Source organism: Eurytemora carolleeae, unplaced genomic scaffold (assembly GCF_000591075.1).
Source record: "Eurytemora carolleeae unplaced genomic scaffold, Eaff_2.0 scaffold142, whole genome shotgun sequence".
Taxonomy (NCBI): Eukaryota; Metazoa; Arthropoda; class Copepoda; order Calanoida; family Temoridae; genus Eurytemora; species Eurytemora carolleeae.
The window spans coordinates 481520-624011 of record NW_019396132.1 but is presented as its reverse complement, the minus strand read 5'-3'; the positions used below and the strand labels follow the sequence as shown (position 1 = coordinate 624011).

Below are 142492 nucleotides of genomic sequence, written 5' to 3'. Positions count from 1 at the left end.
ATTCCTGTTCTACCTGTCTGTCGAATTATTCACAAAGTTCATGTAGACAGTAATAGCTGGGATCTTTGGTACGCAGAACTGAATCCTAAAATACAAAATACAATTTTAAAAATTTTAAGAAACGTGTTTTTGTCTCATTATCTTTGATGTTATGGTCGATATACTTAGTTTAATATCAATTTAGATATTTTTGAACTAATGGTCCATGGCCTAATTACTAATTTGTGAATAGTATTGGTTTAGATATGATAAAATATATATTAGAGCTCTATAAAAGGCACTTTTAAATTAAATTTTCTTCTTTAAAACAAATTTGGCTGTCTAGTCAACTCATTCAACTTAAATTTTTTAAAGCAAGCCAAGATAAGTCCCGTGGCTCTACCAAGTTCCCCATTCAAAATTTGAGGCAAGTCGGTCAATGGATTCCTAAGTTATGATCGGACATACAAATAAACAGAGAACTACTATTTGATATATATTCAATTTAATATTCATATAGCTAAAACGTATCAACATTATTTTTTTACATAATAAAGAAACTTTAGTTTTTATGTGCCCGGTGTTTTATAATAAAAACAATATGAGCAAAAAAATCGATTTTTTAACCAAAGTTATTCCTAGGGTACCCAATACCCATGGGTTTCCTAAATGTCAGCCAATTTGGTCCACCTGTTTGCAGCCAGCTATTGCTAACATATATATATATATATATATATATATATGTATGTATATATATATATATGTATGTATATATATATTGCGCGAAGATCTTTATCATTGAGATAAAGTTTATTTGAATATTGTCCTATAGCTGAATATTCCCTGTAAATCTCTCTTAATGAATTCCGAATTCCTAACTGCCCCCAATTTCTTTATTTTTCTACTATTTAAGGGTATTTAGATACCCCAGAAGTTAAAGAATACAAAATAGAACAAGTCTAATCTTTTTCTTTTATCTGGGACAATATTATTTAAATAAATTAGTCATTCCGATCCCAGGGTGATTATGTATCTTATGAATTAAATGTTTGCAGAAAAATAAATCGAATTAAGCTTTTTAAGCTTCTGGAACAAAATACTCGTCTCTTAAACTCTAATTTTCTAATTCATATATCTTTGGAACCTAATGGTGTAAATCTTAAATATTTCAAATGTTGTCTATTTATAAATCATAATTTTAGTTATTAAAGGTCCACGACATCAGATTTTAAAGAAACAAGGACTAGTTCGAGACAATTGCACAGTCATTTTTAGAAAATAAGAAATAGGTTTTTTCTATGATTTACCGGTCAAACAAGGAGAATCTATCTTATTTTAGACCCAACAAGGAATAGGTTACCTACCTGATTTTAGAACCAGCAAGGAAAAGATTGTCTCGATCCTTCCAGATCCTCTCTACGTCCTCCTTGTCCCTATACTCCACCAACCCCCAGTTCTGGACCAACCCGTTCTTCATGGCAATCTAGAGAAGATAAAGTAAACTGAATATGAAAGTGAGGCTTGTCGAAGACCCAGTGGGTATGGGGTAATAGTAGTGAAGGACAAAAACTTTTGTTTGTTTTTTAACAAGTTTCTAATATCTCAGAAATATTACAATATTCAAAACTGTTTGTTCTAATATTTGCTTTCCGTACATTTGTCAAGTTGGATCCGAGAGAAGATATATGCAGTGTGCAGTGTCCAAATAACGAACTGAAAAATTTTTATAAATTTATTTTTTTCTCCGTTTTTTAAAAATAAAAATTTGCATAGTTTTTGAAAAGTAAAGCTTTATAGAACAATTTTTAAAAGTATTGGAACCTTCACAAGTTTACAGTATTTGGGTGATGCCTTGAACGGTCCTAAAAATAAAGTTCAAGAAAAGTTATTTCCCATCACTAGCACTAGAAGGGGGTAGGAAGGTTAAAAGGAACGAGAAGAGGAGTTGAGGGGGTTGGAGCGAGTTATTTTTGACAAAAAAAGTTAGTCATAATATAAGGAATTTAAATCTCATTTATAGCTACGATAGCCTTATGGCTGTAATCCATAGTGTGAAGTGAAAATAGCAAAGGAAATGGGAAGGGATGGGAGGGGGGGGGGAATAAGTGTGAGTGAGTTAGGGGAGGGGGGTCCTTAAGATCAAGGAAAACAGCGTGAGCAAATTGTCTTTTAAACAAAGATAAAAGAGTTGAAGAATGTCGAAAATAGTAAATTGTCTAAACTTCCTAGCACGGATTCAACAGAGATAAATCGACAGATAGATAGAAAGATACTTGGATAGCCAAGAAAATGTTAAGTATGTGAATCAATGTTTTTTCCTGAAAAAAAACGATGAGATAAATAGTTAAGAAGAAACGGGTTTATTTCAATCGAAAGATAAACAAGAAGGTTAGAAGATAGAACTCCACTGTAAGGTATGCAACTAAGATTTACTCAGAAGAACAACAATTCTAATCTCTTGTGCGAAATGTTCATGTTATTTTAATGATAATGGAACAATTTAAGCATTTTGCACAGTTCATTTTTAAAGAGAAGTTAAAAAAAGATAATTTATCTTTACTAAGCGTTTTCCAGTTGTTTAACTTTCTAAACATTTTTGGATAGATTATATATATAAGAAGAAGAAACAGAAAGAAAGAGAAATTAGTTTTTTGTCAATGCAAATTAATGTACGTGTAACTTTGTGTGTGTGTCTGTTTTTGTCTAACTTTCTGTGCAAAATGTTAGAATGTACGAGAGAAAAAGAGTTTTAGTAAAATTTAAAAATTCATAACTTTTGTAAATTGACGGAGGTGCTGAAATGTTTTCCAGGCAAGTTTAAAACAAAAAGATTAATTATTTAATCTTCTATCGTAGGAAAGATTTAGGAGGGAAATTGAAATAGGGTTTCAACTTTGATACTCTTACCCCCTCCCCCTGAATAATCGTATTTTCTCCCCCAAAAGTTCCTCCAATCCCCAAAATAAGGAAAACAAATATTTTCTTCCGAAAAATGAACATTTCCTTGTGCAAGTGTTAATGTGTACCTGAGAGTAGGGCGGAGAAACATATTTTGAGAAAAGTTTTCTGAATTCTGTCATATCCTTGTATCCTTCAGGTAGATTATCCACGTACAGAACCTAGATATTTAGCTATATATTGTACATTTATGTAGATTGTTAATTTGAATCACTGAATAGGATCTAGGACACGGAGTAGGATTAAGACGTCCCTGATAACTGAACAGGACCTAGGACCCTGAGTAGAATGAATACGCCCCAGATAACTAAACAGAATATAGAACCCGGAGTAGAATGAATACGGCCCAGAAAACTAAATAGAATATAGAACCCGGAGTAGGATGAATACGCCCCTGATAACTATACAGAATATAGAACCCGGAGTAGAATGAATACGGCCCTGATAAATAAACAGAATATAGAACCCGGAGTAGGATGAATACGGCCCTGATAACTATACAGAATATGGAACCCGGAGTAGAATGAATACGGCCCTGATAACTAAACAGAATATAGAACCCGGAGTAGAATGAATACGCCTGGATAGGTTTATGTCAAGACAAGCAGAAAATAGTTTGAATTCGGAAGCTCGACTTCAGGAATCCGGCCGGGAATTTTTGAGTGATGGCTTGCATAGGGGGGAATTAGATAAATGATTTTCATTCCGTTACCCTCCTTCCTACTCCTCCCCTCTCCTTCCTACTCCTCCCCTCTCTTTCCTACTCCTCACCTCTCCTTCCTACTCCTCACCTCATTCCTACTCCGTCCACTTCCTTTCTACTCCTCCCATCACGTCTACTACATCCCCTTCTTTTCTGCTCATTTCCCTCCTGCCTTTATACTTCTTCACACCCCTTCCTTCCTATCCCGCCCATACGTCCTACTGAGGGCCTTCGTTCCCATTTCCCGATCCTTATTTCCTACTAGCTCTCCTTCCTCCTTCCTCCTACAACCCTTAATTACTCTCTACTACTCTCCCCAATCTATAATATCTATTCCCCATTTTTACCTACAACTAGTTTTTAATTTCTCAGGTCAAAAAAAACTTTTTAAGTGAAGTTTTCTTTACTTAAACAGCAATTATAGGACATATTTTTAGGTTTTTCTTTAAATAATTTTGAATACTGATGTAAAAACAATATGATTAGATTCTTCCTGTCTTGAATTCTTTGTTCAAACTCAAGTTAACGTAAACATTGTAACACTATTAAAAGTGAGAAGAAGAGGAGGGAGGAAGCATCATGATTTATCACCTTATATATAAACTTGAAACGAGGATGGTAAGAGGGAGGGGGGGATTATTTCACAATCTTTGTTCATTTCAGACTTAATTTCATCTCAGATTTATTGCAAAATTTTGAATTCATAAATCTTCAAAGATTAAAAATAAATTTGAAATCTATAAAAAGTTGCAAGAAAGTACATATGCTGGGGTAGAATTTAACTTTTAAACTATTTTCAAGCAAACAGGGGTTTTAACATGTCAATTTAAGCTGTGACGACAAATTTTCAATTTCTCTTGATTTTTCTATGACACCCTGCCTCTGATTAAACTCGGAGTCGAATATAAACTGAAAATTTTGTAAGACGCCTCTCAAATTTGATCTTGTCTATGACGAATGATATAAATTGATCGAAAAGACTGACAAGAAATAGTTAAGTAAGATCATCAGAGAGATAAAAATAGCTGAATTTGCAAATCTTACGGATACTCAATACTCTGAACCTCATTTTCGTAATGAACTCTTCATTACCCCCCCCTGATTACTAGTCGGCATCTACTAAAAATATACAAATCAAACACAAAAACGAGCTAAACTATTGTTAAAACGAGCTAAACTATAGTTAAAAACCAAAATAAATACTAAAGTCGTATTTATGGATCCTTGCAATGATAAATGTCCTGTATGATGTCTGATTTATAAATGCTCTAAGGTTTCTATGAACCTGTCATAGAATCCGTCCTAAACTTCAATCCTAGAAATTTAAATGTAACCTAATAAGACCGGATACACGAGGATAATTCATCTCTGATATTTATATTAGATCTAGCACCGAAAGAGTCGGGGGGGGGGGGGGTGAGGCCCCCCTTGTAGAGTAAGATTAAATCATTAATAAAAAATCTAAATCTGTAGATTGTTCTGTATCGAAGTATCCGTCCTAGGAATCCTACCCCCCTGCAGGAATGAATGAAAGGATGAAGCAACACAATGACTTTATCTGAACTTCAGTCCTTGTACAGAGTTCGGAGAAGGGGGATGAAACTCCAGGCTGGATTGCATCAGAACCAAAGAATTATTCCGTAAGAGGGAAATTTTCAATTTGATTCAGAGAACTTATTAAAGAAGATTTAAGCAAAAACGAAATCGATCTCGAAATGAAGAAAAAACATCTTCTTAAGTTCGCGTAAAACAAAATTTCGGTTTTCTAATCCATTCATGCCGTTTATCTCTTGAATTTTTTACCAGAACACTGTCCACAAAACGCATTTAAACTCCCTCTAAGTTAAAACTGGATGCCAACCCCCTTTATCCTAATAATGAATAACATCCAACACTGAATGATTGAATGTTTTCATGCAAAAATTTATTCCAACCCTCTCCGACTCTCTCAGAATAAATGTTGAAATGTATGAATTGGATCTGGTTAAAAGCTAAACTAAATCTTATAAGAAGGTTAGATTGCATAATTCCTCCAGATATATGATTAAACCTTTCTCAATCTTGGGTCAATGCATATCCAGCTTGATATCACGTGCTCCTAACGCGCACTTTGCACACTCACAACGCGCACCCACTCATGACCAAACACATGACCAAAGTATATTTTGCAAAACTTAATGTAAACCACTGTACAAACACACAAACAGCATAATGATGATAATAACGATGATTGTAAAATGTTTGTTTACTCTGAACCCAGTGTTTACCTTACTGTGTAGATCTAGGGTTGAGTAAACCCCTTCCTTCAACCAGTCGCACTCTATAGTATGATCCCGGAGCTGGGTTCCCTCTAGGACGTGTCTAGCCTGTAAACCTGCACAGGGAGTTCGAAACCTGGCCAACCCGTACCCTTTACTCCAACCTAAAATAGAACATTAACGTTAAAATCTAATGTTTTTACTGTAAGAAAACTAAACAATACTTTTGTTGAGTATTCATAAGTAATATATCCTAAAAAGTAATTGTTTACGAACAGTATTTTACAAAGGAATTTCTGATTTTCAATACCCTATATCTGTGCAACCCGATGTCGTAGACCTTTGATAATGAATGCTGTTAGATCATATAATCTAAATTTGAAATATCAAAGTTTTACTTCATCAGGTTGCAAAGGGATTAGAGATTTTGAGTTTGTGGCAAAAACTCAGTTTTTTACTCCTTTGAAACTAATATTAAGTATTAAAGTCTTTATATCCAGAGGTCCGAATTAATGAAAACAGTGAAGTACTTCAACTAACCATTCCTAGTTGAACTACTTCTTCCTGTTCTATATCCGGCCTCACGTCTAAGAAAATATACAGAGGGTCGGAAAGGTTTGACCAAGGCCGTGGAAACACAATTTTTAGAATTGTGTGTAGAATTGTTAAAAATATTATAAATGTCCCCCGCCCCGCCCCTCAAATATTTGTTTGCATATGTTTCCAAAGATACAAGCTGTCTGCAGGGCAGAGGATGAAAGATGCGTAATCTTGATGGATCCAGGATTTATCTCTCAGATCTTAGTTAAAACCTTGCTCTAGGCCCAAGGAAGACTCTCTCCCTCTCTTACTTAAAATAGTCTCATCATCTCTCATCTCTTCATAGATCTTATGTTTTCGCACTCTACTATTATTCTTTGAACTTTGAGATTTTATCGTTTTCTTCCTGAGTTATTATCAAGAGATATGAAATTGTCCAGGAACTAACTTGACGTCATATTTGTTTGAATTAAGTATCCGGAACAGATTTAAGCTGTATGAAACAGTCGGAGCAGGACAATCTCTGTTTTAATCCGTTCTGATTCAGAGAACTTAATTCTTCCCAGTTACAGCTCCTGGAAGGTTGAATGTTTCTGATAATTGAGAGGGGGGGGGATTTATTGTTAAAAGTTCAAGTTGATCGTGCACTGATGGTATCAATACATGTGTTCAAACTTGCTCCACTAACCAAATCTTTCTTTGTTAGATTTCAGGAATGCTAATAGAGCTAGGACATTTACCATGGAATTCTCATACTCAATCCTAGATCTCAAGTCTATCCTAGATATAGACACTATTCTATCATCCCACTTTTTCAACATCATTCTAGCTCCTTCATACCTTCTATAGTCCTCCTAACACTAATCTAAACCCTCCTAATACCATCCTAGATCCTCCTAATTCTATTCTAGATGCTTCTAATATCATACTATATAAATCCTCCTAATACTATCCTAGATCCTCCTAATACCATCCTAAATCCTAATAATACCATCCTAGATCCTTCTAATATCATACTACATAAATCCTCTTAATTGGGAAGGAAAAAAAATTAGGGTGGGAGTGAAGGAGTTAGGAAAGAAAAAATGAGGGTGAAAGGGAAGGAAGAAAAGATTAGGTTGGGAGAGTGGGAGGGAAGAAAAGATGAGGGTGGTAGAGAGGGAGGGAAGAACAATGTAAAAGAAAAACGTGATAACAATGGTTTGATCAAGTACAAATCTTAACCTTGAATACGGTTACAGTTCATGATTTAACGATTTATACACAACCATACAATGCAAATTAATTTAAACAAATGTGAAGCCAATACTTTAATAGTGTGCGTATGGGGGAGGGGGGGGGGGATTTACTTTTATATTTTATCAAATTTAATTAAAAAATAGAACCCGCAGTGAGGTAAATGTTTTTTTTGCCACAAACTTTAATTTTTAAATCCCTATATCTATATCCCACAATTCAATCCGATATCGTAGACCTTTGATATTTCAAACTATGAATAGATCAAGTAGTCAAAGTTTGAAATACCAAAGGTTTACAACATTAGGTTGCAAAGATATAGGGATTAGAAAATTTGAGTTTGTGGCAAAACTCAGTTCTTTTTTTGCCATTTTTACTTAGAAAACAATCATAATATTTTAAACACGGTATTAAAAACTAGATTTCTGAGAGTTTGGTGAAACCAAATCTAAACCGAAAAGCGGAAACAATTCCATTTCCGCATTTTTATCCGAGATACAATTCTACAATCTCATGAATATATCAAACCAGAGATCAGACTTAATAATCTACTAGGATGATGATAAAAGTAAGGAAAAGATAGAATTAGAAATGTTATGTTGTATAAATAGATAAATAGATATGATGATAGATAAATAGAAAGATAGGTAGATAGATGATAGATAAATAGATAGATAGGTAGATAGATGATAGATAAATATACAGATAGGTAGATAGAATATAGTTAGACGGATAGATAAATTGATAGATAGAATTTATAGAAAAAAGATGGCAGATTGATTGATAGATAGATAGATAAATAGATAGGTAAATAGTTAGATAGACTGATAGATTAGACAATATATAATAAGTAAGTACATAAGAAGGATAATATATATCCTGCTGTCAAGGCTAGTTGTTCAACGCTAATCATAGAATTTTTCAATTAAAAAGGAAACAGAGAATATTTGGAAATATCTCATGCTAAATCTCAGTTTGGATGAAAAACATCGCTCTTATCCTTTTCCTTTAAATGATTGTATCAAATTACTTGTTAATGAAAAATGGCATTTAAACTGTTGAAAAAAGCTGAATTTCAGAATTTCGAAATTAAGACCGAATTTCAATTTCACTAAAACTTTAAACCTTTAACTCAATGTCATTTTCGCTTGTAAACCCTGTGCACAAGCTTTAAACCCATAAGCTGCAAATCATTTAACGAAGTATGTTTTCCGTTCTCTCAAGAAAGGCTAGAGAGAGATATGGGATACAGATATCGTCATGACTGGGACGAAAATGTTAAATTTACTGAAACTGGTGAAATGTAAACCCCTGGAATGAAAAGAAATAAGAAATGTTTTCCAAGGATTAAAGATTCGTGTTGAAACTAGGCTTTTAATCTTCTCCGGGTATAGAGTTAAACTAGGCGTTAACCCTGTCCTTCTGTTTTATATCTAACCCGGAGACAGACATAGAAACAGATTTAAGACGGAGAGAGACAACAGAAGGGGTTCGTAAAGAAAACGAAACAGAAATAATGTAAGAAGAAAGGGGAGGACAAGATAGATGGAAAAGGATACAAAAACAGGAATAAGGAAAAGGTTCTGGATATTCGGATGGTCTAGATAAACAGGAAAGAGAAAAGATTCTGGATATTCGGATGATCTAGATAAACAGGAAAATTCGCGCCAAGGAATATTGGAAACAGAAACAGACACAGAAAATGTAGGGGTAAACAGAAAGGTGTATGATCTGCTTACAGAAACAGATACAACGAGAGAAGAGACAAACAGAAAACAGAGAAACACTTAGTAATTATGTCTCTGTATTGGATGGGGTGTATGTGTATTGTATGTATATGTATGCACATTATCCATTGCTTAGTTGAGTAATGAGTAATGAAGAGAAGAAACAGGGCGTATAGGGCTAGGGGGAGGAGACAGGTGTAAGTAAGGAGGGAGAGGGGGTAGGGGTGCATTTCTAGTAATTAAGGTGTGTCAATGAACATATTTGAGTGTGGGTGTGTTTGTTTGTGTTCTATCCGAAGGATTAAATAAGTATGTATTTCAAATGTTAACGACAAGCAAGTTATTGTTCAATGATAAGAAAAATTTATATTTATTTCAATTTCCAAAAAATCAACATTATTAACTTTACAAATAAGTTCAAATCGTCTGATCGAAACGTTAATTTGACGTTCCATGCTTATTAGATGAAAACATCTATTTTTTCAGAACATATATCGAATTATAAAAATGAATCCGTGGTTTCTACATTTGCCTACAAATCTTATGATGTTCTATAAGTAAGTAGAAAAAAAAATATTTTAAAAAAGGCCATTCAACGCGATGGATTTAATTTGAGGTTCTACGGTTTGAACTAATCAATTATCAACAAAATTTCGGAAAATTACGAACTCTAGATACAACTCTGATATATCATCTTTATAATCTTGCACTTGGTGGTAAACACTGGAGCAAGGGACAAAAAGTCTAATGATGCCATGACGGCTGGTGCTAGTAGCTCTAGGTACCTTACCCAACCTAGGGTCAAGGAGAGCAAACCCAAACCAAGGTTTAGGGCGAGAAGCGCAGGCGCTAGGTTTCTCTGCTAGCAAGCAAGGTCAGCTTCAGACTCCTCTCCCTATAGTTTTCCTATACTCCATCCTCTCCTATACTCCATCCTCTCCTATACTCCATCCTTTTCTCTACTCCATCCTCTCCTATACTCCATCCTCTCCTCTACTCCATCCTCTCCTCTACTCCATCCTCTCCTATACTCCATCCTTTTCTCTACTCCATCCTCTCCTATACTCCATCCTCTCCTCTACTCCATCCTTTCCTCTACTCCATCCCTTCCTATACTCCATCCTTTCCTCTACTCCATCCTCTCCTATACTCCATCCTTTTCTCTACTCCATCCTCTCCTATACTCCATCCTTTTCTCTACTCCATCCTCTCCTATACTCCATCCTTTTCTCTACTCCATCCTCTCCTATAATCCATCCTCTATATTTTGTTCATTCCAGCAACTTAACTCTATTATAACATTCCATAAATAATAACTGTATCCTTATTCTGATTCAAATCCCTTGTTCAATTCGAAAAAAAATCCTGGATGGATTAGAATAAGACGTGAGTCGTGAGTGAGTCGACCCGAGCTATTATCTGTACATGACGTGACATTTTTTAATTAGCTCCAGGTTCATATATTTTGCAATCTTGGAGAAGAAATATCTTTCTACTCAGTGGCCTGGAACCTTTTCCTATCTTGGATTACTTTTTCTATTCTTGGTGTATATCCTTTGTTCCTCTGCTTGGTTCCTATCTTTTGATCCTATTCTAGTTTCTATCCTTAGTTCTTATTCCTTTGTCCTATCCTTTGTTTCTATCATTTGTTCCTATCCTTGTTTCATATCCTTAGTTTCTATCCTTGGCTCATATCCTTGGTTCCTGTCATTGGTTCCTATCCCTGGCTCCTATCCTTGGTTCCTATCCTTGGTTCCTGTCATTTATTCCTATCCTTGGTTCCTATCCTTGGTTTTTATCCTTGGTTCCTATCCCCGGTTACTATCCTTGGTTCCTATCCTTGGTTCCTATCCCTGGTTCCTAGCCTTGGTTCGTATCCTTGGTTCCTGTCCTTGGTTCCTATCCTTGGTTCCTATGCTTGGTTCATACCATTGGTTCCTATCCATGGTTCCTATCCTTGATTTATATCCATGGTTCCTTTACTTAGTTCCTATCCTTGGTTCGTATCCTTGGTTCCTTCCTTGGTTCCTTCCTTGGTTCCTATCATTTGTTCCTATCCTTAGTTCCTATCCTTAGTTCTTATCCTTGGTTCGTATCCTTGGTTCCAATCCTTGGTTCCTATCCTTGGTGCCTATCATTGATTCCTATCCTTTGTTCCTATCCTTTGTTCCTATCCTTGGCTCCTATCCTTGGTCCCTATCCTTAATTCCTATCTCTGATTTTGAATAAAAAGAAACGCCCGAGAGTATCCTGAATATATATACATCCTGGAGAATCTATTCAATTCAATATTCAATATTCAAACCTCTGATGGCCACCCATCCTTCATTATTCATACAGGATTGGGAAATACGAGTTCAGCATTTGCAAATCCAGGGGGAGGGCGATACTTTAGCGAACCCTGGAGCGATACATTGACAAAACCCATTTGAGATATGTTAGCGAAGATATATTATGAAACCCCGCGTGGATAGATTTCTTCCAATCATTACTTGTGCAAACATGGTGGTTATATTCTTTCAAAGGGACCGTTCACTTATATAGATAATTTTAGGGAAAACTAAATGACCTATTAGCTATTCATTGGTATTTTTCTGACTTTTCAAAGATAACACTGGTCGGAGAAAAAGCCTATTTATCTTTCAGAACTCCGGCAAACAGGTTTTATAATACCAAAGATTAGGTAATAAGCTATTAAGTTTACTATGAAATTTCCCGTATAAGTGAACGGTCCCTTTAAAAGAATATAGCCAACATGTTTGCAGAAGTAACGACCCCTGTAAATATCATAAAGGTTTGAACAGAAGCATGAAAAAGTTTGTGAACTTGAGGAAAATGCTCCGCCTAAAAAGGTGGGAAGGAAACAAGGCTGAATGCGTGAAACCAGCAAGTTTAGGTCTGGTATCTCCGGGCTAAGGACAGTACAGGAAACTCTACCCTGAACCTGAACCTGTCTCTCTAACCTTGATATTGAGAAACTAGTATCAACATCTGTACTGGAACTCCATTATTATTTATTTAATCCATGGAATCGATAAAATTAGAAATAGTCCAGAACAGATAATATTCTCCTTAAAAAAGCAACAAAACAACATTGAAAAATGCGGAGTTCTGATTTGATCTGAAATAATATTAAATCAACTTTTTTTCTAAAATAAAATTCGAAGCTTTAGATATTTAGGACTAAACTACTGAATTTTCATCAGCTTGATTAAAATCGGTACATCTTACTAATTTGGTATGCAAAGTTATCTAACCGATACAAATCATAATTAAAATGCAAAATTATAGTTTTGAGTGGAGAAAAATCTATTTAACGGAGTAATTTCGAACACAATAAGAGGAAAAATTGAGTTTGTTTTAAAGTATCATAATTTTGACAACACTCATTAGTTTCCAGGTCTTCCTTGCTCTATAGGCCTAGTAGCAGGATATATAAAGGAGTAAAGGATAAGATGCTTTAGAGCTAGAGGAGTAAACTTTAAAGTATAAGATGCTATAGAGCTAGAGGAGAAATCTTTAAGGTATAAGATACCTATATAGGAGAAATCTTTAAAGTATAAGATACCTATATAGGAGAAATCTTTAAGGTATAAGATGCCTATGTAGGAGAAATCTTTAAGGTATAAGATGCCTATATAGGAGTAAACTTTAAAGGATAAGATGCCTCTATAGGAGAAATCTTTAAAGTATAAGATGCCTATATAGGAGTAAACTTTAAAGGATAAGATGCCTCTATAGGAGAAATCTTTAAAGTATAAATAGGAGAAATCTTTAAAGTATAAGATGCCTACATAGGAGAAATCTTTAAGGTATAAGATGCCTACATAGGAGAAATCTTTAAAGAATAAGGTGCTATACAGCTATAGAAGTAAACTTAAAAGTTTTTTGAACTATTGATCGTTAGAACTATTACACGTGGTGCCGAAATATTTAAAGAATAAGGTGCTCCGAGCTATAGGAGTAACTTTTAAAGGATAAGGTGCTATACAGCTATAGGAGTAAACTTTAAAGGATACGTAGTGAACTTTAATGTATAAGGCGCTATAAAGCTACAGAAGAAACTTTTAAGGGATAAGGTGCTTTAGAGTTATAGGAGTAAACTTTCTATTGACCTATCGCAGTAAACTTTGAAGGATCCAGTTCTATAGAGTTATAGGAGTAAACTTTCTATTTAGCTACCGCAGTAAACTTTGAAGGATCCAGTTCTATAGAGTTATAGGAGTAAACTTTCTATTGAGCTACCGCAGTAAACTTTGAAGGATCCAGTTCTATAGAGCTATAGGAGTAAACTTTCTATTGACCTATCGCAGTAAACTTTGAAGGATCCAGTTCTATAGAGCTATAGGAGTAAACTTTCTATTGACCTATCGCAGTAAACTTTGAAGGATCCAGTTCTATAGAGTTATAGGAGTAAACTCTCTATTGAGCTATCGTAGTAAACTTTGAAGGATTTAGATCCCTGAAACTCCGGAAGTAAACTTTTACATAGTTGTTTTTACATTGCTTTTTAGAACCCAAAACTGTTCAAACTTTTATTTATCGTATATCAAGCAAGTTAGTGCTAAAATCTTCATCTCTGTAGGAGCAACAACAAAATTTTGTTAAATGGAAACTGTTTAGTAAATTAGTTATCTATAGATCTAAAAATTAAACTTCACAGTTTTTTATCTTCTGTATAATATTTGTGAAAGCCTGGAGGATAATTAGGTTGTGTCAAACTCTTAACTTTGATTCAAGTTGACATTAATCAATAATATTGCGTTCTATTTCCCAATATGTATGTGTGTCCGTCAGGTTTGGGTAGCTGGAATGTGTCGTATCATCTCAAGATGTGACATGAAAAAATGTTTTCTCTCCTTGTACGAAGTGTTTATATATCTCCAAATAGCTTAGATAAATAAACCAATCCTTGATGATTTCCCCTTCCCCCCCCCCCCCTGCTTTCCCTTGCAACCATGAAACCATGCCCCTTTTCTAAAAAGGACCCGAGATTTTGCCACAAAATCTAATTTTCTAATCTTTAGATTTTCGCAACCCAACGTCGTACACCTTTGATATTCCAAACTATGAATTCTGTTAGATCAAATATAGTCTAGGGTTGAAGTATCAAAGGATCACACCCTCAGGTTACAAAAGTATTTGGTTTAGAAAATTTGAGTTTGTGGCAAAAACTCAGTTCCTTTCTCAAAAGTTTTTCTCGTAAAATGTATTTTTATTTTTTATTCTCTCCATGTATTCGATCGTATATCTAATATACCTTTAAAAAACCCCTTTCTCTCCCCATTTCTTTGTGAAAACTTAACCCCCCCCCTCCCCCTTCCATTCTAACCCCTCTCCCTCTTAGCCGTTTAACGGCCTTGAAGACTGGTTCTCCCAAGGTTAAGATAATCTGTATGGTTTAGAGTACAGCTGGAAACCATCTATCTATCTATCTATCATATGCTAAACCAACAAGAAATTCAACAAGAAATACTTCTTGTTCAAACAAATTTCAGACCAACATGTTGTCCCTCTTCCTCTTTCTTTCCACATTCTAATTAATAATTATTTGAGAACTTCTTTTATGTCAAAATGATGGGCCTACGAACTAATAATCTAAAGATTATTTATGTTATTAATAGTTTTAAAAAAACTTTTTAGTTAATTTTTTCCAATTGGCTTTGTAAAGTTTTCTTTAAAAATATTTTTTAAAATGTAACTTTTCCTCAAGCTAAAGTGGACTGTATAAATGCTGAGTAAAGGAACTGTGTTTTTGCCACGTTCTAACCCCTTTATCTTTGCAAACGGATAGTGTAAATCTAACTGATATTTCAAACTTAGATTAACTAAAATAACAGAATTCATAGTTTGAAATATCTAAGGTCTTCGACATTGGGTTGCAAAGATATAGGGATTAGAAAATCAGAGCTTGTGGTAAATACTAAATTCCTTTGATAACCAACATGTGATCAATAAAAAAATTGCTAAGTTTGATAAATGAAAAGTAAAAAAAACGTTACTCCAAAAAGTTTAACATTTAAAAATCAATTGAGAATGACTTCTTGTCAAAGCAACATCAGATATAATATTTCTCCTCTTTATATATATATAAATATATATTCTTTGACATATTATAAACATTGTTGAACTTTACTTGGTGAATAACACATGGAAGCCGTATTTTCTACAGAGTAGAGGATAGAAACGGTAAGGAGATACCATTAAAGGTTTATTTACCCTTATTAACCCCATTTGTACTGTGTACTGTACTGTGCATTACACGCCAGGAAGATACACCAGAAACCCTCATATCTCTGTTTTCAAAAAAATTGTACTGAAGTTTCTGAAAGGTACGTAAAAAAAATTTACTCTGAGTAGTACTGAGTACTTTACTCCCAGAAACTACAGCACAATTTTTATATAAAAAAACATATTAGTTTAAAGTGCATCTTACTTCACCACAGCTAGCTAGCCATCAACTTGTTGTTCTATATATAGTGTACTGTGTACTATATAAGCTGCACTGTCAACGAAATAAGATTAGCATGTGTACTGTACGAACCTTGTATATCTGAATGTATAAGAAAACTCTCTTCAACTCCTCCGAACTCTGAGAGGATATCATAGAACTCCTCCTCCGTTGTATCCGGAGGTAACCTGGATACACACAACCACTCCTCAGCATCCTTCACAACCACCTTCCCCTTCACATTGTTATTCACTTCTCTACCTTCCATCAGAAGGACATTCTAAGAACTGTCGCTGAATTGGAAGCTCAAGGTTGAGCGCACAGCGCGCTCCGCTCAGGACTCACGGCGCAACTCTCCGAGATACGAACTTTCCGTTTTCTTTCCCGCTAATTATTTAGGATGGATAGAGAACGGATACAGGAAACACACGTGGGTTCAAGACCGGGCTTAGCTTCCTAGAAACCGGGTAGAGAGAGGAGAACGGAGTAAGGTTACCGTGAGTAAAAAAACACTTACAGCCATTGGGTTAATTAGATAAATAAACAAATATATTTCAGGGATTCTTTTCGAGTCCAGGAAGAAAGCATCATCAACGGAGACCCCAAAGTTTTCATCGGAAACCTCAAATAAAATTGTTAAAATTTTTGAAAATTTAAAATACTCTTGATTCTATAAAATGTTAAAAAATTTATTTTATCATAAACTTTTACATTTGGATATAGTTTTATGCATTTTATACACAAATAGAGCAAAAATTACAACTTTATATTAATAGAAAAATATACCGGAACAGGAGGAGGAGGAGAAGTGGGGGGGGGGGTTGAATATTGAGGAAACAGGTAGAGAGGGAGGGCGGGTGTAAAGTCTAATAAGGAGATGAATAATAAACACGACCGATAATTTAAAAATTTTTAAAAATGTTGTAGATTTCTTTGTAAATGCATAAAATAATATCCAAATTTAAAAGTTTATTATAAAATAAATTTATATAGGTTTTTATTCCATAAAAAGCAATTTACATTTTCAAAAATGTTAACTATTTATTTGGGGTCTCAGATGAAAACTTCGGGGTCTCGTTGACAATGTTGGGGTCTCCGGTATGGTAGCGGTTGGGGTCTCCGGTAGCACTCCGATGATGCTGCTTTCTTCCTACATTCTTTTTTTTCAACCATAATTTGAATAAAATAAGAATAAAGTAAGGTAAAATGATTAGGACGTGTCAGAATCATTATCTTTTTAGGTTTGTTTTATGTAAAACCACAACATTTACAAAACATAGTATACTCATTTCCAGGGCTACACAATTCTATGAATGGGTTGGAAAGAACAGCCAAGAGCAACGGTCCGATTTGGCTAGTTTGAATTGCTGTGTGAATCGGTTTGAATGACAACAGGGTTTCACGTAATTCCGCACAATTCCGCGCAACAGAATTCCGATTAGTAACTCTAACGACAAACAAGAAAGTTAAAACCCAAATTTTATTTTTCCCAAGAAGTCTCGAAAATTATAAATAAAAATCTGTTACTACCCCTTCGACCTCTCATGTATCGAGATTTAGAAACTTATTTACAATTTCTTGATTTTGCTTTTTAAACAAACTAGATTTATACATTTACAAGTTAGCATTAGCAAGCAATAAATCAATTTTTTGCAGAAACTTTATTGAGTTTTCAGAAAGTTATTAATCAAAGAAAAGAGCGAAGTTAACAATTTTGAAATTTTCTTTTATGCAAAGCAATCTTTTCTGACCTAGTCAAAAATAAGGGAACCGAAAAGTTTGTTTCATTTAATAATGTACAACAAACCTATAGATTTACTGACATCAGCTATATAGTCCTTCTCATTTTATTTTTTCTCCTTCCCTCTCCCTCTTATCCTTTTCTCTTTCCTCCCACTCTTCTTCTTGCTTTATTTTTCCTTCCATTTAGTTCATTTTCTTTCCTATCCCTTTCTTTTCTTTCTTTATTCCTCTTTCCTTTCCTTTCCTTCCCATCCCTTTATTCTATTTCTTTATTCCTCTTTTCTTTATCTTCTATTCTTTTTCTTATTTCAATCCTTTATACTGTCCTGTTTTTTTCCTTTCTTTTGCTCCTAGCTTCTTTTTAATCTTTCCTGTCGTCCATTCAGTTTTTTTCTTTCTTGTCATCCATTCAGTTCTTTTTCTTTCCTGTCGTCCATTCAGTTTTTTTTCTTTCCTGTCGTCTATTCAGTTTTTTTTTCTTTCCTGTGGTCCATTCAGTTTTTTTTCTTTCCTGTCGTTCATTCAGTTTTTTTTCCTGTCATCCATTCAGTTTTTTTTTCTGTCGTCCATTCATTTTTTTCTTTTTTGCCGTCCATTCAGTTTTTTTCTTTCCTGTCGTCCATTCAGTTTTTTCTTTCCTGTCGTCCATTCAGTTTTTTCTTTCCTGTCGTCCATTCAGTTTTTTTCTTTCATGTCGTCCATTCATTTTTTTCTTTCCTGTCGTCCATTCAGTTTTTTCTTTCCTGTCGTCCATTTAGTTTTTTTCTTTCCTGTCGTCCATTCATTTTTTTTCTTTCCTGTCGTCCATTCAGTTTTTTCTTTCCTGTCATCCATTCATTTTTTACCCTCTTCTTTTTTCGCCACCACTTTCTTTCCTCTGCATTTAAATACTTTGCTTGTCTGAAACTTTGTTTCTTTGTCTGTTTGTATCCAACAAACGTCAAAACGGCTGAACTGATCGGGCCCAAATTTTGTGTGGGACCTCACATGACTCCAAGGAAGGTTTATGGATGATCAAAATTTCAAAAATTAGCCCCCGACAAAAGTCTTTTCTCATTAAATTTTAAAAATCGACGAATTTTTTTCTTAAAATCCGCACACTTTTTTTCTTGTTTTACAATGTTCACAAACAACACAGAAGACAGGTGCGAAGCGTCTTGAAAGCCTAGTTGCGTGCGGTAAATACCTTTATCTTTTTTATTTCTCTATCTCCGCTTTTCTCACATTTCTCTATCTCCGCTTTTCTCACTTAACATTACATTTTATGTCTATCTTTCTACCCTTCTCTCTCCCATGGCCTGGCCCCCTTTCGAGAGCTTTATAACTTTCTCTACTGTAAAAAACTTTATTCTTAAATTTTATTCAAGATAAACTGAATGTTTATTGCACAATGAATCTTGTCAATTGCTTTCTTATCACATCTAATTACCAATTTGGTGTCTAAATGGGAACAGAGGTGCGGGAAATTAGATTTTTTAAAAACTTTTTGTCATCAAATGACACAAATAGTGTGGATAGTGTAGGCGTTTTGGGGGATTTTGGGGGAATATAAGGGAATCTGAGATACTTAAACATTTAAATAGAACATTTTCACTTTTGTGTTGTATACACTGGGTCTCAGATAGCATGAGGCAAATGTTTGCTATCCTAAACATATCCATCAAAAATTTGAATTTTTCGAAAATTTGCAACAAAATCGAACATTTCGAAACTATTGAAAGTTTGCTAAAACTTCGGTTTTTAATTTAACGATAAATGAACCGACTGTAGATAATTCTAAATCTAAATGCCACAAAATATTTGCAATCTATAAGATTACGGTTTGTGGTGGCCATCTTTAATGAGACATGAAATATCTGATGCTATGAGAATTATCATGGATACTCAGCAAAATTACTTAAATTCACACGCAATTGACAAACCAGACTCTAGGTCTAAAGTGATTAATATTTCTTTTGCAGTGAGAACCATAAAACTCTAGAATAGGAAAACGACTTTTAGACTCAAATTATGACTTTAAATAGTCTAACAAACATGAGACACATATATTGTGTAGTGTATAAGTAAAACTATTTGCATTGTAACAACATCAAATAACATGGGCGGTTTAATCCAAGAAATCCTTTAAAAATCTTGAAATCTCGCCATTTACTGGTAACCTTGTATAAGTCCATAAAAGTACATCATGGATGAAATGAATCCAGGCCCGTAGCTAGGAATTTCTAAGGGGGGGGGCACAACAGTGAAAAAAGAATAGATAGTTAAGTAAGGGGCGCCCCAAAGGCGAAAATTTTGCTTAACCTGAAAAAAAACTCAATAGGGGTACTGGGTAAAATTAATGAATGTAGACTAAAAACTAGATTTTTAATTTATCACACATTATATTTGTTGAAGATAGATACTTTGCCTGTTTTCGCTTAGTTGCCATTGAATAATTAAGAAGCTATTTGCATCAAAACAAAAAAAAACTGGAGGTATAAGATGTAGAGATTTGAGTTAAACAAGAAATAAAAGTAAGACTGAAAATTTTTGAATCACAGTTAGCCAAAACTTATTCTTCATACAGGGAAAGATAAAAAAAGCTCAAGAATGAAAATCTTCAGATTTCTCGCAAACTAAAATTGGAAAAAGACTCCCTTGCTATCTTCAGGATGAGAACAAACAGAATTGTCAATATGTTACGTTTTAAGTTTTGCTGTATGAAAAGTACGACGGTTCATTAATTCAATAAAAGAATGGAAAAGAATTAGTCTCCAAAATACAAGAAAACATAAACCCTTTTCATTTCACAAGACAGGATAGAAATAAAAATTCCCAAATGATTTATTTAAAGAAAGCACTCAATTTTATTTTAATCTGAAGAAAAAAAATCCTTTACAAATAATGTTCGTAACAAAAATTAAATTTTAGGTCAAGTTTCTCTCTTTTTTCCTTCTTTTTTTCTTTTTTCGTTTCCTTAATTTAATTTTTTCATTCTCTTCAATTTTGTCTCTGAAAGTGTACCCACTCTGTGCCCCTGTGCCCCCTAGCTGCGGGCCTGGATGAATCATTCTCAAATGAGAAATATGTAAGAATGTAAGAAATGAATGGATATCCATACACGGGACAATTGTAGTTTAAATGATTGGTTTGGATGATTGCATCAATAGAATTCTTATGTAAAGGATACTTCAAATCGTATTGGATTGAATGTTTCTCTTACACAAATGTTAAGCAGTGGATTCATTTTCAATTTTTTAAGACTTAACATTTCAGAGAGACAATGTAGAGGAAAAAAACAGAAAAGAGGGATAAAACTGAGAAAGGATGCTAAGGAAGGAAATTGAGAAAGGCAGTGAGCTAAGAAGGAGAGAAAACTTAACAAGGAAGCTGTGAAGAAAAGAAATTGAGAAAGAAAGGGATTTTAAAGTAAAGAAAAAAGGGGGAATAGAGAAGAGAGATATTGAGAAAAAGGATGAAGAAGAGAGATATTGAGAGAAAAAGAATAAAGAAGAGAGATATTGAGAAGAAAGGATAAAGAAGAGAGATATTGAGAAAAAAGGATAGAGAAAAGAGATATTGAGAAAAAAATTATAAAGAGAGATATTGAGAGAAAGGGATAAAGAAAGGAGATATTGAGAAAAAAGAGTAAAGAAGAGAGATATTGAGAAGAAAGGATAAAGAAGAGAGATATTGAGAAAAAAGGATAAAAAAGAGAGATATTGAGAAAAAGGATAAAGAAGAGAGATATTGAGAAAAAGGATAAAGAAGGAGATAGTGAGAGAAAGGATAGAGAAGAGAGATATTGAGAAAAAAGGATAAAGAAGTGAGATATTGAGAAAAAGGATAAAAAAGAGAGATATTGAGAAAAAATGATTCAGAAGCGAGATATTGAGAAAAAAGGATAAAGAAGAGAGATATTGAGAAAAAGGATAAAGAAGAGAGATATTGAGAAAAAAGGATAAAGAAGAGAGAAATTGAGAAAAAGAATAAAGAAGAGAGATATTGAGAAAAAAAAATAATAGAGGTAAAATAATGAAAAAGAAATATGGATAATAAAGGTGGACCAGGAGAGAAGGATAATAAAGGGATGATACTGAGAAAGGAAAAGGGACAATGAAGGTAGGATACTGTAAAAGAAAGATGGATAATAAAGGAAGGATACATAGAAAGTTAAAGAGATAATGCAGTTAGGATACTGAGAAAGGAAAAATGATAATGAAGGTAGAATACTGAGAAAGGAAGATGGATAATAAAGGAAGGATACAGAGAAAGTTAAGGAGATACTGAGAAAGGAAAAGGGATTATAAAGGTAGAATACCGAGAAAAAATGAGGGATATTGAAGTTAGGATACTGAGAAAGGAAAAGGGATAATGAAGGTAGGATATTGTGAAAGGAAGATGGATAATAAAGGAAGGATACAGAGAAAGTTAAAGAGATAATGAAGGTAGAATACTGAGAAAGGAAAAAGGATAATAAAGGTAGAATACTGAGAAAAAATGAGGGATATTGAAGTTAGGATACTGAGAAGGAAAAAGTGATAATAAGCGTGAGACACAGAGAAAGAAAGGAGAGTAAAAAATCAGACGAAAGAGACAAAGGAATTGAGTCTTTGGAACAAAATCAAATATTTTAACCTCAATATCTTTAGAACTCGATGTTGTAAACCTTTGATATTTCAAACTCAGATTATTTGATCTAACAGAATTCATAGTTTGAAGTATGGTCTGCAACATTTAGTTCCAAAGATATAGTGATAAGAAAATCAGAGTTTGTGGCAAAGACTCAATTCCTTTGAAAGAAGAGGAATTTAAACTTAAGAAAAGAGCGGTTAATTAAATGAAAAGTAAACATTTTTTCTGTTTGATTTAAAAAGTGAACGGTTTAGAGAAGAATGAGATGAGAAAGGGATAGAAAGAACCGAATACGCTCTTGAAATTGCGTAATATGTTCCCTGTAGTGCCAAGGAATGCGCGAGATCTAAATAAGTTACGCAGTGGTGGTCGGTAGTGTCGGGTTTAGAGGGATCAGTATGGAAAAGGAGGGAAAACGGGTTTTTAATAATCTTGTATTAACACCTATTTATAATTCATAAACCAGGTTGAATTTTAAATAGTCAAAATGTTAAATTTCAAAATAAAAAAATGATGAATGCTACTATTTAGCAGATTTTAACAAATAGTTGACTTATGACTTATGAGAAGTTATTCACAGCTCGTGCATTAGCTCTAGTTAAAGCCTTGTATATCTCCTGAACCAAAAACTATTTAGTTTAATGAGCGAGGAGTATAGACTTGTCCGACCTATACAGTACTTTCACTAGAAACCCGAGTAAGGTCAGATGAGGGTACAGAGAAAAAGGCAACCTAACTTCATCCTGGACAAACACTGTTCAAGGTTAAATCTAACAAAGAAGCTTCAAACATATATTGATGAAAGTTTGAAACCCAGCATTTCTCACCTGGTCTAGTGTTAACAACGTGAATTAATTGATAGTTTAAAGTTCAAATGATTCTCCGTCCTAAGGCCATTAAAAATTATACAGTTCTCGCAGTTTATCTGCACGATTACGTAACTTAGAGGGTTGATTTCAAAATAGTAAACTTTTTACAAATTGAGAATATTCGAGATCAAAAGAGAATGTGAGGATGTTCTTGAGTCTTGAAAGTTAATCCGAACACAATCACTAAATCATACATTTTCGACATTTTAAACAGCTGTACAATGTACATTTGAATTCAGTCCAAATTTTCGAAAAAAACTCATTTAATTTTTCGTTAAATGATTTATATTAAAAAAATCGTGGTATATTTGAACCGACTTGAAATGTATGATATTGAGTACTATCCTTCTATACTTCTAGCTATTATATACTCCAATACTTCTCAGTATTGAGCCCTATACTCCTATACATTGAGTCCAAACACTGCTAGCTCTTAAGACCTGTCCTCCTATACTCCTAGCTATTGAGTCCTATCCTACTATACTCCTACCTATTTATCCTATCCTCCTATACTCCTAGCTACTGAGTCCTAAATAAACTCGTATACTCCTAGATATTGAGTCCTGAATGAATGAATATACTCATTTACACCTAGCTATTGAGTCATTTACTCCTAGCTATTGAGTCCTTAATACACTCCTATACTTCTAGCTATTGAGCCTCCTAGATATTGAGTCCTATCATCCTATTTAGCCTTCTTATTATCAACCTGGTTATCTCATGGTTGATTTCACTTTACACCCTTATAAGAGATTCATTAGATTCCCTTTGTTAATTCCGGCAGGATCTAGACCAACAAGTATTCTGAAACAGAATTTCGACATAATTTATAATTCTACATCAAAAGAGGCCCTTTTATCTGAAAATTGATAATTTCCGTTTCCTCGAACTTACGATGACAGTTCTTTTAACAAGAATCATCAAGAGTCCTTTTATATTTAGGTTGGATTCTCCCTTTATATATATTCTGGATTCTCCCTTTATATATATTCTGGATTCTTCCTTTATATATATTCTGGATTCTCCCTTTATAAATATTATGGATTCTCCCTTTATATCTATGTTGGATTCTTCCTTTACATATATTCTGGATTCCCCCTTTATTTCTATATTGGATTCTCCCTTTATATCTATGTTGGATGCTTCCTTATATAAGTTCTGGATTCTTCCTTTATATCTATATTGAATTCTCCCTTTATATATATTCTGGATTCTCCCTTTATATCTATGTTGGATTCTTCCTTTATTCAAGTTCTAGATTCTCCCTTTATATCTCTTCTGGATTCTCCCTTTATATCTTAATTGGATTCTCCCTTTATATCTATGTTGGATTCTCCCTTTATATCTATTCTGGATTCTTTCTTTATATATATTCTGGATTCTCCCTTTATATATATTCTGGATTCTCCCTTTATATATATTCTGGATTCTCCCTTTATATATATTCTGGATTCTTCTTTTATATATATTCTGGATTCTTCCTTTATATATATTCTGGATTCTTCCTTTATATATATTCTGGATTCTCCCTTTATATATATTCTGGATTCCCCCTTTATATCTATGTTGGATTCTCCCTTTATATCTATGTTGGATTCTTCCTTTATATATATTCTGGATTCTCCCTTTATATATATTCTGGATTCTCCCTTTATATCTATGTTGGATTCTTCCTTATTTAAGTTCTGGATTTTCCCTTTATAGCTATGTTGGATTCTCCCTTAATATCTAAATTGGATTCTCCCTTTATATCTATTCTGGATTTTCCCTTTATAGCTATGTTGGATTCTCCCTTTATATCTATGTTGGATTCTTCCTTTATATCTATGTTGGATTCTCCCTTTATATCTATGTTGGATTCTCCCTTTATATCTAGGTTGGATTCTCCCTTTATATCTATGTTGGATTCTTCCTTTATATCTAGGTTGGATTCTCCCTTTATATCTAGGTTGGATTCTCTCTGTTTATCTAGGTTGGATACCCCTTTTATACCTAGGTTGAAGTCCCCCTTGGGGCTAGGTTGTAATCTTCCTTTTCTCCAATTTAAGTTTTCACTCTATCTTCAGATTGAATTATCAAGTTTTAGACTACTACCTCTTGTTCTAGGGCAATATCTCCTAATATTTATAGGTTTTGATCTTGTAATATTTCCAGGTCTATTCTCCCTTTACTGCCTTTTCCCTGAAATATTTCTCTGAATGTTTTCTCATCCTAAATCCTGGACTAACCGCTGGTTAAACCTAGGTTTTCCGTCTGTATCCTGCTCCAGGGAGGAGATGTTCAATTTATCCTGCCCAATATATACCTATATATATCTATCCATCCATCCCTGCATAGTAGACTAGAGACTTTCACCAAACCCGTCCAACCAAGGTCAAGTATTTAGATGCATACGGAGAATTTGGACCGGGGAACTTAAACCCAGGATGGTTGGAGATAAACCCAGCAGGATACAGGATACAGGACAAAAGGGGAACAGAATATAAAATATAGTACAAAGGAGAAACAGGATGCAGAACACTAAGTAATGGAGCAGAATATAGAATACATATTAGAAGAGTAGAAGTATGCAAAATACAGATTAAAAGAGTAGGATACAAAATACAAAACAAGAGAGGAGTAAGATATAAAATACAGAACAATAGAGGAGTAAGATACATAATACAGAACAAGAAAAGAGTAGGATACATAATACAGAACAAGAAAAGAGTAGGATACAGAATAAATAAAAAGAGGAGTAGGATACAGAATAATGAATAAGACAGGAGTAGGATACAGAATAATGAACAAGACAGGAGTAGGATACAGAATACAGAACAAGAAAGGAGTAGGATACAGAATAAAGAACAAGACAGGAGTAGGATACAGAATAATGAACAAGACAGGAGTAGATTACAGAATACAGAACAAGAAAGGAGTAGGATACAGAATAAAGAACAAGACAGGAGTAGGATACAGAATACAGAATAAGAGAGGAGTAGGGTACAGAATACAGAACAAGAAAGGAGTAGGATACAGAATAAAGTAACAAGAGAGGAGTAGGATACAGAATACAGAACAAGAGAGGAGTAGGATACAGAATAAAGAAAAAGAGAGGAATAGGATATAGAATAAAGAACAAGAAAGGAATAGGATACAGAATAAAGAAGAGAGAAGTAGGATACAGAATAAAGAACAAGAAAGCCGTAGGATACAGAATACAAAACAAAAATAGAGGGGAAGGATACAGAATAAAGAACAGAAGAGGAGTAGGATACAGAATAAAGAACAAGACAGTAGTATACAGAATAAAGAACAAGAAAGCAGTAAGATACCGAATACAGAACAAGAAAGCAGTTGGATACCGAATACAGAACAAGAAAGTAATAGGATACAGAATAAAGAACAAGAAAGCAGTAGGATACAGAATAAAGAAAAAGAGAGGAGTCGGATACAGAATACAGAACAAGAGAGGAGTCGGATACAGAAGACAGAACAAGAGAGGAGTCGGATACAGAATACAGAACAAAAATTGAAGGGTAGGAACTTAGAACTAAAGAGTTAGAACCAAAACAATAGGTAAATAAAATTCAGGACAAGGCAAATTTTAAGTTAAATATCAAGAATTACCAACCTAGATAAATTCTTGTATATCTATGATTACCAAGAAACGGACGGAGAACCCCTCAAAAGTAATAATTAAAATATTGAAAGTCTGATACGGCTTGCTGAGATGGTTCGATTTTTTCTTTTTAAAGATCGTAATTCATTCTTTATTTAAAAGTTTATAGTTGATCGAAGGATGAATATGTCGGATATAAATCTGCAGTGCGGAGTCCTACGACCTATAGAGTCCCTGGAGTCAAGAGTCCCTCTCCTATGCTAAGAAGTGTATTATATCTTGTAGACATGCCATCACTTCCCTGTTGTAGTTCATTCGAATGAACTCCAACGGAAAAATATTGAAAATCTGCCAAACCATCCAATTTTTCCCTTTTTTCTCTTTCAGGATCAAAGTTTGAAATAGTGTAAGAGGAGCAAAGGCTTTTTAGATATTTTTTCTCAAAAACTTTATTCTTGCACTATGCAATAACGACCCAAAACGATAAAAAACTACAAAAACGATGAAAAAACGACCCATAACGATAGAAAAACAACCCAAAACGATGAAAAACAACCTAAAACGATGTTTCAACGAGCGTTTTTATTTTTTTAGTGATTTGATCTGATTGTCATTCAGATATTGTAAAGTCTAAAAAAAGCAAACTTTAACATTATAGAGTTTTGAAATCATGGAAGTCTGACCAATAAAGAAAAAGCGATAACAACACAACATCCAGAGAATTTGTTAAGCAATAATGGATCAATATTAGGAGACCATTCCAAGAATTGCACATTGAAATGTGAAAACTCCGGTCCATGTCAAGTTCCGGGCCGGCTTTTAAGCAGTTAGAGCAAGTTATACAGTATTCGTGGACTAAAATCGGCAAAAGAATCAGGTAACTTTCTTCGGAGATTTGTGTGAACAGAGGGAGGTGTATACAACGTTATGGTACGACTTTGTGACCTTGTAGCTCCTCTCTAGTTCTGATTTTACGTACGAGACCAAGAAATTTATCCATATACATAATGAAAATTCATAACATTAAATTCTTCTCAAAGAGGAGTTATGATTAAAATCATAAAGGATTTCCATCTTACCAAGGTTCTGAGGCAAGGAAAGTTATTTCAGAGGTGTACGCATTTTTTGTACTGCAGTGTACTGTCTTTGGGCGGACATGGAATCCGATTTCACAAAAATAATCGATGAAATATTCTAGTCATAGGAAACTATTTTGTGAATTATCAAAATTATCAAAATTAAATGCTTTGTTCCTCCTTGGAAACTAAACGAACACTGATGCATCTATTTATAATTCCGCCGAGAGAGAACTGGTTTCAATATGTACGCAGAGTATATCACAACCGCAATTAACTTTCCTTGCATTAGTACCTTGCATCATACAATTAATTTACTTTAGTTTGACGTGATCGAGGAATAATGTTTTATTTCCGAATCTGTTGATCGCTCTCTACCTCCTCTACCTGAATCAGACTTCATTTAACTGATACAAAGTTTTTTATTTAAAAAAAAAATTAAATAGCCTAATAGTTTTTAACATAAGTACAAGCAATATAATATAACAAAGTTTACTGATAATTGGACGGGTAGATATTTGTAGCATGGAATGACAATTGACAATTAGAAAACAAGAAAAAAATAATAATTTTACATCTACACAACTAAAACAATCGCAGATCAATGATTTCACATGGATGTTATTTAGATGATTTACATTTGTTTTTCCTTTACTTGAAGGTTATACCTATCCTCGATCACAAGTAAAACAATTAGCGGCCAATTTAGCATGTAAAAGCGCAAATGCGGGAGGGGTCCATAATTGCTATCCTTTTGAACGAAAATTATTTCGCGACTCGCGTTGTAATTAACAAAAGCTACCATTCACAACAAAACCAAAATTTTGTCATCCCTTTTAAAAACAAAAGTTGCACCTTCAGATTTAATAAATGAAATAATAAGTTAACTAACTGGTTTTACAATGCAATGTACATAAAGTGCAGTTTACAGTATGATTGAATAGGAAGCTAAACATTAAACATGGCACTGCTGTGTTTAATGTCATTTTATCACGGGGTAATTCATGTACAAGGTGAGAAACTTGTACCGCCCGGAGATTTTGTTGACAACTGAGAATTTTTTCAAACGAGTATTATTAATCCGGCAATAAAGAAAATATAAGAAGACAATTTGGAAGTAAATTTAAAGACACTTGGCACGATATTAGGCAAGATTAGTTAATTGCCAGGCCGGTACAAAACTCACATTGTTACAGTCGATTCATGAAGGCAGACCAGTACAGAGTATTACTGACCCGCTTTTACCAAACCGGCTCGAATACCTGTTGTACAGTACTAATACCTTAAAAAAGTACGATGAAAGAAATCAATGTTGGCCTTAGATGAATAAACTAAAGGACGGTTGGACCAACTCCTTCAAAAACAAAAAAAATTGTACTGCAATGTCATTTGACGAAGTACACAAGCTAAACAAGAACACGAACGCGACGTACACGACGAATGTGAGAAACACGAAGGACACAAACTGTACACAAAGTACAAAGATCTGTACTTGTAAAAGCCGTTTTCTTAGCCGTGTGAAGTAAGGATCGTTTTACTCACGAGTTCACCATGGTAGATAGAACTTCAGAATAAAATTCAATTTAACCCGGGTAAAAGGACTAAGAAATTGGACATAATACAAAATTAAAGTAAATAAACTGTACTGAGCCTGGTTTATGACAAGTACCCTAGAGGAATGTGAACCAAATAGGTTGTCAAGTACAATAGACGGCAACACAGAATGCGTACACTTTCAGTACAGCTGTTTAAACGTCATAAGTGTCAACTCAAATTTTCTGTTTGACAAAACTATAAATAAAAGTGATATTTTTAGACTAAAGAGCTTATCTTTTAGTGAAATTAGTGCAATTTTATGTGTTCTTTATTTCTGTTTCTTTTTATATTACAATCACTTCTTTAATTATGGAGCAGGAGCCGAAAAAATCGATTTCCAAGATTTTTCAAATTTTAATTTTTTACATATATTCATTTGTTCATAAATAACCAAAAAATTCACAAATTTTCGTACATTTTATGTAAGTTATCTGTTGCAGCCAAAATGTTGGATCTGCAAAGTGTTTTGTGAGACAACATGTATCTTATATTGAAATTTCGCAAAATGGATGTCTGTGTGATTGGTTTTGATAAAAAACGACATTTTTTAAAATTTTTTTTAAAATCCATCAAGATGGGGGGGTACTTTAAAGGTATACTATGACCATATACTAAGTCAACATTACATTATTATGAATTAAATGATATTTTTGGTCTTAATTAATTATATTTTTTCATTTAGGGGGATGGCGAAGAACTTGTTTTGTGCCTGGATGCCGTCCACCCCATGGGACATCCAGATTTAAATTTCCAAAGAATTAAAGAAGCAGGAATTGTGGCTGAATTCTTTGAAAACTGACGACACTAATGAAATCGGAGATAGCCGAGTGTGTGCTCTTCATTTTGCTAAGTCTGATTTTATGCCAAATTTGAGCACTTTTTCGAAACTTCCAGAAATCTCCCCTGCAAGGAAATTTCTCTGATCCTCTGCAATCCCATCAATAACTGTAAAAGAACCAAGATCTCCATTATCAACCTTTTTGTAAAATTCCAAAGAATAAGGCATCTAAATGTTTTAGTAAACAAACAAGGTCATCACACGATACGAAATTTACAACAAAAAGGCCAATTTATGTTTTAATAAATAGTTAAAAATATTTTTGTATTTTTATTATTGTTTTTTTTTGTTGTTGTTGTGTATGATGATATAATGTGTATACTTAAGTCATTGTTTAACACACCAAAACTTCGTCACTTTTAAAACAACGTAATCCAATGATTTTTTGTAAAATTCGTATAAATTATGAGTGTTTCAAAAAATTAGAAGTCTAAATTTTTAAAAAAATTATCTGGCTTTAGAGATTGAACAGTAAACCTTTAATAACCCTAGAAATATTTACTTTAATGCTACTTAGAGGGCTGGGGCCTGGACGCCCCCCCCCCGTCCCTCAGACTATTTACTTTACATAGATATACAGTGAAAAAAAAAATAAGCCACCAAATGACAGTAAAAATACTCTATCTAATTTCGAGTTGTAAATATTTTTTAGGTATTCCTACAAAGACGACATTTATCTTCACCGAATCTTGGAAATTATACCAACTAATTAGAGGACATGTCGTCTTTCTTTTTTCATTTGACACATATGACGTTGTGCGCAGTTGGTCGATTTTTCTGTTGCCACCTATTGTACTTGACAACCTATTTGATGTGAACTGTAAACACAGATAAGAAGGAAGCTTTTTTACAATACTTTTACGAAGAAACTAGATAAATAAATATATCTTATATAAATTAAATTCTTTTCAAAAATTTAAATTGAGTTTTTCTAATGTTTAGCACTTTGATTTTATAATAACGACAACTTACGTACAATAGGAACAAAAAATATAACTTTAATAAAAACATTAATTAAACAGTAGCACTGAGGAAAAACGTTTTAAAAAGATTCATATAGAAATTAGGTTTCTTCAAAGTACTTGAAAGATTACTGACATATTTTTATTTACCCCATATTGAAAGAGTGTCATAAGAAATTCACAAAAGTACTATTTTCACCAATATCTGAGAAGAAATGATGCTTAACTTAATTAGTCTCCCTGAATTAGTACAAATCTTGACAAAAACTTCAAACCTCGAATATAAGAAGGTTCGTAGTTAAAAACTGTAAATTTGCAGATTTTCAAAGGCTTAAAAAGCCAGTTGTGATTCGTTAATGATATACTCATTAAATAAAGGGTCACTTTTTCTTGTCAGTCTCTTGAAAGAATGACGAATTCATTTTCATTTAGTATCACAATACATTGATAAGATTTTGTTGAGCTGAGACGAAAATATTTTTGATAATGTAGCAACTCTTGGATCAAAAAGTCTAATTTTGAAATATCAAAAGTTTACACCATTAGGTTGCAAAGATAAAGGCATTGGAAAATTCGACTTTGTGGCAAAAATTACACTTTCTCTCCCAGAGAAGGGGGTGGGGGTCGCTTGGCAATTGAAAAGATGGAAAAAATACTCAATTCATACTCATTGACATATATGGCGCAGTAATAATTGCGACAAGGATACAGAATCAATTTTGTGACGCAATACCGTTACTAATTACAAGTTTTGAGCCTTCTTTGACTTTCTTTAAGGATTGTATAAGTACACGATGCAAAATTTAGCCGGGAAACAATCATTGATATTTTCCAAGCTCAGAATATTTAGATATTTTCTATATACTCATAAAAAAAATTAGGTTCCTTATTTCGGCCAGACACATTTCACTGGCCCGTAATTCCTTAACTGCTTCTTCGTGAGCAAAGCACACTTATCCAATCTGGAAAATATTTTCAAGGTTTATCTTATCAAAACTTCTATATTTTTATGTCTTACAAATTCATGCTGAATTTGAACATTTTTGGAGAAATTCGTATTTTTATATATTTTTTTCATAATTTTTAACAAGTTGGTAAAAAGGACAAAAATGTGCTAAAGTAAATATAATTTTAGCAAGAATAATCTCTAAAGTTTAATTTAAAATATATATATTACTATATAAAATATAGTTGCTGATTAAAAATCTATATTTTAAACGTTTGTTTCAAGGGCGTATTCAGGAATTTATCTAGGGAGGACTTAAACAATCAAATTATGTCATAACTTCATTTTATTTCTGTCTTTTTTTCTTTGTTTATTTTTTACCTTTTATCCTGAAGTTTCACATGCATTGTCATCAACTGGTTGGGTGTGACCTGGTGGGATGAGATGACCTGCTTGAAGAGACAAGGTTTCAGAGCTCTCTTAGAGTAGGAGAATCCTATATGATCCTCAGGACGCACACCTATACTCCTGGTCATTTAAACAATTTAGAAAAAAGCATTATTTTAGAAAATAAAAAATTGCGGCCGATGCAAGGGTACCTTTTAAATTCAGATTATAAGAGCCTTCTTGTGTAATTAAAAATTTGAAGACAGAAAATACCCTTTATAATCAAAAGTAGTTGTTAAGTACAACACTTTAATCTAGCTTAATTTAATAACGTACATATTGAAAGTAACCTTGTAAGGTAAAACTGTAAAGTATCTCTGTAACGTAAATCTGGAAAGTATTCCTGTAACGTATATCTAGAAAATATCCCGGTAAGGTAAAATGTAAAATATCCCTGTAACGTACATCTAATCTGTAATAAGTATCTGTAAAGTATCCCTGTAACATTTAACTGGAAAGTATCCCTGTGACGTATATCTGGAAAGTATTTGAGTAAAGTATATATGGAAAGTATCCCTGTGACGTATACCTGGAAAGTATTCCCGTGAGGTAGATATCCTCTAGGTGGAAAAGTGGAGTTTCCAAGGATGCCGCGTAAAGTTTGCGCGCAACTTCTCGTTGCATTAGATATCCTGTTCCACTCAGATAATTGGGAAACTTCTTCTCCTTAAACATATAGGTTGGGACGAACCACTTGTTGTGCGGGTCCTTGATAGGAACTGCATTACAGATTAAGCTGCCGACTAGAAGATTGGGTTTCCGGTTGGCCTGCGCTAATTCGTACAGTTTCCGGACGTTTATGTACATGTCGTCATCTGTCTTCAGAACATATTCAGTTCTTAACCTGGAAAAGTTAAATGTTTTAATACGAAAAATGCAACTGTATCAGTATACATGAATAAACAAAAAATTGAAAACAAAAACCATAAAATTTCAATTCAAATCAAATCTTTATTACATGAAAACTTAATTAATTTAGACAATATAATTATCTTTCTTTTATAAGATCTGATACTCGTTTTTTACTTACTTTGCAGAAATATCACAGGTATTGTTAAACCACTTCAATAACATCACAGACTTAATAGTAAGGTTGGCGTAGGTGTCAAGAAATACCTCCTGAACAAGGTTGAATAAAAATACAGTAAATCAGGATAAAAATTTCATTAGTTCAGTTTAACCTTGAACATCGGAGATATCGAAATTTTTTTTTAAATGTCGTTTTCTAACCCTACTGATAATGGAATGCCGCAGTTATTTATTTTATAAATAATTATAATTTTTTTAAAAACCTTTTATTTAACGTAAAAGTACCCAGGATTCAATCCTGTGAAAAGGATAGTGTTTGCTCGAAAAAGCACATCTCGATCGTTAGTGCTATGGTCGGCACCTCCCGGCTCATCATGGCTCAATCAAAGAAACACTCAGAAGACTTTCAATACTTTCCTAAAATAGGTTTCACGTGTCTCATACTTCATATGGAATATATAATCTGAGAAAAACCAAAATTCAAAATATAAGCTATCAAAAAAAAAAAAAAAAAACAATTTTGTAAAAATTAAATCATAAATGAGCCAGTACTTTGCCATGAAACACCTGGAAACTCAATATTCATTAAATTCTCGATTGCTTCCAGATGGGTAAAAAATACATCATGAATGGTTGAAACAGATCCACTTAAACAAATTGCATTAATTTTTTTCCTCCAAAGTCCAAAAAAGTTGTATGGAACTCTTAATAACTGTTCCTGCATATTTTGTACACATTTCTTTTCATCTACCTTTTCGATGTTGCCGAAGTTCTGGGTTTAACTACATATTAACTGCAGTATGCTTTATTCCAAAAGAAATTGGGCCTTTGCCCAAACTCAGATTTTAAAAACCCCTATATCTATACAGAACTTGCATATCTTAGATATCTCAAACTAGGATTTCTGTTAGATCAATTAATCTGAGTTTGAAATATCAAAGGTTTATACTATCAGTTTGCAAATTTGAATCCTAATGTTTTTGAAACCTCATCTAGTAGTTGTTCTGAGTTACTGGTTAATAACTATGGCCCCTACATGTTCAGATTAAAATACAATATTTGCCCCAAGTACAATTCCTTCTGGAAAGTCATCAGCATTCTCTCAGAGCCAGAAATTTAAGAGAGTATCGTTGAACGAAACTCCCGAGTTTTCTTTGTGGGGTTAATGTATTTGCGTCGATTTTAATTTACGAAATCAAAAAATAATGTAAACAAACCTCAAAAAATAATGTAAACAAACCACAGAAAATAATGTTTCTTCTCAAAAATATTGGTATCTACAAAATTGCCTGACCCAATTCTTGAAACCGGGATTACGTTACTGGGTTTTATTACAATATTCTGCCTTAAGTTTCGGGCTCCGAGTTTACAGCAATGTCCAAACCTGAATAATATCCTGATGAAGACGAGCTTCTTGTTCTATCTCCTCCTGGTATGTTCTGTTCTCCCCTTGTCCAACCAGGAACACAACCTTCACGTTCTTCATCGTATTCGCCTCCAGTCCCCAGGAACCCCTGGAGAAACAAGTTTATCAACTTGGTTGGATTAACTGCGAAACTGAACCATGGTACACATAGATCCAGAATTGCAGTTTTCAAGACTGGAACGACTTGTGTTGCTAACCCCCTTTCCCTAAGATATCTCAATTTTGTACTATTATTTTTTGAAACGATAAAGCACTTTATTTTAGCTTTCGTTTTTTTAAGAATAAATTTCCAAAATTATCAACGATTTTGGCGTGAGAGCTTTCAACTTTTGGATTACTGTGAGTATGTTTGTGGTGGTCTCGGGAATCCATTATTAAGGTCCTTTTATAATATTTTTGAATATTATATTATATATATATATATTGTACATTACAAATTGGATTGTTTCAATAAAATAATGCCCCATAATATAGCAAAAATGGATTATTGTCATGTTCAAAGCTATGTTTAATAGAAGGATAGATTTTTTAACCAAAAACAGTAAATGAAAGTGTAGATTCATTAGTCTCTCCTTTTAGGTTAGTTTTTTCTTCTTTAACTTGTCAGATGTGAACGGGGAGGGGGAGGGGGGTTCTAGCCAATGATAACAGACCAATATCAACAGCGCCTATCTTGGGTATTTTCTCAGAAATAAAACATCTTTGGGAGAGTTTTTAGACCCCTCCCAATGTTCTTAAGAATCAGCTTTTTATCTTGGTAGCTTCTCTGATCTTGATTTTACGCAGAAGTATGAGATTGCAGTTCTAGCATCTATATTCTGTAGTCCACTACACACTATTATAAGAAGATATTCAAAAATTGCAGTTCTAGCATCTATATTCTGTAGTCCACTACACACTATAATAAGAAGATATTCAAAAATTGCAGTTCTAGCATCTATATTCTGTAGTCCACTACACACTATTATAAGAAGATATTCACCTAATTGCAGTTCTAGCATCTATATTCTGTAGTCCACTACCCACTATTATAAGAAGATATTCACCTAATTGCAGTTCTAGCATCTATATTCTGTAGTCCACTACACACTATTATCAGAAGATATGGAAATGAAGTGGGATCAGAACTGTTACAGATCTAAATAAATCAGGATTTTTCGAAATTAAGGATTAAACAATAAACATCTTTAAAAAATATGAAAAAAAATAAAAATAAGATGTTTGAGTGCTGGGACAATCACGATTTTGATGGCTCTGTATTAAAATTTGTATAACCTTAGGTTGAATAATGGTAGATATGGTTGAAGGATGAATATATGCACTTGTATCTCGGGTTTGATTAGTTGGCCAAACATAGGCTAAAGGACCCTGAGAACCATTTTCAATTTTAATGGTGGATATTTTTATCACGTTTTTTGTGGATTTTCCATAATTAATGTCGTTTGTAGTTGTAGAGCTTCCATAATTAATATCGTTTGTAGTTGTAGAGTTTCCATAATTAATGTCGTATTTAGTTGTAGATTGTCCATAACCAATGTTGTTAGTAGATTTTTCATTATAAACATTGTCTGTAGTTGTGGAATTTCCATAATTAATTATGTTTGTTTGTTCCGATTGATTGCTTGACATTAGTTCCGATTGATTGCTTGACATTAGTTCCGATTGATTGCTTGACATTAGTTCTGATTGATTGCTTGATATCAGTTCTGATTGATTGCTTGATTCTTGTTTAGAAAGGTAGCTTGATGTATGATCAATTTGGTTGAGCGTTGTTTGATCAGAGCTCTTATTTTCAGCTTGTTTGATCATTGTTTGATCAGAGCTCTTATTTTCAGCTTGTTTGATCACTGTTTGATCGGAGCTTGATGCTCCTGTTTGATTTATGATTTTTTGTCCAATTTGATCGATGATTGACCCATTCTGGTCGTTTATGTTTTGGTGGAATATTTGTTCATCAGAATGTATAGTTTGTTCAATGTCCAAAGTTATGTTTATGTTGAAATGTTGATAATTTTGATGATGCATCATCAAAAATTGCTGTTCAGTCAGAATATTCAATATTAAAATTAAGTATTGTAAATGTATATTGTATGTAATGTATTGTATAGCTATAGTGCATGCAGTGGGGAACACAAAAATATGCATAAATTCCACTTTAATTTATATAATATGTTTATTATCTTAAAAAAAAATAAAGGGAAAAGGAACAGAATTTTTGCTATAAACTCAAATTTTCGAGTCCCTATATCTTTGCAACCTGACGACGTAACCCTTTGATTTTTCAAACTTAGTAGTTTGATACATCAAATGTTTATGACAGTGGGTTGCTAAGATGAAAGGGTTTGAAAATCAGAGTATGTGACAAGAACTTAATCCCATTAGTTAATGCAAAAGAATTTTATAAGAATGCAATTAGATAAAAGATTCTAAATATTGAAAATTATTTGATAAACTAGTATTTTCAATGGCGTCAGGGAATTACACGTAATTTAAATTTGTGTACTTTAAGCATCTCATCTTGACATAAACTCAAAAGATATGAAGGAATAAGGAAAAATGAATAATATTGGACGATTTTAATGATTTTCTCAAGTTGATAAATACCAGCTTTGCAAAATTTGATTTTTCTAAAAAATATATGAAAAATCCATGTCTATCAATCTTTTATCAGCAATTGAAAGAATTAGAAATATTTATGAACAATTTAGCAACGAAACAAAGAAGATTTCAATTGCAGGGAATCTTGAATTTATGGAAAAATTCAGAAATCTCATTCTTTGTGGGTTACCCTGTAAGGAATAGTAACAATCAACTTGGAAAATCAAACGCATAAGAGTCCAATAACCTCTTTCATCAAAAAAGTGTCTTGTTTATTGTTGAAACTAAAATAAAAGAATATTCTGATATTGAATTTGGTTCCCTTGTGTTTAACTGATAAAGAAGATATCCAGCTGATCATGAATATAAAGGTTAGGACGCATAATCCTAGGAGTAGTTTAGGATATCTTTTCCCTGGACCTAACTCCAGGGGGTTCGGAACATTAGATCTACTCTTCCTCCGAACCTGAAAAAATAGTATCAGCTATTAGCACTTTAATAACACACCAAACCACATTAAAGCTATCTTTATCTATCTAATCAGGGGCGTACGCCGACGGTGGTTTAACTTAGGAGGGGGGGGGGGTGAACTCTTTTTGTGGTTCACCCCCTAGCGGTCGTTGTTCTCCCCTTTAAGAAACATGTTTAAAGGGAGAAACCGACTAGAAAAAAATTTTAAACCGAGAAAAATGTTGCCTAGCCGGTCTCCCCCTTTGAGGTAAATTGTAAATATGATTAAGATCTAATTGAAAGAATTTGAAAATTTGTCATAAAATGGAAAAATTGTCATTTGATAAGAAAAAAATTACATAATAGGGGGCACAGTGCACACAGGGGGTTCCACCCCCCCCCCCACCTTATTCGCCCCTGATCTACATCATGAAACAAAAATGTAAACTTTTTGATATTTGATATTGATAAAACTTAAGAAGATTTAGAAATTTTTGAAAAATCATGATATATTACAAAGAAGTCACTAGTTGTTAGTTAATTAAGCCACACAGAAAACATTGTTATCACCAAAAACAAATATACATTATACATGATCTTAAAATGAATGAAAACGTAAAACTTAAAAGATACTATTAAGCTAAAACTAATTGTAATTATTAACAAGAAACTAAAGGAAAAGAAGAATTGATTATGAAAAATGAAGAAGGAAGAGAAGAAGATTATGGACAGGACCTGGGATATGGAAGAGGAAAAGGGGAAAGAAAAAAAGAAGATTATGAATAGGACCTGAGATATGGAAGAGGAACAGGGGAAAGAAAAAAAGAAGATTATGAACAGGACCTGGGATATGGAAGAAGAGCAGGGGAAAGAGAAGATTATGATCAGTACCTGGGATATGGAAGAGGAACAGGGGAAAGAAAAAAAGATTATGAAAAGGACCTGGGATATGGAAAAGGAACAGGGGAAAGAGAAGATTATGATCAGGACCTGGGATATGGAAGAGGATCAGGGGAAAGAAAAAAAGAAGATTATGATCAGTACCTGGGATATGGAAAAGGAACAGGGGAAAGAAAAAAAGAAGATTATGAACAGGACCTGGGATATGGAAAAGGAACAGGGGAAAGAGAATAAGAAGATTATGAATAGGACCAGGGATATGGAAAAGGAACAGGGGAAAGAGAATAAGAAGAATATGGACAGGACCTGGGATATAGAAAAGGAACAGGGGAAAGAGAATAAGAAGATTATGAATAGGACCTGGGATATGGAAGAGGAACAGGGGAAAGAGAAAAAGTAATGTTACTTACCGAACCGTTTTGTAAATGCTCCATGATTAAGTTAGAGTAAGGAGAAGAAAGATTGAACCTGTGTATCTAGGTTCACTAAACTAACTAGGCTCGACTCCAGGTTCTGTTCCATGGTTCCTAGTTAAGAATAGTTGTTTCTCTAGGAGTAATAATACCACTTAAACCGTAGAAAACATGAACTGGATTTGATCTAGAATACGAGGATGAGTTTCCAGTAGTTCTGTGTCAACCCTGATATAGGAACCTGAATTCTCTACTGATGCAGATGAGAAATAGAATTAAATTGAGAATGCGGTTTACAGATAACAGAGAATAATGTTGAGATATCAGCTGTAGCTATCTTTTTTACTAAAAATTAAACAATGTGTTTAAAGCGTGTATTTTTTATTCTATTGAAGTTATTTTGCGTCAATGCCTTACGTTTAAAGGGACTGTACAGTGTACACACTGTTTGAAGATGACGCTACAATTTTACAAGTACTTAATCATGCACTTATTGCCTAGAACAAACAAATTGTTTATCTTGGAAATATAAACGATTCGTTTCATCCTGTTTAAAAACTGTGGACGTAATTTCAATTGACCTCAAATTTTAGAGTGGAATGTCTGTCTACCAATGATACCCTTTATACGTTTGATCGATTAATACTGAAGAGATAGCCTTTTTTCTAGATGAAAATGAAGTTCCGGTAAACTGGAGTGTACAACTACACAATACACATCTCCGTCAGACCAACGTTTTAAAGGGTATTGTTGTGATTTAAAAATAAAGGGTCAAATTAAATTACGTCAACAGCATGTAAATAATCTGAGTACAGTCAGAGAAAACAGTAGTTTTTCTAGATGTTTTCAAACAAAAGAAAATAGAGCTTCTAGAAGTGGCCATTCGATATCACGAAGTTACTTGACCTTAATATTTTAAAGATAATGTCTATGTAAATAGTGTACAGTTTAATACAAGGTTGGCTAAAATTCCTAGATTTCAAAACTATTTTTCTAACACGATAAAAACAAATTGGGATCAAAAGCTTGGGGTTGTGGAAAAAGCAAAAAAGAAGTTATAATCTCAGCCTGAATTGAATACTATATTAGCAATAGAAATTTTAAAATCATTGAAATTGAAATTAAAATTGCAACGACAACGACAACGACAACTACAACGACAACGACAACGACAACGACAACGACAACGACAAGATGCTAATGATGCTAATGATGCTAACGATGCTAACGATGCTAATGATGCTAACGATGCTAACGATGCTAACGATGCTAACGATGCTAACGATGCTAACGATGCTAACGATGCTAACGATGCTAACGATGCTAACGATGCTAACGATGCTAACGATGCTAACGATGATAACGATGATAACGATGATAACGATGATAACGATGATAACGATGATAACGATGATAACGATGATAACGATGATAACGATGATTACGATGATTACGATGATTACGATGATTACGATGATTACGATGATTACGATGATTACGATGATTACGATGATTTTGATGATTTTGATGATTTTGATGATTTTGATGATTATGATGATTATGATGATTATGATGATTATGATGATTATGATGAAAATGATGATAATGATGATATTGATGATATTGATGATAATGATGATCATGATGATGATAATGATGCTAATGATGCTAATGATGCTAATGATGCTATTGATGATATTGATGATCATGATGATCATGATGATCATGATGATCATGATGATCATGATGATCATGATGATCATGATGATCATGATGATAATGATGATAATGATGATAATGATGATAATGATGATCATAATAATAATGATAACAATGCAAGACTGACACATAATCTGAATATAATACCTTCCAATGTGCAGAGGAGGGAAAGGATCAAACCATGATTTCTGAAAATAAATATAATCTTCAATATCTTGTTACTTTACATTATCACATTCAAATTCAATATCCGGCTAATAAGCATGCAAACAAAATTATTTTAAAAAATTATGAAAATTAGCTTAAATACGTAGATTAGGCATTTGATTAAACGCATTAAAAAATCAAAAGTTCATCACATTTATATGTACTTTTTGTCACACAAACAATTTCATTATTTCTTCAATTCAATAATAAGTTCATTTACAAAACATTTTAATATTTCACAGTCTTCTATTTTTCTCACAACCATCGTTAAGTTTGGAAGCAAATGATAACGAACAAGGCAAGGCACAACTGATTTACAAACTATGATCGAAACTGTTCAGTCTAAACAGATAATCTCTTCGTCGATTAAACAATCTTCTATTACTGGATTAGATTTAGGTAATCCTGATCTTCTTCGGGACACAGGCCTGGAGCTGGAGCTTGGACCTGACGTGGAGCTGATCAATGCATACCTGGAGTCAGCTCCAGAACTTCTTATGTTATCATTCTCTAAATTCTTTCCCGCGCTTCTTCCAGATTCAGATCTGTAGTGATTTGGTTCATTTCTCCTGGATTCGGAGTTGGAACTGGTCGGATATTCTGTTCTCTTTCCAATTTTAGATCTCAGGTCTCTAATCTCTCTACTCTTTCTGGATTTAGTTCTCAAGTCAGATACGGTTCTTACTCCAGATATAGACCTGGAATCAGATTCTATTCTTATTTCAAAATCCGACCTTGAGAATATTTCTGATCTCTTTTCAGATTCAAATTTGTAGTTAGAGTCTGGTTCTCTGACAGATTTAGTGTTGGAGGTTGGTTGAGCTGTTGAACCTGGTGATGAAGCTCCTGTCTCCCCTGGGGATTGTGTTGTATATATCCAGAGTAGGATATTAACCACCAGCTCAGTGGGGATAAAGTCATCGGAGAACATCTGATAATCGTCCTACAAATAACATAATATCATTAAATCAGACTATCAGGAACATCTCTTTCTATCTCCCTATTTTGATGTGATTTTCTAATCTGGGGGGGCTTTCTTTTGTTAAATACAGCGGTTCTCAGTGGACAATGCACTTATTTGTTTAACAATCTATTTTTTTGTTGTTTAACAATCTTCATTACATTTAAGCGGTATAGTTACTCAATACTCAATCATAATTCAATCCTTTTATATTATTTTTAAAATAAATGTAGTAAAGCATCTACAAGAAGATGACACAAGAAATTTAATTCCAAAATGTAGTTAAAATAAAATAATGTTCCACAAACATAAGACATACAGGGTGAGTCAAAAAAAAGTGTGATTTGCGGCGCCTGGTGCAAAATTGTACCTTTTTTTGTGAAACTCTCCTGTATGATGGTTTTTCAATTTTTAAAAAAAATTTGTAATTTTTTTTTGGTACTCCAATGGCTTAAAAGAAAATCCGTGAACCTTTTTTTCTCTCAAAATCAAAAGTTCAGAAAAGCAAAAATGTATACATTAATTATTTCTATCGAAATCTATAATTTTATAAAGATTGAATCACAGAATCACAGAAAATTCGCAAAATTGTAATAAGAAAATTCGCAATTTTTAGTTCTGGTCTAGTTTTTAAGGAAAAGTTATTTAAATTATCTAGTTCCTATCTTCTTAGTATATTCTAAAGTATTAAATATACGCTGTTCATTTGAAACCTTAAGAACCATTGAACAACTATTTTTCCGTAAAAATTATACCAGAACTCAAAATTGCGAATTTTTTATTACAATTTTGCAAATTTTCTGAGGAGGTTCTGTGATTCAATCTTTTTAATATTTTAGATTTCGATAGAAACAATTAATTTACACATTTTTGTTTTTCTGAACTTTTGATTTTAAGAGAAAAAAAGGTTCGCGGATTTTTTTTGGGGTCATTGAAGTACCAAAAAAAATTAAAAATGTTAAAAAAATATTGAAAAAAACACCATACAGGAGAGTTGCACAAAAAAAGGTACAATTTTGCAACAGGCGCCGCAAATCACAATTTTTTTGACTCACCCTGTAGATATTTAAAGAATTGTTAATATAATCTTCTATAAAGGGATTGTAGATGTTTTCTTACGTGTCTCTCTTATTGTAGTGTGGCATGACCGATTCACAAACGGTACGCTGGAGTCGTTTTCTCAACAAGAATACACAAGATATCTATTATTTTTACTTTAAAAGTGATTATTTTCAATTTTTATTCTAGAAAAAGCGACGAATTATTGATTAGATAAAGGTTTAAAGGGTACCGTTGTGAATTGGCATTTCCCCTCTTTAATAGAGTCACTTGAAATAAAGTTCTAATAATTAATTGACTGACCTGAAAAATGAGAGCCCAGTCCTTTAACCCACGGGTTTCATCGTAGTTATCCCTAATCATGTTCAGCAACGGATTTATCGAATCCAATTCCATCGCGGAGGCGAGATGACAGATAATATTATCACACCGTTCACTGCAAATATCACCGTTCTTCATTTCAAAATAGGCACGGACAAAATTCTCAAAGTTTGGATAGAGCATTAGACAGCGGAACCTTGACGAATCAAACTCATTAGATTGAATCTCAATATCGGAGTCATTATTAACCTTATACTTGGGACTCGACTCACTGTATTCAGGCTCGGCGGAAACCTGGATGTTCTCCAACTCATCTGTTTTGTCCGGAAACGAAAACCACTCTTTCTGGGGGTAAATTATTATATCTGGAGAGGAACCCCTGTTGACTGAAGAGAAAACAGATTTCTCTAGAGGATGAATTCGATTCTCCGAAGGGACGTAAGCAGATTTTGATGTTGTTAGAACAACGATATCTTCGTCCTCTGAAGAACTTGATACAATGTATGGAGGAGAGGACGGATCTGGATACTCGGTCAGGTTTTCAGCTTTCTCTGTTGGATTCAACTCCATCCGGTTTTCAGCTTGCTCTGTTGAATTCAATTCAATATTTAGGTTTGACGACATAATTTTGTAATTTGAGTTCTTCTGTTTGTCCAAAGGGGATTGTATATTCATCTCATTGCTGGAGTTAATTTCTAAATTGGAGCTTTGTTTGGAATTTTTTACGTTTTTAGACCTAGTCTTGATTCTATGAATATCCTCGATAGAGTTAACCGGAGCTATATGTTCTGTAAGATCAACCCCCTTCGGAGAGAACAAGTTCTCCAACCTGACAGAACGGAGATGAAGGTCGTGAAAAACCTGAAAAAATTAATAATTCAAACTTTAAAAATGAAGAAAAAATGTATGACATACCTCATGTGGAATGTGAAGAAGAATTGCGGGATCAGTATCTTTCTGTTGATCTGTTAATAACCAGGCAAGATCCACTGCTCCAGATATAAGATGAGTATTATCCGTCTCTTTACTCACAAACAGTTTGAGAAGAGTGTGAATATTTCTTCCAACCAAGATATTCCTTGAACCAGACCAGTGCTGTCCCAGTATATGGAGAACTTTAGATTTAGTTTCACACAGTAGAGGGGACACGTCCGTAGATGATTGGTATAAAACCATGTCATTCAAGAATCTGTATCCTTTCTTACTTTTTAGCTTCATTAAACCATCCAGGATTGGGTTAGGACAGGAACGCCAAGGATGAGCTTCCTTACAAATCCAACAGATGGGGTTCTTACAACTTCTCCGGGTATGTGGGGGTTTGTAGGGACAGGAACAAGATCTAAAATGGCGAAAATCTTGTTAAATAATGAACTACATAATTCATGCTTTGAGGAACGGTCGTTGTAATTTCAAGTGACCTTTCATTTCAAAAGAGGGACATGACCGATTCACAACGGTACCATTTCTACATTCGGTAATGGTGATGGACCAAACCTCTGTAGAGTAAAAAAAGTAGATGTTAGTTCCACATTGATTGAAAATATATTTCGGTCTGGGTAGACCCTCGTAAGTTCTTGAGATTGTTTCTGTCACAAGATTAAAAACAAAACATTTATCTGATCAATAATGTGGAAGTATCCTACATTTAATTCCAACAATTTTAGCCATATTGTAATGAGCAAGTCCATTTAAAGAGAAACCACAATTGAAAATAATAAACTTTTACATAAAAAACGATTGATATATCGTGCATTTTTGCTCAGATAGAGGATTAAAGGGTACCGTTGTGAATCATTCACACACCTCTATAAATGGATCGTCAATTGTAAAATTGCGTCTGAAGTCCCTTTATATAAACTTACTCCAAAGCTGGACATTGCATTGTTGAGTGAAGAGCAGTATTGGATTGACAAGTTTCACAGAGAATTAAGTTGGGACGAACTCCTAGTCTTAACTCAGGTTTACCAAGAACCAGAGACCGGAACAAAACTTGCATAAACCAACCACCGTGATATTCAAATGTTGCCAGGATCACATCATCGTACTTCGTCCCATCAAACTTGAAAACAGAACTGTTCTCTATCCTAACAGCAGGAACGGGAGCTCTACTAACCGTATCCGGTTGTGGTAAAACAACAGAAGCTTGTAATCTGGGTGCAAGTCTTTTTTGTGTTTGAGGCACTTTTTCTAATGTAGTCAAGAGGGCTTGTTGTTGTATCATTAGTGGGGTTGTTTCCTGTGCCTGTGGTGCAAAGGAGGAAGCAGAGGAAATCTTTTGTGGTATAGTTAAGGGTATTTGTTCTAATTTATACAAGGATAATTCCTTATTTCTTGGGAAATCCTTAGTCACGGTCTGCCTGTTATCATCATTGAGAGTTTCATCAGGGCCTGTGCTCTGAGCATTGTGAATCCTATTAACTTCCTCCTGGAATACTCCCTCGATAGAATTTCCTAACTTCTCATTCAAGTTCAATCTGTCTCTAGATATACTACTTACAATATCATCCTGCTTGTCAGTAGGTTTCCTCTCCAGTCCTAGAACGATCCCAGCAGTTGAGCTGAAAATACCGCCCTGAACCTGAAGATGGGGAATGCTCCGGGGTATTCCAATCCTATCTGGTGGCAGCTGAAGAATCCCGATCACTCCATTGGTAAACTTCACTTCAGTTTCAAGGTTTGAACAGTTCTCAAAGATAATTGTAACATGTTCCAGAAGTACAGGATGCTGCTCAAATTGAACATTCATATCACTAGAAATATTGAACACTGGAATCAGACAAAATCCGACTAAACGCAGAGGAGGGATACAGCCAAAATGAATTTGACAAGCCAATGGCTTCTTCGAATAAGCAGCAACCTCAAAACTAGATCTAATAGTTCGAACCTGAAAGGCTTGAGGCTTCTCCTTACAGAACTTGACCACAGTCATAGGTTTGGCGAAGTTACTAAGCTTCTCTTTGTGAGATGTGCATAATTCAATAATGGTGCTCAAATCGGAATTAGACTCTTTCTCTTGAATATCTTCAATACTTGGGAAATGATATATTTGTTTCTTCACCAAGTCCACAACTTGAAGAAGTGCTGTAAAGGTTGTGTAGAAGGATTTAGTGAGATCATGTCTGTCCAGAGCAGAGAGCAGAGGAGGTAGAGATAGATAGGAGTTGAAGAGAACAAGAGAACAACCATTTGTGCTCAAGTCATGAACAAAACTGAACAGAATTCTAAGCGCGGTTTCTTCAGGCACAACCTGAAAAGACCTCTCTGCATGAATGCATATATTCTTATTTTTCTTGTACTTTTCCCCGAATACTATTGATGGATCTACACCTGGTATCTGAACGGGCAGAAACAAATTATGATTAGTTCCAAAATTGTTTGATAAACACGCATCCACGGCAGCTAGGTAGTACTCGCCATTGACCTCCATGTACCTGATGTTCAAGAAGCAGATGTGTCCAGGGAGAACAGGGAGAATAGAGATCATATTCCGAGTTTCAATTTTTAAACAATTCAGCTCAAGAAAATCCTCCTCTCTTGAAACATTATTGATATATTCCTTCAAAATAAACTGACTCTTTATAGTTTTATCTATTGTATATTTTGGTGACCATATATGTTCAATTATATGCTTACTTTCTTCCTCTAAGCAATCCGCTATATCCAACAGAAAATCAGGCATCTTACAAGCTAGGTTCAAGCCAAGCCGATGGTTTTCCATAACTCCGATATGAGAGACATAAACTTCCACTTTTCTTTCCATATTACAACCCTCGACAAGCTTCTGAAACACTCTGGCCTCGTCCCAGTTTTTAAAAACGAGAATATTATCCTTACATCGTTTAGAAAAACTACTCACAAGATTCTTGATTACAGAGATGGGTTTAGCATTTACACTATCAATGATGATTTTACCATTGTGATGTGCAACAAAATCCTCTACTTCTAAACCAGCTTGTCTTAGGGTATGTGTATCCAAATGGGAGGGTAGAACAGCTCCGTCGAAAATCTCATCCTTGTGAGTCATAGAGATCTTGAGCGGAATTCTCTGTAATCCCTCCGTAGCTGAATATTCGTCTAGTGTAAGGAGACCTATTGACCAGAAATTAAAACCTGATTTATTTACCCTGGATTTATCTCCATCCACATGGCTCCAAATTATTCTTTCTGCTTCATTTTCAATGTTGAGATGCTTTATGATCTCAAAAGCTGTGAATGCATAAAATGCTTCAGCAAACTTGGCAACAAATATTTTATAGCTTAATCTGGTTTTGTTCTCTACTATTTGTGTTTTGGACGGTATTTTCGTAATAATTTTGAAAATATACTTTGCCATGGATTCAGAAGTAAAGAATATTGTGACTTTGTTTGAATACATTGGGATGTAATCAAGATCTTCGAAAACATCTTTATTTTCCTGGTCATCGCCAGCTTTGTTTCCCGAGTCTTTGTGAACAATTGTTGAACTTGAATTCTCCTTAACAGGTTCTGATTCAATATTGTTTTCATCGCCATTTTCATCTTCACCCAAGATCTAAATAAAAAAAATAAAAAAATCTAAGTTTTTTTTCTCAAATTTTCTTCTTTTAAATAAAATTGAAAGGGGTCACAACAAAATGTATAAAAAACCTGAAACTTTTCTGGAATGTTTTCGTCCAATAGTGGAGTGGTAGACTCTCTTTCAGTAACAGGCAATGTGTCCTGCTCAGAAGGAAATGTTTTACCATATAAATCAGAGTTAACCAGGTTTAAACGTATTTTAGTCCGTTGCTGGGAGAAACTATCAACCAGAGATGTTTCCGATAAAGTTGATTCCGGGATAGGGGTACTCAGACTTTTAATAGGATACATGACTTGGTTGTCATATAGAGACGGATTAACATCTGAATACTCGGGATAAGCTGTTGGAAAAGATTCAGCTTCTAGGTGAGACTGGCTGAGATCTGTTTGGAGGAGAATAGGAAGTGTACTGGTTGAGAAACTGGATTGTGCAGGGAAAACTGTTGAACCACATATCTGCTCAGATTGAATCCAGCTCGATTGTGGTTCTTGAACCAGTATACTGCTCAGATGTGGAACGGTTTGATGGCTTAGAGGTGGAATGGTTTGATGGCTTAGAGGTGGAATGGTTTGATGGCTTAGAGGTGGAATGGTTTGATGGCTTAGAGGTGGAATGGTTTGATGGCTCGGAGGTGGCAAGGTGAGATGGCTCGGAGGTGGCACAGTGAGGTGGTTCGGAGGTGGCACAGTGAGGTGGCTCGGAGGTGGCACAGTGAGGTGGTTCGGAGGTGGCACAGTTTGATTATCAGGAAAACTAGGAGAAGGATAAACTTGATTTGAAAGCAGGGAGGGGTTGCCAGGATTTTGGGTCTGAATTGTTGGATTAGATTGCAGTGGTGCGTTCAGAATCGAATACCATTCACTGGAAAAAAAAGGATATTAAAGAGTTAGCATTGGTTATGATAGAAAGTATTAAACTGGAACGAATAAAATTATTAAAAATTATTTTCAGATTATGTTTATCAAGTTTCAGTCGAATAAAATTATTAAAAAGGATTTTAAGATTATGTTTATCAAGTTTCAGTCGAATAAAATTATTAAAAAGGATTTTCAGATTATGTTTATCAAGTTTCAGTCGAATAAAATTATTAAAAAGGATTTTCAGATTATGTTTATCAAGTTTCAGTACCAAAGGCATGCAACTCTGAACATCCTAAACTCCAGGACAAGATCTATTCATATCACCTGTAGCATGTTTGCCTTTGATCCCTAGATTTTGGCGAGGGTTCAGCGTTCTTTCTTGGCCGATCTCGATAAGGACTAGATCTTGATCTTCGGCGAATTAATGATCTGGATCTGGGGCGTCGCCTTGATTTTGATCTTGATCTTGATCTTCGGGACCGTTGTCCGCTCGAAGAAATCCGCGACCTCAAATCAGTTTTGGGATTTTGACGGGAGGCTGGACTTGGTCTAGAGGATTTACGTTTGGCTGCACTAGTTCTACGGGATTTTCGAAGGGCTGGACTAAATTTACGGGACCTTCGAGGGGCTGGACTCGAACTAGGAGATTTACGAGGGGCTGGACTAGATCTAGGGGATTTATGAGGGGCTGAACTGGATCTAGGAGATTCACGAGGGACTGGACTGGGCCTGGTGGATTTTCGAGAGGCAGGACTGGATCTGGGGGAATGACGAGAAGATGATCTAGATCTAGAGGTTCTGCGATGATAAGTTTTAAATTTTGGGCTGCGGCATAATTTCTCACCATCCGTTCCGTGAGCATTAAGAGGAGACTGTTGTGATCTTTTACTGGTCGCAGCAGATTTCATGATTTTAAAACTTACTAAAGACGAACTTTCTTCTACTATAGGTTCGGAGACGTGTTTTTTCTGTAACAGGGAGTATGAGGTGTAAATCAATGAAGCACCTGAACAAGATTTACTTGATTCTTCGGTTTTCTCCCCCGATCCTCCGGGTTTCTGCCCTAATTCGCTAGGTTTTTGTCCCGATTCTTCAGGTTTCTGCCCTGATTCTCCGGGTTTCTGCGCAGATTCTCCAGTTTTCTGCCCTGATTCTCCAGGTTTGTCCCCTGATTCTCCAGGTTTGTCCCCTGATTCTCTAGGTTTCTGTCTTGATTCTCTGGGTTTCTGCCCTGAATCTTCGGCAGTTTCATCTAAACAAACTATCTCATCCGAACCTTTCTCTGTCCCGATCTTATGACGACTCTTCTCAATTTTCTTCTTCTTTTTACTTTTTTGCTTTTCCTTCAGTTGATCCAACTTCTCATTTATCTGTAATCAAATTATTGTTCTGTTGTTAAAAAATAACTATTTTACTACAGATTGAAAGAATTCGATTTCTATGAACTTGAAATGATTAATATCATCATCAGGTTGAAAATATATTTGGATTATCATAATTATTAAAGAAAATCCCATCAATCAGATAAATCGGGGTTGGTTAAGAATAGGCAAGTGACTAGTTAATTTAAAACTCAATCCTTTATTAAAGAAAGTTTCTGCAACAAATAGAAAAATATGATTAAATGGAACGTAAGCCTAATTTCAAGTAACCCGCTATGCACAGAGGGAAATGTCCAATTTACAACAGTACCCTTTGAACTATGACAGATTATCTCTAAAATATTGTTCAACGTGCCGGAAAACTGGAGTAAATATGCTAGCGTACAGTGTGAGCAGCTGAAAATACATATATTCTTCCAAAATCCCGAATATGTCCAAAGCAGTTTTCAAATATTTATTTTCTACGCCTTTTAGAAAGTAAATATTAATATTTCTTAATAAAACAGCTTGCAAAAAATGTGTTATACTCTTGCAAGCGTTTCTGCTGATAAACAAGGATATGTCCGCCATCTGGATCAGTCCGATACAGGGGCGCAAATAAGGATTTTCTAGGAAGGGGGGGGATAAATTTTAACATTTTGCGCACGTAGCTCGCCGATTATTTTCTTACCCCCCCCCCCCCTAGACCATGTACAACCCCATTCATGATTTATATCAAATTATGGGTTTTAGCTGAGTTTCATTTCAATTTCCCGACCATTTCTGGGATTAACGAACTCTATCAAATAAAAGGCTACTTTTACCACCTTCCAGCTTTCACCTGACTTAATTTATACCCTAATAAAGGTTGTTCATTATAAATTGAGACTCTTTAAACAGCTTACAAAATAGCAGATCCATCAATACGAAAAATTCGCGATGATCAGCTATCTCCTATTTCATTTGCTAACATTTTCTCTTTGAATACATTGTAAAGCAAAAATAAAAAATTTGCGGATTTTATAAAAAATTTCGTGGATTTTCAAAATTATAAAAAATCGAGTTTCGTTAAAAGCAAATCTATATATAAATTTAGCTTGTCTGTTTGTCTGTTTGTCTGTCTGTTTGTATCCAATAAACGTCAAAACGGCTAAACCGATCGGGCCCAAATTTTTTGTGGGACATCTAGGGACTCCAGGGAAGGTTTATGAATCATCAAAATTTCAAATATTTGTCTCCATCAAAATTCGATCGTCATTAAATTTTTTAAAATTTTGAAAATCCGCGAATTTTTTTGTGAAAATCCGCGAATTATTTTTGTTTTGTTTTACGATGTACACAAAGAGAACATGTTCACAATTAATTTAGGAGATGGGCGCGAAGCGCCCTCTAAGGCTAGAAAGAAGGGCGCAAAGCGCCTTGAATTTCTAGTCTATATATAAATTTGGATTGTCTGTCTTTCTGTTTGTTTGTATCCAATAAACGTCAAAACGGCTGAACCGATCGGGCCCAAATTTTTTGTGGGACATCTAGGGACCCCAGGGAAGGTTTATGAATGATTAAAATTTTAAATATTTGTCTCAATCAAAATTCGATCTTCATAAAATTTTTTAAAATTTTGAAAATCCACGAAATTTTTTGTGAAAACAGAGCAGAGCTGAAAACTTTAGAATGATGGATATCGGGATTAAGGCTTAATCCACTCTTTTTCTTAATCTCGAGATTAAATATTGCTTGTTCTCCTCTCATTTTTAATCTCCAGATTAATTTTCCGATCAGGATTAAGGATATCCCATTCTAAAGTTTTCAGCTCAGAGCTGAAAACTTTAGAATGGAACATCCTTAATCCTGATCGGTTAATTAATCTGGAGATTAAAAATAAGGGGAGAACAAGCATTATTTAATCTCGAGATTAAGAAAAAGAGTGGATCAAGCATTAATCCCGATATCCACCATTCAAAAGTTCCCAGCTCTGAAAACTTTAGAATGGGATATCCTTAATCCTGATCGGATAATTAATCTGGAGATTAAAAATGAGTGGAGAACAAGCAACATTTAATCTCGAGATTAAGAAAAAGAGTGGATTAAGCCTTAATCCCGATATCCACCATTCTAAAGTTTAATCCTGACTTCTAGATCCGAATATCCACTGTGGAAACTTTTCATTTTAGTCCTTAATCCAATCTTTTTCTCTCTCCTTGGATATCCGTTAATTGTTTTCTCCACTGAGAATATTTCTGTTCTCTCATTGGTTGCCCGTTTTTCTCTGATTGGCTGCTACAGTTTCTCAGATGATTAAATATTAATTTGAATTTTATCGTTTTTCATACACTTTTAAGATAATCTTGCAGGATTATGTTAATCTGGAGATTAAGAAAAAGAGTGGATTAAGCCTTAATCCCGATATCCACCATTCAAAAGTTCCCAGCTCTGAGAACATTGTTCACAATTAATTTAGAAGATGGGCGCGAAGCGCCCTCTACGGCTAGTGTTTTAAATTTCAATCATACTTGAACTTCCCTGAGGTCACGTAAGGTCCCACAAAAATTTAGGCCCGATCTGTTCAGCCGTTTTTACATTTATTGGATACAAACAAACAAATAAACAAGCAAAGTATATATTCATCATAGAGAAGATTAAGGACATAAAAGAGGAGTTGATGAAAATAATTTTGGTAAGTTCTACATCAAAAACAAATCTATGTGACTTTGTTAAAGTTGATTGAGTAAGATTATCTGCGCGAAGCGGCAAATCTTTTATACATTTTTCCTCTTAATTGTAATCATGGACATGTCCACTACTCAGATATTAAGGATACTGTTATGAATGGGACACGCCACTCTAAAAATGGAGGGTCACTTGAATTAAGCCTGCAGTCTATTCAAAGAACTTTATGATTAGAAGAAATTACCTTTTTAAAAAAAATTACAAAATGAAATAAAAAATGTCAAGACATTTTTCATATTTGACAATCTATGCAATAATTTTCCTTGAGGAGAAGGATGCTAGCAAAATTAGTAACATCATCTGAACACTTTGCAATCCCTTCAATATCTGTACTTTTCTTACTTCCTGGTGAGTCAAGGTCTTCATCTGAAGTAGTAGTAGTAGAAGTAGTTGTGCTTTCATCCACTTCTTTATCAGTTGGCGTCTTCCTGTTCAATATTTACAAGTTGAGATAGTAAATACCATGTTGCAATAGATTCAGCATAATGTTAATATTTTGTTTCATAGATTTTTTACCTTTTACCTCTTTAAATATTTTTCAATTTAGAAGAAGATAATTTCGCAGATTTTTCATAACCATGAAAAGAATTATTTCGTTTACTTACCCTGTATTCGGTTTTCTGGGTTTACTTGGTTGTATTTCTAAAATACAAAATGATAAATAGAGTAAAATTTTAATAATCCTTCAGACATTAAAAAAGAACTTACTTTCTAATAATGCTCGGGCCAATGATCGTCTTGATTTTGATGATGATTGTTCAAGATGATTTTCTATTCTTCGACTCAATGACGCGCAGTCACTTGTTGGAGCCACACTACACAAGGTTCGAGGCGACAATGATCTTGTAGGTCGTGGACGGGGTCCAGGTGGTAGGGTATCATCAACTTTTCGTATTTTTCTTCCGGACGAGGTTCCTTCTGATGTCAAAGGATCGGAAGTGTTAAATTTTCTTTTTGCTCGAGAAATCGAACCTGTTGCAAAATCATCGGCATCGTTAACCCGATCACCAGTTTTCCTCGGTTTATGAGATGCAGATTTTTTATTCCGATTTTTTGGAGGTGTGTTATCGTCGGAAGAAATCTTTCCATCAGATGATGACAAACTGGGAGTTGACTCCCGTGACTTCCTACTTTTCTCCTTACATTTCGTTTTAGATTTCGTTTTTGGAATCGCATTTTTAATCTCCTTTTCGCAGACCACGCTCTCATCAGATGATATAATTAGATATTCCGGAGTATCTTGGATATTATTATCCGGGGATTCCGTTTCCGAAAGTCCGTCCGGAGTATGATGGATGATAAGACTTGTATCCGGAGAATTAGAATATCGTCTCGCAGCAGTAGTCTTTCTCTTGGAACCTAGAAGCAGATTTTTTTCTGAGGCAATTTGGCGACTTTTTATAACTATATTTTTCTGAGGGTATATAAAGTTTTTACTCATAATTTGAAGCCCATTTAAAAATATATCACTTTATGTATTGGAAATTTTGTGGGAAGCATGAAAAAAACATTTTAAATAGTATAGACCCAATACCCATGTAAGTACATTCATCAAAAAATGCAACATGTATGATCTATTTAATTCAATAAAAAATCAAAGATTAGTCACCTTTATTGAACAAACCTTTAAATACCAACCTGCAATTGATGTGGTCGGTCTCTCTTCCAAGTTGTTGAACCCAGTTTCATTATCTCTTCTGTCAATATTATGATTGGTGGAGTGATGAATTTTATCACTATTTGGCAGATTTTTGGAGGACATTGGACCAAATTATTGTAGGATTTAATAGGAAATGTTAAAATCATTTGGGAATTCCGGAGGGTTATTTTTAGCCATTTGCCTATTAAATCCGCATTTTTCTGAAAAGACTAGATTTCAGACTTTATCTCGAAAACCAGAACGATTAACATACTTCGTGCATAAAGTGTGCAAATTTGTGTTAAAAAATAAAAATATAATTAAAAATGTTCTAATTTTTTGTACATAATTGAGCAAATGTGATCACAATAGATAAGTGCTGTTCCTGAAAAGACTTATCAACATTTGACCAAGTGACCCTTTATTCAAAAAATACCATCACTGATTAAACATTAGTTTGTATTAACAAATATCTCCTCGTGTTTTTTAATTGGAAATTGCTTATCATACAGGGTTACCCACAAAAAATGAGAATGCCAAGACGACTGTTCGGCAATTATATGACCTTCTTTTATAAGTTAATGGTTAAGACTAAAAACCTAATTCAACCTTCAGGTTTAAAGGAGTTTAAGGTCGTCATTGAATTTTTCCCCTTACAGAGAGGAACCTGACGGCAAAAGGGTCACTTCATGTTACGTTGTAAAATGTAAATTCCTATAAAACCTAAAGTGGCACTTTGAATTGAAATACTTGATTGATTGATTGACTTTGTACTTTCAGATTTCACAGATATCAATCATATATATATTTAAAAAAGATGGTCTTACTGTCTCAAGGTTTAGAATTTACAGGAACAATTGTGGATATCTGTCATACGAGGGAGGGGGTGCAGAGGCGCCATGATCCCCGCAAAAATGATCTCCGAACCTCAGGATTTGCAGAAATACCTCCCGGCCCCGCAAAACTGGTCTCCCAGCCTCAGTGACGTCACCAAGCCTCCCGCCATTTTGTCTCCACGCCCCGCATTTTGGCTCCAATAAAAAATATTTGGCTTTTATTTCCACCAAGAACCTTTTTTTAAAAAATTCTCAACATGATGAAATAGTTCAGAATTCAGATCTAAGACTCAAAACAGTTGAACTTCGTCAGGGCGCCTCTGCACCCCCTCCCTAGTCATACATAAACAACATGTAAACATAAACTTTGAATACTTTCTTTAAAAATAATATTTATAAAAATTCTGATTAAAAAAAAATACTTTTTCATGGCAAGATATTACAAATCATATCACATTGAAGAAAAAATCTGTTTTATTTAACACATTTTGACAACCAAATTCTTATTCACCAGGAAGTTCTAAAGATTGGCAGTTTTTTTTTTGAAAAATTTTAGAAAAAAATGGTCAAAGTTTTGAATAAGTTTACAAAAATAAAAAAAATCAGTTGAGAAAAACAATTTAAAAAAAATATAGCGAATTTCTAATTGCAATATTTGTATGTATGCTCGACTACATATTTGCACTATTCTAGAAAATACTGACTGAAATATGCAGGCGCGCAACTAGACATTTGGTTAGGGGGGGGCTAGGTGGAAATATTTCGCGCGAAGCGCGAAAAATTTTTTTGGCCCCCCCCCCTTAACATTTTTAGGGGGGGGCAAGAAAAATGTGTGTTATACTTAAACAATAAAAAACTAACCTTTATCTTTTTTTATTTTACGATAAGAGCTCTTAAATTTCCTCAGGGTCAGGATTCATGAATCGCTAAATTGCAAAACAGGGTGGACTTCGTCACTTCTTGCCCCCCCCTACAGGGGGGGGCAAGACTTCTTTAGGGAGGGGCATGCCCCCCCCTTAATCAGGCTAGGGGGGGGCCTGGCCCCCCTGGCCCCCCCCCTAGTTGCGCGCCTGGAAATATGTAAAATAATAACACAGGAAGGAACTGAATAAAAAGAAACAATGGTCTGATGTTATTGTTATGTTTAAAGGGAGTGACCGGCTATGTAAGGTAGTTTTGTGCAGTGTTGTGGAAAACTTTTTTCGGATTCATTTGAGACATATTAAACTTTTTAAAGATCTGTAAATCCTGAGTTTGAGCGCAAATTCGACGTTCATAACTCCTACTTTGGGGGTGGATACGTTTTCAGAAATATTTTTTTTTTCATTAGTAAATAACGACAACGAAAAATAAAGTAAAAATTATACAGTAGTCTAAATAGATGGTTAGGAACAAATTTTCCCAAAAGAAATTTGTCAATAAATCAATGCTAAAATCGATTATTTCTTTTCATTATTATAATGAATTTCTAATTTTCTTTGAATTTATTCGCAGATTTCTTCAAATTCTTCGTCGTCTTTTCAATAATAATTCTAGAAAATCTGGGAAAACTTTGTGAATAATGAGAAACCAGAATAATGAGATGATAGAAACTAATAATTGAACAAGATTACTTATTTTCGATGATAAGATTAATTTTTATGTTCTCAACATGTTCCTATACATGACGTCTGTAGTTTTTTGTAGAACTTTTTTACATCTTATGTAATCGTTATTTAGTAATTTAAAAAAAAACTAATTCTGAAAACATATCCACCCCCAAAGTAGGAGTTTTGAACATCGAATTTGCGCTCAAACTCAGGATTTACAGATCTTTAAAAAGTTTAATATGTCTCAAATGAATCCGAAAGAAGCTTTCCACAACACTATATACTCAGTTCAACTATCTTACATAGCCGGTCACTCCTTTAAAAAGTGTAAAACATAGAATATTTATAATCTTGATTTTACACAATTTAAAAGAAGAAAAAATTACGATGTTGCAAACAAATCAAAGCATGATGACATTGTGCATGCATATTTTCTAACTTTTCGTATGCAGTCTTAGAATTGCATTGTGGATAACAGGAAAAAACAACAAACATTTTACATATATGGTGTAACCCTTAGTTAATTCATCTGTTGGATCGAATCTTTAGTTGGATTATGAATAGGACGGATTTCTCCAGGTGGTATTTTGACACTAGAGGTGGAGGACGGATAGGAAGATGAGATTTAATAATTATCATAGTTTTCATAATCACCGTAATCACAACCTGACCCCTCGCAATCTTTCTCCTAAATAATTCAATTTAAACCAAGGTTCTTTAAAAAGGTTGGTTACTCTTGATGGGCTCCAATGTACGGAAAATGTTGTCTCCTTAGCATAGATAGATAAAATCCGCATAAGACGTCACTGATTATAGAGGCGGCGTCAAGTCTGACGTCATATGCGGATTTTATCTATTTTTGCTAAGGAGACGACATTTTCCGTACATTGGAGCGCATCACAAGTATCCAACCTTATTAAAGAACCTTGATTTAAAAAAATATTTTTCTAGTACCGATGGCGTAAACAAATCTTTTTGTCGTAGATTTTGCGGTTCTGGAAATCTTCTTTAAAATCTTCTGTTTTCTTTAATTCCAAATGACGTTTCTAACGAGTCTAACTTGCCATCCGCTACTCCACTCCCCGCCCCGCACACTCCCCCCTCCTACTTTTTGGGACAGACCTAACTGTAATCAATTGCAGTGTATTTCCGTTTTCAAGTCTATTCCTTTTTTCCTTCCTAGCTTTTATGGATATTTTAAATTTTACTTTTTAATGGTTTTTTTTAAATTTCACTTTATACTAATAAATACCCACCTCTCCCCCCCCCCCCCCTCCATTTCGAATGTTAGTGAAGGCACTATGGACTATGCTTGAGAAGGACTATGGCACTACTAAGACCACTAACACTTGTCTTGAGAAAGAACATGATGACGGGAATTATGTTTGCGAGTATAATATGCAAGCTCACTTGTGTAAACACTTCCTAATTTCATGCAGAATCTACAGGTCATGCAAACGAACATATGTTGTTGTTTGATATTTTATGATTGCACGGGGTTTATTAATAATTAATATTTTAAATCCCCTTTCTGTATTCCTGGTTTTGCGACAGTATCGATAATGATTTTTACACTGTACACAAAAATTAAAGTTTTCCCCCAAGTTCTCTCTTGAGTCTTCTGTGCACCCCCCCCCCCCCCTTATTAACATATTTTGGCAACCTCGCGTAAATAAACTTTAAAAAGTTCTATAATTCAGCAGTAGTTTTATTCAACGAAATAAAAACTACATGAATGCACGAAGTTTGTGAAATCAAATCAGAACATAATAGAAATATAATTAAAACAGTAAATGTAACTTTTTCACTTACCCCTTCTTCATGAGTTTCAGACTCATCCCCTATACAATAAACACTTTCAATTTTAAGTAAAATGAACATGCCACAGGGTATCCCACATCATCATATTGGATCGTGTTATAGCTTTAAATTGCAATTTTCGGGACTATTCAGAAGATCTGAAAAGAAAGAATCATTAAAAAATTGTATATTGCTAATATAAAGATTTGCTTGCAGTAAATACTAGGATTTTGGAGTATTATGTGCGTATTTTAGCGTTGTAAGCTTAGAGATAATCTAATATGATATGAGACGCTATGTGCAAATGGTGTCAGACAGAACCTGAGAATTTAGGGACGCAAATTCTAAATCGTCTTTGATCCAAATCCACACCTAAAACAATTCACACCGAACACAGCTTTGGGATTTTCAAAATGGGGTCTAACGTTTTTGTACTTTGAAAAATGTCCTGATTCCAATTTACTAAATAACATCAAAATTGTTAAAATACTTCACAGCTTTGTCGTTTGAAAATTTAAAAACGGGAGACCACATTAAGAAAACATAACACGTATAATCTTTTTTTTGCTAACACTCTTAGTCATAATTCATCTTTCGACACCATTTAAACCCAATTGATATAAGTCTCTGAAAAGATATCATAATTTTTTAATCATTATTCTAATCGTTAGCTTGCATATTTTCTACGCACCTCTATAGACATTGAGATAATTTGTAAACATTAAATAAAAAAGAAAATTATTTTCTACGCACATCTAGGCATTGAGATAATTTGTAAACCTCAAACAAAAACAAAAAAATTTCTACGCAACTCTAGGCATTGAGATAATTTGTGAATATTTAATAGAAAAGAAAATTATTTTCTACGCAAATCTAGCTAGGCATTGAGATAATTTGTATACATTAAATAAAAAAGAAAATTATCTCTAACTAAAATATTTTCGGGATAAAGATTTTACAGAAGAGTTTGCTAAATAAAATGTGGATTACTCTGACGAGAGAGAGAAACTAATAACGTCATATCATATTGAATAATCTGTTCTAAAATCTATCGTTTAAAAAAACATATTTTCAAAACCATTTCCTTCATTTGTCTATATTGAAACCCTTTAGGGGCCTAAGGTAACAGAGAAAATCTGTGAACAAGACACTATTCCAATCCATTAATCAGGTCTTCAATAAAACTTTTAAAAAATTCAAATTCTTTTATGAAGTTTAAAAGTAATAATGTTAAAGGTGTTTAATTTATTTTTGGCCCTGTTTAAGTGCAAATTTGTTGGGATACTTTTTTTTTCACCTTGGATACAGTTTTGATTCTAATATAGGGCACATTTTTCTGCTTTTTGGAAACAAAGACAACATATAAAAAGGGAAAATTTGAATGTTAAGGCATTGTCACCCAGCCAAGAATGCAAACACAATGAAAAGATTACTTGGAGAAGTAGGGATAGGTGAAGTAAGGGAAGAAGATAGTGAGGAGGCAGGTGAAACAGCATCAGGCTCAGTTTTGGTTTTAGCTCAGGAATCTGAGCTTCTCAGGGAGCAGTCATCTTCAAGGTTGAAGGCCATATTAAGAGATTATGGGTACAACATGAAGAGCAGCTCTCAAGTTAGAAGCCTTACCTCAGAGTCAGCTTCACAGGATCCTGGGTCTGCCCAGGACACTCCATTAGGGGCTGAAGGCACCACTTCACCACCCCCTCAAGAATTAGTCAGTTAGTAAGAACAGAAATAGGCTCAATTAGAACTTCCAACTTGCAGTTGAACCCATTGCTTTAAGGGGTGGTATGGAACTTAAGTATTAAACCTTGTATCTTAATTGTTTTAAAAACATCTTTTTTTCACTGTGATGATTTAATTTCTGTTTCTCATGCATAATTTGAGTCGTTTGTTTTGAATATCATTTAAAAGCACATTATTATGATAATTTTATTTCCAGGCAATATGGCTAATATGGGGGAACCTTCAAAACCATCAAGTGAATTGGGGAAACTTCGGGAAAAATGCAGGGATCTAGTCTCACAGAATGAAAGGTTAATGGATTCGGAAATTCAGTTAAAAAAGGAGAGGAAATTACTTGACAATGAGGTAGCATCACTTAGAAAGGAGCTTAATCTCAAAGATTCCAAACTGATCAGGGCCTCTGCACAGGGTGCTATCAACAATACTTCTTCCGCAGTGCAGGAGGGTTTGATAAAGGAGCTTACGATCAAATTTGAGGGGGCTAAAGAAGATTGTGAGTTGGCAAAGAAAGAGGCATCACGTTATAAGCTTTTATACAAGGAAGCTCAGGCTCTATATGCGGATCAAATTAGGGTTGGTATTCTTAAGAAAGATTTCCCAAGTCAGAAAAAAGAAGTGTTCAACCAAATTCAATCTATAATGAACCCCCAGGAATTCATTCCTCCCCAAAGCAAACGCATGATCCAGGAAGCCCAAGGCCTAGATGACACAATCAGCTCAGTTAAATCCAACATCATGAGCAATCTGGATAGACTGGGGGAGAGTCACACTAAACTAGCGTTGAATATAAAAAAAGAACCAGATCTAAGACTCAAAACAGTTGAACTTCGTCAGGTTTTTCAGACTCAACCAGACGGTTCTCTCTCTTTGGTGTCCTCAACTCCAGTATTCAAGCAGGAGAAAATGGATTATGACATCATTGAACTGGATAGTGACTGATCATTATATTATTAGGCTTTTAGTAGGGTTAGACCTTGTTTCAATATCTAATTCCTCTGTTTAATTTTATTTAGCCTCTAAGTAGGAATAGTCCTTATTTCAATTTCTAATTCCTCTGATAATTTCAGACGCAATGCCTAGGAACAAAGAGAAAAATAAACTCCGTCATGAAAATCATAAAGCAGCTATACGCAACTCTAATGTTGTTAAACCACTTTGCTGTATATCAGTCAACATCAATGGCCTATCAGTTTCAAAAATAAGGGATCTAGAACTTCTATTAGAAAGGTTAGTTTGGGTTAAGAGACAGCTCTTTTGTCTAAGTTTCTTATTTTCAAAGCTTTTAAAATCCTTTGCCACAGAAACAATTTTATGCATTAGGATTCACTCAGTTATTTTTTTTTTAATTTGGTGTATATCATAATTTTTAAACTTTGAAAAGTGTTTAATAGTCAATATACCTTCTATATAATGACTTGGACTTTACCATGATGCCAAAGAGAGTTTTATCATTTTCCCACAGAAACAATTTTATGCATTAGGATAGGATTCACTCTGTTTTTTTAAATTTGGTGTATATCATAATTTTTAAACTTTGAAAAGTGTTTAATAGTCAATATACCTTCTATGTAATGACTTGGACTTTACCATGATGCCAAAGGGAGTTTTATCATTTTTAAAGTTTAAACTCTTTTAATGTGCCTATCAGTTGATATATCTTTTAAGTAATGACTTGGACCTCATCATGATGTCAGAAGTAAAAATCAAAGAAGGGGAGAGATTGGAAGATTTCGAGGTTAAAGGATATAGACAAGAAGCTCACCTGAGATCTGATCATGAAGAGGGTGGGATAATAGTCTGGATTAAATCCAATAAAGGCCTTAACATGGAAGTATGGGAAAGTTTGTCATCATCTGAGACAGTATGGTTGAAGTTTGTTCCAGGTTTCCAAAAGTTTGCGATCTGTCAAGTCTATTTACGAACCAACAAAGGCAAAGATCATATACACTATTCTGATAATAAGAAACTCCTAGAGCAGCTCAGAGAAGAGGTTCAATGGTTTGAGGCCAGAGATTTTGGAGTTGTTATTCTGGGGGATTTTAATGCTCATACTGGGAATGAACCTGTACTGGGATTCAAGTCTCACACACATGATGTAAACAATAATGGGGCCCTCTTGATAAATTTCTGCAAGGAGATGAACCTGAGTTGTTTAAATACTATACCTTGGATTAACCTGATTTCAGAAACACCAACTTTTAGAAGAGATTTTGGCCATGGTTTAATTGAATCTATCATAGACTATGGTTTAGTTTCTCAGAATCTTCTGCCTAGCATTGAGATTTTTGAGGTTCAGGCAGACAAAGGTTTGGAAATGGATTCTGATCATGCTACAATGTTCTTGAAGATTAGAGTAAAGTTTAGAAAAGTGGAGCAGGTCCAAACAGCACATAACAATCAGCTTAGAAGGATAAGGAAATGGGATTGCTACAAGAGAGTCTTGGATAAACAGATGCAGAGTCAGGGGGGTTTTGAGGGACTATCATCAGATGAACAGGAAAGGTGGTTGAAAGGCAGAATGCGAGCTGCGGGCATGTCCTTAACTTCCCCAATCAATAATGCAGGAATAAAGAAAAGGCGGTTGCCAAAGGATTTAGAGGTGTTGAATAAAAATGTCAGGGTAGCCAGGAGAATCTATAATTCACTAGACAGAAGATTGAGATCATCTGAAGAAAACTCAGTCCTATGGAAACAGTGGCAAGATTTAAGAAAAAGGTTCAAAGCCAAATTTTACATAAACCAACTAAGAGTCAGGCGTAAAACTAGGGCTCTCCTACGAGCTAGGGGACCCAAGGCTCAAAAGCTCTTCTGGAATTTAGTAGCAGGGAACAACAAAAGGAAAATAGGAATAGATATACTGGAGGAGAATGGAACAGTCTATACAGAACCAGAAGACAAAATAATAATTGTGGAAAAGTTTTTTGTTAAAAAATTCAAGGCTTCTGAATCCAAACCTAATCCTCTTGAAGAGCCTAATGATGATGAGGAGACAACCTCTAGACTAGGTAAACCTTCCAGAGTGCTTAATCATAAAGATGCACATGAAATTTGGAAACCCATCACATTTCTTGAGCTTGAGAGCAATATGAAAGAGTTGGATGAATCTAAAGCGGAAGGGAATGATGGGATCACCAATGCCATGATAAAGAACCTGCCAGATAATGCAAAGTTAAAACTAATGGAGATTTACAACAATATCCTTCTCTCAGGCTGCGTTCCAGAGGATTGGAAGGCTGGGGAAGTTATTCTAGTTCTCAAGAAAAATCCTCCCTCTGACATTGAAAACTACAGGCCCATTACCTTAATTTCATGCATTAGCAAGCTAATGACTAAAATTATGGCTAAGAGGATTTCAGCCGCAGTTGAATCCTCTGGAATTTTAGGCCCTGAGCAGCAGGGTTTCAGGAAAGGCAGGAAGTGTGAGGACAACATATTTATTCTTAATTCACTGCTTGCAAAAAGAGAAAAGAAAAAGTTAGTATCCCACTTAATATTTCTAGACTTAAAGGAAGCTTATGATAGGGTGGATAGGCCCTCTCTATATAAGAAACTCAGTCAAATGAACTTCCCTAAATCATTTATAGATCTCCTTCAGTCATATTACAGTAATGATTATATTTCATCTGCGTCAGCGGGGAGATCAACAGGCAAGCTCTACTTGACAAGAGGGTTACGTCAGGGATGCAATCTTTCTGCAATTCTGTTTGTGCTTTATATGTCTGAGCTTGGGAACAGACTTAGAAGAGCTGGAGTGGGGATTGAGTTGACCGAGAACTTATTACTCAGTTTTTTAAAGTTTGCAGACGACATTCTGCTCCTCTCAGGGTTGTGGTCAGAGATGATGTTTCTAGTCTGCATTGTGGAGAAATGGTGTGTTGACTTTAAAATGGTTATCTCTGTAATAAAAACCAAGGTAGTGACTCCCACAAATGTTTATCCCTGGAAGATTATGAATCTACTCACAAATGCTTATGAAGATGTTGAAAAACTTGAGCAGTTCAAGTACCTTGGGTTACTGCAAAAGTTTGGAGCAAATGCAACCATCTCCTGTAAAGCCATAAACAAACTTGAAAAAGCTATCATGTACAAGAGGAACATCTTAAGAATTAAAAGACTAATTCCAGATAGAGTAGATGTGTATCTAGCCATGTGGAAGAACATTGCCCTTCCCAGTATCCTATATGGCCTAGAAGCCATCCCTTTTGACAGGATCCAGGAGGAAAAATTAGAGCAAATCCAGATCTCTCTGGGTAAATGCATTCTTGGTGTTCGGGATTCAACTGCTAATGTTGTCGTATATTCAGAGTTAGGCTTAAAACCAGTTTCTCTCCTTATTACAGAAAGGAAGATTAGGTTTGTGCTGACAATTTTGGGAAACAGTTACAAAGGCAGTGAGCTGGTGAAACTTATCATGAATGAGCACCTGTCAGAGCAGAACTCTCCTTTCTACACAGATCTGGGAAGAAGATTGAACCCAATAAATTTGAAGCCTGAAAACTTCTCCAAATCTTCAGTGATCTTTTTGCTGAAGAAGGAAGTTGAGATGATCAAAAACCAAATTGCAGGTCTGAAATGCTTAAATGCCCTCCCTCTCCCAAAAGTATGGTGGCGCAAGCAGTTCTATATCAAGGATGAGACTTGGTCAAGGATATTGACAGAATTCCGCTGCGGTAATGCAAGGCTTGGGAACAGGGACAACAGCTTGACTGAAGTAGCAGTACACAATGGGCAAGGTCGAGTTGTAAATTGCCCTCTGTGCCTCTTAGGTCCGAACAATGAGTCTCACCTTCTTATTGGTTGCCCAGCTATGGGCCAAATTAGAAAATCTTTGTTGGTTTCTGATAAGGTCTCCCTGGATTTGTGGATTACAACAAACCGAAGGCATAATCTTAGTAACACTGACCTAGCAAAAGTGTTCCTTGGAGAAGAAGGGGACTTGAAACTTGGGGATTTTGTGTCCAGAGGATACCTGTTATTAGACCTTCGAGTCATTTCTAATGAAAATATATGAACGCCTAGATCTGTAGTTGATGATGAAGACCCCGAATAGAGGTAAGAAATGTCACCCCCTTTTTCCTTTTTTCTAGGAATTTCAGATATAAATCCATATCCCAATTCTATAACACTCCTTACTAATCACATATTCATTTCCAATAGTCATTGAAAAAATATTAATGTTTATCCGATTTTTTAAAAAAAATGCCAACCAGGCATTATGAGGACATAATGAAGCTGGTGGACTGCTTTTGTAGCCGCTTAACACTGGGCTACACTGTTGTAGTTTACAGTGACAAGAAGTAGGGACATAAAATAGATTCAATACCTATTTTGTGACCAATTTCGAAGAGCCAGCCTAAATTTGTCTTATGTCTTATTACTAAAACCAAAAAAAAAACCGGGATAAAGATTTTACAGAAGAGTTTGCTAAATAAAATGTGGATTACTCTGACGAGAGAGAGAAACTAATGACGTCATATCATATTGAATAATCTGTTCTAAAATCTATCGTTTAAAAAAACATATTTTCAAAACCATTTCCTTCATTTGTCTATATTGAAACCCTTTAGGGGTAAGGTAACAGAGAAAATCTGTGAACAAGACACTATTCCATCCATTAATCAGGTCTTCAATAAAACTTTTAAAAAATTCAAATTCTTTTATGAAGTTTAAAAATAATAATGTTAAAGGTGTTTTTCCTGAAGTAAGAACTACTGCAACAATTATGACTATTACAACTACAGTTAATACAGCTACAGCACTGAACCACTGAAAAAAATGCGTTTTCATTATCATTTAATTAAAAAGTAAGAAATAATCTTCCAAAGTAAAAACCCAGAATTCATCAAAACCAAGCTTATTCTTATCATTATTAAAATATCAAAATTCTCTAATATGGATTAAAAAAAAATATATTTAACTTTAGTATTATTCTAATTAAACGCGAATATCACAAGAGCATTTAAAAAAGATTTTTTAATATTTCACAACAAAATCGTCATAATTAGTAAAACACAATTATGTTATAATAAGTCAATAATATCCGGTATCCCTTACCACAATTCTGATTTTTTTGTCATTCTTGGTGATATTATCTATGAACCCAACCCGCGTCTCAGTCTCATCAATGACATCAATAGACTGGGTTGAATCGGATTTCATTCTCTCTGAAACATGCTAGTTTTAATGACGGATGTTAAATCTACTGAACAAAGGATTATCAAATTTTTCATCCTATTTCCGTGTAATGGCAATATATAATAAATATAACATGCGAGAAGTACATTACTAAATTACAATGGTAAATTTAAACTTATTTTAAAAATGAACTAACCCTACCTATAGACGCAGCTAAATTATGCATTCTAATATTATATATTAATTAATAACATTTTTTCTTCTAACGAAGAAATTTATGTTGTATTATTTTTCATTGATGTCAAACTTTAACAACATAATTCTTAAAGTTTTTTCTTAATATTCCTCAACTTGCCAAAAATCATTTTACAAAAAATAATCACGTTTTAGGTATCACGACATACAAAACAAGTTGGTTTGACGTAAAACCGCCAGATTGCAGTAAACCTCGGTTCGCAGATACAGCAGTTAAAATTAAAATATAAGAATTTAGATAAAGACTTAAAATTAGTACGGAAATAAATGGAATCAACATAAATTTTAAGTGGTATTAATAACAGAAGGAATTACATAATCGTTAATATAATAAAAATAAATTCAAATCATCACTGAAGAATGTAACATTATAGATCATTAAAACAACAGAGGGGCAAGGACAAGTTGCACATGAACTATTAAACAGCACAATTAAAAAACAAGTGCTTAATATAATCTGAAGATTCGGCCACAGCTCCCATATCCTAAAGAATATATCGAAGCTTTGAAAGAAAAATCCAATGCACGAAAAAAACAAGAATATCTTCCATGAACGTTAAGATAAACGGATTCCAAAGAAGAAAAACAGCTACCACAGGCAAAAAACAGCTTTCAGGGCAAATACACCGCTTTGGGAAGGGAGAAACAGACACCTTGGAGAAAAGATAGCTTATAGGATTTTGTGGATTTGAAACCGCTTCCAGAATAAAAACACAGCTGCTCGACGGGGAAAAAGCTTAACTGGATGCAAAACAGCTTCAGTCTCAGGAAACAGCTTCTCATAAAACAGCTTCAAGTGATGAAAAAGAGCTTCCAGATTCGACTTTCCGGTGGATAAAGAATAGTAGAGAGAACTTGAACTGCTTGGCCTTCTGTAATATTATGCTGCAGAACAGTTGAGTGATACATGAGGGTGGTGGTGTTGAGACAGCATTGGGTGGGGGAGTGGGGGTGCTTGGAATGATTTTCCTCTCTTGGTTTCTTGAGATCAACTCAGTTTAGATAAAAACTTCATCGCAACGGTCTGAAAATAAGAATTTAGTATTAAAATTCACTGTGTACTGTGCCGAATATAAAGCTCAGGACAAAATATAATATAAAAAGGCTCGAACCTTCCTGATAAAGAGAAAACTTCTGTCTAAAAACTTTACAACACTGTGAACCAAAATGATAGTGTTATAATTAGTTATTACAATTCAGTTCTTACGGACATCAAATCTTTCAAAACAAAAAAAAAGGAAGAAATTTAAACGTTCGCACTCAGATCTACAAAGTACAGAATTAAAAAAAGTTGGAACAAATAACTTTGTTTGTAATTTATGTAAAAGAAATAGAGGGCGATAATCTTACCGTGCAACATTAAATAGTAAAAAATACATTATTTATCAAAGAGAGGTTTGGAATTCTAAGAGTTAATTATCAAAAAAATTATTATTTTCTCCCCGATATTGAATACTCTGATGCTCAATGAATAACCCCTAGATATCTAACCTGTAATGTAAAACAAGATCTGACATTGATTTCCAGATAAAATGTTTCACAGTTCTCAAATCCAGGTTTGGATCCAGAACCTAAAACATAAAAAAATGTAAATTACATAAAAAATGTAAAATATGTAAAAAATGTAAAATATGTAACAAATGTAAAATATGTAAAAAATGTAAAAAATGTAAAAATGTAAAATATATAAAAAATGTAAAAATGTAAAATATATAAAAAATGTAAAAAATGTAAAAAATGTAAAAAATGTAAAAAGTGTAAAAAGTAAAAATGTAAAAAATATAAAAAATGTAAAATGTAAAAAACGTAAAAAACGTATTTTTTTATAAAACGTAAAAATAACAACAAATATAAAAAATTTAAACAAATGTAAACAAATGTAAACAAATGTAAACAAATGTAAACAAATGTAAACAAATGTAAACAAATGTAAACAAATATAAACAAATGTAAACAAATGTAAACAAATGTAAACAAATGTAAACAAATGTAAACAAATGTAAACAGCTGCAAACTAAATTTTAGCACTTGTACACAAATGTAAACTAATGCAAACAAATGTAAAATAACGCAAACAAATGTAAACTAATGCAAACAAATGTACACAACTGTAAACAAATGCAAACAAATGTAAAACATGTAAACAAATGTAAACGTAAAAAATTTAAACAAATGCAGACAAATGTAAACAAATGTAAACTAGTAAACAAATGTTAAAAAATGGAAAAATGTTTAAAAATGTAAACTGTATCTAAAAAACGTAAATAAGTGTAAATAAACGATACAAATGTAGACAACTGTAAACTATGTACAAACTTTTGACATTTAATTAATGACATTCCTGTAATTTCTGCAGTAATTAATTTACTATCAACAGCACAACCATCTGTCTACTTAATGTTCATCATATACCATTACCAACTCTTTTTCCTGTTCCCAATCTACTACTGCCGTACCACCGCCACTCCAATTACCTGGTCATTGCAGAGCAGTTCAACTCTTTCCTCTGCTTGACTATTTGACTCTTCCCGGTCTTTTCGTTCTCCTAATCAAAAATATTTTAATCTTTATGGTCCAGGTGACCCTCTTTATCCCACCCCACCCCCCCAAGGCCTTAAATTTAACTCCCTGCTAACCTGTCGGAGTACCCCCGCCACTCCCTGATTCACTCCCTCCGTTCATCACTTTGTCGTACACATGCTCTATCACCTAGGCACAATATTTATTAAATAAATATATAATTATAAGATCTGAAAGGGAACCCGACATGGAACCCGCAGACCGCCCTCAGGGTGCAGAGCTTTTATTTGAAATCATGGGAGAATGAAACAATTTTTAATGAATATAAAAATTGTTTTTAAACTGTAAATTCAGCACATTTGTCTCCTTGGATATCTTGAGGTATCATTTTTAGTACCCAAGTAAGTTAAAATCCTAAGTAATATCAATGTAAGTTTTTTCAGATAATATTCCAACCATGGCCGGCTTAGGATATTTAATTAAATCAATGTTATTCACTCTTCAGTTCAAGCTTTGAGAAGTGTGATAGCTGAGTTCCATTAACAGGTCTGGTGTGGGAGGTGTGGACACTGTAAACGCCCTTGCGCCGGGCAAACTGAAGAGCAGTTGTTCAATCTAGTCTACATAGTTCAACTACGTCTCTCTATTGGTTCCTGTCCAATCTATCTGGTTAAGTACACTGTACAGTTGGCACATTGATTCAACATTTTATTTTAAAATATTAATAATTATTATTAATTCTTATCACGCTTAGAAAATAACCTTTTGCTAAAGAAGACCATCCAAACGGTTTTATTGTTTCAATCTTTGTTTATTTGTAGTTTTTAGGATTTAAAGTAGTTTGCGCTTATTAAACAAACCCCATTACAGTTTATTTATCATGAATAATATATTATAAGGTTTTAAACCGTTCTCTCTAAATTATAAAAATCCTACCTTTCTGATCTGTAGGAAGTCGTTTGCAATCAACCGTTCTCTCTTGAATGTTTTATATCCCAGGGTAGAGTGGGGTAATACGAAGAATGTAACCTGGAACAATCATCTCAATTTACTTCAAGATTGATGTCGACGCTCCGAAGTGTATCTATAGGTTCATTAATACGTTCTTAGCTCACCTATTCAGAAAGTTGTATCCACATCCCCACCCTATCCCAACCTACTTTTCCCCTAATTAACCCCCCCCCCCCCTATTTCTCGATTCTTAAGATCGCAACATTACACAGCAGTTGATTTAATCAATTGGAACGCAAATTAGTGTACAAAATAATAATTTTTTAGTATTATTCGCGAATTTTTTAGCTACAAATTACAAAAAAGCATTTAATTGAACAATTAAGATATCCATTTAAGGAATTTATCAAAATTCTCTTCGTCCCTGTTTATATAATACGCACCTTGATGAACTTTGGCAGTTTCTTCTCGACGACGATATCCACAACCCAGGCCGGGACGGTTTCATTGAGGAGAACTCCTTCCGTTTCTCCACCAGCATCCCGGGCTAGTAATCTGATACAGGATGTGGGTTCAATTTGGATGAGTTTATTTCTCCGATCAAACATTACAATAACAAAATCTGCATCTGCACAAGTAATAAGTAAAGTATACCTGTATAGAGTTCTGCCGCCAACCTCACTAAAGATGACCGGCGTGTGTCCTGGAACCTGGAAATATTCGTTCCCGTTTCCTGTCCGGGATCCGTTTGCACCCTGAAATATGAAAACTGTCAAACCAGTAATCTAGGTTTTTGAAAATATTTTTGTATATTTTAGATGTATTAATTTGAAGGTTTCTGCACCTGCTCCATGTCACTTTCGTCCTCTGTGTTGTAAGGCCTGGGCCAGTACTCTAATAGAGCCTGGAGCAACAAACCACCGTAGTTCACCTTCTGCTCCAGACTCTCATCCGGAGCCAACCCCGTCTCTCTTAATTAAATTTAAAAAAATAATCAACATGTTTAAAAATAACCAAAATGTCTTGACACAATAAAAAAATTAATATAAAAAAATTGTGAGATGTATTATTTTAAGAATTGAGAGATATTTTTTTTACATTTTACTTTCGTTTCACAGAATGTAACTGTTGATTATTAAATTGGATGCAAGTACTCTGGGTCAACTTAATACCTGGCGGATACCCAGGCGGAGAGGCAATCGTTCTCGTCCTGCCCAAGGTGGATCGTTAGCATCCCTGTCTTGAGGTCCACCGTGAACCAGTTCGGGACAAACACCGTCTGCTGTCTCTCCTTCACTGCCTCCTCGAAGTCAACCTTACCCAATTCCTCCATCTTACAAGCCTGAGTTGGAAATAAATAAACACCGGGGTCAACTATTGGCTCAAGCTCATATTGAAAATTATTAAATTATGCGCATTTTGAGCCACCTCATAGCATGAAGAAGTCGAGTTTTGTTGTAACCAATGATCTAATTAAAATACTTAAACTATATAAAAATGCAATATGCGGCTAAACTTGGCAAAGTACATCAGTTTATGTGGATTTTCTATTAAAATGAAGTACGATTATATCGTTTCATTGATATAATATTGATATATGATAAAAAATATGCGTATACTTTTTCCATACTGCAATCTTTGACGCATTGGTCGTCGGTCGTCGTTACATTACAAATTTTTTGGGGACCAGTGAAGATCATACTATTGATTGATTGCTTTGTAAATTAATTGATAACTTTATCAAAAAATAATTTACCTTTAAAACGTCGTAAACTGCAATATTTTCCTCAGTATCCTTGGTAACTATCCTTCTCTTATCATTGAGTACAGTGTAGGTTTTTATACTTGGTCCTCCTCGGATCGCTATATCATGATCTTTAATAATAGGCTCCGGTCCTTCCTGCGTCTCCGTCCCGGCCAGGATACGATTGGAGAGGGTCCAATGGTTGATCGTACTGTCGCTGGTAGCAACCCACAGACCAGACTTAACATAGGGTTCAAATAAATTGATTTTCATTTCGCATAAAAATTACGATTGAATCAAAATTTTAATTATTGTATTTCTTCATCAGGGGTGTTTTAGGAATTTGTCCAGGGGGGGGGGGGGAGGGCTTATGAGCATGAAATGTAAAACAAAAATTTTGTAGAAAGACATATATTTATTGTTTGTAAATATTTGACCTGGTCCGGGGTCAGAATCATTTTAAGGATTGGTGCAGTTTCCCTGCAGACTAGAGTATGCCGGTCAGCGTGCCGTAGATCGGTCAGGTACAGGTTCTTATCCCGACCAGCACTGAACACCTATACCAGAGGTCATAGAGCACAAATAGAAAATAAGAAAGGGTAGCGTAGATTTCAGCAATATGGATGGAATCATAAAAATGATATTCATTATTTGTCAATGCTAATGTATTTAATGAAATATAATTTGTCGAAACTATTGTTATTGTAATCCGGATCAATTTTGGTCCTACGGATAAAGTAATTTCTTTTAAATATCTTTAAATGTTTAAACAATCAGAACCTACACAATAATCTATGCTATAAGGCCATAAGAGATCGCGACCATACAAGCTTGCTGTGGATATTAAGCTCTGACGAGGCAGATAGCACTATTTCATTCACAAGTTCGGACCTCAAACCAATTTTCTTACCTGGGTAAAAGTATCGTTAGGTTGGAGTGCCCAGACCCCCTCGGAGTGCGGATGATAAGTATAGATACAGCGCTGTTGACCCAAGGACCACAGGCGTACTGTACCGTCACTACTCCCAGACAGACACTGTGTACCATCACGGTTCAACACCAAAGCCTAAAAATATATTTTTTTATTCTGTATTTGTATCGAGTTTTAAAGAATATAAATATTATTCTTAATGGTGTCGTGTCAATTAGACTACTGATCAGCATAGCTAACATTCGTTTAAACTATAAGGCTTATTTGGACTTTAACGTTCATAGAACTAGACCGAATAGTCCAAAAGAACAGAACTTTGTTCAATTGAACTAAAAACTACGCCGAGAGAGTAACCAATAACCATGACAAATAAATTTCTTAGTATTTTTAACAAATGATGCAAACAGGATGTTGTTACAATTTAGTCCAAATAAACACACTAATCTTTAACTTTAAATCGGTGGTTCAAAGTAATTGAGTTTTTGCCACAAACTCAAATTTTATAATCCCTATATCTTTGCAACCAGATTGTGTAAACCGATGATATTTCAAACTTAGACTATTTGATCTAATAGAATTCATAGTTTGAAATGTCAAAGGTCTACGATATCGGGTTGCTAAGATATAATGGGGGGAAACATTTAGAGTTTGTGGCAATAACTCATTTCCTTTGAACCAGCAATTGGTAGTTAAGCGACGTAGCTCAAATTCCTTAAATTTGGTCCAAGGGACACATTCCTAATTCCTACCTTAACGTTATCAGTGTGTCCTTTAAGTTTCATAAGTTTAGCACAGGTTCTAGGATCCCATACTCGTAAAACCTTCTCCGTGGACCCGCTCACAATTACAGTTCCTAAATAAAACACTCAAAATAAAAAATAAAAATTCACGACGCGCAGGACAAATATTAAGAGAGCGCATTTACTCGAAGCTTTTAAGTATAGATTCTAATCAAAATATTCGACGATTTAAAAAAATTGACTTTTATTTTTAAATTGTATAGTTTAAAAAAAGGCCCGTCTTCTTTTGGTTTACCTCAAGACAAAACATAAGAAAATTGGACTTGAGACTAATTAAATAATTGTAAGAGAAACAAAAATGAAATACACTAAAAACATTTTCTAAAGTTTGATAAATATTACCAGACGGATTCATGGCCAGGCTGTAAATAGAATCCTTGTTCCCGTTGAGTGATGATGTTGTGACCGTATTGTTGCTGGCGGTCAGAGCGGTCAGGGTGGTCACATCCCACAAGAAGATTGCTTTGTCTAACCCGGCAGACGCAACCTGCTCCCGGTCCTTGGCGTACGCCAGGGCCTTCACGTAGTCCTTGTGAGTTCTGAAAATTGAAAATTTATAATAAATGTTTTTTCTTAGAAACAATAAAAAAGATTTTGTGGTTTTTCTATTTTTAAATGGATAGGTGCAACTTTCATAGTTGGCCATTGAAGAATCCTTCATCGTCAGCCTGTGGACGGGTTACTGCAATACATATACAACCGAGTTCTATTTTGAATTAAGAATCTGGTAAATTATGAATCCAATGAATCCAAGAAAAATCTTCCCTAAAAACATTCTATGAACTGTCAGGCAAAAGTACCTAAAAGGATGATCCTAGGTTTGGGTTGATACATGAAAAAATAGGATTGTAAGAAAACAAACAGTGTGTTAATTTAAATAGAACAAAAATTAAATGTTTAAAGTAAATTAACATATTAAAAATTTTAAAAAGGTTTAAAACTGAAATTATCATTAGTTAAAGAACGTGGAATATGTTTGCAACCTGATGGATTATCTTTTTTCTAAGTCAACTTTTCTATGGAAATACTCGAAAATGTTATAAATTGAAAAAGACGAAGAAAAACGAATATATCTCGGTAGTGTACACAATTTAAGTTAAATAAAGGTTAGTAAAGCTGGTGGTACTTGTCATTAGAAATTATGTATAAAGCTCATGAAAATTATTACAATTGGATTCAGATAACAGTGGAATTTTCGCCATTTTCATTTCTCTTTTAACTTGAAATGTCATTTAAGATTTTTAATTTGCAATTAAAAGATATTGAACAAGTGCCCTGAACCAGTGAACATTTATATACAAGTGCCCTGAACCAGTTAACATTTATATACAAGTGCCCTGAACCAGTGAACATTTATATACAACAAGTGCCCTAACCCAGTTAACATTTATATACAACAAGTGCCCTGAACAAGTGAACATTTATATACAAGTGCCCTGAACCAGTCAACATTTATATACAAGTACCCTGAACCAGTGAACATTTATATACAAGTGCCCTGAACAAGTGAACATTTATATACAAGTGCCCTGAACCAGTGAACATTTATATACAAGTGCCCTGAACCAGTGAACATTTATATACAACAAGTGCCCTGAACCAGTGAACATTTATATACAACAGTTAAAAAATAAACAAATTGAGTAAAATAAATTGCGCAAAAGGAAGAGGAAAGACATTAATTTCACGGTTTTCTGGTTTTCTCTGTAAGAGGTCTGTTAGCTTTATCACTATTTCTCTACCTTAATGTGGACATACAGAACCCTTTGTGTGCATTCCAAACTTTAACTGTAGTATCAGAGCTAGCAGAGATTATATTCTTCCCACCACAGCAGAGCTGGATATCATTCACCCAGTCTGTGTGGTGCTCCATACTCTTAAATAGTTTAATTTATAATTAAGAAAACGTTAGATCACTTCCAGTCAGGGTGGTATATTTTCAGAATTACCCCCATGGGGAGGGGGGTGGGGGCAGGTTTTTGCATGCTTTTTCATACTTCTAACCCAAAAATTCATTAACTTTCCCCTAAAAACCATTTATTTTCCCAAATTCAGAGAATAAAACTCTATTTTTTTAATACCTTTGGAAACAACGATTTAAAAAGGGTGGGGGCCGGGTGGGGAAATGATTTTTCGAGAAAATATACCCCCTGCAGTTCAATTGTTATATTTTTCAAGAACGTTGGAAAAATTTCAAATATTAACGGTCAAAAATTATTATTTGAATTGTTGAAATAATCTATTAGTTATTCATTTCTAGGACATATTTGTGAATGAAAATTAAAGTTTAGCGTATACATTTCAAAATACTGGAAAGGAAATGGATTTTTAAAGAGAGGAAATAATTTTACATAATTCAATGCTTTTCTGTGGATTAATTGTACCTGGAGATAAGGTTCCTTTGGGTTTGCAACATTCCAGGTTCTGATAATAGAATCCCGCCCTGCGGAGTAGAGACGCTTCAGTACAGGATCATACTGGAGAGAGTTAATCCCGGCTCTGTGACAGTTCTCCTTCTCCTCTCTTAATAATTCAATATTCAGATTTTAATTTTGTAACAGAGAAACAATCTTTTAGGTAATATTTAAACAAAGTACACAATATATGGATGTGCGACGTGGGTGTATATATATATATGTATTTTATCAAAATTATTGCTATTACTATGTAAACTTTTTAAAGGGAATTTATTATTGTAAGGATTCATTTGAGACCTATTAGATGTTTTTATGACGCATTTTTGTTTAGTAAAAGCGCAAATTTGATCTTTAAAATCCTCTTAGATTGTTTATTTTACAGGGATGATTTTGATAACAAGTTTTTTTTTAAATTTAACATTGAATAATTAATTGAAACAATTGTACTTTGCATTATACTTTAAAAACAATTAAATTTCATCTTCCAGATGAGATTAATTTTTTAGAAAAAAATACATTACAACAAAATCTAAAAGTTTTTTTTCAATAGTACAAAATGTAAAATTATGATTTAAATTAAAAGAAATCATTCCTACCTGATCACAAACGAAACCTGAACCTTTCGTCTCCCGGACATATTACTTGCTTGTCTCCAGGTTCTACATTCTTGATTTGCTAGATCTAATTAACATGCTTCTCTGAAAATATATATTAAAAACTTTAATTAAATCCATAAATTACATATTCGAATTGTTCACACACAACCAAGATTTCTATGTCAAAACCAAAAAAACAACCAATATTCATAAACAAGAAAGCATCTTCTAAATATCACAGAAGAATCAAATATTGTAAAATGAAAGATTGTAATTGAAAACGAAAAATTCTTGGCAAATTTTTTTAAAAGTTAAAAGTTTTCTTAAGAATTTTATCAATAAATCATTAAAAATAATGTACTTATTGTAAAGTTATAATAAATTAATAGTTCGACTAGTTTTACACAAATTAAATATTTTTTCATCAAGGGTTGAGCAAGTTATGGCATGAGCAACAAAAAAACTAGGCCAAATGTTCATGATGTACGCATTTATATACTAGAAATAAATATATATTATAATAATTATGCTAAATATATTCTAATCTATTGAAATACTAATTTATTATTAGTTGGAAGACAACCTTTAGAGACACTGATCAGCTAAGGAAAACTCATTGTTTTAATAAATTACACCGCTCTCAATAAAAAAAAAACTTTGAGAGAGTAAAAAACAAAACTACAGAAATTTAATGGAAGCTCCTTTTAATCATCAAAATTGATTGTATCAGGGGGTAACTTTAAAAGTTCTGAAAATCGTGATGAACTGGTTTGATTTCTAAATACTCTGCATTATGGTGTACTTCTCCTTTTTGTCCATCTTCTCCTTCTCTGGACTAGACGTGATGTTGAGCTGGAGAAGGGAGAGAGGGGTAGCTGAGTCCTCGCTCAGGATTGAGGGATAGTATTGCCTGAAAATAAAACAATCTTTATAAATATTTGGTCGGTTGTTTTTCTGTTGGTTTGTATCCGCTAGTCGTCAAAACGACTGAACTGAGAAGGTTCATCACACAGATGACATAAGCGAAAGTTTTAGGCCCGTGAAGATTAATATATTTTATTTATACACATATCCCAAAATAATTGCAGTGTACACAATAAAAACGACAACAAATCACAAACTAATTGGAGTGCTTTACCTGTAAACAAAACACGCGACAACAGATCTCAAATTAATTGCAATGCGCTACCTGTACAATCACGCGACAACAAATCCCAAAATAATTGCAATGCACTACCTGTACACTAAACATGACGCGACAACAAATCCCAAATTTATTGCAATGCGCTACCTGTACACTAAACACGCGACAACAAATCCCAAATTAATTGCAATGCACTACCTGTACACTAAACACGCGACAACAAATCCCAAATTAATTGCAATGCACTACCTGTACAAACACGCGACAACAAATCCCAAATTAATTGCAATGCGCTACCTGTACACTAAACACGCGACAACAAATCCCAAAATAATTGCAATGCGCTACCTGTACACTAAACACGCGACAACAAATCCCAAAATAATTGCAATGCGCTACCTGTACACTAAACACGCGACAACAAATCCCAAAATAATTGCAATGCGCTACCTGTACACTAAACACGCGACAACAAATCCCAAAATACTCCCAACGACAACATCTTGCCAATGATGATGATAGTCTGCAGTTCTAAAAAAAAATATTTATAAAAATTAAAAGCCTAATTCTTCACAAAATCAAATCAAATCAGATTCCTTCATCATCATATTTCCGCACTGCAGTACTAACTGGTATTTTAATGTCCATTCTTTAACCGTTATTTTTGATGGACTTAGCTTTGATTTCCTTGAAACGATAGTTGACTACCGACTACTCGTTATTTTCTTACTTATATCAGATCTTGAGTAAGGTCTTTAATCTTTATATGTTAGCTTGTAAAGTATTGACGTTTCTTCACTAATTTCTTAATCCAATCATTTATTTAATTTTCAAAAAACCACATTTTTTTTACCAACCTTGACATAGCAATAGAAAGTGGAGCTAGGAGTAGTCCTAGAGATACAACTAGTTTCCAGCTTCCGGTTTCATGTCTAAATATTAGAAAATAATCGGAAATGTTTCTAACTTTCATCAAATGTTCTTTACCTATGATAAAATGATCTCAACCTATGATAAAATCTTCTCTACCTGTGATAAAATCTTCTCTACCTGTGATGAATATGCTCTACCTGTGATGAATATTCTCTACCTGTGATGAATATTCTCTACCTATGATAAAATGATCTCAACCTATGATAAAATCTTCTCTACCTGTGATGAATATTCTCTACCTGTGATGAATATTCTCTACCTGTGATGAAATGTTCTCTACCTGTGATAAAAAATTCACTATCTAGGATGAAATCTTCTCAACCTATGATGAAATCTTCTCTACCTGTGATGAATAAATCTACCTGTAATGAATTTTCTCTACCTGTGATGAATATTCTCTACCTGTGATGAATATTCTCTACCTGTGATGAATATTCTCTACCTGTGATGAAATGTTCTCTACCTATAATAAAAAATTCTAGGATGAAATGTTCTCAACCTATGATGAAATCTTCTCTACCTGTGATGAATATTCTCTACCTGTGATGAATATTCTCTACCTGTGATGAATATTCTCTACCTGTGATGAATATTCTCTACCTGTGATAAAATGTTCTCTACCTATGATGAAAAATTTACTATCTAGGATGAAATGTTCTCAACCTATGATGAAATGTTCTCTACCTATGATGAAATGTTCTCTACCTATGATGAAATGTTCTCTACCTATGATGAAATGTTCTCTACCTATGATGAAATGTTCTCTATCTATGATGAAATGTTCTCTACCTATGACGAAATGTTCTGTATCTATGATGAAATGTTCTCTACCTATGATGAAATGTACTCTATCTATGATAAAATGTTCTCAACCTATATTTAAATGTTCACTACCTATGATGAAATGTTCTCTACCTACGTTAAATGTTCTCTATCTATGATAAAATGTTCTCTACCTATGATGAAATGTTCTCTACCTATGATGAAATGTTCTCTGCCTATGATGAAATGTTCTCAACCTACGATGAAATGTTCTCTACCTGTGATGAAATGTTCTCAACATATGATGAAATGTTCTCTACCTATGATGAAATGTTCTATACCTATGATGAAATGTTCTATACCTGTGATGAAATGTTCTCTACCTATGATGAAATGTTCTCTATCTATGATAAAATGTTCTCAACCTATGATTAAATGTTCTCTACCTATGATTAAATGTTCTCTACCTATGATGAAATGTTCTCTACCTACGTTAAATGTTCTCTACCTATGATAAAATGTTCTCTACCTATGATAAAATGTTCTCTACCTATAATGAAATGTTCTCTACCTATGATGAAATGTTCTCTACCTATGATAAAATGTTCTATACCTGTGATGAAATGTCCCAACTTTGCCTGAGAAGTAAAGAAAGACGAACCCCCAGGCTGCAAATGAGAACGAGCTGTGTCCACTAGGGAAGGATTTTCTTCCCTCAGCGATAATTTTAGGATTTCCGCTACATTCTTAAATAGAACTTCATTCATTTTCACTGAATTAAAAGGAGTTAATTTTTAAAAACTAAGCACATTTACACAAAAGTACAGAAGATATGTTGTAATAAAAAAATATTTGAATTCTTCAATGAGATTTCTCAATAATGGTTTAACTTTTTTTTCCAGTGAAATAAATTTAATACTTTAATTTTCAGATTTTCAAAGTAAATTAAAACTGAAAAAGTTCGTTTTTTCGAATGCCAACGGATAAAAACATTTCTAAGAATGTGTTGGTTTTTTAACTATATTTTATTGATTTTAATGATCAATGAATAATTTTTATCATAACCTACCTAAATGATCATAGTTGAAGGCATCTTCCGGAATTTTACCATCAGGCCAACACCGATATACAAAATCAGGACGAAACCTGCATAAAATCTTCATGAATATAGATTTTCAGAAGCCCTGTGTACCCCTTGACATGCCCCTAGCCAACCTGGCCCCTTAAAACTGACATGTATATTTTTTCTTATCAATTGTCAATTTTCAGCACACTCACGTGCACCAAAAGACGTTTCAAGGTTTTGTAGATTAATTTCTGATGACGAATATTGTACAAAAGAAATAATGGCTTACAAGTCATTAAAGGTAATAAAAATATGCAAGTTTAAACCATATTTTCTTTTTTTCTTACCCAAAGTTATGGATATCCCCCCCCCCTCCTTGTGTTGCAAAAACCTACGTTTAAAATCTTGTAATTAAAAAACAAACCTTCCAACACACAGTTTAATAGTATTAGTGATCACACCGTTCAACGGGATTATCAAGGTCGCCGCCAACATTGCTGCGCGTAGGTCAACCCGACATCGGCGGTAACTGAAGCAGGTTAAGACGGCCATCAACGGGACAATCGTCACCATCTTCCACAGCACATGACCAGGGAAGTAGGAAGCTGTCTTGGGATTTCGATACAGCCAGATTTCTTCAGGTTGAATTTTTCTCACGAACGGATCCCGCAGCTCCAGGTCCATGAAGAGTAGGAGAAGGATAACTCTAATAGCAGCTTCTCCGATATCATGATATTTCCATTTACTTCTTCTATTTCCTCCGACAGAAACCATATTTATAAATATATTCTTTAAACACTAGAAATTTTCAGTTTCAAGCTATTTTGATTGGTTCACTTCATTTTGTCCTGCAATTACAGATATTAAGATTAAATAGGTAATGGGACACTTTCGGGGGAAAATAAAGGACGGGGGGGGGCAGATATACGACATACTTTCTGACCTAGCAGATAAAAAAAAACAATGAAAAATCCCTCCAGGCACTCTAAGTGAAATGATAAAGTTTTTTTTGGTAATTTCCTAATAAACGGTTATCGGACCCCCCTCCCACCCCCCTCCTATCAATTTTGTACATGGATCTCATATGTAACACATGGATATAATTGGTCATGTGGCCGCAGGGCCCGGCCCCCTAGCCTGCCTAAGCCGCGGCGCTCGGCTCCCTAACTTGTCCTAACCGCAGCACTCGGCCCCCTAGGCTGTCCTAGCCTTAGCGCTCGGCCCCCCTAGCCTGTCCTAGCCTTAGCGCTCGGCCCCCTACCCTGTCCTAGACACAGCACTAGGCCAATAAATTGTGTTAACCTAACCTGACCCTAAAATAATATTAAAAAAAATAATATTTATGCTGAAGAATAAGTGCTCATGTACAAAATTGATAGGAGGGGGGCAGGGGTGGTCCAAAAATCATATACTAGGACGGACCCAAAATAATTTGTACTTAGTATCTTAGTACTTTATATCGTAAGAAAATCAAAATCTAAAACATTAGCCTACAAATCATATTATAAACACAGGCATAAGATCGTTGGAATGTCAATAAATTGTAAAAACAAACTTATGGTGTAAAAAAGAAAGATAGAAACCTGTTTTATAGGTTACGTTTACTTCAGTTAGTTACCGTACGTAAAATCATTTAACCATCAAGTTTAAATAGACGTTTACGAATTTATCACAAAATATTTAATTTTTTTATTTCAAATTAAATAATAAAAAGTTTTAAAAATTACGTCAATTTAGGTTAAACAATAAAAATTTGGCTCAACCAATTAGTATTTTTTTGATGTTTGGATTGTGCGTGGCATTCACGCCCGACAAATATGACATTGACTTCCCAGGAGGGCCCTTTTATGATGTAACGACAAAAAAGACAATAAACTTCGACCAAGGGTCCTGATTTGGTGGTGTATTTTTCGACCTACACATATCCGCCATACTCCACTTCTGACCTACGCCAAATCCGCTATACTACACATCCGACCTACTAGCACGTGGTATTACAGCTGCTATATGGACTTGTGGCCGTGGCGCCCGGCCCCCTAGCCTGTCCTAGCCGCAGCGCTCGGCCCAGCTAGCCTGTCTTAGCCGCAGCGCTCGGCCCAGAAATTGCCTTAACCTAACCTATCCCTCAAATAATACTAAAATAAACAGCTGCACTGGCGTAGGTCCGATATTGCAGTAGGTCGGAAAGTTAGTAGGTCAGAAGTTCAGTAGGGGGGATGTTGCGTATAGACGATGTAACATACCCCTGATTCTACTGATACAACGACGACATTTTCATTTTATCAGCTGGGAGCGCGAGAAGTTAGTTTGGAAACAATTCCATGTGCGGAGTGCGCGTCATTACAGTCGAGAATTGTGACATCTGAAAACACTTAAACAAATTTTATCAATTACCTAATTGTTAAATAACTAAATTTAAAATTTACAGATTTGAATATTTTTAAAATGTCGAGTAAGAAAGGAAAGAGGAAGATGGTGGAGGAGAAGAACGAGGTTGAGGAAATTGAGAAGGTTGGGAAAATTGCAGAATCAGAGGATGAAGCTCTTGGAGATCTTGATTTAGACAGGTTGGCCATTGAACTATACTGCTTTGATGAGAACAAAAATGTTTCGTATGCAACAAGTTATTTTAAGTTATTTTTCGTAACTTCGTTTTATTTATATATTATTAAATATTTCGGCTTTATCAGGGTTTTGGGGGGCCAAAAATCGTTCTATAGGAATATACCCATTATTATTCATACATTTCTCATGGTCATAGCTTACCGTTTGGCCGTAGCGTCCGGCCCCTTTGCCTGTCCCAGCCTCAGCGCTTGGTCCAGAAATTCATTTCATGCATATTTAATGTAATAAAAGGAGAGGGGGGGGGGTATCTTGAAATAAAGCGCGCCGGTAAACATTTTGTATTCTAGATCTGATGATGATAAGGACAGCGACGATTCTGATTCTAGTGAATATTCTGAACTCGAAGAAGATAGTGAAGAGGAGGGGGAGGAAGAAGAGGTTGATGATGACAATGTTGACGATGACAAAAGTGATGGCGATGATGAAAGTGACAAAGAAGATAAAAATACCGAATCAAGCGCCAATAAAAGTGATCTAATAGTGAAAAAAAAGAAATCCCGCCGAGATTTTCTTTTAAATTTACAATCTGTATCTGGGGGTGGGGAGGGTTCAAGCAAAGGAGAGGGTGGGGAAGGTATCCAACCTATTGATGAATATGCGTATGATAGCTCTGATGAAGAAGATGTCAGGTATAAAGAACATGTTTTTCGTAACGAAATGGATTTTACAAAATTATATAAACAAGAAAAATTACACTTATAAACATTTTTCTTTTTTAAATTATAAAAATAGTTGGTATTGGAACGAACTGCTTTTTAGATTATACACTCACGGAACATATGTTTTCAACATTAATTGTGTAAAATTTTAATAGGAGGCCTAAATCTATCGTAAAAGTTGTGCTTTGATATTCATATATGACAGATGATGATATGCTGTTCACCTTATTTCAAACTATTCGTTGTTTTCTATTTATGAGATTGAAGAAACATTTGGTAATTTAGACCGAAAAGGGGTATATATTTTGGGAAATACCCCCCCATGTTTTCTTATGCTTTTGGGGTAAAAGTTTCCCCGCCCTTCCTCAACTTAGCTAATGAAACCGTAAAAATAGATGATTTTTGAAGAAAATATTCACACCTGGAAACATTATCAATCTTCAAAACTAGCTTTATAAGCCATGTCTTAATGCAAATTATCCTTGTTCGATGTAAAAATCAGGAAACCTATCAGGTTATTTGGAATCTATGAATTAAGTTGTTCAGAAAGAAATGGTTGTTTCTAAGCGAAATGACAGCTTTGACAGGCTTATGTATGCTATACAGTTCAACCCTGGGTAAATTCAATTATCCTTAGGAATATCTGTAAACACAGGTGTATATTTTCTTTTAACATCATTTCTCCAGAATTTAGTTATGTTAGGGCAGGTTGCCATAAAAATATTTAGGGTTTATTTGTGTTCGATAAATAACATTTGGGTGAAAATACGAAAAAGGACGAAATAATTAGCATTATTATATTCAAAATTCAAAAATCATTCCTCCTTGTTTGTAAATCAAAGCAGGTCTGAAATGTATTTTCGAATAAAAAAAATATTTTTAAGATTAACTTTATTCCAGGAACACTATTGGAAATATCCCGACCAACTGGTACGATGAATATCCGCATATTGGATATGATCTTGACGGTAAACCTATTCGTAAACCTAAACGCGGAGATGAACTTGAACTGTTCCTCAGCAAGATGGAGAACCCGAACCACGGTGTTACGGTCGACGATCCTCTGACAGGCCAAGGTGTTGTGCTCAGGTGGGTCAGAGCTCAAGTTGTAATAAACAATCACGTTCTTTTTGACAAATTCTCAAAATTTAACTTTTTTCTCTTATTCGAATTTTGAACTCTACAAAACTATGATTCAGATTGTGTTAAAAAAACCTCTTTGGATGCATATTGCATAAAAAATATTCATGATTGTAAAGGTTTTGCATAAAACAATATATATGTAACTGAAAATAGTTATATCTATTATATTGCGTCTGCTGACTTTTTAATGTTAATTATACTCTTTTCCACTATTTTACAAACTTTTCTTGCACATCAAATGTCTTTTTAGCACATTGTATATTTTCAATTTTAATTGTATTTCAAAAGTTATGAATTTTAACCAATCACAAAGCAAGATATTTTGTTTTCCAGTGAGAAGGATGCTGAGATGGTTAAACGTCTGCAGAACGGCCGTGTTCCACAAGCAGGATATAATCTATACGAAGAGTGGTCGGAGTGGTTCTCCAGTGACGTCATGCAGACTCCGCTCCGAGATATACCGGAGACTAAGGCGTCCTTCCTTCCCTCTGTCTGGGAGAAGAAGAAGGTCAGCAAGATGGTTCACGCGATCAAGATGGGTTGGATGAAGCCCCGGCAGGCTAAACCCGAAGAGGATGACTCCAAGAAGTTCTACATGCTGTGGCAGACTGATGATCAGGTTGATGATAATATCCGCAGAATTTTTGATCCGATCCCTGCTCCGAAAATGAAGTTGCCTGGACACGAGGAGTCGTACAACCCTCCTCCGGAATACCTGTTCACGGAGAGGGAGAAGAAGGAGTGGGAGAAGGCGACTGAAGACGGGTTCAGGAGAAAACTCCCGTTCATCCCGCAGAAATATTCTTCTTTGAGGAAGGTTCCCGCATGGACAGATTTCTGCAAGGTTAAAAATTTGTTTTCTTTAATTTTAATATTTAATTTTACCTGTAGATAAAAAAAAAGTTGGTACATTGTAGCCTGTTCCATTTTTTTGAAGACCTCAATCTGTAACAAAGGTTTTGGATCCATAATATTGTCAATCCTGTATGTAGGAGAGATTTGATCGTTGTATGGATCTGTATCTGGCTCCAAGAGCCCGGAGAATGCGATTAACTATCCAACCTGAGGATCTTGTTCCTCAGCTCCCTCGACCTCAGGATCTTCAACCCTTCCCTACAGTGAACAGTATCACCTACACGGTAAATATTGCCATTACATGATGATCATTGATCATTGATCGTCGATCTAGTAATAGCATTGATCATAAATCATCATAAATAATGTTAGTAAATGTTTTGAAATCCGTCAAACATCGTTAGCGATAACATTTTGTTATAATATTTGTGATATTGAGGAAAATTAAAAATTATTTGAATGGAATAATTCTCTCTACTTGACCAAAATACTTATGTTAACAGAGATCTCCCCGGTAGATTTTCCTAGCTCTAATTGAACCTGTTTTTACAAGATATTTGGTTTAATTTTAAAACTGTAAAATTCTGCTCTAGGGTCACAAGAACATGGTTCGGAGTATCAGTGTGGAACCTCAGGGACAATATTTTATCTCAGGCAGCGACGATGGAAGTTGCAAGGTAAAGAAAAAGTATTTTATTAGTTTTTTTTAGTTTTTTATTATAATTTTCTAAATTGTTTTGCGCTTAGATTTATTTTGAAGTTTTAATAAAATTCGAGGGAAAAAATAGGAATTTCGACTTCCCACCTTTTTGTTACTCTTCAACAAGAAAATCATTTATTTTCCCCAATTTTGCATTTTTAATTTCAAAAAGATTACAATTAAAAAACTGAGCGGGGATTGGTCAACTAAATATATCCCCCCTGTATACCTCTTTTTTCTTCAGATTTGGGAGGTGTCTACTGGGCGTTGCTTGAAGACCTGGGAGGTTGGGGGTGTAGTGAAGTGTGTTGCTTGGTGTCCCAACTCAGCACTTACACTCGTAGCTATTGCAGTTGATACCAAGGTACCGTACAATTTTTTTATATTGAATTTTTAATGTTTTGTTTTATTTTCAACTTATCATTGTCTGTTTTATCTTACCTCTCTAACTATCTCTAGGTTTTATTGATAAACACCGGAGTTGGAGATAAACTAGTAAATGATAGAACGACGGAACTTCTCTCCGAGGAACCGGATAATACTGGGTACGTGCCCCCAGTTCGTCTAGCACAGGCGGTTAAATGGATGGGAGGTGGAGAGGAGTATCCGCCAGGAACCCTGGTTGTCATAAATCATTTCAAGCCGGTCAAACAGGTGACCTGGCACGGTAAGGGAGATTATTTTGCAACGGTTCTACCTGAAGGAGCGCAAAGATCAGTGATGATACATCAACTGTCCAAGTGGAGAACGCAGCTACCTTTCTCCAAGTCTAAGGGTCAGGTTCAGAGTGTTCTGTTCCATCCTATCCGACCCTATCTGTTTGTTGCGACCCAGAAGCACGTCAGAGTCTACGATCTAGTTAAACAGGTACAACTTATCCTTGTGATGTATGGCACAATTTTTATTTCAATTTGTTGAAATTAAATTATCACAGGAAGATTTTTTAACTTTAAAGTTTATCGTTTTTCTCAGGAGTTGTCAAAGAAATTGATGTCTGGTGCTAAATGGATATCTTCCATGTCGATCCATCCTGGTGGCGACAATCTTCTCCTTGGAACCTTCGACAAGAAGGTTCAATGGTTCGACCTCGACTTGTCAAGTATGCCTTACCAGACTCTTCGCTATCACACAAACGCAGTTAGAACTGTCGAGTACCACAAGCGGTATCCGCTCTTCGCCTCGGCCGGAGACGATCGGAACATCACGGTGAGCCACGGCATGGTGTACTCCGACCTTTTGCAGAACCCCCTCATTGTTCCCGTGAAGAAGCTCCAGGGGCACACCACCTACGACGATTTCGGTGTAATGAGTTTGCAATGGCATCCATTCCAACCTTGGTTGCTGTCTGCGGGAGCTGACAGTTACATCAAGTTGTGGACGTAAATTTTTTTTATTATTTCAGAAAAAATGTCGTTGGAGGACGTTGATCTAGGAATTTAGATTTATTTCAATGGTTTTTGAGCTTTAAAACGAGTGGTGGGCGTGTTAAAAACATCATAATACAACCTTTAATCTTTTGAAAGAACAGTTTTTATTTATTATTTTCTATCTAATTTCTTTGGATTTGTTTTTTTATCCCTTTAACACAAGTTCTGTAAATTTTGATGGTCCTTCATATACATTTTGTTAGAAATTCTTGTAAAAGATACTTTCATTATGTAAATGACAAAAAGTGAAATATTTGAATTTATATTATGCAGAGTCTCTACTCGACAAAGACGACCTTATTGGAGATTTCAACGAGGTTTTCAGTTCTCCGTACTACCTGGCGCACTCCACACTGTCCTTGAACAAGGCGTATGTCCTGAACGTCGACCTGAATTGTGATGGCACAAAGTACTGTGCATCCTTCTCTAACAGGCACGTGAACGTGTACACGGAGTCCCTCACAACCTTGTGCAAACTTGAACCTCATGAGAAGTCTATTACACAAACATCATTCAGGTATCAGAATCATGGAAACCCATTATTAAGAAATTGATTTGGTTAAAACTACAAATATTCAACACTGACAGGAAACTCATGTTGTGGAAAGGAAAAACGAACAAGCGGCATGCCATACAAAAATAAATTAAAACATATAAAAAGAAGTTCCTGAGAGGAAACCAAAGGTTGTTTTAACCAAGCCCTCTTGTTTGGTGTTTGGTGAATATAAATATTTAACGGAGGATGGTGGGGTGATAGAAAAATATGAAGAAAAAAATACCACCGGTTCAAATGCTGATTTACTGATTCAAATCCTCATGAATCAACTTTGAATCGGCGATTGAATGTTTTAAATGTAGGTACTAAATGTACTATGAAGTCAAGCGACCTAACACAAATTCTTTTAATTTGGTCCCAGGTTTGATAACAAACAGATATTTTGAAATCAATCAAATTCTTAAAATAAAAATTAAAAAAATTCTGGCGTCATAATTCCATAATCCATATTTAGTAAAACTGATCCTCAACTTCTGTTCACTTCGTCCTCCGACTGTACTATTAAACTCTGGGATCTCAGGAATAAATGAAAATCTTATGACAAATTTATGAAAAATATGAATCAAAAAATTAGTTGAAAAAATAGGATGAAAACTGGGATGAAAAAAATAATGAAAAAATGATGAAAAATTAATGAAACATAATAAAAAACTTAATGAAAATCTAAACGAAAAATAAAATGAAATATAAATGAAATAGAATAAAGCTAAACTAACATTTGTTCATCACATTTATTCGGGTGAGACAATTAATAATAAAAATTGAGAAAAGATAAAATATGTATAAATAATTATCTAAAAGTTCTACAAGTTTTCATCTATTTGCATCCCAGGTGCTCAGAAAAAGCAAGTAGAGAATTTAAGGCAGGTTAGGCTGACTACTGTTAAATAATCATTACGGAAATATCTTACTGTTACGCATAATTTCACACCTTATGTTAGATAAAAGTTCAATCACATAATAAAACTTTAATATGCGAAAAGTGCGTCTTTTGCCATTTATTTTTGGTCATATTTAAATGAAGTTTTGCAAATGATTTAGATGATTTAAATTTTTAGCTTTCTAAGAAATCCAAAAGTTTCTTTCTAACATCGTGGATTTAAGAACATTTATTGCAACGATATTTGAAGAAAAAAATCTAGTTGTTTAATAATCAGCTGTTGATATCAGGATACATCTGACCACACTAAACACGAAGGTCCGCCCAGGAACCCGGAGAAACCAATCCTCTGCTTTGATACATCCAGGGACTCCAGGGTTGTCTGTGCTGGTACAGAACAGGTAATTAAGGGTTTTTTGAAAGTTTACAGAAGTATATCTTTTCTAGAATTGAATCAATTTTAGGAGATTCTCGGCTTCATCGTTAAGAATGAATAAATTAGTACGTGTTCCAGTAATACTTTTTTTATTAAAAGTAGAGTAGATAACCCGTATTTAGGTTGGGCAGGATGCATATTGAGTAGATTAACCGTTTTTAGATTGGACAATGGACAGGTCCCATATTGACTAAATAAACCGTGTTTAGGTTGGACAGGACGCATATTGAGTAAATAAACCGTTTTTAGATTGGACAGGACGCATATTGAGTATATAAACCGTTTTTAGATTGGACAACAGAGTCTAAAACTAAAGAATGCGCGAATTTTAAGTTCGAGGTTAAAAGTTCTGTAAAATAATGAATAGCTACTTAAATATTAAACTTTCTCAATTTTAAATTTGAATTTCCCGGGAAAATCTGAACCAATCAGAGAAAAGGATTTACGGAGAATATTACATAACCGTCGCTAATCAGCTGATTACGTAACCGAAAACAAAACATATTTCGAGTTACAACCGTATTTTGGGTTTACATGCAAAAATTAATTAATCTAAAACGAAAAATTTCTTTAACAAGGTTTTCACTTTTAAAAATATCGTAAAGTTGAATGCCACTTTCTCAGCTGAATGATGATTGAATAATAGACAAATGGAAAATGCAGGATTTCAAGATTTTAACCCTGTGTTTAAATTTTAACTCGTCGATTTCGGCGAGTTAAATATTTAACCACAGGGTTAAATATTTAACCTCACGGTTAAAGTTTAGGTTTAAATTAAGTCAGAAGTGGCATTTAACCATGAACTTAAAATTTAAGTCAAAACTGTTCGTTCTTTAGTTTTAGACTCTGGACGCATATTGAGTAAATAAACGTTTTTAGATTGGACAGGACGCATATTGAGTAGATAACACCGTTTTTATGTTGGACAACAGGACGCATATTGAGTAAATAAACCGTGTTTAGGTTGGACAGGACACATATTGAGTAAATAAACCGTATTTAGGTTGGATATTGAGTAAATAAACCGTGTTTAGGTTGGACAGGACGCTTATTGAGTATATAAACCGTGTTTAGGTTGGACAGGACGCATATTGAGTAAATAAACCGTGTTTAGGTTGGACAGGACGCTTATTGAGTATATAAACCGTGTTTAGGTTGGACAGGACGCATATTGAGTCAATAAACCGTATTTAAGTTGGACAGGACGCATATTGAGTATATAAACCGTGTTTAGGTTGGACAGGACGCATATTGAGTATATAAACCGTTTTTAGATTGGACAACAGGACGCATATTGAGTAAATAACCGTTTTTAGATTGGACAGGACGCATATTGAGTAGAAAACACCGTTTTATGTTGGACAACAGGACGCATATTGAGTAAATAAACCGTGTTTAGGTTGGACAGGACACATATTGAGTAAATAAACCGTATTTAGGTTGGACAGGACGCATATTGAGTAGATAAACCGTGTTTAGGTTGGACAGGACGCATATTTAGTAGATAAACCGTGTTTAGGTTGGACAGGACGCATATTGAGTAGATAAACCGTGTTTAGGGTGGACAGGACGCATATTGAGTAAATAAACCTTGTTTAGGTTGGACAGGACACATATTGAGTACATAAACCGTGTTCAGGTTGGACAGGACGCATATTTAGTAGATAAACCGTGTTTAGGTTGGACAGGACGCATATTGAGTAGATAAACCGTGTTTAGGTTGGACAGTACGCATATTGAGTAGATATATCGTGTTTAGGGTGGACAGGGCGCATATTGAGTAAATAAGCCGTGTTTAGGTTGGACAGGACGCTTATCTATTATTCTGGGATATGAGAGCAGGACCTCTGATGGGAGGATACTGGGAGTCACATGAAGACGATATTACGTGTATTAAGTAAGCTAATTTAAAAAATAAAAGAATTCTCTTAGTGACCTCATTTTAACTGACCCTCCATGCACGATTTACAACGATACCATTCAGCCTCTTGGAACAGTGTTAAATTATCATGGTTGCATGTATTGGCTGTGTAGCATAAATCCGTAAGTCACTTTTATAGAGAATTCACGATTAAAAATATTAATTTTTTTCCGCTGTAAAAATAAGGATACTGCATTCATCCTTGAATCGACAAGGGTTTGTAGGGAACGGTTGTGGATCAGGCATGTAACTAGTATATACACATTAAACATGAACGGTGTGTAGGGAACGGTTGTGGATTGGGCATGTAACTAGCATATACACATTAAACATGANTTAGAGGGCGCTTCGCGCCCATCTTCTAAATTAATTGTGAACATGTTCTCTTTGTGTACATCGTAAAACAAAACAAAAATAATTCGCGATTTTCACAAAATTTTTCGTGGATTTTCAAAATTTTCAAAAATTTAATGAAGATCGAATTTTGATGGAGACAAATATTTGAAATTTTGATCATTCATAAACCTTCCCTGTGGTTACGTGAGGTCCCACAAAAAAATTGGGCCCGATCGGTTCAGCCGTTTTGACGTTTATTGGACAGACCGACAAACAAACAGACAGACAAGCCAAATTTATATATAGATTTAAAAAATTATAGGTTAAAAAATTTATAAAATCATAATCATTGAACTGTAAAACATCAGTTATCCATGTTTATTAACTGAAGAGGAGCAATGTACAAATACGTATTATGAAAACCTAAAGACATATAAAAATTACTTTGTATGAAATTTACGAAAATATAAGTATTATTAGGTTTGTATCAAACTTATAAACTCTAAAAAAACTTTTTAAGTAAAGAAAAAACTGACCATGTTTATTAGCTGAAGAGGAGCAATCCGAAACAATTAGTATTAATAAATATGAACAATTGAGAAGCTGTTCTGATTATTGCTTCATAGTTATATATTATATATATGTCAGCTACAGCTGGCCAAACGGCTAGACCGAATGCCACATAATAAAAAGATAAGTTCTGTTGTAATTCTAACATTAAGGGGGGGAAAATTGAAAAAATAATTATAACTGAACACAAATTAGAAGAACGTATTACTAAATGTTAGTTTAGATTTCACCCTGAGAAGAATGACAGTATGGCGAGTGGTTCAACAGATGGTCTTGTAAATGTTTTTGATCTCAACGAGGGAAAGGTAACTCAGTGAACTAAATATTCTAATTTGACATCAAATCTTGGTAGTAAGTATAAGTAAGTAATCATTTATTTATGAAAAATAACAAAAACATACAAAATTAATTGTTCAAGGAGAAAATATTTGAAAACCTCCAAAAATAGAGGTTGTTGGAATATTTTCCCCAATTCTAAAACACTATAAAAATTAGAAATAAAAGGAAAGGAAAGGAATAGATAGAATCTATTGAAATTATTTACTTTGGGAAAATGATTATTCAAGAAGGTTTTAGTTAAAAATTAAGATTTTTTTATGAGCGTCAAATATCTGACAGTGACAAAGAAATCGAACACTTGCCTCAAATCCCGCTATTTTCTTCCAGACAGACTTTTTATATTTAATACACTAATTGTACTAAAGTTACTAGTCAAAGGTTTACACCATTAGGTTAAAAAGATAGGGATTAGAAAGTTTGCGATATAGGAAAGTGTTAATTTGTTTGGAAGTTTCTCCATGAACATGAAGAACCATATTTAAGCAAATAATCCACCGAATATGTAGTTAATAAATACCCTGTCCTCACAAATGATTATACTTTTTCAAAAAATATGTCAAAAATAAGGTTTTACATTTTAAATTTCAAATTGCTGGGTGAGGGAAACTACATTGTGTTATGGAAATGTATCGAAACTGTAAAAAATATCTTTTTCCCCCAAATCAGCTCAAAAAAAAATTGAAATATGTATTTAGGAAGATGATGCTCTACTAACCTGCCATAATACAGAGGATAGTGTATCTAGTTTACACTGGTTTAGTAAAAAAAATAATCTCAGGTTAGATCATTATCCTTGTTAACTATGACTCCAGCTTGCAGTATATACTATCTTTGTTATTATTTTTAGTTTTTGTAAGAGATGGTTTAACTTGGTTAGGAAAAGTTGAACTACTTTTAGCTACATATAAGAAGTAGCTGAACCATCTACCAGTACCTTGTTCATCTTTTTCTTGCTATTCATTCAAACCGAGCTTGGATCTTTGCTATCGAATCCGCTTTAACTCCTTTAATAGATTATATTCAAATGCATTTTCAAAAATTTTACAATTATTTTGTTCAGTTCCAATGTTCACTTTGTGGCTTCAGCTTTATTTTTTGTTGTTAATTCAATTTTATTGATTTTAATTTAAGTTTTTTTTATAAATATTTCGTGCCTCAAACTTTTATCTTTTCTACTATTCCATTCTTAGTTGATTCTTACTAAGCATTGATGACGCTTTAGAGTATTTTAAATTTGCGTATCTAGGTATCTAGGGATAGCTACGCATACTGAGAGTATACAACTCTGGGATACTGATGATTATCAACCATATCAAACTATTGCAAGGTACTTAATGTTCTTAGATAATTTCACCCTATCCCAGGAATCCATGTTTTTAATAGTATACTTTTTTCTCTTAATAATGAACATAAATAATATTTAATAGCTTAGGAACTCAGCTTTTCCTGGAGTTTTTCCTATACAAGTCGACCCACTCAACTTAGAATTTCAAGCTAAGAACATTCCCGTGATTCTCCCGAGTTCCCCCAATCAAAATTTGAGACAAATCGGTCAGGGGTTTATGAGACATAATCAACCATAGATTACTACTAAATATCTATATTCCATTTTTATTAAAATTTGCTTTTTCAAAATGGAACAGTTGTCTATTTCTTTATTTCACAGTTGTTTTTTCATTATTTACTTCACCAAAAAAGAATTCTAAGACGTTTTTTAACATTTTAGTCCATACTTTCTATTCTACAGGAGTGATGTGTGTCATAGTATCCGAAGAACTGTTCCTGAGCACTCCTATATTGTCGGGATGCATGATCAGGAGGAGCAAGGTTTCCTCGTCCTAGCCGGCTCCAGGTACTCCCTAGACCCTTGTCTCCGTCTCACTACCCTCAAGAATAAGAAGCTGAAACCGTGTGGAGATCTGAAGGATGGAAAGGTTGGAGGAGGGATAGTTCGGTGCAGTGCTCAGCTTCCATCCTACTCAGGGTTTATCACGGGATCAGAGGAAAGGATCAGTCCGAAACTGAAACAAATTCGTATTTTGACATGTATTGCCTAAAAGTTAAGTTAATTTGATGTCTGGAAATTGGTATTTTCTATTGCAAGTGGACGAAAAAATGTCCAAAGAGAGATGGGACATTTAAAAGAGGGCCTCTTGGTCCATAGTGCAGATATCTGGAAACAGTATTGGCACCAGTCCATACATCTCGAGTTTTAGCGTCCTAAACACTGATCCTGATTCCATTATCTTTAGTTTCTCATTTTAAATATCGATTTAAATATCACGGCGATAGATAAAATTGAATGGTTGCTGTTCGACAGGTTACCAAGAGATTCTACATTTATTATGTTTTCTAGACGATTTGTAAATATTAAATCCAGTACATTCCCGCGTACACGTGTCGGAGAAGTCACTGATTGTTGGAAATTATTGTCCAAGGTACACTAGAAAATTTTCACAATTTCTGTCCGATGTAAATTCATCCTAATTGATCGTCGGAAAGTTTAAATCTCCAATTGGAATACTATTTTCCCCTGAATTTCTATAAAGTTTGCACACTTCGCTTGTGTTTTCTATTCTCGAGCGCGGAGGCCGGTATACCAATGTTATTGTTTGGTTTCAAATCTAATTCATTTTTGATCAGACGGGTACTGCAATCTTTGCGTGGAGGTCACTTAAAATTACGCTTACAAACTCTTTCAGTTAATCATTTCAATTGAATAAGTTGATGGTTTAAGACTGAACCTTGATCCAGGGCGGTGTAGTTGCAGTCTGGAGAACAGGAGATCAACCTGCAGTTCAACAAATAACAGAAACTTTTAAGATTAAAAATAAAATTTCTAAACGTGATAATCCTTATTAATTTTTTCAAAGTATTTCTTCAGAAATAAAAAATGCCGCATAAAAAGATGTCTACCCCGAAGCGCGGGAAGAAGACGACTAAGAAGGAACCTAAAGTTGAAATACAGGAGGAAAAAGTAGAAGTGGAGGAAGAGGAAGAGACCATGGCTAAGATTGAGCAATATATGGAAGAAACTAACGTAAGTATCAGACCCTCATGGTGGTATTTGACAATCTGTAAATTTTTCGATTCTTTTGTTTTTGACATTCTGCGAATTCTTCGATTCTTTTGTTTTTGACAGTCTGTAAATTCTTCGATTCTTTTGTTTTTAACAATCTGTAAATTCTTCGCTTCTTTTGTTTTTGACAGTCTGTAAATTCTTCGATTCTTTTGTTTTTGACAGTCTGTAAATTCTTCGATTCTTTTGTTTTTGACAATCTGTAAATTCTTTGCTTCTTTTGTTTTTGACAGTCTGTAAATTCTTCGATTTTTGTCTTTGACATTCTGTAAATTCTTCGATTCTTTTGTTTTTGAGGCCTTAAAATGTTAGGCATAATTGGTGTTCTCATTTTTAAACTTTAAGAATTTTTGTTGGAATTTAGGTGGAAATTGTAGGTTCTGTTAATTTCTTAATGAATCTTTAAAATATGCTCTTACGACTGCGTTTTTAACCATTGATCACAGGGATGTTTGGTAAAGGATAACGATACAGACATGTTACAGGATCAGTGACCTAAGGACTAAAGGGGACCAAAAAAAGTCCATAATGTTCTTGGCATTTTTAATTTTTTTATCCGGTTTTCCTTTTATATCTTAAGCAAGGGACCTTTGAAGAAATGAAATCAAAAACCTTTGTATTACATGGTATAAAACCAAGGCAAATTTTTTTTCCTAACGCACATGAAAATATGTTAGGCTCCACGTAATTTTTTGTGTAAAAAATGTTGAAGCGAATTATTTTTTTTATTTAAATATGAGAGTCTAATTTTTTCCTAGGGTTTGACGAGTGTTATGAGAAAAGAAGTAATCAACGGAGTAAATTGCTATTACCGGGTAAATAATATCAATCTGTCACTGTCACCCCCTCCTTTCATACCCCCCCATTCATTTATTCAAGACATTGTCCCCCTGCTTTTTCTCAAAATAATAAGAATTTAGATTGAATTTTATTGTATTTAATTGTAATGATCATAAACCACGTTGAACGAATAATTGATATTGAAAGGTGCTTTAATATGGTTCAAGGCTCAAAACTTTATCGTCCGTGACGGACTTGAAACCCCTAGCTGAAACTTTGTGATGAAAGCAAACACCCACTGGATCTGGATCTGGATCTGGATCTGGATCTGGATGCCTATTGATTGTAAGGACTGATCTATTCTAGAGTTGTCCGTACTGTTCTGCTGATGATGTGAAGGACCTTGTCTCCCATATTAAAGTGAACCACAAGGGGAAACCCTGGGTTGGAATAAGAACCCCCTGTCCAATAGATGGGTGTGGGAAAACAGTTGTAGACATTCAGAACCATATGAGGTATTTACTTTTTCAACTCACAGAGATATGATAAATAGAATTTAAAATGCTATCATACATTTCACTTTTAAACTCATTTATTTGAACATGGAATTCAGATTTAAGCATTTCTATGAAATTAAGAGAGGGTTTTTTTTGAAACTAAAGCCAAAGGCATTTTAACCCCGAACCTGTACTCCGTGATTGAATTCTTAATATTGGTTTGTGCCACGTGTTTGATTATTGTACTTCAGGAATGTTCACAACAAGATTAAGAACTTCTCCTGTAACCAATGCTCTCAACTCTTTATAAGCCAAGCTAGGGTAAGAACTGTTACATTTATAAATATTTTTATTTCACCATTTTTTGTTATGAAACAATTTTCCTTTTCTTTATTGTAACATATCCGATTGTTCCTGGATTTTTTTCTCCTTAAACGAAAGCATGGTTCATATTTTAACAAGCCTATTGAAATAATTTATAATGTCAGTTTTTGATGACGTCGCATTAACTTATTTAGTCTTGTTCAGCGTTCTTCAAATTGTTTGATACTGTAAACAGTCCTTTTATCAAGTTTTACGTCCGAGTCACAATAGTATTCTTCACCTTTAGTTTTAGCAATAATGATAAAGATATTATCATATTTCTCTCTTCAAAACTAAATTTATTTATTTCTATTTTGCAAGTCTCTTAGAACCCGCAGTTGAAAATAATCCATTTTAAGATATAAAAAGAGAGATATCAGCGTATCGTTATAAATCTAACATACCACTCTATAAATGGAGAGTCAATTGAAATTAAGTGTGCAGTCCCTTTAATGTGTTTAAGAACTTATCATTTTATTTGTTTGTTCAGCTTCAGGCTCATATAAACGGAGTTCACATGAAACTTAGGAAGGATTGCCCACACTGCGGTTCTTCAGTCAAGGAAACAAATCTTCATGTGGTCGTTCAATTTTACCGCAATTTATTCACATACACAACATTGACCTAGAAATTTTATGTTTTTTTATTTTTAATAATTCGCAATACTTCAAATTAGATTTTAAACTGGCAGAATGGCATGATAGGGAATACAAGAGCTAAGTATTTTTTTTTCTTTTTTTTACTCTAATCCCGATATTTTCCTATGTGCGCAAGAAATTAGCATGAAGGTTTTGTGTTGGTTCCAGGCTCCGTATCTGGAACAGCATATTCGGAAGATGCATGGAAAAGTAAAACCTAGAATAGATTGCTCGGCCGGATGTGGGAAGTCCTACACCTGCAAGGTGATTTTATAATAAATTTTGTTTGGACTTTTTGTCATTATAATTTGATTTTGATGATCAAAAAATATAATTGCTGATGTTTAATGAAATAAAAATAAATAGTTTTTTGAAAATATTGCTCAGTGCTCAAATTATCCAATTCAAACTTTCGATCAAAATTTCGAACCAACTATTTAAGCTTTGTCTGCGTAAGCCTACATACCTTGGGTATCTGCTCAGCTAGAGCAAGTCCTCCTAGTTCAGTCCGAGCGCGTTTGGGCGCGCGGTCTCGTATAGGTGAGGAGCAGGGAGATGAGCAAGGAGAGGGACCACCTTGTACCGCACAAGCAACAGGAACAGGTGCGCTTCCGGATCAGTCCTCTGGGGTTTCGAGAAGAACGAGAAGAGACGAGGATCAGACTTGTATACGAAGTAAACACAGAAAGGCCTTAAGGTCTTCGGTACATCAGTATCTGGAAAAAGGACACTGCTAGAGATATGACATGGTAAAGAAAGATAGACAAGGACATAATAAAGATCACAAAGTATCAGACATATAGCAGTGCCATCCTGGAGGATTCCAGAGGGGATCAGGAGAGATAGTGCAGCCATGAACGGAACCTAGATATAGGTTGTGTGAATGGGGTGGCGCTGCATTTTTTTAAATTCACTGTTAAGGGAAAAAAATCAAAAGTTTTAACTAACTGTAATTCGAATCCCGTTTTGAATCCAAACTTGTGTTTTTAAAGTTTTAATTCAGATTCAAATCCAAATAGACAGATCCTTATCAATGTGATTTTGTAATTTTTAGTATTTATGTACAGGGTAATCCACAAAGGTTGAGACTGTAAAGACGACGTGAAACTTTTAAAATATTATGATTAAGACTTGTGCATTAAAATTAGTCTTATAATGGCATATTTAATGATTTAAAAAAGTGAGAGAAAATTTCAAAATTGCAGGGAATCCTGAATATTATGAAACGAACAGTTTAAATTGCGTAGAGTCGTCTTTGAAATCTCATCCTTTGTGGGTAACCCTGTATAATTTATCAGGCGGACATGGACCGGCATTACCTACGTAAACATCTGAACTACAAAGTGAAGTGCGAGTTCTGTGATAAACAATTAGCTCCGGATGAGATGGGAAGACACGTCAGGAAGGATCATCATGGCATATTTTCACACTACTGTAAATTCTGTCAAGCAGGTTAGTACAATAGAATCATATTCATGTACAGTACCGATTATACAGATTAATGTTATAAATGAGGTCCATGGTGCATCGTCTCTTTCAATTTAGAACAAAATTAAGTATTTACTTGCATTTTTGGATGTTTGGAATGGTGCGTATTTAAACTATAACTTTTTAGGGTTTAATTACGACCGGTCTCTTAGTTTCCATATTAATTCTGTGCACACTGGTCTCCAGTTCTCATGCAAGGTAGGCAAAGAACAAGAAATAAAAACTAAAATGTGAGAAAAGAATGAGATCCTTTCTTGCTGAATTTTTTATATCACCCCACACAAGTACCTTTTTTTCTAGTAATGATAGTTTAAAAGATATAGCCTGTTATGTGCTGATGTACACGAAATCGGCTTTTTTAAACCACTCTACCTTCCCCAAAATTTTTCAAATTTCAAATTACTTAATATCCGATTTTTTTTTTAATAAGAAATACTTCTAAGCCTTTTTACCACCCAAATATGTCCTTGAGAGCGAGAACGATAACTATCACTTTTTGATTAAGTTTGTAAATGTCGGTTTTTACTTTCACTTTAATCTACTATTTTCTTCTCTCAGAGACATTAGTTACTATGAAAATCCTTTTTAAACCGATTGGTGCTTTAGTATGATTTTAAAATAATTAAACAATCCCTTTAAATATCGAATTGAATATTTAGATGTTGACGGAGACCAAAACTGGACCTTGTGGGAAAACGTTTAGAACTGAGTATGGAGTTATTGAGCACATAAAGAAGCATTTTGAAAAGGTAAATGTATTTTTAATGTAAAATAGAATCAAAAATCAAATTATATAATCTTTGAGTCCTAATTTAATAAATTTTAGCCGTGTCTCAAATCCGCAAAAAAAACCCGGTTTATATTGAATACCGGCTTAAATCTTGAAACATTGAAAACAATTTTAAGTGGAACCAACCATATTTGAGCCGCGTCTCAGATTCTTTAAAGTCGGTCTCTGCCGAGCTGTTCTTTGATAATGATAATAATAATAATAATGATATTTGCAGGACCACAAAGTGGAGTGTGGGATATGTAAATCTTCAGTCTACTCCTGTTATCTTTCAGAACACTCATTAGAGCACTCCAAAGAAAAGGTTGGTTATTTTTCAATATAATTTTATATTTTTTAGTCATTTTTAACCTGGGGTATAAATATGTAATTGATGTTAAAAGGAGGGGCAGAAAAAAAATTAAAATGCTGTCTTAACTTTTTAATACTTATCTGTAATTGACCCTATCAGAGGATAGGTATTAGGTAATCAAAAGACGTGAATTACATGTCCTGACCAGTAGGCTAAGAAAGGTCAATCGAGACTATTTTAAGCCAGTCAGTGAACAGATATACCTGGATCACAGGAAAAGTGATTATTTTATTTTTTCTCATGTTTTTATGATTTCCTTCTTTCTTTTCTTATAAGAGGCGTGTATATTGCGGAAACGGAATGATGTTTCAATGAATAATGATCATATTTCTAAACATTATCCGATAACCAACTAACTATACTATAGTAGCTTTAAAAAAAAATTCTTTTATTTTTGTTAAGATCTCTTGTGACCTGGAAGGCTGTTGTGAAATGCTTTCTCGGCGTGAAGAAATGTTTAAACATTTCCACGAGGCTCACTCAGTTCTCATGGAAAACCTGGAGTGGTGTCAACAATGTAATAAACCTGTCTTTCAACTCTCAGTCCACGTAAAGGTAACTTCAACAAGAACATGAGCTGCGTTCAGTTTTGATAATCTGGAATATCCGAACTTGATCTGAGTTCAATTTCTGATTAGGACTTAATGACTAACTACACAGTATAGTATCTAGGGAAATAAAAACTAAATCATTTTATGAATTAAAGATTTAAAAGCTTGGTTGATTAACTAACAATGGTTTTAACTAATATCAAGACTTTAAAAAGAGTTATAATAAGTTAATCTTCCTTTATGTTTTTGATTTATTAAATACTAGGTGGGGAACCCAGCGTTACTAATAATTACTCCCGCCCGAAGACTCTATATAAAGATGAGGCATCGGAAAATCTACGCAAATTCTACGCATTTTGTTTGGTCTAAAAAAGATTGTAATCAAATGGCGTCTTCTCTAATGAATTAAGACGTTTTTACTTGCTTGGAAGTTTTATTTCAGTTAATGATTCATACTTTTGAACCCAAATCCCAACAAATCAAATGACGAGTTAATGGGTTGGATATGCATACATTTATGCAAAATTATTTCTTTGCTTATTATAAAGCAAATGACGACATTAGCTCACATTTTTTAATGTTTTATATTTAGTGTGCTGCCCCTTTCACTGCCTAAGATGTCACTCCGTACCACTTGAAAAAAAAACATACTTGTCTACATCTGAATATTTTTATTAACGATTATCGACTATTTTTCATACAAAAGAGATGCGTAACTTATAAACAAATCAGGATTATTTCAAAAAAAGATCATTTTATCCAACAAGTGATTAAATGACTTTTGAAATACAATTTAATATTATCAATTTGCGTTCACTTTTAGCACAAAACATTTACTATTGTGTTAAATAACTGCGGTTTTCATGTTGATTGTTAGAGATTAGACGCTCAAGCTACCAAAATAACCAATGACGTCAAATACAGAGCGTACACAATAATCAGATAATTTTTTACTGCCTCAGCTTTATATAGAGAGTCTTTGCTCCCGCTAATTACTAGCACTTGGTCGTAAGTCACAAGTTTAGCTATTTTTCACGATAAAAGTACTCAGCTTAGAATCTCAAAGCTAATAACAATCCCGTGGCTCTACTGAGTTTCCCAATCAAAGTTTGAGGCAAATCGGTCCAGGGGTTCCTGAGTTATGATCAAACAAACAGAGATTACAACTTAATATATTAAATTTGTTTTATGACAAGTGTATATGAAGCTTTTACGACGGATAACTACCTTCTGGGATTGTTAATCGATTGATTGATTGATTTTTTATGGATGTTTTTTCAGAGTTTCCATGAAGAGTGTGAGTGGAGTGACCGTGAGCTGTTACCTGTCTATGGAGTTAGCTTAGGACAGATGTGTGAGGAGGAAGGATGTAAACTCTTCTTTCAAAGCAAAAACGCACTAAATAGGTTAGATACTATATTACTATATATACTACTAGCTTGAAACCCAGCGTTGCCCAGGCTAGTCATAGTTAGTCCCACCGTATACCCGCGCTTTGTCAAAAAGTACGATATTAGCAATTTTCCCTAAAAAAGTGAATCCACTCAACTAAGAATCTTCAAACCAAGCTGAGAACATTCCGTGGTTCTCACAAGTTCTCCATTAAAATTTTAGACAAATCGGTCAAGGGGTTTCTGAGTTATGATCGAACAAAGAAACAGACTTAAAGAGAGATCACAACCTTATATATACTAGCTGAAGAGCTCGGCGTTGCCCGTGGAAACATTTTTTATTATTATTTGAAAATGAAATTTAAAATTTACCATTTTTATTTGCTAAAGACACCCCCCGACAACCCATGATTGTCAACAAAAAATTTCAGCCCATTCGGTCCAGCCGTTTGGCCAGCTACAGGCAACATATATATAATATGAATGTCTTGTTTTATTATATAGATAGATATTACTTCTTTCGAAGCCAGAACGCTCTAGATAGGTCGGACATTTGATAGTTTTACACAAATTATTTATCTAAAACCCACATCATAAGGATGTAAACTCTTCTTTCGAAGCAAGAACTCTCTAGATATGTTGGACATTTAATAATTTTACACTGATTTTTATCTAAAAACCACAGTTTAAGGTATAAAGTAGATCTAAAATCAATCTAAAATCAATTGTAAATTGTAAACTCTTCTTTCAAAACCAAGGTCAAATAGATAATTTGACACGGATTATTTATCTCAAAACCACAACATAAGGATGTAGGACAGGTCAGATATTATTAATCTTAAAACAACAATGTTAAGGCACATAGTTAACTATTTTTTTTGTTCAATTTTATATCTGAACTTTTATTTAAATTTTGTACTTTTTTCAGGCATAGAAGTAAGTTTCACAACAAGCCTACCCGTGTTAAATGTGAAATCTGTGGTAAACTAATCCGTAATGTAGAACAACATCATCGAGACTACCACGCAGCAGAGAAGGTTCATACTTGTGATGTTTGTGGAAAAGGATTTCACGCTCTAGATAAATTGAGAATACACAAGAGAGTTCACACCAAATCGAAGGAGATGTGTGACATCTGCTCCGAGGAGTATACCAACCTCAAGCAGCACGTGGAGAGCGTCCACCAGATGATCAAGAAGTACGCGTGCGAGGTGAAAGGATGCACAACAAAGTTTAACAGCAGCTACGCGCTAATAAAGCACCAACTTCACGTCCACGAAGGATTACGCTACAAATGCGAGCTCTGCAACAAAGAGGTTGCAAGCCTCAAAAGCCACATCAAACTTGTTCACGAGAAAGTGCGCGCACATACTTGTCCTGAATGCAAGAAAGGGTTCCAGACAACAGCACATTTGAAGAATCACATTTCACGGGTCCATCTGAAGGTTCGGGATAAGTGTCCGGACTGTGGGAAAGAAGTTCAAGATTTACGGAACCATCAATACTATGTTCATCTTAAACAGAGAAACTATCCCTGTGATCAGTGTGATACACGTTGTTTCACAAGCAGTGGATTAAGACTACACATTCAAAGTGTTCACCTGGGCGAAAAGCACAAGTGCCCTGATTGCGGGGGGAAGTTTGTGAGAGGTTTTATGAACGGACATCGGAAAAACTGCTTTGCTTCCTCATCGTATGCTAAATCTCAGGTATACATTACCTTTTAGGTCTTTTTAGGACATTTTGATTACCTAACCAATAATTAATCATACGTTTTAATTAAGAAAATGCAGTTAATTGGATCTTGAAGGGGAGACTTTTGATTTAACATTGAAATTGAAACGTGAATAGATTTTTTTAATTCCTTTTTTTTAATTTCTAACGGTTATTTTATTTTCAGTGTACTATTTGCTTAAAAAGATTTGTGACTGAGTCAAAGCTGACAAGACACGTCGAGATATATCATCAGGTAAATTACAATTCAAATTATTGTAAAAAAATCATTTTTAAAACTTATATTTTTACTTCGATCTCAAAAGAAAAATTATTTAGGGGATGATGAAATTGAAAGATGAGGTCTAAGAGATATCGATGAAAGGAGATACGAAATAAATAATTACTTAATTAAGTTAAATAAAATACCTCAAGGAAAAAAACTGTTTTGGGCATTTTTAATTAAGGTGGTTGTTCTGTGTGTGTATAGTAGTGTAATTACGAAGCACTCTTTATTTAATTACAATTTACAGACGGTGAACTGTATGCACTGTAAGTTGATTTGGTAAACTATGTTTTAAGAAATTAATTATAGTAATTTTAAAGGTTGTACCACTATGTGCTCATTTTTACCTATAGGAGACCAGGTAATAACTACAAACATAAGAGCGAGCATGAACTCTTTCTCTTCGGCTCACCTCTATTTGCCCTGTTAAATCTTATGTATATATTTCAGGTAGGCAGTTTATACAGGACTCAACCGTGAACTGAAAACACAATAAATCAGTCCAGGGTTAATTAATTTTACGATAAAATAGAATTCTAGCCTTTAAAAATAAAACTTTCTCCAGGTAAAACATTCAATTTTATATAACAAATGTTTAATTTTAAATAAATAGAAAAATTCACTTACAATGTTGATTTGTCCGGAGGTTTGTAGCCTATAGTGTTTAGAATGCACCACAGTCTCGGGTACAAGAACTAAATATGAGCTTTATAGAGTTGAGTTGAGATCTTTATGTGTATCTTCAAATATCCTTCTCAAGTTTTAACTTTCTCACAGAGATCACAAGAAGTGTGATTGAGACTAGTACCTGTATTTGATCTAGAGGAGCTTAGATCAGGGAAACAGAGTAAATCATTCCATCGGAGATACCGTAGAACAGGAAACAACCAAGCCATGGTTGTAGGAGGTCTGGTACCTAGAGATGAAGACGTCTCTAGGATACTACCAGAGGAAGCGTAGAGAATTCAGCAAGCGTCCCAAAGACACAGGAACACTCGGACTCCGTTGAGACTGGAGTCTTGTATACGTAGAGATCCAAAGACACAGGAACTCTCGGACTCTGTTGAGACTGGAGTCTTGTATACGTAGAGAATTCATGACCCACCCAAGGCACAGGGGGTCAAGATTAGTAGGTGAGAGGAGAGTAGAGCATCTGCATCCCAGGGACCAAGGATGCAGATAGGTTTAGCTCCGCGAGCCAGCGGAGAGAACTGAACCATCTCAGGAAGAGAACTGAACCATCTCAGGAAGAGAACTGAACCATCTCAGGAATCAAACACACAGGGGAGACATCTGCATGTTGAAGGTGGAACTTATCCGCGAGTCAGCGGAGTAAGTCAGGTTACATATCAACGGGACTCAGAGCCAGCCTAGCATAAGAGTTGTTGAAGTGGTTGTGAGAATTCAGGATAATTTGTAAGCTCAACTTTTAATGTTCATAATTAATCACCTGGTTCAGTGCCTGGAGGCATGCACGGAACTTTTGAGGGAGGAATTACAATTATCACAACAAATCTATATATATTATATAAACCATCCGTTAGAAAAGAATCAAACAATATGGAGTAAAAGTTTCCATGTGAATATTTAAATCACGGATGATTTATAAACCTGGAGAAAGAGAACGAAACCAAGTGGGAGGGGTACAACTAACCCATCTTGGTTTAAAAGACAAGACCAATTATTAAAACTAAAGTGGCTAGACTTTTAAGCATTTATAAAACTTATTGACAGTTCTGTTTTAAGACATGTACGATAATAGAAAATTAGACTCAATTTCAAGAATATAAAATAGGCTTTAGAAAAGGTTTATATAAAAATCTTAGATTGGTAGTTTGAATGGTAAGATAAATAATGGTAGATTCAATGTATTTGTAGAGATTTGTAGGATTAGTTGATTGAAGATAGGGGTTCTCCGTAGGACGAGCTGGAGAACTTCTTGACTTTGAACACCCTGAACACGCATTAGTTTATAAAGATCCACAGATCTTACACACTATCAAATATTGTAATTAGAACTGGAATTAACCCGAATTCTATTATGTTCATGAAAAATAAAGAGCCACCCTTATTATATAACTGCGAAACAATCACGGAAATTTTGGCTTCCTAAATTAAATAATTAAATCTTCTATACGTCCTTGCTGCAAAGTTAATTAGCCATAATTAACTTTACTCTTCAAATTCAATTTTCATTTCTCGTTGTAAGAAAATTCATTTTTATTGTTATTTTATAATTCAGTCTAGTTTTACATAATCAAAATTATTCGTAAGTTTTTATTGTATGATTGTATTTATTTTCTTAAACCTTGGCTTGTGATAAAATTAATTTGTAATTGTAGAATTATCTGAATTGCACATATACTACATCCCACTACATAATTGATAAATTGTAATATCACTTGGAAATAAAGTTAGCTATTTTGTTGGCAAATTATTAACTAGTCCGAATTTGTTATCACTTTAAAATTCGGTGATGGTGATGGACCAAACCTCTGGAGAGTAAAAAGTAAATGTTAGTTCCACATTTATTGAAAATATATTTTGGTCTGGGTTGACCCTCGTCAGTTATTAAAATATAATAACCATCAAAATCGGTATAAAAAAAAAAAAAAAAATTTGTTAAAAATCACAAGAAAATAAAGAAACAAAAAAGATTATTCAAAATAAAAATTTGGGCTGTCAAATTGACACAAGGGAAACTAACTCAGATATGGAAAAAAAATAATTTGCAAATATTCACTTTTGAAAAAAAAAATGTTTTAGGACAATTATTATTCCTTGAGATTGTTTCTGTCACAAAGGTTAAAAACAAACTTTTAAGATGTATGTGTATAAAGGTGATGGTGGGGGTCGCTATAATTAGCGAACTTTTGCGTAAATCGGGGGGAGGGGGAGGGGGCGGCTTATTTAAGGAGGGGTATTTAAACCTTTAAAAAAATTGGACATAAACAACCCTTTTTTATCAATAAATAAACATTGATTTTGGCCAAAAGATCAAAAAGTTCTAATCAAATCAAAGTTCTAATTCTTTACCCCATATCTATTAAAACTAACATACAAGGTTTCCCGATTTATTCTGACAATTTTCTAACAGCTATTTCTCTGTATTTTTTGGAATTTTTACAATCTGTAAAAATATGATCGTTATGCAATAAAACAAAATATCCGCAACATGTATTGCAGAAAAAAAAATTCAGTTTTCCTTTACACCAGTATTTCGATAAAAAGTTTCACGAATTTTGCACGAAGAGAGCCAAGGTCAAGAGCTACCTCAGAGTTTTTAAAATTCGTCGATACCTCATTTCGTTGAAGAGTTATTACTCTTCATACTCAACCCGGCCGAAATACTTAGGAAATTGGCAAGATTATAGAACATTACGGCAGGGTTACCCACCAAAGATGAGACTTTATTGGCGACCTGAAGGTTGAACTAGGTCTTCCATTTTAAATTAAAACTTTTTGATGTGGACGAATTTTTTGGGCAAGAAGGCTACGTGGAACCATTACTGTGAGAAAATAAGTGTGAATAAATTCCATAAAGTCGTCTTGAATTCTCATTGAATTCTCATTGGGTAATCCCGCAATTTCTAGAGTATGTGTTCAGACTTTGTCACCTTGGCTTAAATCAGATATTGAACTGCTTGAGAGTGTTCAGGCCTCCATAGTACCTTAAACCTTGATCAACTAAAGGATGTCAACTTGACCACCTTAGAAGAAAGAAGAATAAGAAGGGATTTAATCCAGACTTGGAAGATTCTGCATAAACATGATAATGTAAAAGAAGGTACATGGTTTTCTAGGTCTGTAGACACAGCTCAACGAGAAACAAGATTTTCGACATACAATATGAACCTCAACTCAAAATTGTGCAATCTAGATATCAGGAGAAACTTAATCAGCTTGTGGGTTATTAAAAGATGGAATTAACAGTTTGCCAGTAGACATTAAAAAATGCCACCTCATTGATTAGTTTTAAGAATATGTATGACAAACATATTTCTTTAATGTGATGTGTCAGGGGCGCCGAGATCCCTGGTGAAGGTGCAGGGGCGTCTAGATCCCTGGTTAAACTTAATGCACTATCAGCAGAAACAAAAAAGATATATTGACTCGCTGAAAATATCACAAAAGTGATCTCCCAGCGAAAAATATTTCATCGATTAGATTGGTTTCAACTTGGGTCACTATCCATTCTTCACAACTATCTTGCTCTCTTGGCTTAACGAAAGGATTAGCCCAAAAAAATATTAATCGATGGGCAAACTCAAACAGTCTCTAGACTCTGTTAGTCCTCAAACTAGAGAAAGACTGTACTTATATATGTACATGAATACTGTAATAGATTTTACTTTTTCGACAACTTATATATACATACATTGACTATAAAATGTAATGTAATATCAATCTAGTTTGAAATACATTTATCATTATTATTATCAATTTTAAATATATTGCCAGTAATCTACCTATTGTTCTCTTACAAAAATCACCATCTAATAGGGACCAGAGTCCTAATTTCAAGCGACCTTCCATTTATTAAGTCTACTGGACGTGTCCGATTTCCAATGGTACCCCATAAACATTTAAGAGGAACGTGTTTATTTAGCATGAAATGTGTTGAATAATGACAATTTCCTTCATAAATCCGCAAGTCACTTTCCCAGCTAGAGAACCTAAGTTGATGATAAATCAGTTTTTAGATAGAAAAACTGGTTCAGAGAGATGGTACCATTGGGAATTGGACTCTGCACCTCATAAATGGAGGGTTACTAGAAATAATGTCCAGATAAAATCTTAAAATATTTCGTTAATGTGAATTAAAAGTTTTTTATGCTTTTAGACGAGTTAAAAGCTTTTAAAAGAGAACCTTTATTAATATTTTAAGAATAAAGATGTACACTGAACTGACAGAGGCGGCTTATGGGGAAGGGGGACGCAGTGGCGGAAATACGGGGGGTTATTTACCCCACCCCCAGAATTCTGGGGGTAATTACCCCCCCCTCCCCTAGAATGATTTTAAGTCAACATATTCTAAATGATTCTAAATTAGTAGTCAATGTCATTACAATTAAATGTATTTTTTTAATAGTAAAAAAATGCACTTTTTTGGACTATTGGAAAAAAACTAATGCAATTTGTATAGGACAGGTGGATCTGTTTCAACCGATCATGATGTATTTTTACCCATCTGGATTCTGGAATAAATCGAAAATTTGACAAATATTGACTTTCCATATGTTTCATTGCAAAGCACTGGCTTATTTATAACTTAATTTTTACAAAATTTTTGTTTATAGTTGTTTTTTTCTTTTTGTTTTTTTGTTATTTATATTTTAAATTTTGGTTTTTCTCAGATTATATATTCCATATGTGAAGTACGAGACATCGTAAAACCTAGGATGATCATTTTAGGAAAGTTAAAAAGAGAACGGAAACGGGTTTGCTCTAGTTTTTGGACTTTTGAATTTTGATAAGCCAGTTGTGAGCCATGATAAGCTGGGAGCTGCCGACCATAGCAGTGTCGATCAGGATGCACTGTTCGAGCCGATCCTATCCAATTGGGGACTGAGTCCTATTGGCTATATACTTTTAGTTTATAGTATTTATTCAACTAAATTAGTAGTCAATGTCATTACAATTAAATGTATTTTTTTAATAGTAAAAAAAGTGAATGGGCAATGAAGAATACATTTTTACTTCTAGTTAATGTCTTTTCTATTTTAGATCTATTTAAGATTTTAACATACTACATTGACGACAAGAAAATTATAGAAATTAGAATATAAACAATGACAATATTTTTTCAAAGTTTTGCAGAGTAGCTTTTCTAAAGATTTAAGATATTAACATCTTTTTCCTCATACAGTAAAACTATTTTTATGTTACTTGAAATAAATTCAGTTTTTTTACAGATCTTTGTAGTTAATGTAAAATGAATGACTATAATGAAGGATATAACACAAGGTGAAAGCTGAAAGGTATGAAATGAAGCCTTTATTTGATGGAGTTTGTAAATGCCAGCAATGAGTGGAAAATGCAAATTAAAACCAATTATTTGATATACATCATTATATTTTTCTAGGTGGGGGTAAAAATAAATTCGGCGCGCTTCGCGCGCCAAATTCACACAAATTTACCCCTCCTACAGAATCCTTATTTACGCCCCTGGGGGACGTCTCCCTCCCTGGAAAATTGGGGGGGGGGGCTTCTCCTCCCTTCAAAACTGGGGGACTCCCCCTGGAAAAATTAAGAGCACAAAAAGAGAGACCAGGCAACCCTTTAATTTTGATTTTAAGAAAAGGTTCATAAAAGTTTTTCTGCTGCGCCACTTAAACATTTTCCACCTTCTACCCCTAGCTGGTCAAGGTTTTGGCATAAAATTGAATAAATTCCCTGTAAAAAAAATCAAGGGAAAAACAAATTCCGTCGCGCTTTCAATTTCTTCCTCCCCCCCCCTCCCTCTGGAAAATATCATAAGCCGCCCCTGTGAACAGGGTTTCCCTTAAAATATTATATTTACTTTCTGACCAAGTAAAGTATCAAATTAAATAAGTTACTACGGGATGGTTGTCAACTAAAATGCACGTGAGATTGAAGTCTTATTTGTTTTCAATCATAATTGATAAGCTATTGAGATCAGAAGTATTTGAGTTTTCTCATAAATAACTGAATAAATTTATTGTTATTTTTATTATTGATAGTCTTATTGATAGTCTTAGTCTTAGTCTTAGTCTTAGTCTTAGTCTTAGTCTTAGTCTTAGTCTTAGTCTTAGTCTTAGTCTTAGTCTTAGTCTTAGTCTTAGTCTTAGTATGTTAGTGTTAGTGTTAGTGTTAGTGTTAGTGTTAGTGTTAATGTTAATGTTAATGAACTCCGTACACGAATCGGTTTATCGGATATCGGCCTTATATAGAAACATCGGATAGCATTAATATTGCCATGCACAGTAAATAATTATCAAAATCTTTCATTTTTCACGAGCAATCCCTTTAAACTACATTCTGTAAAATTATTTTGATTTCGTGTCCAGACTAACTTTACTGTCTATTAATACTAATCTAACAATTCTCTAATTATAGTTTAAATTTGTTAAATGTATCCAAGAATTTCTGGACAATGTTCCACATTCTTCAATATTTGCAGATTATGGGATTTTACACCTTACTCAATCCCCTCTTAAAGAGACTGTAGAAGTAATTTCAAGTGAGCCTCCGTTTCAAAACCTTTACCTAAACAAACATGTTGAAGATATTCTTAGTTTCTACATAAACTTATTGACTTTCAATAGATTATCAACTACAATAGGTGGCAACAGAGAAATGGACCAATTATGCATTACGTCACAAGTGTCAGATATAACAAGGATAAAGAAATTTTCTCACATCAGTTGTCATTTTTTCCAAGATTAAATAAAAAAGTGTAAAAACAGAAAAATTTCACTTTTTAAACTGTAAAATAAGCACTTCATTCCAAAATTATCACTATTATTAATAATTTTTTTCGGACACAAAAACTAAGTTGACACTTATGGCGTTTAAGAATACAGCTGTACTGAGAGTGTACACATTCTACGTTGCCATCCATTGGGTTCGTCTCTATAGATAAAACTTTGACTTTCTTGCGGTAAAGGCAGTTGACTAATGTTATTAAGATTTAAAAGATTTCAAGGATTCGTTATGTTCCTCTTCAAATTACGTCAATAGTCCCTTTAAGAATATAATTCTAAATGTTTTGAGTTTCAACTAAAAACAATGAAATACTCTGGCCAGGGGTTTAAACTCGTTCGACACATGTTCTCCGTCAAACATATAATTCATCAGCAAACTGAAAGGGACTGTTAACGTAAAATGAAAGGAGGTATAGGCTGAAGCCTAAACATTTTTTCCGTATTTTCTGAATATGATCCGTTTAAAACTTTGATTCTTATGCCATATTATATATATGAGTTTTGGGTATATTGGGTATAATTTTGACAACGTTTTATATCAATTTCTCGAGATAGGGACATCAGATAGAACTAATATTAGTCATGATCAACTCATTAAATGGTTAGGCTTCAGCCTATACCCCTTTCATTTAACCTTAACAGTCCCTTTAAAGAGCTTGTTTAATTATACTAGTAAATAATATACACAAATCACCATGAAACACTATCTTAAAATAAAAATATATTAGAAGTACAAATTATTGCTACAAATGAATAATGAATAACAAGTCTATTAAAGAAGATAATGATGAATAGGTCATTTGTGGAATCTATAATTATCTTTCGGGTATTTCTTTCTTTACAATATGTTACTTTTAGGCCAATTGGGTCGAATCTTTCTGTTAAAATATCATTCTTACCAGAGCTGTTTTATCAGTAAACTTATTTTGTTGTTTTCGTTGATTTTATATATTATTCTTTTTGTGAAAAAATTAATATTTGATAGTTTTGATATATTTATGATTACTTAATTCCAAAATGACTGAAGATTTTTTTTAAATCCAGATAAATAAACGAGTTCACGCCATTTTTTCGGCATAAAGGGAGCTGTTGTGAATCATTAATCACATTTTGATTTTTGGAATAACGTTAATAACTTCTGATTCGTTTCAATCGGGGTTTCTACTTGTTAAACAACTTTTTTTTTATCCATCCTTAAACTAAAAATTGCCTTTATCAAAATATTTTCATAATCTTTTCAAAATTAGACTAATTCACCTTTTTCCCTACTTTATGCCAAATATGTCTCTGTTCTTTTCTACGGCCGACATAATAGCATTCTTTTTTATTATGATTTCTTTATTCCTTTCTCAAAATTTGTCCATCGTTAATTATGAAATAATATTATAACATTTTTTGTAAATCTTATAGAATCCTAAAAATTGTTTCCCCTCTCCCTGTATATTCTATAATTTTAATTTTTGATTCCTATTGAAACTCTAAATCAGAGGAAGCAATTTCAACATTTTCAACGGGAATAAAAATTAGATTTATTCTAGATGAAAGGAGGNAGGAGGGATATTAAAGGGAAACATTGCAACTACTAGGAGGGATATTAAAGGGAAACATTGCAACTACTAGGAGGGATATTAAAGGGAAACATTGCAACTACTAGGAGGGATATTAAAGGGAAACATTGCAACTACTAGGAGGGATATTAAAGGGAAACATTGCAACTACTAGGAGGGATATTAAAGGGAAACATTGCAACTACTAGGAGGGATATTAAAGGGAAACATTGCAACTACTAGGAGGGATATTAAAGGGAAACATTGCAACTACTAGGAGGGATATTAAAGGGACATAATTCAAATAAATTCTTGAAAGCCTTTTAAACTTTTAGTTATTTAAACAGGAGTAAAAATAATAAAGAATGTCCAGTAAAGAAATCTAAAGTACACGATTTAGGAATTCAGCTTTGTCTGGAAACTAAACTTTCTCTAAAATTCGACACGCTTAAATTAGAATTTTTAAACCAAGCTATGCACATTCCGATGTTTCAATTCAGAGTTCCACAATACAAGTTTGAGGGAAATCTCGTAAGCGGTTCAAAAATTACAATGTTATTATAGTTATATTATATTTATATATTTCTATATGTTTATTTTCAACAATAATAAATGTCTTATATTCCTCCAAGTTATTTTTTTAAAAATCATGGGATATTTTTTTATTTAAATATAAATACTTAGGAAAGGTATACTTTCTACCTGCTTTTTAACCTATCCTACTCTATCTATCTATCTATCTATGTGGTTTTGTCTACCTCTGTAGTATTTACTCTGTACTGTTTACTGCTTAGTTGATGATTATTGACAAAACTATTCACATTGCTACTCATATATATTTATAAACAAAACAATTTAATATAAAGATAGATAGCAAGTATGTTTCAAATATTGAAACAATTTCTTTTTTTTATTTTATCGTTGACCAATGAAAGTAGAAGTATAGTGGGGATAGAGTTTGTTGATATTTTTTAGTACCACTCAGAAACTAGTTTGTAGAGAAGGGTCAGAATTCTTAGGCCGGGAAGGAGGGCCAGGCCTGGGCATGCCGTAGTCACGACAAGCTAAAGTAAATTTCACGTAAGATTGAAATCTGATATGTTTTCTATCATATCTCTTCTTATTAAGGAGCAAATGAGAACAACCCAAAAAAAATTAAATTTCTATTTAATAATTTGATAACTTTTATGTTCTCATATTTGTACGTAAAATTAAATCTAGAGGAGCTACGAGGTCACATAGTGGAACTTGTAATTTTCCTTCTGTCTAGTTTACAGTGTACTCTTGTTATAAGGTGTTCAAATTTGTCTCAACAAAAAAATGTTAGCAATCTCATTGGTTGTGACCGTTAAACAAATGTACGCATATTTACTTCTCACACAAAACATAAACTTAACTGAATGAGAAATCTAAGGATACAAGGGGTATTTTAAGACCTGATAAAACCTCCAGTTGTTAATTACATTTTGAAAATTCGGAAAAATATTTATCCCCAGGAACTGGTGGCTTGTGCACTAAATATTCAAATAATTCTAAATGAACAAACTATTATAAAGTGTGATATTGATTTCTTATACTTTCTCTTTAGTTAAGGAGTAGTTTATACTAGATTTTTTTTTCACTGATTTTTGTACACAATGCCATAAGTTGGAAGCTTTTGCATTGTATACTCATAATCGCCTGATCTTGATATCCACAGCTGGCACTTTTGAATTTTACGCAGAATCTGGATGATATCCTAATTTTGGAAATCAGCAATTTCCGTCTCTCATTAGTCATTGGTTGAACGCAAACTTCTCCGGCTTCTGATTGGCTGTTCACGGGGTATCTGACTGGCACTTCAAGGGATATCGAATAAAGATTAAATTAATCTGCAGATCAACAAAAGTTCAAGATCAAATATTGATCTCTATTTCTACAGTACAAGAGTTCCCCACCTCTGTTCAAGCAAAAACTGTACATTCTGTACTTGTACAGGGGTAGGCGATTATATCAATACAACGAAGACGACTTTCGATTTCAATTTAGATTTAAATTAAGCTGTAAAACAGTTTGGATACACAAAAAACGTAGAAGTCCAAAGAAGCTGTCAATTAACAAAGCTTTGCTTTAATTATTTGTAGACTTGTAATTCGAAAAAAGCTCGTTTACAATCAAAACTTAGATAAAAAAAATTATAATTTTAATTTTTTTCAGCTTTTTTTAAGTTTGAGGGAACCATTTTCACAGAAGCAAAGGATTGAAATATTTTTTTCAGATTCTTGATAAATGAATGATTTTGAATCTTAACTTTTCTTTCCTCTTCTGAACCAAGTTTTTGAATAATCGGTGCTGAGCGTGGACCCTGAGTAAAGTTTAGAATGTCTAAACCTAAGGCCAAGGATACTCCTGAAGAACAAAACTTTCAGATCAGGCCCCCGTTCTCTCAGAAGTTTAAACCAGGAGCTGTTAAGGTACAAGGAGTTTCAATAGACAACTAAAATAAGTTTAAATTTACCTCGTCTCTATATTTGTTAGTTAGGGTGAAACTTGCTATTTTATCGAAAATTTCAAACTCAATTAACTCACTATTCTTTTTATCTCTTATTATTATTTCAACTAAACTAATTTAAACCACATTAAAAAGTGTCCTTTTTTCTTTATAAATTTTAAAAATAGATGGAAATTCATTTTGATAAATTAGTACTAATCTTTGCAACCTGCTGGTATCTAAAACTTTGACTATTCGATCCAACAGATGTCATAGCTTAAATATCAAAGGTTTACGACATCAGTGTTCAAAGATATAGGGATTATAAAGTTATCAGTTCCTTCACTTCTAAATTTTTCAATTGTTAAGGAGTTGATAGTGAGTATCCTGAATGAGATCCTGGGCGGGAAACTATATGATTCAATGAAGGTTTCCTCCTGGAGTAAAACGATCGCGGACTCTGTAAAAGCTCAAGTTAAAACTCTAGGATATGAAAGGTAGGTTCAATCAGAAATCCTAATGTTGATCATGTAAATTGATCGCCAACTGTTCGACCTGTTACGATGCCATCTCAGAATTATGAAAGCTCTACTAAATTTGTACCGGTCCGACCATATCCTCGTACTGTACATTTCATTAAACTAGGCTTTTAGGGCGCTTCGCGCCCATCTTTTATTTCAACTTTTAATTGTGGCTCTATCTGTGAGCATCTTCTCTTTGCACAGTATAAAACAAAAGCAAAAAAAAAACGTTTGCGGATTTCATAATATTTTTTCGCGCATTTTCAAAATTTTACAAAAATAAAAAACACAAATTTTTCAAATAATACAATGATATGTGGGCCCGATCGGTTCAGCCGTTTTGACGTTTATTGCATACAAACGGACAAACAGACAAGCCAAATCTATATATAGAAGTACGAATTTAAAAGTGATTTCCGCTGTATCCGCTGTATCCACCTGGTTTTTCCTATGACTGGAATTTATATGGTTCTAGTTATTTGATGAATTGCTGCTCATTGTGGATGGATATATTGCTGCTCGTCTCTGATTGGTTAAAGAAAATAACTCCTTATATACACAAAAGATGACAAATAGCGACCTGAAACTCTTTAAACATGACGATCTTAAGGTTGAATTCAGCCTACCGCTTTAAATGTAGTATTTTAATGGAAAACTTATTTTATTATCAAATGATCGTACAAAATGTACAGCTGCAGAGAACCATGGAATGGAAAAAAATTATTACAAAGATTCTGTACAGTCGTCTGTCAAGTCTAATCCTTTGTGGATAGCCCTGTATCATTTTTATTTTACGAAGACAAATCTAAAAACGATTCTTATAGCAATGTAGAGATTTTCCAAGTAATAATTTCTGATATTTTCTCAAATATTTGTTGGTTTATGGTTAAAAAGGGTTATTATGTTTTGACACTAAATTCAGCAATAATTAGTAAAATTAGTTGATTAGTTTCCCTCTTATATCTTTCTTTTGATAGTAATACAGCAAAGAACTTCGTTATATTTAAAATAGTTATTATCTCTACTTTAAAATGTGCCTTAAATATCTTTTATATTAATCATTTTTTATAGAGCTATGCCAATTCAGAGACAGAGAAAATCTCAAGAAAGAAAATTTTGAAAAAGAAAATAACAACCCTTATAAGTCTTTTTGTCTTTGACAATAAGTCTGCCTTATTTCCTCTGCTGATTTTCCAGGTACAAGATTGTAGTGGAGGTTGTGATAGGAGAGCAAAGAGGAGAAGGAGTAAGGATGGGTTCAAGGTGTCTCTGGGACTCGGATACAGATAACTACGCTAGCGAAGTTTACATGAATGATAGTTTATTTTGTTGTACAGCTGTCTTTGGATTGTATTATTATTAAAAACTGTAATGCAACATTATTAAACCAGTGTAAAGTTAATAATTACGAAGCCATAATTCGAAATTTCGTTTTCCAGATAATATGATTTGATTATAAAATGATGCTGAGAATATTAAAAACGTACCTGGAGCAACCGTCCTATACTGTAGGACGGGAGGAGGTTTATGAGTTCAAAACTCAGGAGGTAAACTCCATGATCAAACATCATTGATCAAATAGAGCAAGCATTAATCTAGCATAAAAGTGAATATTTGTTTGTAATCTTTGTGTCAGAAACAATCTCAAGAACTGACGAGGGTCAAGCCAGACCGAAATATATTTTCAATAAATGTGGAACTAACATCTACTTTTTTTACTCTACAGAGGTTTGGTCCATCACCATCACCGAATTTTAAATGAATATTTACAATTTTTCCATATACATATTTTTCAAGAGAAACTATCGATGAAATCAATGGTATAATCGATTTTTTATTAATTATTTTTATCTTGAATTCTTTATTTTCTATCAATTTATTAGCAGATTTCTTAAAATTTCTGGAAATGTCGTTTTTGCAATGAAATTTAATTAAATCCAGGTCTGTTTCGAAAATACACTTAAAGAGAGTGTTTGCGAAAAATGGAAGGCGGTATTACGTATAGGCTAACTTCGATGGTCATCGCTATTAATCTTACTTCTATCGGTTGTACCTATAAGGAGAAAATAAATATTATAATTAGATAGTGTTGATCACCATCGAATTAAATGCAATCACTCTTGATCTCTTGTTCATAATCTATCAAAAATAGACTTCATGTAAATACTTTAAAACATATGTACAGAGCATCACGGCCATATCATATTAAATTATCTACAAGCTTTAACGCCAAAATACGCACATAATACTCAAAAAACCTATTATTTTCTGCATAACAAACTGTTATATAAACCTTTTAAGTTTTTTTTAAAAGATTCATTGTTTTTAAATTTTCTGATTAGTCCCTAAAATCACAATTTTGAGCTATATACGATCTAATAATATCTTGCCCAACAAAATTTAGAAAATAATAAATAAGAAAAATCTACATAAAAAAAATATCAGATTAAAATAAATTTAACTTAATTCTGATCACTTTCAATCCAGTGATTTATTTGAGACAATTTAAACTAAAATAATAATCATAAGATAGAACGATTCTACATTAGCTTAGTTTATAGGTCTAATATTCCCAATGAACTATAAATAAATTATATTTATCATTATTGAATTTAAGATTATATTGAAAGCAAAAATATTTTCAGCTGTTGGAGTTAACTAAAGATATGGTTCAACAGGAACTCCGAGATCTTGTGGAAACTGGGAAACTTGTGGTGGAAACTATCTGCCCTGTTAGGTATAAACAATCAGAACCAGAAAACTCTGAACTAGGAAGACGACTTTTAAACTCAAATTATCACTTTTGATAGCCCAATTAGCAGTAGACACAGCAACTGAGCAGTGTAAACAGACCCATTTCACTTATATAATGATTTGATAAGTATCTATTAAAACTATTTGCTTTGTAACAACATCAAATATACTTAAATATTGCTATAATGTCGTCTTCCTATTCAATTTTTTCGGGTTATCACTGTAATACAACCAATTATCAGGAGATTGATTGTCGTCTTCGTTCATTCAATTAATAAAAAATACAGCTAAGAAGGACTTTAAAATTTGTATGTTTACAGCTATAGATATCAGTTAAACCAATTACAACTACTATATCGACTATAGCTGAAAACATTATTATTAGTTTTATTATTATTATTAATGTTATTGTTGTAATCATTATTATCATTACTGTTAAAATAACTATAATTATTATAATTTTTGTTATCATCATTGCTATTATTATCATTATTATTACTATTGTTATTATTATTACTGTTATTATTATTATTATTTTTACTATTATTATTATTATTATTATTATCATTATTATTACTATTGTTATTATTATTACTGTTATTATTATTATTTTCATTATTATCATTGTTATTATCATCATTTTCATTATTATCATAATCATAAACATCACATCATCATCATCATCATCATCATCAATATCACCATTATCATCATCATCATCATCTTTTGTTTTAATTTTTATTCTTTTGAATAATTATAAGATATAAAGGTATGGAGGAGTGCTAGATTATCCTAAGCAAACTGTAGAGTCTGCCAACCTTATCTCAAGGAAGTGGGATATATGTCTGGCTAAACTAACCTATAACCAGGTCATTTTACAAGATCAGGGGGCAAACTTCAAAAGTTAAAGTCAGAGGTCACATATGTTTACAACCATAGCCTTTGATAAAAAAGTCAGAAATATTGAGAAATCTTATGTTCAAGAGGTCAAACACTAACTTTTACATTGTGAATTAGATATGAACCTCTTTAATTAACAACGATGTCTTTAATAAGTTTGAACTTTAACATCTATATAATAAAACAAGACATTCGTATATATATACATGTTCCCGGCTGGACCCAATGGGCTGGAATTTTTTTAAATTCAAACATTTTTTTCAAATGTTTTTTTGGTACTTGTTTCAAAAAAAGGTTCCATGTTTTTTTCTTCCACCGGCAACGCTGGGCCATTTATCTAGTTCCAAATAAAAAAGAAACTGTAATAAAAGCTGTATGGCCAATAACTAATTAATTTTAAAAACTTAAAAAGATTGTTGATATAATTCCATTTATTGAGTGGAATGTTCGATATTTTTCACATCATTGATCAGATTAAGATTCAAAAGTTACCGTTGTGAATCGGACAAGATGTTACTTGAAACTACAAGAACAGTCCCTTTAACTGAGAATTGTTTTCATTATCCATGTTTATTTTAGAAAACCAGGTTTGAGACCCAGTGGGAGGATATTATAATGATAGAACCTAGTTGTGTAGAAGATACGAAACCTGAAGATATTGTTGATATCGAGGACTTCTACAACTCAATCAGAGGTTGGGTTTTTTTTCAACACCAAAATTTAAAGGAACTGAGCCTTTGTCAGAAACTCAAATTTTTTTAATCCTGATGGTTTAAACCTTTAATATTTCAAACTTAGATTATTTTATTTAACAGAATTCATTGTATGAAACATCAAAGGTCTGCGATATTTTGTTGCAAGAGATATTGGGATCAACGCCTAAATTATTTCTTCAAAACCACAACTTTTAACCGTCTTTGTAAATTAATTAACATAAAAAAGCTTAATAAAAGGGTTGAAGAACTTCATAAGGTCTTATTTCTCAAAAATAATATTGCAAAGTGAGACAACAATTTTTAAATTGAAATCGAACCAGAAAGTGAAAAATCTTAGAAATTAAGGTTGATTGAATAAGGTGAATTTAAATTTTAAAAAATTTAGGAAATTTTTCAGAATCAGCTCAGATACTTCTGTTACATTTCGGTGAGATGACTGAGTATCTGGTTAGATCTGGAGATATGGAGAAACTAGGAGCTGTAGCAGGAGGGATAGCATTAGTCAGGTTATACAATTTAGTCTGGTTGATACTATGTTAGGATCATATTTAATAAAGTTGATGCTTTGGCAGGTTGATTTATTGATTGTTATCTTCTTTAGCTTGTTAATCCACATAGAAGTCGTTGTAGTTATTTTCTCACCTTCTCATTTTGTATCACCTTATCATTTTGTATCACATAGTATCTTCTTTATCTTTTCAGAAACACTTTTTAAAGGAATTGAGTTTTTGCAACAAACTTTCATTTTCTAACCCCAATATCTTTGCAAACTGATCGTGTAAACCTTTGATTTTTCAAACTTAGACTATTTGATCTAACAGAATTAATAGTTTAAAATATCAAAGGTCTAGGAAAACGGGTTGCAAAGTTATAGGAATTAGAAAATCTGAGTTTATGGCAAAAACTCAATTCCTTTGCTTGATTGAATTTCAAATTACTGTATCTAGAAAAATTTTGAAAAACAACATCTAATACTTTGAAATTTTCTGCAGAAATAAGTTGTGGTTCTATTGTGAAACCCTGGGGGTAGAGAGTAATTCCTGCTCCTTAAACGCATTATACAGGTAAATAAGGTTGGTAAGAAAAGGTTGGTAAGAGTTGATATCATTCTTTATGACAGATGCCCAGTCACCTGCTGGAGTCTATATTGTGTACCTAGGGAGATCGGTGACCTGCTGGAGTCTATATTGTGAACCTAAGGAGACCTGTACACAACTGGGGTCTATATTGTTTATATAGGGAGACCTGTGAACAACTGGAGTCTATATTGTGAACCTAGGGAGACCTGCTGGAGTCTATATTGTGTACCTAGGGAGACTTGGGACCTGCTGGAGTCTATACTGTAAACCTAAGGAGACCAGTGAACAACTGGAGTCTAAATTGTGTGTCTAGGGAGACCTGTGGCCTGCTGGAGTCTATATTGTGTACCTAGGGAGACCTGTGACCTGCTGGAGTCTATATTGTGTACCTAGGGAGACCTGTGACCTGCTGGAGTCTATATTGTGTACCTAGGGAGACCTGTGACCTACTGGAGTCTATATTGTGTACATAGGGAGACCTGTGACCTGCTGGAGTCCCTGAGTGAGCAGATGAACCTCTTCTACTCCTCCAACCTTGCAACTGTGATCCTTCAAGTAATCTTTAATACTCCTTCCTTGCACCTTTACCCGGAAACCCGTTTTTTTTATTTCGTGGATTTTGTCTAAATCAAGTAATTATGAATTTTAAAGCGACTTAATATTTTTCTTAGTTATAACAAAACTTATTTTTTTACAATGATTAGGACAGTGAGAGTCAGGACTGGGAGGACCCTCGTCCCTTTCATGAAGGAGAGAGAATATCCTACTGTATACAGATGTGGTCTTTTTACCTAGAGTCTACTAGGTAGGTGTATATCCTACTGTATACAGATGTGGTCTTTTTACCTAGAGTCTACTAGGTAGGTATATATCCTACTGTATACTGATGTGGTCTTTCTACCTAGAGTCTACTAGGTAGGTATATATCCTACTGTATACAGATGTGGTCTTTCTACCTAGAGTCAACTAGATAGGTATATATCCTACTGCATACAGATGTGGTCTTTCTACCTAGAGTCTACTAGGTAGGTATATATCCTACTGTATACAGATGTGGTCTTTCTATCTAGAGTCTACTAGGTAGTTATATATCCTACTGTATACAGATGTGGTCTTTCTACCTAGAGTCTACTAGGTAGGTGTATATCCTACTGTATACAGATGTGGTCTTTCTATCTAGAGTCTGCTAGGTAGGTATATATCCTACTGTATACAGATGTGGTCTTTTTACCTAGAGTCTACTAGGTAGATATATATCCTACTGTATACAGATGTGGTCCATCTATCTAGAGTCTACTAGGTAGTTATATATCCTACTGCATACAGATGTGGTCTTTCTACCTAGAGTCTACTAGGTAGGTATATATCCTACTGTATACAGATGTGGTCTTTCTATCTAGAGTCTACTAGGTAGTTATATATCCTACTGTATACAGATGTGGTCTTTCTACCTAGAGTCTACTAGGTAGGTGTATATCCTACTGTATACAGATGTGGTCTTTCTACCTNAAAATCTTTTACTTACTAGCCTGCCTTTAAAGGATTTGAGTTTTTGCCACAAATTCAAATTTTCTGATCCCTATATCTTTGCATTTTTATGGTGTAAACCTTTGTATTTTAAGGTCTACAACTTTGGGTTGCAAAGATACAAGGGATTAAAAAGCCAGAATTTGTGGCAAAAACTCAATTCCTTTGTAACACACTTTCTTAAAGATTTTAAAAACTTTCATTTACCCAGAATGTGACTGGTATTAAAACACAAATTTTACTTTATTTTAGCCTTCTTTTTTGACGATATGATGCACACTGGTTTATATCATATTCTTACTCTATAGGTTGGATCAGTACAGAGCTGATATTCTTTGTATCCTTCTCCGGGTTAAGGAACTACTCTACGCTTTGTCTCCAAACCACCTGGAGCTTTCTGAACCCAGCTCTCCTAAACTCTCTTTAATTCATACTAAAGTAATCTTTTATATTTTAATGCAAACTAATAATTTATCAAAGTGGAAGAACAAAAGCGGGTTTTGTCATTTTGATTATTTTTTTTTAGTGTGACTTGCTGGTTCAATGCTTGACAATGGTTACTGCTCCAGTCTCCGAGATGTCCAAGTATATTCCAAGTTCTGAGAATGAACACCAGAGTAAATATCAACCATGGATTCAGCTTATCCATCCACGCCTATACATGGATGAAGAAGAGAAAGGTTGGTTAAAACCCAACCCTTTCCCACGCATAGTATATATGTACGGAGAAAAAGATTTTTTAGTACTTATTATATCACATATACGTTCTTGGGAAATTTGAAAAAAAATGTATGATGTTTGTTTAGAAAAACTTATTCTTATATGTTTTCAGGACTAAGAGACCTGTATTTGACCTGTAGAATTGTATCGGAGAAACCCCAACCTTCATGGCCTCTCCTCATCCTTCTTTGTAACTCTAATCAGAGATATTTCTCCAGTCTTCTCTTTACACAGATGGGAGCTTTTGTTCCAACTGGAAAGGAGGTAGAGGTATCTTTATGGGAAGGAGGTAGAGATAACTTTATGAGAGGGGAGGTAGAGATAACTTTATGGGAAGGAGGTAGAGCTATCTTTATAGGAAGGAGGTAGAGATAACTTTATGGGAAGGAGGTACAGTTAACTTTATGGGAATGAAGTAGAGATAACTTTATGGAAAGGAGGTAGAGATGACTTAAATAGAAAGAAGGTTGAGATAACTTTATGGGAAGGAGTTAGAGATAACTTTATGGGCAGGAGGTAGGAATAACTTTATGGGAAAGAGGTAGACATAACTTTATGGGAAGGGTGCAGAGATAACTTTGTGGGAAGGATGTAAAGATAACTTTATGGGAGAGGAGGTAGAGATTACTTTATGGGAAGAAGGTAGAGATAAAATTAACGGAAAGCGGTAGAGATAACTTTATGTGAAAGAGGTAGAGATAACTTTATGGAAAAGAGGTAGAGATAACTCTATGGGAAATAGGTAAAGATAACTTTATGGGAAAGAGGTAGAGATAACTTTATGGGAAGGATGTAGAGATAACTCTATAGAAAATTGGTAGAGATAACTTTATAGGTAGAGATAACTTTATGGAAAGGAGTTAGAGATAACTTTATGGAAAGGAGTTAGAGATAACTTTATGGAAAGGAGGTAGAGATAACTTTATGGGAAGGAGGCAGGGATAACTTTATGGGAAAGAGGTAAAGATAACTTTATGGGTAGGGTGCAGAGATAACTTTGTGGGAAGGATGTAGAGATAACTTTATGGGAAGGAGGTAGAGATTACTTTATGGAAAGGAGGTAAAGATAAATTTATGGGAAATAGGTAAAGAAAACGTTATGAGAAAGAGGTAGAGATAACTCGATGGGAAAGAGAAAGATAAAACTACGGGAGTAGAAAGTGACGTAAATTGAAGAAGAAGGGGTTGTTGAGTTGAAGGCAGAGCATATTGACGACCTGAAAATTAGAAATTATTTCACTACAATCAAGTGTATCTCCGCTTACGATCTGTGAGTGCTAGGATAAAAAAGAATTAATCTTCTCATGATATTTCACGGCATTTTCTCCTCCGAGTAAAGGAGAAATGATTTTAAAATTTGACTGTTTTTGAAAATTGATGTTATTCTCGCGGTAAGAATTAAGTAAAGTTAAAAAATCTGTTAAGTTTGCCGGGTTGGGTTCGCGCTGTGGTCTCTCCGCGTGTACTCAGACTTGTATTGGAGCAGCGGAGTCAAACTGGCCAGAACTAGTTTTACAAGGTTAAAATTATAACAATTTTTTTAAAATTATAATTTTTCATTCCGGCGTCAACATGATTCTTTTTAATTGTTGAGTTTTCCAGGCGTACTCTGGTGTTTACTGTTTACTGATGAGAACAGTTATCAACCCATCACTAAGGTTTGAATTAAACACTCTTCTTTTTAACTTTTTTTACGAACTGATAGTTTTTTTTAGGCTTTTCAGTCTTTGCTGGAAAAATTAACACCTGAGAGCTGGGAAGCGTTGAACAGGTTTGAAAAAATCAGTTTAAACAATTATTATTTTTACCAATATATGAATATAAAGAAACATATTTCATGTTTTAGGAAGTCTATTGTTTTTTTTCAGGAATAATGTTTGGAATCAGATAAGACCAGTTTGGGTGTCAGCAGTTTCATCTCTTCTTCAACCCTTCCTCAGGTAAACTCCTTCACCGGAGTAAGTGTGTATTCGTCATACATGGAGTTATCATGTATCCTTCCTACCCGGCCAGAGTTTCATCTATCAATTCTTTACTGAAGAAGAGTAAGGATGTCCTACCCAAATCAATCATGTATCCGCTTTACCCAGAGAGTAATCATATATTCGTCCTACCCCGACAGCAATCATATATCCGTCCAACCCAGAAGAATAATCATATATCCGTTCTATCCAGAGAGTAATCTTATATCCGTCCTACCCAGAGAGTAATCACATATCCGTTCTATCCAGAGAGTAATCATATATCCTGTCTACCCAGAGAGTAATTTTATATCCGTTCGACCCAGAGAGAAATCATATATCCGTCCTACCCAGAGAGTAATCATATATCTGTCCTACCCAGAGAGTAATCATATATCCGTCCTACCCAGAGAGTAATCATATATCTGTCCTACCCAGAGAGTAATCATATATCCGTCCTACCCAAAGAGTAATCATATATCCGTCCTACCCAAAGAGTAATAAAATATAAAATATAAAGTATAATCCCTGCCCTGTCAACCCTGAAGAGAAACAGCATTTTAAAGAGAAGAAGTAGATGAACACAAATAAGAACCTTTGTAGAGTTTAAAAGGTTGTGAGAGTCCCTTGATAGAGTCTATGTGTCTGCAATTTTCAACGTCGGGTTGCAGATGTCCAAAAACAACTACTAAATCATTTCCAGATACGATTTTTTTACATGAATTGTTTTCTTTATAATTAATATTAGATAAATATGAATTCACCAGATTTTATTGCCATTATTGAGAGCTCTAGAATTTAAAATGTAAGTGGGAACCTTTTTTTATGTACCCCCTTTATTTGCTTTAAACCCGCATTATAGTACTCATCAGATTGCTTAAATACCGTCTATTTCACAATTTTATAGGTCTCACTGTACCCAGAGTAATCATGTCTTCTATCGTTTATCAAGTTCTATTTTTTATAGTTTTCATATATTTGTTCTACCCGGAGCAATTCTGTCACCTACCTGCTTTGAAAATTCACAGTCATATATTCGTTCTACCTAGAGCAATTATGTCACCTACCTGCTTTGAAAATTTAAGTCATATTTCGTTCTACCTAGAGCAATCATGTCACCTACCCTGCTTTGAAAATTGACAGTCATGTTTCGTTCTACCTAGAGCAATTATGTCACCTACCTGCTTTGAAAATTGACAGTCATCTTTTCGTTCTACCTAGAGCAATTATGTCACCTACCCTACTCAGAAAATTGACAGTCATATTTTCGTTCTACCTAGAGCAATCATGTCACCTACCCTACTTAGAAAATTGACAGTCATGTTTCGTTCTACCTAGAGCAATAATGTCACCTACCCTACTTAGAAAATTCACAGTCATGTTTTTGTTTTACCTAGAGTAATTATGAAACCTTTCAACGGAGTAATTATGAAACCTTTCAACGGAGTAATTATGAATCCCTTCAACGAAGCAATTCTGTTTCCTTCCTAACAAAGCAAGCAATGTGGATCATATATTTTGTTTCAGTCCTGCAGTCGAAGATATCATAAGAAGTATGGGAAATGGTATTTCGTCTAGTCTTAATAAAATACCCAAGGTACGTAATGATAATCTTAAACTTTATTTGATGTTAAATCAAGAGCAACTACAGGGTGTCCCACGAAACATGACAGTTGGTAAATAGTTTAAAGAAAATAATAATAAATATTTTATGGCATCCATATTATAGTAAAATTGATTTCTAAGTATTTGAGTAAAGTTTTTTTTTCAAACTAAATAAACTGCGAAAAGTCTTTAATATCTAATACATTATATGGAAGAAAACATTCAAAACTATTCAGCAACTGTCATGTTTCGTGGGACACCCTGTATCAGCGGCGCACGAGTTGGGGCACTTGGTGCACGTGCTTCATGAAATGATTATATATGATGTACGTGGGGTAAAAAAATGAAAAGTTTGACATTAAAAGGCAAGTTATTCATCCTTTATTAATATTTGAAAACCCTGGAGAAGTTTATTGCGCTTTGCGCAAACATATCTAATTTCTGTGAACAAAAATCAATTTGGTGATCACAAAAGAAACAAAAAACTTTTTCTCTATTTTTTAATTCTTTTTAACAAAAAATTTACAAACCTAACTCCTGCAGGAAATATTATTTTTGATGAATAAGGGGGGGTACTTGTTTCCTTGTTATTACTTCCTGCCCAAAAATTCAGCAAATAAAACCCAACAATTTTTTTTCTGCTCAGCGCAAACATATATATAATTTCTAGGGGGAAAAATATTGTTGAAAAGGGGAAAGATTTTTTATGAAAGGAACTGACTTTTTGCCACAAACTCAAATTTTCTAATCCCTATTTTTTCGAAAATTGATTCACAGTTTGAAATATCAAAGATCTATGATATTGGGTTGCAGATGTAGGGATTATAATTTTGAGTTTGTGACATGAACTCATTTCCTTAGCAACTATGATATTTAATTAACAAATTAAAAGCCTAAGTATAAAAGACATAATGTTCTTCAATAAAGATATAAAACTAATCAATACTTTTGCCAAAATAGAAGTTTTAAGGGGCACAAAATCTTCTAGGGGTACACAAAAAAAATCGGCGCGCTCACGAACGCAAAACGTGCTCCCCTTCTCTAAGGCTCTCGTTCGCCCTTGGCAACTACAGGGTGTCCCAATAAACATGGGAATTCAGTGACGACTTTTATATCGTCTTCGATCCATGCGGCATTTTCTCATACACACAATTATTGCAGTATTCCAGCTTAAACATACAACATCTAAAACGTCTGGTCTTGAGATTTTCAAAATGTGGTCAACCATTTTTGTATCTTCAAAATTGACAGATATGGCAAAATTTGTAAAAATTTCAATTTGTTTCATAAATCAAAATTGTCCTAATATCTCATATCTTCGTTAATTTTTAAGACACGAGGAAGGTAGACTACTTTATGAAAAACTCATCAGACCTGCAGTCTCGTTTTTTTTAGTTTTTTTCTCCATACACCAAATATCAGAAATCATAGACGACTTGAAAGTCGTATCTCAATTCCCATGTTTATTGGGACACCCTGTCTATAAAACTATATGAAAATGTTAATAATAATCACTATTGTAGGCCCGGGGGCTTCTTATCAAATCCTTGATTAGTCTTGAAGAATCTATTCCTGTCAGTTTGGTTGGATTCCTATTCTCCATTGAGGTAATTATACAGGGCTAACCACAAAGGATGAGACTAAATACGACCAAAAATTCTTATGTCTGCCTTGAATATTATTTTTCTATTTAAATATTAGACAAAGGAAAAAGTTTACAGATGCATCGAATCATAAACACTAAAAATGTTGTACAGTTGTTTCTGAAGTCTTCATTTTTGGGGGTAAACCTGTATAATTAGATTTGTATTATGAAAAAAAGACGGCATTTAAACTCTTGTTCAGGAGTTCTCCCCTTCCAATTGTACTCCTTTGTGTGGATCCATCGTTCTGCACTTCATCTTCACATCAATATATACTACTATAAATACACTTATACATCTATACAGGTACAGGTACAGGTACAGGTACAGGTACAGGTACAGGTACAGGTACAGGTACAGGTACAGGTACAGGTACTTGGTACAGGTAAAGGTACAGGTACAGGTACAGGTACACTGTGCAGGTACAGGAACATGGATACACCGAAATAATTCATAAACTTCTTCTTGACAATTTTTCAATGGTTTTTGTACTATTATACCTTTGAATCTCAGTAATTCTAAAAAGATGTATAGCCATGAAATATGCGGTGACAGTTTTAAAGAGCTTCATATGATTATTTAATTAAAAAACTAAATATCTGCAGAATTACATTATTAGTAGGTTTAGAAAACGAAATTTTATAAATTCTCTCGATGTCTCCGAAGTTTTTGGTTAAACTGTAAAAACCCACATTTAGGAATCAAGGCATAGAGGAGGGAAAGCTTGAATTTCTTCAAGGCTTGAATGAGAATATTTGTTGTTTAAACTCCACCCCGGAGTTAGAACAGTTGTTGAACTCTATGAAAAGTCGTCTTCTCTCTGGAGACTCGAAAGATGATGATTCCGACAGTGGAACTGGGTTATCTGATGTAGAGGAAACCTTCTCCGATGAAATGCTTCTAATCAAGGAAGAAACTAAACTAAGTCTTTTTATCATACTTTTTTTAAAGTGTCAATCTTTTTTATTTGTTTAAATGAGTATGTTTGAGACTTGAGTAAGACTTTACTTTAAGAATGGACTGGCTATTTATGGCAGTTGAACTGAGAGTATTATAGAATAAATCAGGAATTATTCTATACCCATGATACGTTTTTACGTTCTATCATTGAAAATACAATGCAATTATAAGCCGTAAAACGTTTATAGGTACAAAATTAATCCTGATATTTAATGTTTTAAGACTGCACTCTCAGTTCAACTGCAGTACCTAGCCGGTCACTCCCTATACGGTTCTGTTTATTTCGTTGGAATGTTAAGTTTAAAGTTTGTTTCTCTAGTATGAATGTGTAGCAGCAGAGATACTTCAGGAGAGGTCGTCTTTACTTCCATTAACCGCCCTTTACAGGTATTTACACTTAAAGGGACAGTCAGCGTAATTTTAAGTGACCCTCCGTGCCAAGATGTCAATATCCGGTTTAAAATGGTAGAATTCTAACTTTAATCGGATCAAAAATGTGGAAGAGTCTGTGTTTTCCTAACTTGAAAAGTGTTTAAAGTAAACAGTTTAAAGAAACAAATCTAATATATACTTAATCAGCTAGACAAAGCGTTTAAGGCAAGTTTAAGGTTACAGTTGGAAGTCGAGCATCACGCTTACAGCCCCTTTAAATAGTTTATTAGGGCATTTTATCTCGTTTTTCTTAAAATTACTCATTTCCTTTTCTGGCTAGATTTTTCATTGGTATATACATTTGATATTACCGTTGTTGATTTCATCTTATGATTGTTTGAATTAAGAATTTTTGGTTCATTATAAGGTTATTAGTTGATAAAATATTAAGGTTTGTGTGCTATAACAGTACCTGGATTAACTGGAACCTAGGGTTTCAAGAATCTGAGAGTTCTCCACCCAAGATGAAACCCTGGAACAGTTCTCCTCAACCAGACCGTTCTCCTCTGCACATGATCAACTTTGTTGGTAATTCTTTCTTCTCTTTGATGTCAGGGTTAAAGAGATAATTAGAACTTATCCATGTTTAAGTAACCATACCAGATTATCCATGTTTAAGTAACCATACCAGATTATCCATGTTTAAGTAACCATACCAGATTATCCATGTTTAAGTAACCATACCAGATTATCCATGTTTAAGTAACCATACCAGATTATCCATGTTTAAGTAACCATACCAGATTATCCATGTTTAAGTAACCATACCAGATTATCCATGTTTAAGTAACCATACCAGANCCCCCCCACATTAATTAGACCATTTTCCGTCTAGTGCACTTTGCAACTTTAAGTGTACACCTCAAACCGGCGCTCTATGGAAATCGGCCGATGAAATAAAAAAAAATCCTAACTGGCTGTTGATGGACATTACTCGTGAGGGTCTTTTTTTAATCCGTCTTAACTGAAACCACCTTTAAAATCACAAATAAAAAAAAATATTTTAAAAAGCCAATAAAAAGTAAGAAAGTCACACCATAGACTTGTGGGAAATATTTTTTTTTTTTAAATGTTAGCAAATATTTGAGTAAGATGATATTTTTGAAGGATCAAATGAAATCAGTGGACTAATAAACCTGCGGGTTCCCTGGAATGACTGGATCACTTCTTGTTTGTCAACAAGAAAACCGGTTCATGTCAACCTATTCTCACTCAGGTAAAAAAAAACTAACTTTTGGTACAACAAGAATAAAAAAATGAAAAAACAAAATAGATAAGACAGAGATACATGTAACATTAGGTTTCTTAAACTCAATGTCTTGTCATACTCTTCTTTTTGATGTAATGCACAATAATAATATTACGAAGTGATGAGTTATAATTGTTTTTTAATCCAAAATATGCTTTGCTTCTTTTATGTTTTCAATTTTCAAAATACCCCCTGTTCAGTAATATTTAGAATAATAAAGCTTCACCATCATTTGTAAAACTAATAAGAAGTAAAATCTTTCATTTAATCTAAAACCATTGTCAATAATTTTTTAACTGAAATGAAAGATGAATATTTTGTATGATCAGCTAAAAAGAAGATACAACACCTAACTAGAAACATTCACTGCTCTTTTAAAAATTCAAAAATAAATATTAAAAAATGTTTAAGATTAATTTCGAAATCGTCTCTTAATTCTCATGTGTTTTGAGACACTGTGCATAAAATTTAGAATCTATGTGGATTCTGCCGTATACATTTTTAATACATTTTTTTATCTTAATTTTTGATATTTTCAGGCCTGCATTCTTCCCATCAGAGAGGGAGTTTCTTCATCCAGACGAGGTTCAAGAACAGGATAGGATCAAGGAGATATTGGAGAACATGTAGAGGATCAAGAACAGGATAGGATCAAGGAGATATTGGAGAATATGTAGAGGATCAAGAACAGGATAGGATCAAGGAGATATTGGAGAATATGTAGAGGATCAAGAACAGGATAGAATCAAGGAGATATTGGAGAACATGTAGAGGGTCAAGAACAGGATAGGATCAAGGAAATATTGGAGAATATGTAGAGGATCAAGAACAGGATATTATCGAGGAGACATTGGAGAATATGTAGAGGTTCAAGAACAGGATAGGATCAAGGAGATATTTAAGAACATGTAGAGGTTCAAGAATAGGATAGGATCAAGGAGATATTGGAGAATATGTAGAGGATCAAGAACAGGATAGAATCAAGGAGATATTGGAGAACATGTAGAGGATCAAGAATAGGATAGGATCAAGGATATATTAGAGAATATGTAGAGGATCAATTATAGGATAGGATTAAGTTTATAATGGAGAATATGTAGAGGATCAAGAACAGGATAGGATCAATGTTTNCCCTCTCTACTCCTCCTTTTCACCCAGCTTGTCTCTTTTCATGTTTCTCTAGTCTCCACCCCCTCTTTGAAACTGTGGCATTAAATAGGTATTTTCTCGGTATTTGAGCTCATAATGTCAAACAAAGTGAGAAATAGCTGGAATGAGTCTGTGAGGGCAGGGAAGGGGGTGGGGGGGGGAGGTCAGTTTAAAATTTAAACAATCTAAGTAGATGGGACAGGTGCTCTGCAATGCTTAAACGCCGGATGGACTGCAGGTTTAGATTTTGAGCAGGTTCAGCTCTGGCTAAGGTCAATAGCCAGAGCAGGTTCAAATATTAAGAGCTTAATAAAGTTCAACCCAAGAGCAGGTTGAGAAATTGAAAAAGCGACTCAGACAGGGGGTATAAAAGCAGAGCTTTAAGCCTAAAGTAAGGCGCATGTATTAGTTAGAAAAGTCAAAAAATTTGAACAGCCTCAGACCAATAGTATTTGAGTTATCGCAAAAAAAAACGACAGGGAGAGGGGGGGGGGTCACGGTGACCCCCTCAGTCGGAATAGGCTCTCCAACAGGTTTAATAAAGGATCTATACCAATTCAGACCTGAAGACAAATTGAATAGAGAATTATTTGAGTTTGAGTAGGCTTAGACATGTAGCAGATCAAAAGATTGAGAAAGTTTATACAAGGAACAGATTCAAAGATTTAGAAACTTTAGACAAGGAATAGATTCAAAGATTGAGCAAGTTTAGACAAGGAATAGATTCAAAGATTTGAGAAAGTTTATACAAGGAACAGATTCAAAGATTGAGAAAGTTTAGACAAGGAATAGATTCAAAGATTTGAGAAAGTTTATACAAGGAACAGATTCAAAGATTTAGAAACTTTAGACAAGGAATAGATTCAAAGATTGAGCAAGTTTAGACAAGGAATAGATTCAAAGATTTGAGAAAGTTTATACAAGGAACAGATTCAAAGATTGAGAAAGTTTAGACAAGGAATAGATTCAAAGATTTGAGAAAGTTTATACAAGGAACAGATTCAAAGATTTAGAAACTTTAGACAAGGAATAGATTCAAAGATTGAGCAAGTTTAGACAAGGAATAGATTCAAAGATTTGAGAAAGTTTATACAAGGAACAGATTCAAAGATTTGAGAAAGTTTAGACAAGGAATAGATTCAAAGATTGGAGAAAGTTTATACAAGGAACAGATTCAAAGATTTGAGAAAGTTTAGATAAGGAACAGATTCAAAGATGGAGCAGGTTTAGACAAGGAACAGATTCATAGATTTGAGAAAGTTTAGACAAGGAATAGATTCATAGATTAAGAAAGTTTATACAAGGAACAGATTCAAAGATTAAGAAAGTTTAGACAAGGAATAGATTCAAAGATTTGAGAAAGTTCGACAAGGAGCTGATTCAAAGATTTAGATGGTTTAGACAAGGAACAGATTCAAAGATTTGAGAAAGTTTAGACAGGGAACAAATCAAAAATTGAGAAAGTTTGACAAGAAGCCGATTCCAAGATTAAGAAGGTTTAGACAAGAAACAGATTTAAAAATAAGAAAGTTTAGACAAGGAACAGATTCAAAGATTGAGAAGGTTTAGACAAGGAACAAAGAAAATGAGTTTTTGCCACTAACTCTAATTTTGTAATCATTATACCTTTGCAACCCGATATCGCAGACCTTAAAAATTTCAAACTATGAATAATGTTTGATGAAATAGCCTAAGTATGAAATATCAAAAGTTAACACCATCAGATTGCAAAGATATAGAGATTAAAAAATTTAAGTTTGTGGCAATAACTCAATTCCTTTGGTTTGGTCCTAGTACAGGCTCATTGCTAGAGACAAGTTAAACCCTGGAGCTAGGTTAAGACTGCAGTGAGGTTAACCCTAGAGCAGTTGCTGGGGTATCAAGTAAATCTAGTTTGGTTTCAGAGCTTAAGCATGTGCACTTGAATGTTTTTAACCATGGTGAAAATTTTAATTTTAGAAGGTAGACTTTTACAGGGAAAACTTAGCGACTTTAATAGAGAAAGTTTAGTTTTTTACAACTCTACTCTTAAACTTTTTTATGTTGTCCCTGCAAAGATTAAATTGACAAAGGATTACTATAAAGTCGTTTTATTGATTAAAAATAATCACAAGATCGAAATAAAAAGTAAAACATGAGAATTCTTTGTTCACAGCACAAATATATAATTTATCCAGGTTCAGTAAGATTACGAAGAGTGGTAGTTGCACTGTTGACGGGAAACCTTACTACACTGTCTCTCAGATACAGTCCTACATTCTTGTTCAGTTCTATATTCAGTTCTCTGCCTTGGAACATCTCGACAATCTTGGCGGGATACGTTCTTACACTCCTCCCGGGGTACCTGGAGTAAACATATTAGATTATATCAACAATCCTGACGGGATACGTTCTTACACTACTCCCGGGGTACGGAGAAAACATATTAAAACAAACAAAAACCATATCTAATTGTGCAAACCTATGGTATTTCAAATTTATATTTTTCTAACAAAATTAAACAACGTTGCAAAGAAACAGTATGATCAAAAAACTCTGAAATAGGAAGAACTTCTATTAGAACCAAGTGAAAAAGACTATTAGAACTAAGCGAAGAAGACTATTAGAACAAAGGTATCACTTAAATTCCACATGAGCTTGAGTCAAGTTGTATCTAGTAAGACTATTTGATTTATAACATCAAACACAATTAAGTATTGCTGTAATGTCGTCTTCATATTCCATGTTTTTCAGGTTATCACTGTATATTGTATAAAGATGTGAAAACTAGAGTACGATGAGAGTATTCAGTTCCTTTAATTACCTGTTTAGAAACAGAATCAGTGACTGTACTGCAGACCTGCTTGGGCACAGAGTTACAGACATTATCTTGTACTGTACTGCAGGACTGCTCCGATACATAGTTGGTAATGTCCTTGTACTCAGTAGTACACGCTTGTCTAGTTTCTGTGTGACACTTCTGTCTCGGAACTAACTCACACTTTTGTCTGAACAAAAACAATGTTCAAAAATAAATTAAAGATAAAAATTTGACTAAACACAAAGTCAAAATAACCTGTTGATTGGATTGCATTCTTGTCTTTGAACTTGCTTGCAAACCTGGTTTGGAACTTGCTGACAAACCTAGAAAATATATTTTTAAAAGTAATTTTTCTTTTTACTTAAAGGGAGTGATTAGCTAGACATGGCAGTTGAGCTGAAAGTACATTCTTGTAGAGAACAACCTTAGGATTCATTTTTGCGGGTGTACAATTTTTCAATAAGAGCGTAAAGTAGTTATACTAATTCACCAGTTGTTTCGGTCAGCAGAATAAACGTTTTATCAAAAATTCTTAAATAACATGGACAACTGCAGTGAAATATTATAAAAGTATAACTTTTATACCTGCTTGGGTTTAGAGTAACACTTTTGTTTTGGGACGAGAGTTGACACCTGTTGTTGTTCGTCCCTACACTGGTTTCTAGGTACTGGACGACACACAGGACGAGTAATTGTACTACACTCCTCAGCACTCTCTGTAGTAGTGTAGGATCTTGGTACTTGTCTACACTCCTGCCGAGGGACTTGGTTACACTCCTCACGGGGAACCTGGAGAACAATGTAAAAAATATCTGGGGACGGGAAGCGAAGTTTCAAGCGACCCTCCATGCAACGGTTTCATAAAATCTGATGAATAAATGTTTGGTTTAGATAATTTGTTTCTTTTAAGCAAGAAATGCGCGAGAAATAAAATCATGGAGATCTAATTCATGCTTAATCAGATAAAGCTATTAATGGCACCGTTGTAAGTCAGGCATTGTCATCTATTCATGAAGAGTTACTTGAAATAACACTAACAGTCACTTAGAAAATAAAATCTTGAGAAACGTACCTGAACGCAGTTTTGTCTTTGAACATCTTTGCACTCCTGTCTTGGGACTTCACGGCATACTTCACGGGGCTCGTCCCAACATTTCTCACTTAACACAGAAATAAACTTTAACCCTATTCCAGTACAATTTTGTTCATGACTCCAATCTGATCTGAGGATGTTAAATATTTTTGGGTTTCTGATTAAAGCTGTATTTCTTAAGTCCTAAGACAATGCCTTATATGTCCTAAACAATATTGAAATATTCTTACATAGCCTACGACAACAGGAAGAAGCCAATCCCATAAAAATTAAATGTGTAACCTTTAGAGCTTTCCAAAAATGGATGGAATGTTTTAGTATTACAATAAATAGAACGAGGGTGGGGGTGATTTCTAATATCCCCAGTTTTTTGGGGGGGCAGAGGAGATTTGGGTAGAAACTCTAAAAATCTACTAACCTTGGAACCTGCTCGCAAACCTCTCTTGGTTCATCCCAGCACTTCTGTACTCCCTTGACACTGGTGCACTCCTGGACCGTTGTAGTTCTGCATTCCTTCTTATACACAGTAGAACACTGGCGATCAGTCACCATAGAGCACTGGCGGTCAGTTACAGTCTTACATTGCTGGTCGGTAACAGTAGAGCAGGATTCTTCCTGTTTAGTACTACACTGCTGATCATATACTGTGGAACACTCTTCAACCTGCTTGGTTTTAGTGACAGGTTTCTGAACCTGCTGACACACTTGCTCAGGAGCATCATGGCATTCTTCTACAGGGACCAGAGCACACTTCTGCCGGGTTACAAGTTCTACCTGGGTTTCTGTTACAGTGTCACAAACCTGCTCCTGGACGGTGTCACACTTCTCCGAGTATTCAGTTCGGCACTCCTGATCATACTTTGTATCACAATCCTGTTCAACGATATTCTTGCATTCCTGCTCTTGGACAGTAGAGCACTTCTCTTCAGGAACAGACTTGCACTTCTGCTCTGGGACTGATTTGATCTGAGGAACCTGGATACTCTTACACTTCTCCCGGGGTACCTGATTACACTCCTGCATACTCACGGTGTTGCACACTTCTCTAGGTACCTGGTCAACCTTAGTGTCGTACACAGTATTGCACTGCTTGTCTAATACCGTATTGCATTGTTGTTCAGTTGTTGTTGTTGTGAACGGTTTCTGAACAGATGTGCATTGTTGACGAGGTTCATCCCAACATTTTTCCTCCCAGATGGTTTGACAAGACGGTACTCCACCGTACACCAGGGCAGTACACAACATCAACACAATACACTATACAATATTTTCATTAATAAAAATAATCCCAAGGGACAGAACCCCAAAAGCTCGTTACTGTTACAGTTTAACTAAGAAGGCTTCCTTATAATTATCAGGGTTCCTGGTACTGCATCTTATTATCATGTGTGCAAGAGCTACAATTATCACTAACTTTCACGTAAATTGATTAATAACATCTGAATTTTAATTTCAATGTAAACAAAAAAGCGAATCTGTAAAAAACACTGAGGAGTCGAGATCACTAACATGAAACTATTTAGATAGGCGTTTTCAATACATTTCTTGTTCACATTAATCTTTTAAAAGAGGAGTTATGATTGCGAATATTTCAGATTGCAATCTTCTGTATAATTCAATTTTGTTCGACTTGAGATGCAATTATTCATTAAACATTTGTTTCGTAATACTATATTCTATAATATCACTCAAGTACAAGGCACCATGCGCAAAGAAATATAAAATGCTAAACTGCTAGAATGCACCTTTTTTTAATCAACACCAAATTAGTCCTTGGAAGTTTTATTACAGTCCAGAGCCCGTTCTCTTCATCATAATGTATAAACAGTGTTAGTGTTGTACGCATACTTTGGGGGGACGATACTTTGGGCGCTAGATGTCTCACGCAAAATTCTTATCCGATAGTTAGTTCATACGAGAGACATCCCACGGCCATAACTAGCCAACCTTGCCATAAATAGTCCTGCAGCCGAAAATATTAGATCTAAGAAACGAGAGTCTAGTGGACGACCGGTGTTGAAACCTAGTCGGCGTAAGCAATCTATTGAAGGGTTGGGACGGGATGATTCTGATACGGAGAATATCTCCAACCCACGGCCAAACTATCGTCCCCTAAAGAACGTGACAACACGACCACTGTTTATACATTTTTAGTGCGAGAACTGGCTCATACAATGCTTAAAACCAATATTGAAATTAATTATTAAATAAACGAACATCTTCTGTAATAAGCAAATATTTGCTAAGCCCTTACTTTAAAAGGTTGTCCTAAGAAAAACTAAATTTGATTTAACCAAAGATCAACAACATAGCTTAACTATTCAAATCAATAAAAAATGATTTAATGATAGAAATTTGCACGATCTCAAATATGTAGAAAGACCTCAGACCTTAAGATTTATTTAGATCGAATTCCTAGGTTGCAGACAAATAAATTAAATAGAGAACTAGCACAAGTATCAGAGTTCTTATCACAAACTCTGATATCATAATTCCTATATCTTAGCAACCCAATGTAATATAGAGATATATCACACTAGGAATTAAGTTACCCTAAATAGTCTAAATTAAAAATATAAAAGCTGAGAATATGTACGTCCATGGAAAACACTCACTTGAAATAATTAAGGAGTTATGCGATTCAGAGAGGAGACGAATCATCCTAAAGCTGGATTTAAATACGTCACCTTAATCATGTTGAGAACTGATCTGTCAGGATTGAACTGATGAATAAAAATCATCAAAACCTATTTATATCCAGTGCAGTACACATGGATTATGCTTGCAGTACGATAGGTGTTTTTACATTTACATCGACAGTTTGAACTTTATTTGTTTACATTCCTCCCAAACTGCAGTACGCTATATGCTGTTAATGTTTTCTTTACTCCGCTTAAACTTACCAAGGTTATAATGCAAGGAAAGTTAATTGCAGTTGCGTTTACTCTGCGTACATATTGAAACCAGTTCTCTTTGGGCAGAATTTGTAAACAAGAATAGATGCATCAGTGTTCGTTTAGTATCCGAGGAGGTCAAAAGCATTAAATTTTGATAATTTTGATAATTCACATATTAGTATCCTATGACCAGAATATTTCATTGATTTTTTATGTGAAAGATGGATCCCATGTCAGGCTTCGACATCCGTCTTGTGCTTACAGAGGCAGTACACTGCAATACAAAAGATACGTACACCTCTGAAATAGCTTTCCTTGCAATATAACCTTGTATTATACCAAGTTTTTTTTATTGTATATTGAGAACAGGGATAAGAATAAAGAGAAGGGAAATGGCGCTGGTCTGGCATGAGAAAGCCAGTCGCAATGCTTTGCAGACGAGTTCGATATTCCTTACACACACTCTTTTGGTACAGACACAAAACATGACTACAGTAAAGGAAATTGCAGAACAATGCCGTCAATTATAATTAAGCTTGAATAACGAGTGGTTTATTGTAAACTTTAATCAAATTATATTCTTTGCATGAAAATTTGGCTTATAGTTTTGACTTAATTATATAAATAATATACTACATGTATATTAAACTAATTTTTAAGTAAACAATTAACAATAAACAAATTAACTCTCCTAGACTGTACAAATACCGAGATTCTTATTTACTGTATATACCTACAGTACACGTATATACTTACACACACTCTTTTGGTACAGACACACATACATGAAGTTTCCGCCCTCTGGACTAAAAATGAGAACACGAGAGAAAACAATCCTTAAAGGAACTGTCGACGTATTTCTAAGTAACCCCCATACAAACATTTATCTGTTCAATTGACAAAGGAACCCTTTAAAATAAAATTTTATCTGATTAACTTGGAGAAAGCTTTGCTACTTGGAACAGTATGTAATTCTGACAATTTCATTCTTTGTCTTTTCTGCATAAATCCGCAAGAAAATCATTATTAGAAATTATTAATGGTCTGATAGAAAAACAAGGATAACATCATCAGTATTGTGAAGTGTGCACGTATCTCTTTAACCGAAAGTTCACTTGGAATAACGTGAAATGTCCCTTTAATAACCCAATATAATTCTCTATCCTAAATATCCCTTTAATAACCCAATATGATTCTCTATCCTAAATATCCCTTTAATAACCCAATATGATTCTCTATCCTAAAAATCACTCTTCTCTTTGTTGATAATTACGAATAAAATCAATAAAGAAGGGAAAGGGGATTACGAAAAGTGGGTGGGGAGGGGGGGGGGGTTGATTGAGCTGTAGGAGGGGGAGGAGAGATTAAAATGAGCAAAATTGATTTGAGAATTTACTACCCCTCATCTATCCATGTGGTGGATTGGGATGGGGGATTTAAAACCCAAATGTGTAGTATTTAGATTTGTATCCGTTGAATAAACATATACAGTAATCCAACCTTATTCCGGAGACCTTAATCCAACCTTACTCCGGAGACAGTAATCCAACCTTACTCCAGAGCAAGAAATCCAACCTTATTTAGGAAAAAGTAATCCAACCTTACCCCGGAGAAAGTGATCCAACCTTACCCCGGAGAAAGTAATCCATCCT

The 142492-nt window shown here is 34.2% G+C and overlaps 12 protein-coding genes and 1 long non-coding RNA gene across 19 annotated transcripts in view; 6 read left to right on the top strand and 7 right to left on the bottom strand.

Moving 5' to 3' along the window:
* LOC111695915 (ribonucleoprotein PTB-binding 1) overlaps window positions 1–16191 on the bottom strand; it is a 19896-nt gene extending 3705 nt beyond the window's left edge. The window contains exons 1-5 of the mRNA XM_023465386.1: window positions 15946–16191; window positions 5908–6062; window positions 3006–3098; window positions 1344–1462; window positions 14–85 (exon numbers count right to left, since the gene is read on the bottom strand). Of these exons, the coding sequence (XP_023321154.1) occupies window positions 14–85; window positions 1344–1462; window positions 3006–3098; window positions 5908–6062; window positions 15946–16120 (614 nt within the window). The 5' untranslated portion in view covers window positions 16121–16191. The remainder of the gene's footprint in view (window positions 1–13; window positions 86–1343; window positions 1463–3005; window positions 3099–5907; window positions 6063–15945) is intronic.
* A 15234-nt stretch (window positions 16192–31425) lies between these two features.
* On the bottom strand, window positions 31426–41313 carry LOC111695909 (beta-1,3-galactosyltransferase 1). 5 transcript variants are annotated; one of them, XR_002763966.1, is made up of 11 exons: window positions 41227–41313; window positions 39416–39474; window positions 37920–38063; window positions 36275–36367; window positions 36046–36137; window positions 34958–35087; window positions 33575–33663; window positions 33074–33388; window positions 32479–32625; window positions 31747–32113; window positions 31426–31648 (listed from the first exon to the last, which is right to left on the bottom strand). XR_002763966.1 is itself a non-coding variant. In XM_023465376.1 (10 exons), the coding sequence occupies exons 2-10, from the start codon at window positions 39467–39469 to the stop codon at window positions 32038–32040; spliced, it is 1140 nt and encodes a 379-aa protein (XP_023321144.1). In that variant the 5' UTR covers window positions 39470–39474; window positions 41227–41313; the 3' UTR covers window positions 31426–32037. The 5 variants fall into 5 exon arrangements, 4 of the variants coding, with proteins under 4 accessions (XP_023321144.1, XP_023321147.1, XP_023321145.1 ...); XM_023465376.1 differs by having other exon boundaries at window positions 31426–32113; XM_023465379.1 differs by having other exon boundaries at window positions 31426–32113; window positions 39358–39474; window positions 41227–41267.
* LOC111695907 (uncharacterized) lies at window positions 41265–55678 on the bottom strand. 2 transcript variants are annotated; one of them, XM_023465375.1, is made up of 11 exons: window positions 55600–55648; window positions 54772–55166; window positions 53842–54492; window positions 53739–53775; window positions 53396–53561; window positions 49370–50415; window positions 48254–49046; window positions 45490–48158; window positions 44543–44966; window positions 43610–44488; window positions 41265–42229 (listed from the first exon to the last, which is right to left on the bottom strand). In XM_023465375.1, the coding sequence occupies exons 2-11, from the start codon at window positions 54893–54895 to the stop codon at window positions 41624–41626; spliced, it is 7395 nt and encodes a 2464-aa protein (XP_023321143.1). In that variant the 5' UTR covers window positions 54896–55166; window positions 55600–55648; the 3' UTR covers window positions 41265–41623. The 2 variants fall into 2 exon arrangements, with proteins under 2 accessions (XP_023321143.1, XP_023321142.1); XM_023465374.1 differs by having other exon boundaries at window positions 54772–55678.
* An 11225-nt stretch (window positions 55679–66903) lies between these two features.
* LOC111695906 (WD repeat-containing protein 48) lies at window positions 66904–77208 on the bottom strand. The gene is made up of 17 exons (XM_023465373.1): window positions 77090–77208; window positions 76461–76599; window positions 75819–75952; window positions 74419–74615; window positions 74026–74129; window positions 73256–73411; window positions 72783–72902; window positions 72358–72585; window positions 71774–71943; window positions 71446–71572; window positions 71256–71356; window positions 71045–71156; window positions 70587–70679; window positions 69767–69839; window positions 69605–69675; window positions 68622–68701; window positions 66904–68154 (listed from the first exon to the last, which is right to left on the bottom strand). The coding sequence occupies exons 1-17, from the start codon at window positions 77128–77130 to the stop codon at window positions 68142–68144; spliced, it is 1959 nt and encodes a 652-aa protein (XP_023321141.1). The 5' UTR covers window positions 77131–77208; the 3' UTR covers window positions 66904–68141.
* A 247-nt stretch (window positions 77209–77455) lies between these two features.
* LOC111695904 (phospholipid phosphatase 5) lies at window positions 77456–81844 on the bottom strand. The gene is made up of 6 exons (XM_023465372.1): window positions 81419–81844; window positions 80998–81074; window positions 80542–80674; window positions 79091–79165; window positions 78684–78764; window positions 77456–77999 (listed from the first exon to the last, which is right to left on the bottom strand). Exons 1-6 carry the CDS (start codon window positions 81766–81768, stop codon window positions 77867–77869), a joined length of 849 nt encoding a protein of 282 aa, XP_023321140.1. The 5' UTR covers window positions 81769–81844; the 3' UTR covers window positions 77456–77866.
* Window positions 81845–83423: 1579 nt separating this feature from the next.
* LOC111695901 (ribosome biogenesis protein BOP1 homolog) lies at window positions 83424–88384 on the top strand. The gene is made up of 9 exons (XM_023465368.1): window positions 83424–83561; window positions 83907–84248; window positions 85179–85367; window positions 85755–86265; window positions 86414–86560; window positions 86870–86953; window positions 87221–87340; window positions 87436–87843; window positions 87949–88384. Exons 1-9 carry the CDS (start codon window positions 83440–83442, stop codon window positions 88357–88359), a joined length of 2334 nt encoding a protein of 777 aa, XP_023321136.1. The 5' UTR covers window positions 83424–83439; the 3' UTR covers window positions 88360–88384.
* On the top strand, window positions 88324–96314 carry LOC111695903 (WD repeat-containing protein 89). 2 transcript variants are annotated; one of them, XM_023465370.1, is made up of 11 exons: window positions 88324–88408; window positions 88677–88920; window positions 89414–89479; window positions 89792–89822; window positions 90130–90240; window positions 92075–92172; window positions 93326–93407; window positions 94137–94219; window positions 94688–94768; window positions 95189–95444; window positions 96196–96314. In XM_023465370.1, exons 1-11 carry the CDS (start codon window positions 88384–88386, stop codon window positions 96301–96303), a joined length of 1185 nt encoding a protein of 394 aa, XP_023321138.1. In that variant the 5' UTR covers window positions 88324–88383; the 3' UTR covers window positions 96304–96314. The 2 variants fall into 2 exon arrangements, with proteins under 2 accessions (XP_023321138.1, XP_023321139.1); XM_023465371.1 differs by lacking the exon at window positions 88324–88408 and having other exon boundaries at window positions 88795–88920; window positions 89792–89826.
* Window positions 96300–105530, top strand: LOC111695902 (zinc finger protein 729). Its single transcript, XM_023465369.1, has 15 exons — window positions 96300–96481; window positions 97279–97335; window positions 97667–97815; window positions 98049–98118; window positions 98651–98722; window positions 98967–99062; window positions 100097–100250; window positions 100414–100484; window positions 100946–101035; window positions 101294–101380; window positions 101831–101983; window positions 103261–103385; window positions 104299–105079; window positions 105271–105339; window positions 105423–105530. Exons 1-15 carry the CDS (start codon window positions 96335–96337, stop codon window positions 105450–105452), a joined length of 2151 nt encoding a protein of 716 aa, XP_023321137.1. The 5' UTR covers window positions 96300–96334; the 3' UTR covers window positions 105453–105530.
* Window positions 105531–105795: 265 nt separating this feature from the next.
* LOC111695905 (uncharacterized) lies at window positions 105796–106267 on the bottom strand. The gene is made up of 2 exons (XR_002763965.1): window positions 106178–106267; window positions 105796–106064 (listed from the first exon to the last, which is right to left on the bottom strand). It is a non-coding gene; the product is annotated as an uncharacterized LOC111695905 (long non-coding RNA).
* A 10318-nt stretch (window positions 106268–116585) lies between these two features.
* LOC111695885 (tctex1 domain-containing protein 2) lies at window positions 116586–118795 on the top strand. Its single transcript, XM_023465354.1, has 3 exons — window positions 116586–116817; window positions 117204–117331; window positions 118553–118795. Exons 1-3 carry the CDS (start codon window positions 116725–116727, stop codon window positions 118716–118718), a joined length of 387 nt encoding a protein of 128 aa, XP_023321122.1. The 5' UTR covers window positions 116586–116724; the 3' UTR covers window positions 118719–118795.
* Window positions 118796–118798: 3 nt separating this feature from the next.
* LOC111695893 (uncharacterized protein KIAA0825 homolog) lies at window positions 118799–123613 on the top strand. The gene is made up of 8 exons (XM_023465360.1): window positions 118799–118902; window positions 120001–120092; window positions 120879–120978; window positions 121589–121703; window positions 122123–122231; window positions 122718–122789; window positions 123278–123359; window positions 123509–123613. Exons 1-8 carry the CDS (start codon window positions 118816–118818, stop codon window positions 123611–123613), a joined length of 762 nt encoding a protein of 253 aa, XP_023321128.1. The 5' UTR covers window positions 118799–118815.
* A 1025-nt stretch (window positions 123614–124638) lies between these two features.
* On the top strand, window positions 124639–134024 carry LOC111695881 (uncharacterized). The gene is made up of 15 exons (XM_023465347.1): window positions 124639–124769; window positions 124858–125011; window positions 125164–125315; window positions 126477–126570; window positions 126654–126709; window positions 126767–126822; window positions 126920–126991; window positions 128540–128609; window positions 130141–130224; window positions 130463–130566; window positions 130959–131169; window positions 131540–131607; window positions 132044–132180; window positions 132760–132868; window positions 133441–134024. Exons 2-15 carry the CDS (start codon window positions 124885–124887, stop codon window positions 133529–133531), a joined length of 1431 nt encoding a protein of 476 aa, XP_023321115.1. The 5' UTR covers window positions 124639–124769; window positions 124858–124884; the 3' UTR covers window positions 133532–134024.
* A 2100-nt stretch (window positions 134025–136124) lies between these two features.
* Window positions 136125–140734, bottom strand: LOC111695911 (axoneme-associated protein mst101(2)). The gene is made up of 7 exons (XM_023465383.1): window positions 140631–140734; window positions 138362–139200; window positions 137923–138010; window positions 137436–137639; window positions 137106–137173; window positions 136854–137037; window positions 136125–136394 (listed from the first exon to the last, which is right to left on the bottom strand). Exons 1-7 carry the CDS (start codon window positions 140682–140684, stop codon window positions 136239–136241), a joined length of 1593 nt encoding a protein of 530 aa, XP_023321151.1. The 5' UTR covers window positions 140685–140734; the 3' UTR covers window positions 136125–136238.
* Window positions 140735–142492: the final 1758 nt, after the last annotated feature.

Excerpts from the sequence above, each read along its gene's own strand:
- LOC111695911 (XM_023465383.1), bottom strand. The coding sequence starts at position 140,684 with ATGATTTTTATTCATCAGTTCAATCCTGACAGATCAGTTCTCAACATG. Across the intron at positions 139,201-140,630 it reads CAGTTCTCAACATGATTAAG|TGTATTGTGTTGATGTTGTG; the intron begins GTGACGTATTTA and ends AATATTGTATAG. Across the intron at positions 136,395-136,853 it reads CTGATTCTGTTTCTAAACAG|GTACCCCGGGAGGAGTGTAA; the intron begins GTAATTAAAGGA and ends TGTTTACTCCAG.
- LOC111695885 (XM_023465354.1), top strand. The coding sequence starts at position 116,725 with ATGTCTAAACCTAAGGCCAAGGATACTCCTGAAGAACAAAACTTTCAG. Across the intron at positions 116,818-117,203 it reads TTAAACCAGGAGCTGTTAAG|GAGTTGATAGTGAGTATCCT; the intron begins GTACAAGGAGTT and ends TCAATTGTTAAG. Across the intron at positions 117,332-118,552 it reads AAAACTCTAGGATATGAAAG|GTACAAGATTGTAGTGGAGG; the intron begins GTAGGTTCAATC and ends CTGATTTTCCAG.
- LOC111695909 (XM_023465376.1), bottom strand. The coding sequence starts at position 39,469 with ATGGAACAGAACCTGGAGTCGAGCCTAGTTAGTTTAGTGAACCTAGAT. Across the intron at positions 33,664-34,957 it reads TTCATCAGGATATTATTCAG|GAGGTATTTCTTGACACCTA; the intron begins GTTTGGACATTG and ends AACCTTGTTCAG. Across the intron at positions 32,626-33,073 it reads CTCACGGGAATACTTTCCAG|GAGTATAGGTGTGCGTCCTG; the intron begins GTATACGTCACA and ends TTAAATGACCAG.
- LOC111695902 (XM_023465369.1), top strand. The coding sequence starts at position 96,335 with ATGCCGCATAAAAAGATGTCTACCCCGAAGCGCGGGAAGAAGACGACT. Across the intron at positions 98,119-98,650 it reads TCTTTATAAGCCAAGCTAGG|CTTCAGGCTCATATAAACGG; the intron begins GTAAGAACTGTT and ends TTGTTTGTTCAG. Across the intron at positions 101,381-101,830 it reads TAGAGCACTCCAAAGAAAAG|ATCTCTTGTGACCTGGAAGG; the intron begins GTTGGTTATTTT and ends ATTTTTGTTAAG.
- LOC111695881 (XM_023465347.1), top strand. The coding sequence starts at position 124,885 with ATGGTTACTGCTCCAGTCTCCGAGATGTCCAAGTATATTCCAAGTTCT. Across the intron at positions 130,567-130,958 it reads ACACTTATACATCTATACAG|GAATCAAGGCATAGAGGAGG; the intron begins GTACAGGTACAG and ends ACCCACATTTAG. Across the intron at positions 132,869-133,440 it reads GTCAACCTATTCTCACTCAG|GCCTGCATTCTTCCCATCAG; the intron begins GTAAAAAAAAAC and ends TGATATTTTCAG.
- LOC111695901 (XM_023465368.1), top strand. The coding sequence starts at position 83,440 with ATGTCGAGTAAGAAAGGAAAGAGGAAGATGGTGGAGGAGAAGAACGAG. Across the intron at positions 86,561-86,869 it reads TGAACAGTATCACCTACACG|GGTCACAAGAACATGGTTCG; the intron begins GTAAATATTGCC and ends ATTCTGCTCTAG. Across the intron at positions 87,341-87,435 it reads CTATTGCAGTTGATACCAAG|GTTTTATTGATAAACACCGG; the intron begins GTACCGTACAAT and ends AACTATCTCTAG.
- LOC111695904 (XM_023465372.1), bottom strand. The coding sequence starts at position 81,768 with ATGGTTTCTGTCGGAGGAAATAGAAGAAGTAAATGGAAATATCATGAT. Across the intron at positions 80,675-80,997 it reads CTTCAACTATGATCATTTAG|AATGTAGCGGAAATCCTAAA; the intron begins GTAGGTTATGAT and ends GTTCTATTTAAG. Across the intron at positions 78,765-79,090 it reads CTTTCTATTGCTATGTCAAG|AACTGCAGACTATCATCATC; the intron begins GTTGGTAAAAAA and ends ATTTTTTTTTAG.
- LOC111695906 (XM_023465373.1), bottom strand. The coding sequence starts at position 77,130 with ATGTCCGGGAGACGAAAGGTTCAGGTTTCGTTTGTGATCAG. Across the intron at positions 73,412-74,025 it reads GACACACTGATAACGTTAAG|GCTTTGGTGTTGAACCGTGA; the intron begins GTAGGAATTAGG and ends ATATATTTTTAG. Across the intron at positions 71,357-71,445 it reads ACGAAAGTGACATGGAGCAG|GGTGCAAACGGATCCCGGAC; the intron begins GTGCAGAAACCT and ends TTCATATTTCAG.
- LOC111695907 (XM_023465374.1), bottom strand. The coding sequence starts at position 54,895 with ATGTCCTCCAAAAATCTGCCAAATAGTGATAAAATTCATCACTCCACC. Across the intron at positions 53,562-53,738 it reads CCCAGAAAACCGAATACAGG|GAAGACGCCAACTGATAAAG; the intron begins GTAAGTAAACGA and ends AATATTGAACAG. Across the intron at positions 44,967-45,489 it reads ATGCAATGTCCAGCTTTGGA|ATCTTGTTCCTGTCCCTACA; the intron begins GTAAGTTTATAT and ends TCGCCATTTTAG.
- LOC111695893 (XM_023465360.1), top strand. The coding sequence starts at position 118,816 with ATGATGCTGAGAATATTAAAAACGTACCTGGAGCAACCGTCCTATACT. Across the intron at positions 120,979-121,588 it reads CTAAACTAACCTATAACCAG|AAAACCAGGTTTGAGACCCA; the intron begins GTCATTTTACAA and ends TGTTTATTTTAG. Across the intron at positions 122,790-123,277 it reads TCCTTAAACGCATTATACAG|GGAGACCTGTGACCTGCTGG; the intron begins GTAAATAAGGTT and ends TTGTGTACATAG.
- LOC111695903 (XM_023465370.1), top strand. The coding sequence starts at position 88,384 with ATGTCGTTGGAGGACGTTGATCTAG. Across the intron at positions 94,769-95,188 it reads CCATATCAAACTATTGCAAG|GAGTGATGTGTGTCATAGTA; the intron begins GTACTTAATGTT and ends TCTATTCTACAG. Across the intron at positions 95,445-96,195 it reads GGTTTATCACGGGATCAGAG|GGCGGTGTAGTTGCAGTCTG; the intron begins GAAAGGATCAGT and ends ACCTTGATCCAG.